General features: G+C 38.2%; 1 protein-coding gene and 1 pseudogene across 1 annotated transcript; one reads left to right on the forward strand and one right to left on the reverse strand.

Annotated features, from left to right (window-relative positions):
- The first annotated feature begins 40,537 nt into the window (after window positions 1–40,537).
- LOC111147303 (scinderin) lies at window positions 40,538–116,016 on the forward strand. Its single transcript, XM_022503275.1, has 16 exons — window positions 40,538–40,828; window positions 47,528–47,682; window positions 52,752–52,913; window positions 66,836–66,985; window positions 85,026–85,118; window positions 89,766–89,898; window positions 90,318–90,406; window positions 91,226–91,441; window positions 93,511–93,632; window positions 99,858–99,948; window positions 102,239–102,409; window positions 108,862–109,039; window positions 109,318–109,439; window positions 112,343–112,420; window positions 114,564–114,624; window positions 115,889–116,016. The coding sequence occupies exons 1-16, from the start codon at window positions 40,630–40,632 to the stop codon at window positions 116,014–116,016; spliced, it is 2,148 nt and encodes a 715-aa protein (XP_022358983.1). The 5' UTR covers window positions 40,538–40,629.
- On the reverse strand, window positions 84,052–84,659 carry LOC111147304 (annotated as a pseudogene).
- Window positions 116,017–124,012: the final 7,996 nt, after the last annotated feature.

Raw genomic sequence — 124,012 nt, forward strand, 5'->3', positions numbered from 1 at the left:
CACAAAGAAGAGAATCCTGTCTGACTTCTGCTTGAGTTCACCCTTTTGTGCCCCATTGACTAAGCTTTCAAGCAGAGACATTTGTGATGTTTTTAAAATTAGTTTCTGGAAGTGTACAAATTCTATTTTAGTTTATATTAATTAGTTCATTTAAACCATCTTTAAAAAACTTATTTTGTGGTATAGTTTACTGAAAACAATCAATAATTACTCTATGCCAGTCTCAGTAAATTATTTTAGCTTTGTTAAATATTTTTATGTCCCTGAAATAAACCCAGCTCCAGAAATATAACATGCAACCCTATTTGCATTTGAAAATAAATGCAACTTTTGAATGGATTCCTTTAATTTCATGGTGTTAAAAATATTATTTTTTATTTTTCCCCCCCTAGGATTTGGAAGTACTCTGTTCCACTATAAAATGAATTGGCTATACAGTATAGTATCTTGAATTAGATTATTCTTTCAAATTTCATATGCAAGTTTTAAATGTTATAATACAATCATCAAAATTACATTTTGCCAGTAAAATATTAATATTTGTAAAATCACATGGCAAATACGATGTCAGTAATAAGCAATATTTACTAGTAATAGTACAATCTTCTCTTTACATATCTAGTACCAACCCAATTTACCAAACTTTGTGACAACTTATGAAAGGGACCCTTATGGATTAAAATTTAAGTCCAGACACTTAAGTACAGGTAAGTCATTATCATAAACTTATGAATATAGCAAAAAATAAACTTTTTGCATTATCTTAATAGTAATACTTGGAGGCACCAGGGTGGCTCAGTCAGTTGGGCCTCGGACCCTTGATTTCAGCTCAGGTTATGATCTCTGGGTCGTGGAATTGAGCCCTTCATTGGGCTCCCCATTCAACACAGAGTCTGCTTGACTCTCTTGCTCCCTTTCCCTTTGCCCCTCCCCCCATGCGCTACATAAATAAATAAATAAATAAAATCTTTTAAAAAATAGTAATACTTGTAAAAACATACAGCCCAAATGATGTTTTTTTTTAACTTATCACATTTAATAATATGGTAAAATTTTTTAAATGCCCACTTAATTAATGGAAGCAATCCACTTTCTTCATCATCTACACCTTTTAATATATTACTGAAGGTTGAGTTTTTAACTCAAAGTGTTCTGTATAGAAAATGAATAGAGTAAGTGGTTAAGAGTATAAACCAGGAAGTAAGCTGCCCCAAGTTACTTAAACTGTCTATTGGTCTACCTATCTATAAATGGGAATGATAATAATTGGATCTATTTCATAGATAGAGATATTGTGAGCATTAAATCTGTTACACATACATAGGTCACTTAGTTAATAATGTGTATATAGCACAGTTATCTTGTACGTGGTCATATACACACAATTATTATTATTATTATGTTATTATTATTATTTTAAAAAAGATTTTATTTATTCATTTGACAGAGAGAGAGAGAGAGACAGAGACAGAGACAGAGAGAGAGGGAACACAAGCTGAGGGAGTAGGAGAGAGAGAAGCAGGCTTCCTGCCGAGCGAAGAGCCTGACGGGGGCTTGACCCCAGGACCCTGGGATCATGACCGCAGTGGAAGGCAGATGCTTAAGGACTGAGCCACCAAGGCGCCCCTCACCCCCGACAATTGTTATTATTGTGGTGCCATTTGAATAGTGCTTGTTCACAGTTAACTTTGTACTACCCAGCATTCCTTATTTGGACAAGGGTGATAATATATGCATCCTATATTTATATGTTATAATTACATATCAATTACAGACAAAACAATAAGATGTTAATGGTGGTTGTCCCTGAGTAGGAAGATAAAGTTTGAGTCTTATTTTCTTCTTTTAAAAATGAGTGTCAAGTAGTTTTATAATTATGAAATTGAGATAATTTAGTCATAAATAACATACACATTTTAGCATGGATTATATTGACAAAAGTCTTTTCTATGTGTGCAATTAAAATGGGACATGTGAACTTTCCTTACGTGAACTATGTGTAAGTCACTGGAAAAAAATGCTAAAGATACTTTATAAGATCCAGACTCTGATCTCAAGAAATGTCTAAGTAAAATTTAAGTAGAACGCAAATCACAAGGTACTACTGAGAAGTTTAAAAAGAGATTTCCAGGGAAATAAAAGGTGCGATGTGAACTGGAGTTTGAAGGACGACATTAATTGCAGTAAAATTGGTGGGCAGGATAAGCAAAATTTTATTTGGATTTGCATTATAAATTGGCCACAGTTGCCAAACTGTGGAAAGAACCAAGATGCCCTTCAACGGACGAATGGATAAGGAAGATGTGGTCCATATACACTATGGAGTATTATGCCTCCATCAGAAAGGATGAATACCCAACTTTTGTAGCAACACGGACGGGACTGGAAGAGATTATGCTGAGTGAAATAAGTCAAGCAGAGAGAGTCAATTATCATATGGTTTCACTTATTTGTGGAGCATAACAAATAGCATGGAGGACATGGGGAGTTAGGAGAAGGCAGTTGGGGGAAATTGGAAGAGGAGGTGAACAATGAGAGACTATGGACTCTGAAAAACAATTTGAAGCGTTTGAAGAGGTTGGGGGGTGGGAGGTTGGGGGAACCAGGTGGTGGGTATTGGAGAGGGCACGGATTGCATGGAGCACTGGGTGCGGTACAAAAACAATGAATACTGTTATGCTGAAAATAAATTTAAAAAATGATTAATATAAAAAAAATTTAAAAAAATAAATTGGCCATCAATTCATCTCTCCTGGGCCCTGATCTCCAGCTAAATTCTGAGAGACATGAACAAAGACCTGTGTAATTACTAAGTTTCTCATTTGTCTCCGTATCTGTAGTACATGGGTGCCCCTCACTGAAAGATGATAAACAGAAGAACAGTTCAGAAAGATTTATCACCTACAAGCCTCGTGAATGCACCTGGGATTCAAAGCTAATTTTACCAAAAGCCCCCTGGCCCACTAAATCTGCTTCATTCACGGTGAGCTTGACTCTTCCTCTACAGCTGTCCGGAGATGTCTCCAAAACTATTATTGATTACTTTAATGCAGGAGTTTTTCATTTGTTGTTAGCGTATATAGTGAAAGATATTAGCTTTAAAAATAAATCAGAAAGATCTCTGTTTTTTCTTAAAATATGAACAGTGGATTATCCAGAATTTTGAATTTTCTTTTCGTATTACAAAGATGGTTGGTCTGGTGGACCGAGGCCTGAATACCGTAAGGAATTTTCCCCAAAGGTAGTCCCACCCCATTTGGAGCAGCCCATTGAGTGAACTGCGCTCAGTAAGAAGACCTGACAAGGAGGCTTTGTCATCCACTCATAAAAATATGTTGAGAAAACACACTTTTACCACGGTTCGTATTCTACCCTGGACAAGAAAGGCTGTTTTGTATCCCTGTATGTCCCAAAACAGCAAGATGTGCCTTTGGCATATGGAGCAAGTTTTTAAAGCAAAGATTATAAAATAGCGATTTAAAAAAGACAACTATCATATGATCTCCCTGATATGAGGGAGAGGAGATGCAATATGGGGGGTTAAGCGGGTAGGAGAAGAGTAAATGAAACAAGATGGGATTGGGAGGGAGACAAACCATAAGTGACTCTTAATCTCACAAAACAAACTGAGGGTTGATGGGGGGAGGGGCGTTGGGAGAGGGGTGGTGGGGTTATGGACATTGGGGAGGGTATGTGCTATGGTGAGTGCTGTGAAGTGTGTAAACCTGGCAATTCACAGACCTGTACCCGTGGGGATAAAAATATATTATATGTTTATAAAAAATAAAATTAAAAAAATTATTAAAAAAAAAAAAGATAAACCACAATTAAAGTCAGTACATGTTTGCTTTCGCTGACTTCCTTTGTGCTATCTCCCCTAAGAGACACAGAAGGCGGCGAGATGTGTACAGTGCATTTATGGATCGTGTGGAAGACAAGTTTACCCAAACGTGCAAGAACAGGTGGGTAAACACTTCAAGAATTGTTGTTGAACACTTATATTAACTTCTTAGCGTGGCTTTTCAAATGATTTTTTCAATAATATATACTTTATCCTATAGAAGCTCCATCATAAGAACGGTGAATGAAGTATTTACATGATGCTCAAGTCATTTTAAGTGGGGTCGAAGAGAATCCAGTCCCTTAATCAGATAAATTATTTCTCCTAGGTTCAATGGAATTCTAGAAAAGTACCAGTGACTATGTCACAGTTCCAGGTTTCACCCATATGCGCTCAGACTTGATCATTCTAGAGCATTTCTGCCAACTGCAGAGAGTCAACATCAGCGTCGCCTTGCCCAAAGCCGTCTATGGCTGCTGAATCTGCCCACAGCAAGTTGGAAGTGCTGGGGGTTAATAGATCCCAGCAGCAGCCTGCAAGTAATAATGGAGGTGATTGGTCTACACTGCTCCCCAGCGTTGCCCCGGGAGCTAAACTCCAGCAGTCCAGGAGCCTCATGGACTTTGTTGGCTTCCTTCCTGTCTCACTTGCTTACATGCTTACCTTGTCACCATTTTACCTTCACTTGGGGACCACCTATGGGTTCACCAGAATGCTTGCTAAGCGCCTGCTTCTGGGGAAACCTAAATCATGACACCAGAAGGCAGTAGTATAATGATCTTAGAAGGCAGAAAGCCTGGCTTGGAATCCCAGCCTAGCCACATGATCTTGGACAGATTACTCAACCACACTCCCTCAGTTCTTCACCTGTAGAATGGGAATAATATGCGCTGTCCTGGGATGCAGACAAGGAAGGGGTGTCTGAGTCCATTTATAACTTCTCTTAGCTCTCTTTATGCACTTGTCAATGTCATCTGTAGGAAAGGGGTGGGAGGGCAGATGAACATGGTGAATAGTTTGAGTTTTGGATTTGCTCAAAATGGATTCAAATCCTAAACAAATCACTTATAAATGTAATTTTGGATGATTTGCTTACATTTTCTGAATCAATCTTTCTTTGGTTTTAGGAAAGCTAAGTAAAATGGTATATGTAAATTGCTGGTAAAATCCCTCATATCTTCTGGATTAACTTATTATTGATTATTATTGTTAATGATAATATAGAGATAGGGCTTTGCATAACCATAGAAAAGTTACTTAATTGTCTATGGCTCAGTTTTCTCATCTGTAAAGTGATAATAATAATAATAATAATAGCACCCATTTCATAGAGTTGTTGTGAAAACTAAAACTTTATAAAACACGTGGATCATAGCAGTGACACTGATTACAAGTATTTCGTGAATAAAAAATTAAAAACTATACATCTTGCATGTACAAAACAAGTGTCTAGAGATTAGTCAAGTCAAGAGTTGACTGAAATTGAAGAGAGGAAAAGAGGGTTGGGGTTGGGAAGGGGAGAGAGAGAGAGACTCTTATTAGTAAGATAAATTTATGGCCTTATGTAAATGAGGGGAACCCAGAGACTGAACATTAGCAGACAGCTATCTGTAAGAGCAACAGATTGCAGACAAATATATAAAGAGGAGATCAGTGTCCAGAAAATTGTGTTCAACTGGACATGGTAGGTATGAAGTCACCCCACCATTGACATAGGTGGTAGACTTACTCTTACAAAGTTTACAAAGTGGTTCTTTCAAATTGCAAAGATCCTGCTGTTCATTGATGTGTAGATCACCATAGCGATGGCTGGGGCTTCTCCTATAGATGATTTTGTACTTGAGCTTAGTTATTAGGGGCTCCATGCTCAATGTTATCTTATAGCCAAATACAGGCTCCAATCACAAAGAAAATGACAGGGCACTCCATCACCAAGTTCCTTAAATCAGTTGCAGAAAATCATAGACTCCTGCTGGCTGCAGCATTAAGAATTAAGGGCCCCAAGTCTCCACCAGAACCTCGCCCTTCCTAGCCATTTCCAGTGGGAAGCATGTTTGCTTGATTTCGAGAACAGATCTACCTCAGTACCCCACGGGCTTCTCCAAATAGAAATATTTTAAACTTAAGTCATAGTTTCCTCTTATTTTTTTTCCTTTAAAAAATATCTGATATACTTAGCCAATTGAACCCTCTGGTAGTTCAAGCAAATGGGTTTAATTTTCTCCAACATGACTTTCAAATGTGCTCTATTGGATCTTTCTTCCCTAAGCTTGAGAACATCTTTGGCAGATCCCATAGCTTTTCAATCACTTCATTTGTACCAGCAATGTCATTTCTGTAAGTTCAACTCACATTCAGCCATGAAAAATTGCAGCCTAGAATAAAAACAACATTTTTGTTGTTGATTTTTTTTGCTACCTCATACCATCCATGAAGAAATCAATTCATGTGGATTATAGATTCCAAAGTGAAAGGGAAAAAATAATGCTACTAAAATAAATTTAAGGAAAATAAATGATATCTTAAACAGGACCATAGAAAAGGGAGTAACCATATAGAAAAAAATTTATAAACATGCTCTTTCTACTTAAGCATTAAAACTCCAGGGGCACCTGGGTTGCTCAGTGGGTTAAGCCTCTGCCTTTAGCTCAGGTCATGATCTCCGGGTCCTGGGATGGAGCCCTGCATCGGGCTCTCTGCTCAACGGGGAGCCTGCTTCCCCCTCTCTCTCTGCCTGTCTCTTTGCCTACTTGTGATCTCTCTCTCTGTCAAATAAATAAATAAAATCTTTTAAAAAACAAAAAACAAAAAAAACCCTCCAAATTTCCAACCATCAAAAGAAACAATTCAGGAGTGGAAAGGCAACCACAAAACTCATGCAACAAATATGAAATATACAAGCAACTCAAGAAAAAATAATGGGGTTTCATAGAAGAGTATATCCAAATGACCAAACTTAAGAAAATGTGCTCATCTTCATGAGTCATCAGAGAAATGCAGTCAGAAACACAATGGAATACCATTGTACACCTACCAGAATAGCTAACATGGAAAAGACAGAAAAGATGAAACATTGGTAAAGGCATGAAGCAACTAGACTCCTCTATACTGCTTGAGGGAGTGTGCATTGGGACAAGTACCTTGGAAAGCTATTTGGCAATATATTCTAAAGTTGAATGTGTATATATAACATAGGACACAACATTTCATTCCTAGTATACTTATCTAACACATATACATAGTATATATACATGCACAATATATTTTATATGTACAGGAATATTCATAGCAAAATTCTTTGTATAATCCTCAAACTAGAAACAAGTTTAATGCTAATAAATAGTAAAATGGATAAAGCGTGGTATATTTACACAATGGATTACCATACAGCAGAGAAAATGAACAAAGTGTTGTTATTTGTAACTACATGGATGAGTTTCACAAACATGCCAATGAGAAAAAAAAAAGTACAGATATTTTATATATAATATATATTATATAGTATATAATATATATTATAGTGTATGTATATTATATACATATAGTGTATAGATGTATATACACATATATACATATATAGTGTATATATATTATAGTGTATGTATATATTATATATAAAGTTATGTAGTATATATGGTGTACATATACAGTATATATATAATATATAATTATATAGTATATATGTGTATATATACTATACTATATATATACACACATATACATGTATAGTTATTCCATTTTATAGGGGAAAAAAACACTTGTCTCTGTGTAAGAAATCAGAAAGTTGGTTTCCTTTGTTTTGAAGGGAAGGAGTACAATGAGGAGTTTCTGGGTCCTGGAAATGCAATAATTCTTGACCCAGGTGGTAGTAAGGTAGATGCATTCCCTTTGTGATATTTCATTGAAATATACATTTAATATATGTACACTATGCTGTATATACGTAAAACTTTTATAAAAAATTAACTGGAAGTTTTCTTGTAATCACCTTAAATTTCACAAATAAATAAATATAAGACCTCATCTGTTCTAAATGAAAGCTTTAATTTCAAAACTTCTTTGCTCTCCTCAACAAAAGCCTGCCCTGTGGATCAGGGGTTTACAGTGAAGAAAGGAACATCATCTCCTTTTTTCTCTTTCTACATCTTCTCCCCATCACACTCCATTGCTTCTTGGTCTGCTTTTTATCTCCAAGGTGTTGGTGCCCAAAGGAGAAATGGTCAGGGTAAAAGGGAAGAATAGGGACAAAAACTTAGGTAGAAGAGATTTGCTGTAATCAGACACTGACATTGCCTGTGCGGCAGATGTCCAAACAGTGACTTGATTGTGGAGCCTATTTTGTACATTCTTCTTTGTGCTCTATAGGGATCTCATTTTGCATGGTCATTTGATGAGGACTAACCTCCAGTCTCCTGCTTTCAGCAGTCTATCCCGCTGCCTCTCACAGGAGGACCTAAGTCCCCTGTGGGCAACCATCTTGGTAGGACCACCCATAAGATGGTTGGAGCCTAGCTTTCTTATGAGTCCACTGTGTTCATGAAACACTCCATACAGCCCACCAAATGGTGAGCATGGGGATGGCCCCATATTTTCTTTTTCTCCTTTTCCTGACACTGTGAGCCACCCATCTTTGAATCTCTAGACCCTTCTCTGTGATCAAATGCACACCCTCTGAAACAGCCGGGGATATAGATGAAACCACACTCCACTAGGAACTGCCATACTACCTTGGGCTGAGAGGCACCACCATGGTTTCTGCATTTTCTGCAGCTCAGCAAGAAGCCATCCACACGCGCCCATTTCCTCCTCCTGTAGGCAACCACCATCTCTATTCTCTATGAATGATAATTCTGAAAGTTTCTGAATTGGCTTTGTGGGGATCACCATCTTTGCTTTCTCACAGGAACCCGAATGGGTACTCTGCAATGCTTCCCCTCAAGGATAATGATGCTTACTTAAAGAAAAAAAAAAAGCCTTCAGTTTTGATCATTTACTTACTTAAGTTGGATGGAATAGGGAAAAGAGTAGCACATCTGGCCCACCCACATTTTAGAAAGCCCTCTGGGAATATGTCTTCTAACAGCTTCTCTCCTTACGTTTTTGGCTTTGGGGTTTTACTTCACTTCAAGACAACAGGAAAGATCCCACTTCTCCTTGCTGTTAACACTTGTATTCCTTGCCTCACTGAGCCCCTATTTTCTCACCTAAGAGAGAAGCCTGGGGCACACTTCTGCAAACAGCTCACATGCCTTTGGCCATTTCCTGGGATTCTTCCTGCCAATATCTCTCCTAGGCATTTTCCACCCACCTATTTTATTTGAAAACCCCTCATTCACCCAGGGGCTGGCACCACCCACAGCATACCTCTAGCATAGCTTTTATTACACGCTTGAAGGTGACATACCACCCTTTTCTCCAACTAGGTAATAAAAAAACTTCAGAGCCAGGCTTGATTTCATTTTATTGGTGAATGCCTGGAATGTGGTATTTAAAAAACTTTGCTTAATGAGTAATCAGAAGAAAGTGGTTGAGGTTCATTGTGAAGCATTGATACAGATTACTGGAAACTAGATATAAAATAGTCCATTATAACACTCCTCTGGACCTTCCACCCTACTGCTGCAGGTGGAAGGGAGATGTTTAACTGGGTGAGAACATGATGTATTTAGGAATCTTTGACTTTGGCATTGCTTAGTCATCTTTTACAATTCGAACTTAGCAACGTACCATCACTTTCATAGGCATAGCTTCCCTCAGCTCCCTCTCGAGCTCACAGTCTTTACTTCAGTATCATCACCATCATCCTTGTCATCATGGTTCTAATTTTATGAACTAGGAAACTCAAGTCCTCATTAGAAACTCACTGTTCATAGCACTTACTATGATGATCCAGAATGCAAAGGGCTCCAGATCGCAGTGACAAATGCGTCCTCTCTGATAACCCAAAATAAATGTATACGGCCAACACAGTATAGTTCTCATTTCTGATCATAGTTGTAGTCATGCTAAACTATCCCTCTTGTCAACATGCCATTAATAAGCTCGGTTTTACATGAATAGAATTAGAATAAGAAACAAGGACAGGATAGATGAGGTCTAGTGTTTGCAGTCAAGTTTCTGGTCCTGGGAGTAACGTACCAGGTAAAGTTCATCCATTTATGGAAGCTGATTCAGGAAATTCTGGTCTTATATTTCTCTTTTGATCATTTAGATAGCTGAGGGACCGAAACAACATGGGGCTTCCTGAAATCTCTCCTGAATGAAAGAGATTCATCTTCTGTGCATTTCCTTATGAGAGCATCTGTGGGTTTTGGTATCATCCTGGATTCTACAGGAACAAGCACACTCCCAAAGTCATAAGAAAGTTCTAAAACTATAAGTTTTTCAAACTAAAGTTGCCTGACTTGAAATTGCTTTGTTGCAACATAGATGAGAATACTGTTACCAGACTTGTGATTTGTGACAGATCTTGCACCTTTGAGTGTAAAGCTGATAAAATGTGTACTTTCATTAAGGCCCAAAATTAAAGAAATGCTCTAGTCTCAGGTTAGGCTAAGAAGAGGCAGGTAAATTAGAATAATGCTTACTAAATTTGACCACCAAGCTTCTCTAACCAGGTATTGTGGATTTTGTTACCATCCTTCATATTAGCAACAATTTCTTATAAATAGCATATATTCTCTTAAAGGATGAATATTATATTTTGGGGGGACCTATAGTTGGTTAAAGATAAAAACTTTGGACCTGAGAAAATAGAGAACAATGTAGCAATCAGAGACGAAGTAGTTCACATAAATTGGGCACTTTTCTAGTGGGATGTTATCCAAAAGAAAAAAAAATGGAGATTAATTTGAGCACAGTGATGTTTTTCTAAAGTTAAGTTGTTCCCAGAAGTAGATTTTATTTCAGAAATCTTGGGATGCCAAATGGGCTGTAAACAGTATTATTTCTGGGTGCCTGGGTGGCTCAGTGGGTTAAAGCCTCTGCCTTCAGCTCAGGTCATGATCTCAGGGTCCTGGGATGGAGGCCCACATGGGGTTCTCTGCTCAGCAGGGAGCCCGCTTCCCCCGCCCCTGCCTGCCTCTCCACCTACTTGTGATTTCTGTCTGTGTCAAATAAATAAAATCTTTTAAAAAAATAAACAGTATTATTTCTTAAGAAAAAAAAAAACCACAAAATCTCAAGAGTTATATGTATAAACTTTGTGTTCAAAGCGGCATGGGGTGAAACAATACAAGTTTACTTTGCATATTTATGGCATATGGATCAAAATCTGAATCTTCATTTTTCAGTTTTTTTCCAATATACTTTTGACGTTTATTTGACGTACTCAAACATATTTAAGGAGAGAAGATCTCCAACTGAGATAAAACATGTCTTACTTGAGGATCATCAGGCTTGGAGGATTTACAGTTCTGAGGGGGGAGTCTTTCTTTTAACATATTAAAATCATTTTCTAAAATTTCGTTTAAAAATGATGTAGGAAAATAAAAAAAAAAAAAAAGACCAGAAATGTCTTTGTTTCTGACCAAGATTTGATCATTTGCATTTTAAATAAAAAATGAAAAGTGAGGGGCGCCTGGGTGGCTCAGTGGGTTAAAGCCTCTGCCTCCAGCTCAGGTCATGATCCCAGGGTCCTGGGATAGAGCCCCACATCGGGCTCTCTGCTCAGCAGGGAGCCTGCTTCCTCCTCTCTCTCTGCCTGCCTCTCTGCCAACTTGTGATCTCTGTCTGTCAAATAAATAAATAAAATCTAAAAAAAAAAAAGATTTACTCCCTAAATCAGTTTAAAAAAAGAAAAAAAAAAAGTCAAGCAGAGAGAGTCAATTATCACATGGTTTCACTTATTTGTGGAGCATAACAAATAGCATGGAGGACAAGGGGAGATGGAGAGGAGAAGGGAGCTGAGGGAAATTGGAAGGGGAGGTGAACCATGAGAGACTATGGACTCTGAACAACAATCTGAGGGTTTTGAAGGGTCGGGGGGTGGGAGGTTGGGGGAACCAGGTGGTGGGTATTGGAGAGGGCACGGATTGCATGGAGCACTGGGTGCGGTGCAAAAACAAGGAATACTGTTATGCTGAAAAAAAAAATGAAAAGTGTACAACCTCATGCCACTCACATTTTTATCAAATGAATTATCCTATCTCCTTTCCAATTTCACTTTGGAAACTGATTATAATAAAGTTAAATAAGGATTTAATAACTCTGTTTACATAAGCAACATTAAGTGGAAAGATGAGGCAATAGGTTACATCATTTCCCCAAGGATGTTCTGCATAATTCAAGTTCCCAGGAACTGTAATAGATAATCCATGAAAAGAAAATGTATTCTTTAGAAAAATAGATGTAGCAGATACTGATTAAATATATCAGACTGGGGCTCCTGGGTGGCTCAGTGGGTTAAGCCTCTGCCTTCGGCTCAGGTCATGATCTCAGGGTCCTGGGATCGAGCCCCGAGTCGGGCTCTCTGCTCAGTGGGGAGCCTGCTTCCTCCTCTCTCTCTCTCTGCCTGCCTCTCTGCCTACTTGTGATCTCTGTCAAATAAATAAATAAAATCTTAAATACATCAGACTGGTGAATTTACTCAGGACATGTGAGTTGAAAGGGCTCATTGCTTGGCCCCAATCTCTTTCCTAACTTTATGCACACTTTGTGATCCTATCCACTTGCCTTGTGGGAGGATGGGGTAACCAGCTGATAGACATTAAGGAGGGCACTTGATGTAATGAGCAACTGGATATTATATACAACTGATGAATCATTAAATTCTACCCCTGAAACTAATAGTACACTATATGTTAACTAGAATTCAAACAAATTTAAATAAATTTATTTCAATAAAATCTAAAAAATAAAATAAATGTCATCTACATGCCTAAGACTTCCTAATGTGTATCTCTAGCCTGTCATTTCTCCTCAACTCCAGACAACTGGAGTTTTCCTCACTACGTCTAACAGTCCTCCCAAACTTACCAGGCTCAAAACTGAGCCCTGATATTCTTTACTGATTCTCTCATAGTCTTGTCTATGTCATTAAAGAGCAATTCCATTCTCCCACTTGCTCGGGCAAGAAATAAAATGGAGTCACTCTGTCTCTATTCTTTATTTCACACCACATATCAGCAAATCCTGTCCTTTCTACTTCACGTTATACTATACCTCAACTATACTGCACCATCTCTAGTAAATACAGGGTAAAATCCCCATTATCCCTTGCCTGAATTATCGCCATAGCCAGTCTGGGGTCCTCCCAGAGGCTCACCCTTACCTTAATCTATTCTCAACAGAGCATTAGAGTTGTTTGACTCTTGTAAAATGCAATCCCTAACATGTCATTTTTCTGCTTAAAACTTTCCAGTATCTTTCACATCTTAAGCCAAAGTTCTTTCAATATCCTACGTGGTCTTTTGCTATTTTGTCCTGGTTACTTGACTGAAATCATCCACTACTGCCTTCGTTTCCTCTTCTTCAGCCATTAGGGTCCCTGTACTAATAGGAAAGGCCAGGATTTTGTCAGTGTTCACTGCTGTGCCCCAGTGCCAAGTACAGTACCTGATGTATAGTAGATGCCCATGAAAGCTTTGTTGAACGACTAGCTTCACTGGAATAATCTGAGAGCTGCATAAGGCATAGATGACCTAGTTGTTGATTGAGGAGCCAATGAAGCTGAAGTTATCCACCAGCAGTTGTAGAGAACTGGAGTATGTATATATTCCATGTACCTTTCTTTTCTAGGTTACAATAGGTGGAAATGAACCGATTTCTAAATTAATATCTTTGCAGAGCAGTATGCACTTACATTGCTTTGCATCTGTCAGGAATGTTGAAATTTTAAGATTCTTATTCATTGTATTTGAAATGGAAATACTATCCTTTGAGGTAAGAAAGGAAGCTTTTAGGGAAAATGCGTGCACTTCAATGATTGCTAAGTCTTTTCATCATTGCCAGGCAAACACAGGCTTAGCATGAAGGCTTGCTGGGAAGGTTAATGATTAACTGCTCAAAGATGCATGAAAGAAGTGGTCTAATTAACATAAATCTCTATGATAGGGTGTTCACATCCTTGCAGACATGGATAAAGGTCACGCCATAAACTCCTGGTTATATTTCTCTTTGCCCGTTATTTGTGAATTGTGAACTGTGAAGTGACTTCCAGAACAATGTTAAATTGTGTCATAGCCGAATTTTAAGAAAAACAGTGCAATTAATTTACAAAAGACAGATCGTAAAGCTATCTCTTATAAAGCTAAACTAATTCAAAGATTGTAAGCATAAAAAGAACTTTTTTCCTATCAAAGTGTCATTTTTGGAAAGTTGAAAAAGACTTTCTTTCACATATACTGTTAATTGGAATGATCTCTTCTCAGCCATATCTATTAAATCATTAGAGGTTTACTAATTAATAAAGGAGTCAAGAAGATGATGAAGCTGGCTAAAAGATCATTTTAAGATTCTGGGTACTTATACACATGTTTTAAAAATGTTGTAATAAGATTCCCAGATTATTTACAAAACTGCTTGCTGTCCTTCAGGGCAATAAAGTCATAACATGTGGGGTTAATGTTTTCTACCAGAGAGAAATCATTTGCACTCCTACTGCAACTAAATCTACCAGTTTCTGTGTACCTTTACAGAGTCCAGGACTTAGTTAGTTGTAAATAGTGAATCACACAAGGCTATATTCTCTAGATCAGCAACATCCAATAGAAATAAAATAACCAGCCACACAAGTAATTCAAAAATTTCCAGTAAGCACAATGAATAAAAAGAAAAAGTAAAAAATGTTTTTAATAATAACTTTATGTAAACTATTATATGAAAACTATGATCAATTTAACACGTAATATAAGAAATTATTAATAGGATATTTTACATTCTTTTTTCTTACTAATTTGGTGTCCATTTTATACTTCTAGCACATCTCAATGCTGACTAGCCATATTGCAAGTGATCAATGACTACAAATGGTGGGTGGTAACCATGTTAGACAGTGTAGTTTGAGATGATTAAATAATTATTGGATGGACTTGTTAAACAGTGCCTCAAGATGATGTTGAAAGGTTGTGCTGTACTTCTTTGACCATATTTCTGAGTTTTGAGTCACTATACATAACATTTCCAATCAGGAATTGTAGTCTTTGGCTCCTAGGACATTAAATGATAGCAAATAGAATTTTTCTACAGTATTACCTTATTTAGTATACTAAATGTGTTTTTAAGAGCTATTTTTTAAAGATTTTATTTATTTGTCAGAGAAAGAGAGAGAGCAGGCACAAGCAAGGGGAGAGGCAGGCAGAGGGAGAAGCAGGCTCCCTGCTGAGCAAAGAGCCCAACACAGGACTCGATCCCAGGACCCTGGGATCATGACCTGAGCTGAAGGCAGAGGCTTTAACCCACTGAGCCACCCAGGCGCCCCTACAGATTATCTCTTGAAGATTATGGTCAAGTGTATGCATATTTGTGTATATACATATATATATATATATATGTATACACACACACACACATTTAGGAATATATATACACATTTTAGGAATCAAATTGTGTGTTTTTCTTTGTGTCTGGTGGACATTTATAGATGAAATATTAAACTTTATTATTTTCAGAAGAAGGGTTGAGCCAGACCAAAAGCTGAAGAAACTCTTTCAGAGCTTTGAAAAAATTACATATTTTTAAAGATAAGGGGTGCAAAAATCATTTCTATCTATCTGAAACAGTACTGTAAAACCTATGATTTCAGGGAAGGGTAAAAATATCTAGAAGAGGAAGCTTAACATGAAAACAGTACCAGTCAAATTGCTTAATACAGGCCCCTGTGGCAGGAAATGTCATGGAAAGAGATGGTCTAGCCAGCTGATGTAATTTCAGACCAACCATCAGGCTTTAACATTCAAATCAAATTCCCCTAGGCTGGGGTCAGCAATTTGGTTTTCTTTTTGGGGGACTTAGTCATCTGAATAGCAAGATGGGACTGTGGACCAAATAATATTTAAAGTCTTATCCAACTCTCAATTTCTAGCTCTGACTTCACATGTATTTCACTCCGAGGAAAGTGACTACTGTGTGTGTGTGTGTGTGTATGTATACACACATATATGTACATGTATATGTGTGTATATATATACATGTATATGCATATATGTACATATATATACACACATACATATATATATGAGCCACCCTATGCCAAAATATTTTATTTTTCATTTTTTAAAAAGATTTTATTTATTTGTGTGTGAAAGAGAGAGAGCACACACACGCAGCGGGAGCGGCAAGCAGAAGAAGAAACAGATGCCCTGCTGAGCAAAGAGCCTGATGTAGGACTCATCCCAGGACCCTGGGCTCATGACCTGAGCCGAAGGCCCGCGCTTAACCCACTGAGCCACCCAGGCGTCCCTACCGAAGTATTTTAAATGAATCAACTTATACGGTTTTTAGAAGAATGAAATGGGCATGGAGAATACTTTAGAAGTATCTATCAAATTTTTAAAATAGAAATATAATTTATCCATTAGCTTCACGTCTACAAATCCATCCTTCAGAGAGAGTGGTATTCACATGCAAAGTTACATATAAAATCCTGTGGGTTTAAGTATTATATGTAAAACAAAAAACCCAGGAAGAAAGCTAAAGGGACACCAATGTAAGATTAGACCATCAGTATAATGTGCCAGAAGACAGTAGTTTTCAAGTGTGATAAATCTTTATGTACTTCCCGAAGAAAGTAGTGCATGGTAAGTAAAAATTGCAAAGTAAAGCCAAAAGGCATACCATTTTGGTTCATGTATGCATATTTATATGTATGTGTTTATATGTATATTTATCTGGGGGCTTATGATAATGGTGATGATTATGTTGATATTGATGATGATATAGCTAATATATACTGGCCATCACCTTGTGCTAAGCCCTATTCTAAGCACTCTACATGAAATGACTCAACTGATCCTCAAAACTATTCCACCAGCTAGGAATTCGTTTTCTCCCTTTTCAAAGACCACAAACAATTATACCTAAGACAGAGTAGGTGACAGAACTGGAACTGATTTTGTTTGTCTCCAGAATGTGTGATCTCTTAAACCTTTCATTGAAATGCTCTGAACAGGTCCCACGTGAAACAGGACAGCGGACCACACAGCCTGGTTAGTGTGGTCAAGCTCTCAGAGTCTCACGGAGGTTAGATTCTCCGCTGAGCCATCCAGGAACATTTGGAAAGCTCTTATTTTTTTTTTTTTTTTAAAGGCCTGGGCTCCTTTTCTTCTCCAACAATAAGCAGCTGGATTCTATCTTTGATGTCTCCATTAATATCTCAAGGGAATAAAATGGAAGGTTAATGAATGTAATATACTAAGGTCTTATTAGATAAGGAATAGTTTTGGGGGAAAATATTGGCACCTACTGGGTGAGAAACTTTTTATTGGAGCCACAACAATATTGATTTGAGAATATTAATAATTAAGAACTGCCAGCAATGAGGAGACATGTTCTAGATTGAGTACAGTTGTACAACAACAGTGAGCCAGAGATGAGCCCTTTCACACTCTTACAGTCAGACAATTGCATTAACAATCGATGAAGGTCCAGGTGCATAACCAGCTGCTTGTGAAAGTTCTGAGCAATCAAGAGACTATCCCAAAAGAAAAGGAACCCACCTTAAATGATATTTTTGTCAGGATTATGTGGAGATTGTCAAGCACTTATTTTAGAAAAAAAGAGCAGTGATTTCCAAAGCTAATTCAAACCAGATGCAGTTTGAAAGCCAAAGTATTTTCCAGCAAGAAAACAGCCTCTTTCAGGGAATTTCAGGGCAATTCAGAATCATTCAACTGTGCCCATACATGCTGCATTTTGCCTCATTCTGCACCACAAATGTGTTTTTTTAAACTTCTTTTCAAAGCAATTATTTTTGCCAGTCATACATACCTATTGCTGTGTATTTTACAGTAAATGTAAATGCTAGCCCAGAGCCAATAATAATGAATGTTTACAGGGCACATTCTATAAACGTGCTAGTTACTTGTTATGGACCTTTTATATACAATCTGATTTTACCTGTACAACAGTGTGCATGGGTTTTCATATGTATGTGCCCAGTACATTCATCATCACCATTTTACAGATGGAGATGCTGAGAGTTTACTAATCTGCCAAAGGCCACATTGCTCATAAATGGAGTATCTGGAAATAAAATATAAGTAGCTTTGTTTCTTTTGTAATGCAAAGTCCAGATTCTTAATTATTATACTCAGTGCCTCAAAGAGTTAAAACCATGCAGGAGGCAGGAAACAGCCTTCAAGTATCTTTTCATCTCTAATTTTATCACTGGAAAAACCACTTTGCTAAACTGTATCTCCTAATCTACTAAGTATTGGACATATTTGTCTATAAAATTGACACAGGCACAAAAGTGGCTTTTTAGGGGCACCTGGGTGGCTCAGTGGGTTAAAGCCTCTGCCTTCAGCTCAGGTCATGGTCTCAGGGTCCTGGGATGGAGCCCCGCATCTGGCTTTCTGCTCGGCAGGGAGCCTGCTTCCTCCCTCTCTCTCTCTCTGCCTGCCTCTCTGCCTACTTGTGATCTCTGCCTGTCAAATAAATAAATTTAAAAAAAAAAATCTTAAAAAAAAGTGGCTTTTTATTTTTCTCTGTAGTTTGAAGAATGTCTTTTCCACATTTTCTAGGATGGGAGATAAAAGGTCAAGCCAAGATAACCGCCATATTTTTTAACGACTGTTGAGGAACATCCCATTTTTTCATTGGTGGAAATACAAAGTAAAAATACTCAAAAGTCAAATTATTTTCCTTTTAGTGAAGTAGAACTTAACACTTTTGAATTCCAATTTCATCATAAAACTCTTCAACTTCTCTTAGCAGATGGGCTGAGCACGCACATTCTGTAGAAAAGATTCACTTTTTACAGTCGCATAATCCCAAGAGGGAAAGTTGAAAGCTGTAAAAATGGAAAACCTGTCCTGGCCATCCAAATGACACAAGAAAGTTAACCTCTTGATGACCTTTTGAAAGATGTTACCCTTCTCCAAAGAATGAGTTTGGTTTACTTGACGTGACAAGTGGAGGAGGCCAGCTGGTTGCATCGTTCTATTGGGAAGCCTGCTTGGCACAGACCTCCAGAGCGGTCCTCTTCATCCTCCCTCAATTTTTAGTACTCCTAGCTTGAAATGTTTTATTTGTCACAAGCCGTAAAAATACATGTTACTAATTTCCAACTAGTATTTTAATATAGAAAATCCTCCTTAAAACAAATGACTGGGTTTAAACTTATCAATAACTTTAACAATTTCCCCCACCAATCTTTTTTCGAGCAATTGTTTTCCACAGTGTGTTTGGGAAACTGCAAACAAACCAACCCAAACCAAACCGAACAAAACAACAACAACAACAAAACCCTTTCTCTTCCTTTACAAGGTTACTTGATTATAATAAATATTCATCACCTCCGGTTTAATTTGGAAATTGCTCAGTGAGAGGGAAAGCAAGGTCTGTGGACAGGAATTGGCCCCACTCATTTGGAGAGGAAGAAAACTCACCAGTGATCACCACCCATAAGAAAAAGCAGCCCACACCTGCCAGTTGTTCTGATAATGAGGGACGTGTCGGCCATACCTCATCCTGAATGTGGCTGGCCTCCTGGATGGCATCATAAACTCTCCCAAATGTATCCTGCCCTGCAGCTCTAGAAGCTTTATTCATCTCATAAATATTTCAGGCCTTTATCGCAAAATCATTTTTAAAACCCCACAAAGCCCAAGTTTATTATGTTTTTAAGAAAAATGTTTATAATGGAGAACTGTAATCTGACACAAAAGTTGGCCTAAGAGAATAGGGGACCCCTATATGCCCATCACACAATATCAACAACTATTATCACTTTACCAATTTCATTTTTCTCTCTCTCTCCCCAGCTTCTTTCCTGGAGGATTTTAAAGTGACATTGTGTCATTTTAGTCATAAATATTTTACTATATCTCCAAATGATAATGGGATTTTTTACCCTTTTTCCCTTTTGTCTTTAAGGAATATATACATTGCATTTTTGCCATTGTTTAAATAAATATTGCAGTCACATAGTAAAGGTCATTTACGTAAGAGGATAGTAATTAAGACCTTTAGAATATTGCTGAAAGAGAAGAAATATTTTCCTTTTCTGTGTGTGCCTTTTCTTACTTTAAGTACTAAGTTTCTTTCTCTGTCTTGTTTCCTTGATTCAATAAGTAAATACATTTTGGGGTCATTGTAAGTTTTGGAACTAGGCCAAAAGAAAGGCAACATAAGGCATATTTTCCTTAACAATCACTGGATGTTTTTGTAATGATAGTTTGTAAAGCTGCAAGATTTCAGGTCACAGAAACAGGTATTTTTCTATGCGTTCTTAAACCAGGTAGTAATAAAATAGTAAATTAGTAACCCAGGTTTTACAGTTCATGTGAAACACTTCCTGAGTTAAAGGTATTCCTTTATATCAAACAGCTAAAAGAGTATGCAGAGATAAAAGGAATTAGAATCACTATATTCATCTCCAATAATTCTCTCTGTGCTATTCTACAGGACTCTAAATCCCTAAATAATTTTTATTATAAGTCTAAGTTCTAAATAACTTTTGTTATTAAATATATGCATATTTATCAGAAAGATAGATTCTGAAATTTTGTTGCTATTTCTATTTTATTTATTTATTTTATTTGCCTTGGGATTTTGAATCTCAGGTACACAGAACTGAACACCTTGGGTCATGGCAAATTTTTATTGTCAAGCAGTATTTTATTTCATGATTGTTCCCATCCTTTCCTCCATCATCAATCCCCTTCCCACATTCACCAGGCAACAACTTACAAACAGTTAATTTGTACTTTTCCAAGCAAAAATCCACAGAGTTTGTGGTAATTGGGAAATATGTGCATCCTTGAAATTTCTTTCCTTCCTTCCTTTCTTCCTTTAATCAGAGAGAGAGAGCACAAACTGGAGGGGCAAAGGGAGAGAGAATCTCAAGCCAACTTTGCACTGAGTACAGAGCACCACGAGGAGCACAGTCTCACGACTATAAGATCATGACCTGAGCTGAAACAAAGAGTCAGTCTACTCATCAAATGCACCACCCCAGCGGCCCTGAAATTTATTTCTAATATAGGTATGCTTTTGATGGCATGAATGGTGTCACATTTTGTTTCTTATTATTTTATTTGATCGTATAGTTTTGCTGTGTGGTTACACAGCTATTTCTTCCATATTGCTCGTTGGCTCTGACACTGTACAGTACTCCTCTCATGCATATCCAAATGCCACATTTTACATATACAGATGCCTATTTGTGAACTCCTGGGTTGCCTTTCAACTGCTGTCTACCACAATATGATTTGGGGGCCATCACTGTCCGTGTCTTCTGGTGCATCTGTGAAGAGCATCTCTGGAGTGTAGACCCATGAGTGAGAGTTTGGGGCACAAAGTATGTGCCTACAATTTTCACTAAATATTGCCAGGTTGTTTTCTAAATAGCTACATTGTTTTAGAGCTGTGCCTCTCAATACTCTATGATATTTTTCATTTCCCCACACCTTCAGCAGCCTTTAATGTTATATCCCAAATTTTTAGCGAGCTGATTGCTTCAGCATTGTGTAACAGCCCCAGCAAGAATCACAGTGATTGTAGAGATTAGGTGTGTGGGCTCAAGGCCATCCTGGTTGCGTTCAGATTCTAGCTCTTACCATGAAAACCTTGTGTAATGTTCTGTTCCTGATTCCTAATCCATAAAATGAGATCATAATAATATCTAGTTCATAGAGTTGCTGTAAGAATCAGGGCACTTATATTTTAAAAGCACTTAGAATAGTGGCTGGACATCGTAGGCACTCAAATATTGGCTGTTAACGAGGTTCCTCCAGTGAACATAAGGCCCAATTCAATGAGCACTCCGCATGTATTTAGGGGCCAAATTACTCTACAGCTTTAAATTACCTTTCTATAAGGTTCTTTGATGTTATTCTTGCTGAGTCCTTTTCCTTTGTATACATTCTTAACATTCTTGGTTTTTATAGAAATTGAAAGATTTTCACACAGTCTACTGTTGATGATTTGATTTTGTATTTGTGGTCCGATTTTGAAGGCACATCTTTAATTCAATGTAGTAAAGTTATCAATTTTTTCCTTTATATTTCATGCTATTTTTTAATAATGTTTAAAAAGTCTCTATTCTGAAATCATAGACACATCCAATTTTATTATTATATATTTATAAAAATACTTATAAAAATTGTTTATAATAATTACACCATTTTAATTCTTTTGAATTTATATTTCATTTTATATCAATCACATTCTTCTAATCATGTGATAATCTTTGGATTCTCTTATTGGTTCTATTGGTTTGTCAGTAGATTCTTTAGACTTTTGATTCTCAGATTATCATCAGCAAGTAATGACTTTTAATTCTTCCTAACAATTCCTAATCCCTTTTATTTCCTTTTTTCATCTTCTCCCATTACCTAAGACTTTCTGTGTCCTGTTGAAGTATAGTGAAATACTTGGTTTCCTATTTTTTTTTTCCCAACCTTAAATGAAATCCTTCTAAAATTTTTTCATTTGATATGTTATTGCTCTACTGTATTATGTTGTCATTAGAGTAAGAAAATTCCCTTTCTACCTAATTTTTAAAGAATGTTGAACATGTGGGGATTTTATCTCTTTTTAACCTATTGAAATTATTATTATTTTATTATTATTTTAAACAAAACACTTTTTTTAGATGGTTGGATAAAATTTTATTTATAGTATTAATGTTGATGTTTATAAATGAAATGGAACCATCATTTTATTTTCTTGAACTATCTTTACTGGGATTTGTATGCTAAAATAGGCTCAGCAAAATAATTTTAGCAACTTTTCTTTTTTTTCTGTTTTCTAGACAAACTAGTATACAATAGAAACATACATGGTAAAACTCACGTGCAAAAAACTTCTAGAAGGAAAGTGTTTTAAAGCAATGTTGTTTATTTAAAATACATTGGTCAATTAAGATTTTCTATTTCTTCTTGTGTTAATTTTGGCATTTGACATTCTTTGAATTTCAAATTTATTGGCATTTATTTATTTAGAATATTTTATTTGATTTTTAAAATATTTATGTAATTGCTAGAATCAAATCCCTAGGGTCTCATCATCCCTCAGTCTCTGTCTTTGCTTCTTAGAGTAAAGAACAACAGTCTGGCTGAGATCAATCTAAATACATGTCAAATCAATTTATTTTTCCTCATACATTAGGCTACCTCACCTGGTAGGGGCCTAGATAGGTTAATCCTGAAGTCTAGAGATGTTCAGATGGTCCCTATGGTTCAGATGGTGAGCTCATGACTCAGATTGCCTGGGTTCAGATACCAGCTCAGCACATAACTTTGCACATAACTTTGTGCAAGTGTCTTATCCCTTCTCTACCTCAGTTTTTCCTTCTTGAAAATGGAGATGATAATAGCTGTGCCCACCTGACATGGTTTTTGTGTGTTTAAACTGGTAGTACATACGAAAACACGTGTACAATATATGGCACATACAAAATATTCAAAAGTAATCTGTTTATTTACAGTTTAACCAAATGTGAACATATCACTTTGTATCTTGCATTTTTTCTTTCATTCAATGTAGTTATAAAAAACTTTCCAGTAACTCCATATTATTCTAAAATATAAATTTTAGTAACTTCCAACCATTATCGGATTTTTTTTTTAACCAACTATTGATATAATTGTGTAGTTTTCACTCCTTTAATTTTGAAGATGAGCCTATTATTGGAATAGCAATATATGAAAATAAAACTATATATATAGTTATATACCTGTGTAAGCTATATATATAGTTATATGTACACACATGCAAACACACATAGGGAAACACAAATGTATTATACATTCAATTATAAAAAGTCCAAAAATAAGAATTTTTTAAAGATTTTATTTATTTATTTGACAGAGAGAGATCACAAGTAGGCAGAGAGGCAGGCTGAGGGGGAGGGGGAAGGAGGCTCCCTGCTGAGCAGAGAGCCTGATGCGGGGCTCGATCCCAGGACCCTGAGATCACAACCTGAGCTGAAGGCAGAGGCTTAACCCACTGAGCCAACCAGGAGGCCCCAGGAATAAGAATTTTTTAAAATTCTGAAATATTATTGACTTACATAAACCAAGACATAACTAAATGTCAAGATTACATCATGTTCCCAGAACAGTAAATTAAACTTATGTTAAAATTTAATGTTCAACTGATTTTTAATTTCACATGGAAAATTATGTAAGAATTGATGAGAAAATTTTGAAAAAATATATTTAGTTAAGATCTGCCATAGCAGAAGTTAAAGAGAAAAAATAATTATGGTGATAAAAGAAGCATACTACAGATAAATGAATAAATAAGTAGATTAAATAGAGAGCTAAGAAATAAGAATTTTATGTATGATAAATACAATATTTTGAATCAATACCTATTTATGGGTTATAGGACAAATCATATTAGGAAATGCAGTTATCACTTTGGAAGAAAAAAATTTGTATTTCTACATCATATGGTAACACTAAGTATATTTCAAATGGATTAACAAGATCTAAAGGGAAAATATAAAATTGCCATATTACAATACAAAATACAAAACCACCATACAGTACACTATATGTGAATGATATTTAATATCAGGTTAGAAAGGACTTCCTAGGGGGAAAATAAAGGAGGAAAATAAATGAGATATTTGTAACCATGTGAGGGGAAAAATAGTCTTCACTTACAAACTATTAAAAATGTGTAATTCAACAGATACATATACAAATAATAAAAATATGAAATTCCTGGGGCGCCTGTATGGCTCAGTAGGTTAAAGCCTCTGCCTTTGGCTCAGGTCATGATCCCAAATTCCTGGGATCGAGCCCCACATTGGGCTCTCTGCTTAGTGGAGAGCCTGCTTCCTCCTCTCTCTCTCTCTGCCTGCCTCTCTGCCTACTTGTGATCTCTGTTTGTCAAATAAATAAACAAATAATCTTTTAAAAAAATAAATAAATATGAAATTCCTATAAGATATATAAATAAGTTACAAATATATAGAAAAGTGCATGACCTCACTAGTAATCACAAATATACAAATTTTCAAAAAATGAGATGAGATTTTCATGCATCAGATTGGAAACAATTTGTTTTTCAATGAAAGATTAACATTTAATGCTAAGGTATGGGAAACAGATATTCTTTCTTTTTTATGGTTGTCATTTTTTAAAACATTTTAAAATTTAAATCCAATCAATTAACATAATACATATTATTGGTTTCAGAGGTACAAGCCTGTGATTCATCAGTCTTACATAATGCCCAGTGCTCATTATATCACATGCCCTCCTTAATGTCCATTACCCAGCCACCCCATCCCTCCACTCCCTCTCCTCCAGCAACCTTCAGTTTGTTTCCTATGATTAATAGTTTCTTATGGTTTGTTTCCTTCTCTGTTTTCACCTAGCTTTATTTTTCCTTCTCTTCCCCTTTGATCCTCTGTTTTTTTCTTAAATTCCACAAATCAGTGATATCATATGATAATTGTCTTACTCTGATTGACTTATTTCGCTTAGCATAATACCCTCTAGTTCTAGCCACATCTTTGTAAATGGCAAGATTTCATTTTTCTGAAGGCTGTGTAGTATTCCATTATATATGTATATACCACATCTTTATCCATTTATCTGTTGAAGGACATCTGGGTTCTTTCCATAGTTTGGCTATTGTGGACATTGATGCTATAAACATTGGGGTGCAGGTGTCCTTTTGGATCACTGCATTTGTATCTTTGGGTAAATACCCAGTAGTCCAATTGTTGGGTCATAAGGTAGCTCTATTTTCAACTTTTTGAGGAAACTCCATACTGTTTTCCAGAGTAGCTGAGCAAGCTTGCATTCCCACCAACAATGTAGGAGGGTTCCCTTTTCTCTATATCTTCACCAACATCTGTCATTTCCTGTGTTGTTAATTTTAGCCATTCTGACTCATGTGAGGTGCTATCTTACTGTGGTTTTGATTTGTATTTCCCCAATGCCAAGTGATGCTGAGCATTTTCTCACATGTCTATTGGCCATTTGGATGTCTTCTTTATAGAAATGTCTGTTCATATCTTCTGCCCATTTCTTGAATGGATTATTTGTTCTATGGGTGTTGAGTTTAATAAGTTCTTTATAGATTTTAGATACTAGCCGTTTATCTGATATATCATTTGCAAATATCCTTTCCCATTCTCCCATTTGGTTGTCTTTTGGTTTTGCCAACTGGGAAAAGGAATATTCTTATATACTGTTTTAGAGAATGTAATCTGTAATATTTTAACATTTTTTAAAATAATAGAAATCGTTTGACATAGAAACTCCACTTTTAGAAATCTCTCCTACAGAACAGGGACATGTACATTTAAAATGATCAAAAATTTTTATTGTTATAAGAACTAAAATTATTTAATTAGAAAAATGGTATATTAATACAATAAGGTTGGTATTATTTTTAATGAAGTAAATCTATGCATACTTACCTGAAAGTTGTTCATCATCTACTAATTTTTTTGAAAAGCAAGCCACGTATGAGGGGTCTCTGGGTGGCTTAGACTGTTAGGTGTCTGACTCTTGGTTTTGGCTCAGGTCATGATCTCAGGGTCCTGAGATCAAGTCCCAGGATGGGCTCCATGATTGGCATGGTGTGCTTGATATTCTCTCCCTCTCTCACCCCCTCTACCACCCTCTAGCCATGCACTCTCTCTCTTGCTCTCTCTCAATTAAATAAATAAATATCTTTATAAAAAAAATAAAAGCAATTCGCATATGAATGTGCTCTCCATTTAGTTTGAAATGTAAGTATGTACGTATGCATTTGTGTGTGAATTTTAATATGCATTTACTAATTTTACTCTCTGGCAAGAATTCTTCCAAGCGCTTTACCTTATTAACTTGTTTAAGCAACACAATAGTTCTATTGTATCAAATATCTCCCTTGAGAGACAAGAAAACTGAACATCCCAGGAACCTGCCACAGGATGCCCAGCTAGAACTGGCAGAGCAGGAAACTGAACCCAGTACAGTTGGCTCTAAAGCCTGCACTCTTAAGCACCAACATAGAGAGAGTTGGATGGATGGATGAACAGAGGTAGACAGATGGAAAGACAGAAAGATAATGCATGAATATGTCTGTATCCACTCAAACATCTGAAAAGGATATGAATCAAATTGTTAAATGTTGCAAGCTCTGAGAGGTAGACTTTATGGGCCAAAGATAGACATTAAATACTTAATTAATAAAATGTTTGTCAAAATGGGGAGCAAGAGAGATACAGTTACGTGGGAGTATAATTCTCTTACAATTTTTCAAATAAAAATAAAATTTTAAATTATGACATTCTCTTAAAAATTCTAAAATGACTTGCGATTTGTTCATGCCTAACAAGCCAGAGTTTCCCAGAGGAGAGGATGGGAATTTTGGAAATTCTACACTGCGTACAGCACTCCCAACCAGTGAAAAGACCTATGTACTATAGGGGACAAAAAAAATTACAAGTCAAAAGGTATCTGTGATTAGAGCTAATTTGAAACTTATTCATAGTTGTTACTTTAAAAATCATCTTCAGTGAATGTAACCATTGTTAGCAGAAAAATTCACCATAAATATTAAAATTTAAAAATAGTGGGAAAAATGAAAAAAAGATTTTTGCCTTCAAACGTGTCCCAAGTATCTCAGTGCCCCACAATTTCTTTGATGAAACAAACTGCCTACCATTTTCTCTTTAGTGGACCTCAGTTGGAAAAATAAGCACCAATTGTCTAGGGGATAAGTATTTAATGGCTTACTTTTGATCTTTGTCACTTCAGGAGAGGGACTGAGTAGATCTGGAAATGATGAGGCTCCCTTTTCCAGGTACATAACAGTGTTCTCTGAAATACATAAAAAACAAAACAAAACAAAAACTCTTCAAAAACCCTTCCAATTTGAATAGTCCATAGAAGCCTATGATTTTAAGAAAACCTCAAAATATTGAGGTAAGAGGAAGCTAAGAGTAAAAGGAATACCCAATTGCTTCATTTAAACTCATATAAAGAATCCTGAGTCAAGAAGAGAATTTGCTAAAGGAAGTGATTCTTGGTAAGTGAGAAGCAGGTCTGCATGTCTTTCTTTTTTAAATTAACATATAATGTGTTGTTTATTTCAGGGGTACAGGTCTGTAAATCACCAGGCTTATACAATTTGTAGCACTCAGCATAGCACATACCCTCCCCAAAATCCATCACCCAGCAACCCTATCTCTCCCCTTGCCCAGCAGCCTGCAGTTTGTTTCCTGAGATTGAGTCTCTTATGGTTTGTCTCCCTCCCCCATCCCATTTTGTTTCATTTTTCCCTCCCTTCCCACCATGAACCCCCACCCTGCCTCTCAAATTCCTCATATCAGAGAGATCACACGATAGTTGTCTTTCTCTGACTGACTTATTTCGCTTAGCGTAATACCCTCTAGTTCCATCCATATCATTGCAAATGGCAAGATTTTGTGGTTTTTGATGGCTGCATAGTATTCTGTTGTGTACTTCTTTATCCATTCATCTGTTGATGGACATCTAGGTTCTTTCTATAGTTTGGTGCTATAAACACTCAGGTGTACGTGCCCCTTCGGATCACTACATTTGTATCTTTAGGGTAAATGCCCAGTAGTGCAATTGCTGGGTTGTAAGGTAGCTCTATTTTCAACTTTTTGAGGAACCTTCATACTGTTTTCCAAAGTGGCTCCACCAGCTTGCATTCTCACCAACAATGTATGTAGGAGAGTTCTCCTTTCCCTGCAACCTCGCCAACACCTGTCATTTCCTGACTGGTAAATTTTAGCCATTCTGACTGGCGTGAGGTGGTATATCACTGTGATTTTGATTTGCATTTCCCTGATGCCGAGTGATGTGGAGCACTTTTTCATGTGTCTGTTGGCCATCTGGATGTCTTCTTTGCAGAAATGTCTGTTCATGTCCTCTGCCTATTTCTCGATTGGATTATTTGTTCTTTGGGTGTTGAGTTTGCTAAGTTCTTTATAAATTTTGGATACTAGCTCTTTATCTGATAGGTCATTTGCAAATACCTTCTTCCATTCTGTCGGTTGTCTTTTGGTTTTGTTGACTCTCTCCTTTGCTGTGCAAAAACGTTTTATCTTGATGAAGTCCCAATAGTTCATTTTTGCCCTTGCCTCCCTTACCTTTGGCAATGTTTCTAGGAAGAAGTTGTTGCAGCTGAGGTCTAAGAGGTTGCTGCCTGTGTTCTCCTCAAGGATTTTGATGGATTCCTGTCTCACATAGAGGTCTTTCATCCATTTTGAGTCTATTTTTGTTTGTGGTGTAAGGAAGTGGTCTAGTTTCATTCTTCTGCATGTGGTTGTCCAATGTTCCCAACACCATTTGTTGAAGAGACTGTCTTTTTCCCTCTGGACATTCTTTCCTGCTTTGTCAAAGATTAGTTGACCATAGGTTTGAGAGTCCATTTCTGGGCTCTCTATTCTGTTCCATTGATCTATGTGTTTGTTTTTGTGCCAGCCATACTGTCTTGATGATGACAGCTTTGTAATAGAGTTTGAAGTCTGACATTGTGCCACCCCCAACTTTGGCTTTCTTTTCCTCTGGCTATTTGGCTTCATTTCTAGTTCCATAGAAATTTTAGGATTATTAGTTCCATATCTTTGAAAAAAAGTTGATGGCATTTTGATAAGGATTGCCTTAAATGTGTAGATTGCTCTAGGTAGCATAGACATTTTCACAATATTTGTTCTTCCAATCTATGAGCATGGAACGTTTTTCCATTTCTTTGTGTCTTCCTCAATTTCTCTTATGAGTACTTTATAGTTTTCTGAATACAGATTCTTTGTCTCTTTGGTTAGGTTTATTCCTAGGTATCTTATGTTTTTAGGTGCCATTGTAAGTGGGATCGACTTAATTTCACTTTCTTCTCTCTTTCTTTGGTGTATAGAAATGCAACTGATTTCTGTGCCTTGATTTTGTATCCTGACACTTTACTGAATTCCTATATGAGTTCTAGCAGTTTTGGAGTGGAATCTTTTGGGTTTTCCACATAAAGTATCATATCATCTGCAAAGAGTGACAGTTTGACTTCTTCTTTGCCAATTCGGATGCCTTTTATTTCTTTTGTTGTCTGATTGCTGAGGCTAGGACTTCTAGTACTATGTTGAATAGCAGTGGTGATAGTAGACATCCCTGCCGTGTTCCTGACCTTAGGAGAAAAGCTCTCAGTTTCTCCCCATTGAGAATGATATTTGCTGTGGGTTTTTCATAGATGGCTTTGATGATATTGAGGTATGTACCCTCTATCCCTACACTCTGAAGAGTTTCAATCAAGAAAGGATGCTGTACTTTGTCAAATTTTTTTTAGCATCTATTGAGAGTATCATATGGTTCTTGTTCTTTCTTTTATTAATGTATTGTATCACATTGATTGATTTGCAGATGTTGAACCAACCTTGCAGCCCAGGAATAAACCCCACTTGGTCATGGTGAATAAACCTTTTAATGTACTGTTGGATCCTATTGGCTAGTATTTTGGTCAGAATTTTCACATCCGTGTTCATGAAGGATATTGGTCTATAATTCTCCTTTTTGATAGGGTCTTTGTCTGGTTTTGGGATCAAGGTAATACTGGCCTCATAAAATGAGTTTGGAAGTTTTCCTTCCATTTCTATTTTTTGGAACGGTTTCAGGAGAATAAGCATTAATTCTTCTTTAAATGTTTGGTAGAATTTCCCTAGGAAGGTGTCTGGCCCTGGGCTCTTGTTAGTTGGGAGATTTTTGATGACTGCTTCAATCTCCTTACTGGTTATGGGTCTGTTCAGGTTTATATTTCTTCCTGGTTCAGTTTTGGTAGTTTATACGTCTCTAGGAATGCATCCATTTCTTTCAGACTGTCAAATTTGCTGGTGTATAGTTGCTCATAGTATGTTCTTATAATTGTATTTCCTTCGTATCGGTTGTGATCTCTCCTCTTTCATTCATGATTTTGTTAATTAGGGTCCTTACTCTTTTCTTTTTGATAAGTCTGGCCAGGGACTTATCAATCTTATTAATTCTTTCAAAGAACCATCTCCTAGTTTCATTGATCTGTTCTACTGTTCTTTTAGTTCCTATTTGATTTCTGCTCTGATCTTTATGATTTCTCTTCTTCTGGTGGGTTTAGGCTTTCTTTGCTGTTTTTCCTCCAGCTTCTTTAGGTGTAGGGTTAGGTTTTGTGAGACCTTTCTTGTTTCTTGAGAAAGGCTAGTACTGCTATATACTTATCCTCTCAGGACCACCTTTACTGTATCCCAAAGATTTTGAACAGTTGTGCTTTCATTTTCATTTGTTTCCATAAATCTTTTCAATTCTTCTTTAATTTCCTGGTTGACCCATTCATTCCTTAGTAGGATGCTCTTTAGCCTTCATGTATTTGAGTTCTTTCCAACTTTCCTCTTGTGGTTGAGTTCTAGTTTCAAAGCATTGTGGTCTGAAAATGAGCTTAGATGATCTGTCCATTTCAGTGAGGGTGGGGTGTTAAAGTCCCCTACTATTATTGTATTATGGTCAGTCTATTTCTTTGATTTTGTTATTAATCGGTTTATATAATTGGCTCCTCCTATGTTAGGGGCATAGATATTTAAAATTGTTAGCTCTTCTTGCTGGACAGACCAGCAAGTGTGATATAGTGTCCTGCCTCATCTCTTATTATAGTTTTTGGTTTAAAATCTAATTTATCTGATATAAAGATTGCCATTCCAGCTTTCTTTTGATGTCCATTATCATGGTAAATTGTTTTCCACCCTCTCACTTTAAATCTGGAGGTGTCTTTGGGTCTAAAATGAGTTTCTTGCAGGCAGCATATTAATGGGTCTTTTTTTTTTGGTTTTTGGTTTTGGTTTTTTTTTTTTTTATCCATTCTGATACCCTGTGTCTTTTGACTGGGGCATTTAGCCCATTTACATTCAGGGTAACTATTGAAAGATATGAACTTAGTGCCATTTTTTGGTCTGTAAGGTGACTCTTATGTATATTGTCTCTGTTCCTTTCTGGTCTGTTAGTTTTAAGCTCTCTCTTTGCTTAGAGGACCCCTTTCAGTATTTCCTGTAGGGCTGGCTTGGTGTTTGCAAATTCTTTTAGTTTTTGTTTTCCTGGAAACTTTTTATCTCTCCTTCTATTTTCAATGATAGCCTAGCTGGATACAGTATTCTTGGCTGCATATTTTTCTCATTTAGTGCTCTGAATACATCATGCCAGTCCTTTCTGGCCTGCCAGGTCTCTGTGGATAGGTCTGCTGCCAATCTAATATTTCTACCATTGTTTGTTACAGATCTCTTGTCCCAAGCTGCTTTCAGGATTTTCTCTTGTCACTGAGACTTGTATGTTTTACTATTAGATCATGGGGTGTTGACATATTTTTATTGATTTTGAGGGAGGTTCTCTGTGCCTCCTGGATTTTGATGCTTGTTCCCTTCCCCAAATTAGGGAAATTGTCTGCTATAATTTGCTCCAATATATCTTCTTCCCAACCCCCATTCTCTTTCTTCTTTTTCTGGGATCCCAATTATTCTAATATTGTTTCATCTTATGGTATCACTTATCTCTCATTCTCCTCTCATGGTCCAGTAGTTCTTTGTTTCTCTTTTGTTCAGCCTCTTTATTCTCTGTCATTTGGTCTTCTATATCACTAGTTCTCTCTTCTGCCTCATTTAATCTAGCAGTAAGAGCCTCCATTATTTATTGCACCTCATTAATAGCTTTTTTTATTTCAACTTGATTAGATTTTAGTTCTTTTATTTCTCCAGAAAGGGGTTTTATTTCTCCAGAAAGGGATTCTCTAGTATCTTCCATGCTTTTTTCAAGCATGGCTAGCATCTTCATAATCATCATTCTGAACTCTGGTTCTGACATCTTACTAATGTCTGTATTGATTAGGTCCCTAGCCTTTGGTACTGCCTCTTGTTCTTTTTTTGGGGGGGTGAGTTTTTCCACCTTGTCATTTTATCTAGATAAGAATAGATGAATGAGAGAGCAAAATACTAAAAGGGTAGCAATGACCCCAGAAAAATATACACTAACCAAATCAGAAGAGACCCAAAACGAGGGGGAGAAGATAGGAGAAAGAAAAAAGGGGAAAAAAAATACATACATGATTAGAACAGAACCACACACTTGATTTTGGGTGTATTTTGGTCTGTTGGAAGAAACTGCCTCAAAATTCCTCAAATTTTAATGAAAGAAAAACTTTTATATATATACAAAAATAAGGGTAAACAAGATGAAGGGATGGAATATGACTACAAAGATGAAAATTTTAAAAGATTCTAAAAAAGGAATTGATAAGATAAGAAGTTGCTTGAAAAAAGAAGAAAGAAAAAAAAAAAGGAGAGAATGTGGTCAGACTGGAGATGAGAAAAAAGCCATATGGTAGATCTAATGTATATTTTGATCTGTTAGAAGAAACTGTATCCCAAAATTTTGAAGAAAGAAAAATTTATATGTATATAAAAAATAGGTTAAATACAATGCAGGGATAGAACATGGCTATAACAATGAAAATTTAAAAAGACTTAAAAAGGTATTGATAACATAAAATAGTTTAAAGAGGTTGAAATAAGAAAGAGGAAAAATTTTAAAAATAGAATAAGAAAAAAAATTTTTAAATTTAACTTTTAAAGACTAAAGACTCATGGGAAAAAAAGCCATGAATTTTATGTGCTGTATTCCTGTTGCTCTGAAGTTTTGCAGTTCTCATTGGTGAACTTGGTCTTGGATGGATGTTCTTGCTGACCTTCTGGGACAGGGACCTGTTGCCAGGATTCTCAAATGTCTTTGCCCGAAGCAGAATTGCACCACCCTTGCCAGGGGCCAGGGTAAGCAATCTGCTCAGGTTTGCTTTCGGGAGCTTTTGTTCCCTGAATGCTTTCCATACAGCTTGGGAGGAGGAGAATGAAGATGGCAGCCTCTCAATCTCTGGCCTGGAGGAGCGGAGAGCTCGGGTACTCACTCCTCAGTGCGCCCTCAGAGAAAAGCAGTCAATCCCTCCTGTCTCCCTGGTCTCTGCCTGCACTCTCTGCTCACCCGGCCTGTGACCGAGCGTTTCTATCTCTGATACACAGCCCCGTTTAGAGTCTCCAAACCCAGCTGATTCCTGCCACACTCTGTGCCACTCCTCCCAGAGAAGAAGGTGAGTCTCCCCAGATCTGCTGCTTGTTGGGTTCCTGCTCTTTGGATCATGGTTTAAGGTAACCCGGAGCTGAGCCCCCACTCCTCAGCTCCGTCTCTGCAGCCGGCTTCCCCGCTCTGATATCTGGGAGCTCTGCCGCACTCAGACACCCCTGGTCTTTTTGTGTCCCCATGGGTCCCGAGACGACGCTCTCCCCGTGAAGCCTCCACCCCCTGCTAATCCTCTGGAGTGATGTCCCTCGGTGGAGCCGACTTCCAATTTTGTGCTCCACTGCTCCACCGCTTGCCGGGAGCCAGCCCCTCCCCCGTGGTCTATCTTCCCGTATGTTGCCTCAGATTCACTTCTCTGGACGTCCTACCTTCCAGATACTGGTCGCTTTTCTGTTTCTAGAATTCCTGCTATTCTTTTCTTCTATCTCCTGTTGAGTCTGTAGGTGTTCAGAATGGTTTGGCAACTATCTAGCTGAGTTTCTGGGACCAAACAAAATTCAGGTCTCCTATTTTTCTGCTATCTTGCTCCTCCCCTCCCAGGTCTGCACATCTTAACTTTTTTACACAACCTGTCATTTGATTTAGGTGAATTAATTAACCTTATTTTGTACCTGACACAAAATGATTTGGGTGAATCAATTAGCCTTATTTTGTACCTGATACAAAATGATGATTTGGTTTTATTTGAATTCCGTCATTCTCTATGGTCTAGAGTTCTGGCATTCAAATATTCTAAGTAGTTGTTGAAAATCTGAAGTTTTTTCTCAGAGGCTGGTAAAGTTAGGGCAACACACAAACAAAACTGAATGAAATGTTAATTGTGATAATTAGTAAATAGATGCATTTAGAAAAATAAGGCAAAAAAAAGCTGCTATTGTCTCAAGCACTTTAGCCTCAATTTTATATTTTAAAACCAGAATTATCTTTAGATCTCTATCTGCATAAACACAAACTTAAAGCAAAAATGATCATAAATCATAAATCTCCATGGGAATTTGGATCCTCAAACTTCCCTTTTGCCATAAGCATTCTCTAATATGTGAACCCCTAAAATAATGATGGTGTTTTCTCTCAGTAGTCTTACAGGAGTTAGCTATTTCCTATATAATTAAAATAATAAACATTTTTTTATATATAATGAAGATAGTCGAAAGAAAGTTGCTGAATCAACCTGCTGTAATAAGTAGGTTTACAAGAAATGAATTATCTATGAAAACAGCAGACTTTCAAGACCATTAAAACCTTCACCATAATACTGAGCCAGGACCATGTTTTCATAGTGTATGTGTAATTTTGAATAAATTAATTAATGAAAGAGAAAATCGTAGATTCTGACCGAAGCTAAAAGAAAAAGGTGAATTTTTTTTTTTTAAGTTCTAAGTTCTAGTTTGTCTAGTACGGTCATGAAAAATTTAAATATGACTTCCCTAGAGTGCATTTTCACTTTTAATAATTACACAGCTTTGATAGGTACTAGGGCTAAGGGCCCTTCCTAATTATTAACTGTGTTTATTGATTGTGTTCTCACAGTTGTGGCACATTATCACTTTTAATCCTCACAACACTCAACACTTCTGACTCTAGTTTTCATACTTAAACTCTCAAATCATTTGGTAAATCAAACAAAAGTGATTGCTTTATAGCAGGACTACCAATAAAACAAATGTATTTTTAATTACATTATTTCATTACTTATAGACAAAAGAAAGCAAATAAATGCCAACCTTGAAGCTTTTCCTTCTCTTGACAAAAAAAATTTATATACACACACACTATACACACACACTATACACACACACATACACACACACACACACACACACACACACACACTATACACTTCTGTCTTCTGCATGTATTTGATTTCAACAATTCTGTGGTCACAATTCAGTGATGGAAATAAAATAAGATCGTCTGAGCTCTGAGATTCTGCAACTTGAGGAATGAAGATCACTTGGAAACAATTTTTTGTTGTTTGTATGTCTTTATTTTTTTATCAACTCATTCCAATTAATTGCACAATGAATCAATTATATTCTTTACCATTGTTATTTATTTCAAGAATTAAACTGTGCCACATTTCCCCTTGAGCACTAGCCTTCTAGAAGAACACCTGTCTTGATTTTAACCACAGTCCTCATACCTCAAACCTCCTAATTCTCGGCGAAAGACTTAATTATCTTGCCTGTTTAGACATGGACTGAGTATTGGTAAATTGATTACAAAATAAAAAGTAATTTAATCCAAAATCAACTATTCAACCACACTGATTCAGTGTGTATTACCATAAGGCCAGAGAAGAAAATGATGAAACACAAGTCACTTAGTGAGCCTACCGTCTTGTGAGAGAAAACACTTTCCCGTGTGGTAACTGTGTATCTACAGCACTGGGAGCATGCAGGATTCTGAAATTCAGTCGAGCCAGGGTAACGATGTTGTTGAGTCTGGGCATCTTTAATTAAATATTAAAGAATTGCTAAGAGAGATGTAGAAGAGGGGCTATAACACAAATGGGAGAAAAGAATCCACTTTTAAGGACCTAGGATATGAGAGAGAGAAAATATAGGCATGGGAAGGAATTTATCTGGTTTTAGGAAACTTTTTGTATGGAAAATGGCCAGTCCTTATCTCGTTAGACTTTGAGACATTATTCTGATAGGAGTGGATTTGGAGAGATGGATTAGCCACTATCAACTTCATTTGAATTTATTGTCACTTCTTATATGCCAGGTGCTATTCTAGGTTTGTATCTATTTATCCATTTAATATTCACGACAATCCTATGAGGTATTTTCTTAATTAGTATTCCCATTCCACAGGTGAGAAAAATGAGACACAGTAGCGTTAGGTAACTTGTCCAAGCTCAGTCAGTTGAAAAGTCCAAGAGCCATTATTCAGCCCCCATCAAGGCCCTACTATACACTAAGCCCCTCACTTTGAGGCAGGCCTCTCCCGAAGATGGGACTCAGAGTCATAGCAAGAATGTGGGCAGCTGGGATGGACTGAGAAACATTTTGGATACCCCAGTTGATTAAATGTGGAGATAAAATGAGAAAGCTGAGTCAAAATTACATCATGTTAATGAAATTAGGAAGAGGAGGAGAAACATGTTTGGAGGGAATGATGAGATTGTTTTGAACATGCTAACTTGAAATTGGCAGGATCATTTTAGGGAGGTCTGCTAGCAGGAAGCTGCAAATTTAAGTCTGGAGGCTGCTTAGCCAGGATAGAACTGGTGTGACAGAAGTGATTTACTTGCCTCAGGCACAAATTTAAGGGGAGTGGAAAAAAAGTGATTAAGATCAATAATATTTCAATGTGATACTTGTAAAAATATCAAAATTAATTTAAAAAATGACAACCCAAATATCAAAATTTTAAGTAAAGAAAGATCAGTATTTTTCCTTTCCCTTAGTCTCCAATGTGGCCTCAGAGAGCATTATGAACAAGTCTACCTTTATTTGAAAATCTTTAATTTTTATCATGATTTTTGCATCAATTTTGATTTGTTAAAATACTGCCTTAAAAGACAATTGATCTTGGGGTGCCTGGGTGGCTCAGTCAGTTAAGTGTCCAACTGTTGATTTCCGCTCAGATCATGATCTCAGGGTTGTGATATTGAGCTCTCTGTTGGGCTCCACACTGGGCATGGAGTCTGCTTAAGATTCTCTCTCTCCCTCTCCTCTCAAAAAAGAGAGAGAGAGGAGAGGGAGAGAGAGAGAGACTGAAATTTGATCTTGATTCCCAAGCCTTTTTGTTGCACCCCTAAATTTTGCATCCCAAGCAGGTGCTACATTTGTCTTACCCTAGTCTTGGCCTAAGAAAGAGGAAATTCCACTTATCTGTACCAAAGTTCTTTTTTATTTCTTTACTAAATAGAAATTATTCCCTTTTATTTTTTATTTCCTCATTAAAAGGAATTCCTTCACTAGCAGGAAAGAAATTATTACTAAAACTGAAACTGAACTTAAGTGATACTCTGATCTTAAGTTATCTTGTGTCCAGACCACCAGTTCTCATAATTTTTCACAAGAAGAAAGAAGAGAATGAACAATTTCTCCTTTACAGATAAGGAAACCAAGACATATAATGACTCAGTGACAAAGTTAAAACTAAACTTGGTGCTACATGAGACATACTAGATCAGAAGATTCTCTGAGGATAAACTGGAAGAAACAAAAATATGAAGTCTATTTATGTGAGCAAATCTTAACTAAATAATTGGACTGAAAGAATGACTTTTGGTAAATAGCATGTGCTTCCGAATGAGACATAGTGGCCTTTGTGAATTCCTCCTCAGCCATTTACAGTTGGGCAACCTTTGACAAGTTCCAGAGCCTTACTCAGTTTTCTCATCTATAAAATGAGCCTCATTATACCTAGCTTTTATTATTCTGGTTAGGAGGGGGGAAAAAAGAGAATATAGCTAATAATATTTATCAATCAGCATCTCAACCTATAAGCATATGATACTCACAAAATAGGAAAATGCCAGAAGTTTTGGGGGTTTTGTTTTGTTTTAGTAGGCAATACATAGAAGTAGAGGGACAGAAAAACCAAGAAGGATAATGCACCTGGTTGCTGGAAACTAAAAAGAGAGAAAAAGCGACATAGAGTTACAGTGACTTTTGGTAGAAGGGACCACGTCAAATAGTCTGACCTCACTCTTCTATCCCCCTTTGATTTCCAACCAACCCCTAAGCTTGAGGTTATCAAAGACTAGTTGCTTTAGTCCATGCAAGTCAGCCCTGAGGGAAGACTGCAGGCTGCAGAATGGTGAAGGTACCTAGAGGAGCAACAGAAAGCTGACTGCCACAAAAATAATAGCTTTTGATGACTGAGCATTTTCTATGTAACAGACGCATGCTTTACTGTGTCATCTCATTTCATCCAAATAACAATCTTTATGGTAAATACTACTGTTTTCCCATTTTTTAGATGAGGAGTCTGAGACTTACTACGATTTGCTAACTTGCCAAAAACCTCAGAACCAAGAGATGGAGGCAGGAATTGATGTGTCATAGCCCATCACTGCAGAACAATAAATTGTAGTGACTGGTTTCATAATTATCATCACCACCCATTTAATTCCAACCCCTCCAGCAATTATATTTCTAGGAATTTAACTCAGTTATAATAATGGATGTGTATAAAGAAGTATGTTCAAAAATGTTGTTTACAACATCGTATTAGCAAAAGACAGAAAAAAATGTAAATGTCTATGAACTTGGACAGTTTAAATAAGCTACAGTACATTTATAAGATGATATTTCTGTTTACCACAGTAGCAAAAAAGGCAGCTCTAGGAGCACTGTGTAATAATATATATTGATAAATTCTTTAAGAACAGTGTTATAATGCCATTTATATTAGAAAATAGAAATATTACCTATATTCTTGTAGCTAGAAGAGTATTTTTGGAAAAATACATAAGAAACTGGTAACTTAGCTGCCTCTGGGGAAAGCAATTGGGTAGCAGGTGAAATTAAGTTAATTTTTTTATTTCACAACTTTGTACTTTTGTACATTTTTCTCCTGTAGTCATGTAATACCTATATAAAAATTAAATTAATTAAGGAAAAATTGAATTGTACATGATTAGGGACCTTCTGGGGACTTTTGTAATTTGGGAAATAGTGAAAGAAAATGCACATGCATAAAAATCAGTTTTCTTTAATCTTCAGATCCTGGGCGATTTGCTTTTTCAATAACAAAATCCTTTGTTAAAAGAACGCAAAATAAGGTTAAAAGAACTGTGGTTAAAAGAACGCAAAATAAGGAGTAAACATCAACATGTATGATACAGTGCTGCAAAAGCAAAAACTGTAAGGTAAATGATGAGAAATCGCCCTGTTGAAGCCAGGTACCAGCTAACTCACAAGGCAAACTGCGCATAATACCGCACAGCCAAAGGCAGCAGGTGGCAGAGCTTTAACACAGCTCCTGAACCCCCGGGGATTTACAAGAGCTGTGTCCCCTGCACCGGACCATCAGCCTTCCAGCTCTTCATCCTTTCCAAGAAAGCTGACATTTTTGTTTTTTTACGGCATTTTCAAATCAGAACGATCAAGACAGAAATTTTGGCTATCAGGAATGGAGAGACTGGCCAATGAAATGAAGGAGTTCGTGATGAAGATGACTGTTGCCTGGACAGACCTTTTCTTTTTTTTTTCTTTTTTTTAAAGAAGAATGCGCCCACTGGAATTTAAATTGTTGATCTCCTCCATGTGTTACCAGAAAGAAATGTCCTTCCTTAGACCAGTAGGCATTTTCAAGAATTTCTTTAAATTCCCTCCGCATCTCTGGATTTCTGAGATTCTGATTCTCCTGCTAACTCGGAGTAGGGCGCAGGAGTTCGGTACTAGGCGCAGCAATGAGAATGGGAAGGGATCCCCTACTCCCGGAGTGACTGGGGCTCGGGCACTTAGCCCCTCCTTCTTCCGAGCCCCGCCTCCCCGCAGGGCGAATCCTATAAAACCGCGGCCAACAGGGTCCCTACTGCAGGTCTCGGATTGGTCCGACTTCCAGATCGACTGGATCGCAAGCCCCTTTGCCGGAGCAGAGCCTGTCCGAGCCATGTCCCAGGGGCTGTACCACGAGGAGTTCGCGGGAGCTGGCAAGCAGGCGGGGCTGCAGGTCTGGCGGGTCGAGAAGCTCGAGCTGGTGCCGGTGCCCCAGAGCGCTTACGGAGACTTCTACGTCGGGGATGCCTACCTGGTGCTGCACACGGCCAAGGCGGGCCAGAGCTTCACCTACCGCCTGCACTTCTGGCTGGGTAAGGGAGCGCAGGCAGCGGGACCCCGACGCGCTCAGGGGTCTCGCCCGAGAGGGGCGAGGCCGCAGGAGGCTGAGACTGGCAGGCTGGAGGTGCGGGTGGGGTCGGGGGAGAGGGGAACCGCAAACGGGAAGGGCCTGGGGACCTGTCGCGTCCGTCGTGTCCCCTCCGGGTGGCCGTCTTTGGGAAGGCCGCCTTCCCCACGCCAGAGTCCGCTGTTGCAAACACCGCTGCAAACAGGGGCGCAGAGCTGTCAGGAGCCAGTCTTACCCCGCAGGCTTTGACCTCTGTTAGGGCGGTCTCATGGCCTTGGAGGCTGGTTTCTTTAGCTTCTGTCCCTTGCACCTTCCAGTTGGAAACCCCGCTCCTGCCCAGGGCCGCTGCTTAGCGCACCCTGGCTCTGGCCAAGTCCCGCTCACCTTCGACAAGTTCAGTCCTGATCTCCCTGTCAGGGAGGAGATGAAGTCAAACAAGTTTGTAGGCATCCTCCGCAGCTGGCGAGAAGTACTCCCCCACCCCATACACACCCCCGCCGCCCTTTTCTCTGGTTAATTTGTTTTTATTTTTTTGCCCTTGGGCCCCAGCTTATATCTCTCCACACATTGAGGCAGTTAATGCGCTGGGCGACTTTAAATCAGAATCCACTTGCTCCACACTGTTCACACAGCCGGCTAACAGAAATTCCTGCTGGTCAGGATGTTGGCGACCCTGGATGGAAAAGAGAGAGAAAAAAAAATACAGATCTTGTTAATATAAATAAATAGCTTTATATGGCCTATGTATTATTTAAATGAGTTGCTTTATTCTAGTAGTTATTTTTATTATTACTACTTCTCTATTTGAACAAGGACACAGTGTAAAACAAAACAGCTTCTCCAGCAGTAGTAATTATTTTGGGCTGCGCTTGCACCAGGTTGTCAGAATACTGGGCCTTGTGTGTTCTACTTTTCCACCTTCTACTTTTACTCATCAACATCCTGAATGTCCAGCCTCTCCCTGTAAGATCCTGTGCCAGTGGGCACACCCGGTCTAACAACGTGCTGATTATCCGAGACCTTCGGCCTTCTTTTCAAACTGTTTGCTTCTCCTGGACTTCGAGTTTGTTATTTTTAGCTTTATTCCTGAGCCTGCGGGGAGACCACACAAAACCACACACACATATATATGCATTTGGAAGTCCTTGAAAAGCCATCATTTTTATTTCTAACTTTTGAAGATTTTAAGAAATGAAATGGCAGAAACCATTAGGAAGGGTTGTTCTCAATGGTGGTGAACACCTGAAAGAGACACTCCCAGTGAGAAATACAAAGAGGGAGATGGATCGTTTTTATTATAGCATTTGAAGTTAAAATTTTGTGCTTGCTTGACCAAACTCAAGCAGAGTTCCAAACACATTTTGGTTTCCCAGTGTAGTGTCCCTATTCCTATAATAAATAGTGATCTATTTACATTTTATACCAGAAATCACTGAAACCTTAGTATAAAACCATGTTCATGAATGAATGATGCCAGATAGAATAGTAATGTCATCTTGGTCTTTCTATTTGGAACTTGGATCTAGAATGAATAGAAGTGTCTGAAATGCCACATTTGTAATTTTGGTGAATTAAGAAGTGAAGGCACTGCATATCTTGTTGTAGACACAGTTAAGTTTGTCAGGGGACTGCAAGAGGCTTTGAACACAGTTTGTGGGTTTTGTTTGTTTGTTTGTTTTGGGGGGTTGGTTATTCTGTAGGTTCTTTCTTACACTCTTTAAATTTTTTTTTTATGGTTTACAGATGCACGTTAACTCCATTATTCATTTAGTGCTCACCAGTTTGAAAACTGTGATAGGAAATGCTTTGGGCAGAAACACTTCATGCTTTTAAAGGTCTCCTAAAACTGAACTTAATAGTGTGTTAATTAATAAGTTAATTCATTCAATAGTTATTCAATGTGCCCAGCATTGTGTAAGGCATTTTTGCATGTGAATAATTTATGGACTTTCTCTGAAAGTTTATAATCTCAAAGATACAATAAGACCAGTGATATAACACAGGTAGAACAGCTAAACGCTGTGAAAGACACAGTGTCTGTAGTTATGGGGAAGCAGGGAAGGAGAGAAGCTTTGACAGAACAGAGGAAAATGATAGTAATTGGAAGGATTTTGTCCAAGAGAGAATCATGGGGAGCATGGAAAAGTTTAGAGTAAAATGGTCCACTCGGCCTTTAGGTGGAATTGTTCAGCAGCTCTTCCTACTTTAGTTCCCTGAAGCAAGCTGGATTTCATCCAAAATCTTCTACCCTAAGACCTATATTTGGATGAGTTCATGAGAATTAATCAGAGAGGCAGATTGAGGAAAAGTTCCAAGAGGGAGAGCTGAAAGTTTAGGGGGAAAGGAAGTCAACTAAAGGAAATCAGTTGGAAGGAAGATGGAGGGGAATGAAGTTAGACTCAGACTGAGTTGGAGAATTACCTGGATGAAAAGAAACAGACCATGTAAGAGGAGTAAAGGGGAAGCAAGAAGCAGCAGGACATAAAATAGAAGAGAGGAAGAGTCCTCTTTCCTGCCCTCTCTCTCAGAAGCTTTCTATGATACCCTTGCTTATCTCAGATTAGTTCCTTTTACTATTTTTTCCTTTATTTATTTTACAAAGTAAGAATTTGTTGCATATAACTTAAAAGATGTTGCACTGGTCCTTCCATAAAAGCCATTTCAGTTCTGTACCAAGCAGTTTAGATGTACCCACTTCTGCTTCTTGTTACTTAGAGCCTCCTGTCTCTGAGCACAGCTGGATGATAAAGCTACTCAGTCACATCCTGGACGTAAGCTACAAACACCCTCCCTCCTCATCTCTCTTTTCCAGTTTTAAATTTTACGTAAATGTATTTGAGAGCAGTAAACATTTGTGGTATATCTAGTCTGTGCTAGGTTCTATGCAAGACACTGGGAATCCAAAGAATTGGGTTACAATATACAGTGTACAATTCAAGGAACTTATAGTATATAAATAGGGCTGCTGAGGACGCTGAGAATTTGGATTTTTATACATTGCTTGGGGGAGAATATAAAGTGGTACAACGATTATGAAGAAGAGTTTGACAGTTTTTTTACAAAACTAAACTTGCAACTACCATATGACCCAGCAGTTGCATTCATGGGCATTTATTCCAGAGAAATGAAAATTTATATTCATGTAAAAACTTATACATGTCCATAGAAGCCTTATCTGAATAAGTGAAAACTTGATTTGGTCCGGATATCCTTCCACAAGTGACTGATTAATCAAGCTGTGGCATATCTTACTCAGCAAGAAATTTTATTTTCTCAGCAAGAGAATATTACTCAGCAAGAAAAAGGAACAAACTATTGATGCATACAACTCAGATGAATCCCCAGTAAATTATTCTGAGTGAAAAAGACCAATGCCAAAAGGTTTCATACTGTATGATCCCATTTATATAACATTTTTTAAATAACAAGTTTAGACTTGTTGTTATCAGAGGTTAAGGATGGGGTGGGGAGGGGGAGATGGGGGTAGTTATAAAAAAGCAATGTAAGGGATTTTTTGATGATATAACTATATAGTATCTTGACTGGGATAATGAATATGTGAGTTTACAGGTGATTTAGAGAACTAACTGCACATTGATGAGTACAAGGAAAATTGGGGAAATATGAGAAATGTAAGTGGATTGTGTCAGTGTCAATATACTGGTTTTTGCATTCTGTGCTGTACTGTGCTTTCATGCTCCTGCTTTAGTATATTGTGGTATACCAGACTGTACTCAAGTTTGAAAACTGTGATCATTGGAGGAAATTTGGTTCATCAATCTATGTTCCTCCTCCTACCAGTACAACTCTGTGTTAATTACTGTACCTGTATAGTAAACCTTAGTATCAGATAGAGTTATTCCTCTGATCTTATTTTTCTTTATCAAGATGTTTTAACTCTCTCAGGGACTGTGCCTTTTCATATAAATTTTACAATAAACAAATAACCCGTAATAAACCTTCCTATGATTTTTATAGGAATAGTGTTAAACTTGTGGATCAACTTGGGAAAAATTGACATCTTTATTATATTGGGTCTTACAATCCATGAGCATTATGTCTTTTGTTTTTTTTTTTTTGTTTGTTTGGTTTTTTTTTTTTTGAACACTGTGTCTTTATATTTATTAAGGTCTTTGCTTTTTTTTTCATTAACATTATACAACTTTTAGCATGTACCTCATGTTCCTGTCATCATATCCTCAAAACAATTTTTGAAGTTTGCCACATATGTACAAATATAATGTAAAGCAACAAAATACAACATAACACAAAAGAACATATCATAACTTGAAAGACATTAGTAAAAGACATCAGAAAAGGGAAAATGAATGAGGTCATAAGCAGAATTCATAGAGCAAGTGCATTTGTTTCTGAACATTGCTCAATTGCATCATGATATTGAATTGCATTCTAGTTTTCACATTCAAAAGCTGGTATTGACTTCTTTAGGATCTTTCAACTTCTTTAGAACAAGGATTCTAGCTTATTCATACTGATATTCCTTAGTCCAGCTCAGTACACAAGCATCAAAAGATGATAGCATAATGTAATTAACTTAATTCCAGTTCGCTCATTAATTGCATGCCTATCCATTTACATCCATCTAAAGAAATCTGCATTTCAACTTGTGCTCAAGTAAGAATGTTTATGTCAAACACATTATGCTTAATGCTTTTGATATTAATCTTGATTTAAAGTTCCCTCTTAAAACATCTGTGCAAATCTACATCTGTATCCTTATTCGTATTTTCATTTATGGATGGGAAAGCGGGCAGAATGGCATTAGGGTTCTTTCATACTGCAAAGTTGTATAGGTCTTTTTTTTTTTCCTTTGACCACAACAAGTTTACAAAATTGATACTACGTCAAATACTCTTACAGCTAGTGGATTTTTTTTTCCTGAGACGATAAATTGCTACACAGGTTCTCTTTGAGAGTAAGGGAGGAATGTAAAGAAATCCAATTCTTTCATTAATATAGCTGTTTCCCTTTCTTCAGCTTTGGTTAATGCTCTCAGTTGGAGTTTCCTGTGAACTGTAGTTTTATTACGGCTTCTAAATTTTCTACATCAGTTAACTCATGGAATAAAATAGCATAACCTAATCACCACAACATGTTACTGCTGATGAGAGTCCAAGTATTAAAAAACTATTGATTCGTGTTGTAGTTTCTAAGAACCTGTGCTCCAGAATCACAGAAACCTGCCTCTATGTCATGTTCTACCAAAGGTCAACTTTATGAAGTTACTTGGCCTGTCAAAGCCTTTACTGCTTCTATTGTAGATGGTAGAAAATATTTTTGCTGCATGCGTTTGCTTGAAGATTAAATGAGATTATCCATGTAAACCACTAGCACAGTGTCTGGCCCATATCAAGGATATTATAAATGTATAAATGTTGGCTGTTATTATTTCTAGAATAATTTATGATTTTTACACAGCTCAGATGTAGTAAGGGTTTTGAAGTGTGCTTTCTAAAATTTGAGTTTCCGTCAGGGCTGGCTCAGATCCCTATGTATGCAGAAGATGCCAGTTCTGGAGGATTGCTTTTTTTTAACCTAAGTGAGGTTGCCTGGATTGGATTTATACTAGAATTGTGAAAATTAAATGTGTGTTGTGTGTTAAATTCTTGGGTTAATAATACCTACATTCACATTCAACGGATGTTAGCATCTTTCTCTTACCCTCCCTTTCCACTTAGAGAATGTAATCTTACACCCAATAAGCTAATGAAGTGAGGGCACTAAGACTTAAAAATAGGGATAAGGTCAAGTGATATTCATTTTCCCATTCTAAAAACCACTTGCTTTTCTAAAGCTATTTATCTGTGGCCTGTGATGTTCATATTCCTTACAAATATTAACATATTAGCAGACTGTTGCTAATAAAGGCTAAAACAATTGAAAAACATTCTCATAGTCTGCTCTTATTAGCCAATGAATCTGCATCCTACTAGACTATAGTGCTATATCTTCTTGAACATATACAGACATCAGTGTTGTGTGTGGGGGGGGTTTTTAAAAAGATTTATTTATTTATTTATTTTAGAGAGAGACAGAAGGAGGGAGAGGGATGATCCCAAGCAGACTCTGCATGGAATATGGAGCCCAACATGGGGTTCCATCCCATGACCCTGAAATCATGACCCGAGCTGAAACCAAGAGTCGGATGCTTAACCCACTGCACCACCCAGGCGCCCCCAGCGGTGCTTCTTTTAAACAGTTTTTTAAAAGAATTGAAAAGCAAGGGGCACCTGGGTGGCTCAGTGGGTTAAAGCCTCTGCCTTCAGCTCAGGTCATGATCCCAGGGTCCTGGGATCAAGCCCCACATCAGGCTCTCTGCTCACTCAGTGGGGAGCCTGCTTCCTCTTCTCTCTCTCTGCCCGCCTCTCTGCCTACTTGTGATCTCTGTCTGTCAAATAAATAAATAAATAATCTTAAAAAAAAGAATTGAAAAATAAGAACAAAACAATTCTTATAACTATTAACAAAATAATATTTTATATTACATTTCTGTCGAAAGATTGTTCTGCTGAAACGATCTATTGTGTTGATGTATATATAATTCAAGAAATTCAAAGAAAATTTCAGAGCTTTTCATATCAAAAATTCTGCCTTAGTCGTTTTCTTTGCTTGATCAATGAAGTGCTGTCTTTTGCTGTTTCAGGAAAGGAGTGTACTCAGGATGAAAGCACAGCAGCTGCCATCTTTACTGTTCAGATGGATGACTATTTGGGTGGCAAGCCAGTGCAGAGTAGAGAACTTCAAGGCTATGAATCTACTGACTTTGTTGGCTATTTCAAAGGAGGTCTGAAATACAAGGTATTGCATTTGAACTATTTCCATTATGACGCCCTTTTTCTTCCTATCCATCCACACCTCACGTCTTCAGAGAAGGAAAGTTCATTGAGGACCGAGTTTTTTGTTTGTTTTTGTTTCAATCTGTTTTGTATACTGATGATACCAGAACCTGCTGGATACATAGTAGGTGCTCAATATGTGTTTATGGAACATGGATGTAATATGTGAAACGTTCTGGATTGATTTCATTTAATAGGTTAATTTTTAATAAAGTTAAGAGCTTTCAGTAATGTTGTCACAAGAAAGCCCTTTAAAATTTTGTGGAATTCTTTCAATAATTAAATATTGGCAACTTGGGGATTCGCAATTTTTGTTAATGCCATTCTAGAGAACCTCTGAAGTTGCTGCAGATGACCCAAGACTTGGGAATCTCAATTGTTCTAGAATATTGTGTTGCAATATTTGTAACAATTATAATTCCAGTTACTAGAAAAGACTATACACATATCTTCCAAATCGTGTGGTTTGATCTTGGAAATGATGCAAATGAAGCGAACCATTGAGTTAAATATATGTGTGGTTCAGCCTCACCAAGTCAAATATACCTACACTGCTATACACATGTGCACACAATTTATGTGTTTTGGCCTGAAACACTAATCATTAACCAGCTTTCCTTCTGGGAGAAAAAGAAATGAAAACAAGGTAAGTAGCTCCCTTCTTTGAAGGCAACCTTCAAAGAAATATATTACCTTCTATGGTAATAGACGCTTTATGGGTCTATGACCCTTGTGGACTGGCCACCCTTCACGATCTCCCCTGCCTCCAAGAATGTTCAGTTACCGTGTGAGAAATACCTCCCTCGACAAACTTTTCGGTAGCAATCCTTTTCAAAACCAGACATGCTCCAACGGGTCTTCTGCAGACTCCACCAACTTACCCTTTGAGCCTGTTAGCTTACTGAAGACCTAAGACCTCAGAGCTAAACTAGAATTCTGAATATATATTAAATTTATCTACTACAATGGTAGGGTTTATTTATACTTTTGCCTAATCAGAGCCTTAGTGAATATTTTGTGATGTCTGTTGAGATGAGGATAAACACTCATAAATTCCCCTTCTCTCTTGAAGTGATTTTTTTTCACTCTAGGTTATAAACAACCCTAAATAGGAAATAATGTGTGACTTCTCATTTTATTTAATTCATGTGAGTTCCTACAGTTTATGTCAAATGATTCTCAAACTTTCTTTATGCCAATGAAACAACATTTTGAATAAGCTGGGTCTTATAGTTACTGAAAGCATGTAATAGGACATCATCCCGGTTATGAACCCATTTCTGTTCCATATGACTTGTTTACCTCAGGCAAGTATGTAAGCTTTCTGTCCTTAGTTTCCTCAAACATATAATGGATATAACAACAGCTTCCTCATATAGGTGTTGTAAGGATTAAGGATCAAATTAAATAATAAAATACGTATATAGTGCATATACAGTCAGTAGGAACTTGTGATATTATTAATCCTTCTGGCTATCAGCAGGACCTCTGAAATCAAACTTCCAGATGTATATTTAAAAGTGAACATGAAAAAGCAATTTTACAGTTATAAAGTAATTATCTTCTAATTATCAAGATCAAAATCATTTAAAAATCAGCATTTTTTTGTAAGAGGATATTTGCAAATGAAGGTCAAATTTATCAGCAAAAAATCTGCTCACTGTTTTATCATTAGTGACATTGAGCAGATGACAATGTGTGCAGTTGCAAAATACTTGATAAGAAATGTGGAAGCAAAGATAATTTGCCACCCAGAATAGCAAAGACTATTTATTTAAAGATATTATTTGTTAATTTTGAGAGAGAAGTAGAGAGAGAGAGAGAGAATACAACTGGGAGGAGGGGCAGAGACAGAGGGAGAGAGAGAATCTCAACCAAACTCCATGTTGAGCTCAGAGCCTGACACCAGGCTCAATCTCATGACCCTGAGATCATGACCTGAGCTGAAATCAAGAGTCAGATGCTTAACCAACTAAGCTACCCAGCTACCCCAGAATGACAAAAACTATTATGTTGTACTTAATTGCATACTTACAAGAATGTGCTAAGCACTTCATGTATATTATCTCATTTCATCTAAATAACACCGGTGGTGCAGTTTCTATCATTGTCACCCTATTAAGATAAGTGAACAAAAGCTTTGAGAAATTATGTAACTTAACAAGGTCTAATAGTGGGTATGTGACTGGGTGACCACCTAACTTCAGTGCCTAAACTGGTAATCACTATACTATGACGCTCTCAGTATAAATAAATGTCTCAAATATCAAGGTGAATTGTTTTATTTAAGATTACTCTATGAAACAGGGTATCGTGTCTGTTTGGGATGACACAATTTGACAAAGCCTACCATTACCAAGACAGCAACAGCCATATTAGGTTGCCGTGTTTAAGGTAAAGATTCAGCGAGGCAACATTAAGACCATCTTCTCATGTCTTTTAATTGACCCGAGGTTTCTTTTTATGAGGCTTTTTAGGCTGGGGGAGTTCTAGAGGAGTAATATTTACCACTACTTCCTTTTTTTTCTCTTTTTCTTTTTAAAGATCTTATTTATTTACTTGTCAGAGAGAGAGAGATTGAGTCGGAGCACACAAGCAGGGGGAACGGCAGACAGAGGGAGAGGAAGAAGCAGGCTTCCCACGGAGCAGGGAGTCCGACTTGGGGTTCTATCCCAGGACCCTGAGGTGATGACCTGAGCCAAAGGCAGACACTTAACCAACTGAGCCACCCAGGTGTCCCTTACCACTACTTCCTTATATTAAATCTCTTTCCCAAGCTCAGTAAGACCTGGCTCTCAGCCATGATTGTAAATAGCAACTGTCAAACATCCATCAGCCAGCAAAACTGTGTTAATAGTGTCAATAATTTAAAGGATCATCCACTTTGCTTTCATTCTGCTGTGCGAAGGTAGAAAGAGACTGGGGGTTTCTAGGGTTAATTCAAACACTATTGCAGAAATACTTACTATGAAATACCAACATATATGAAACTTACAGTTTTTCTTTTTGCCTTTTTACATCAAATTTTATTAAGACAAAATTAATTTTTAAAATACTGTTAAAGAGGCACCTGGGTGGCTCAGTGGGTTAAAGCCTCTGCCTTCGGCTCAGGTCATGATCCCAGGGTCCTGGGCTCGAGCCCTGCATCGGGCTCTCTGCTCAGCAGGGAGCCTGCTTCCCCCCTCTCTCTGCCTGCCTCTCTGCCTACTTGTGATCTCTGTCAAATAAATAAAATTTTTTAAAAATGCTGTTAAATGTTAAATATATCACTCTGTGATATATATATCACTATATGGCAGTAGCTTAAATGTTATATAAGTATCATCAGTCTGTTTTATATTTTGTAACTTTTTTCAGATCACAATGTTCTTACACTGTTTATCAGATCACAAGGTACTTATTTTTTTAAAAAGTGAAATGGCCGAAAACAGTAATATGTGGATGAAAACTTGTGTTTATTTTTATTGTATAATACTTTGTTTATTTATGGCAACCTTGATAAAATTATGGACTGAGAAATTATTATATATTTCATAAAATTTGTGGTTACAATTGTCCTGAAGTCAGCTTTTAGCTTATAGTAATAAAACCTTTCTATTTATGAAGGTCTTTTCCTGGAGAATGGTGGTAATTTAAAGTCAGTGGAAATTTCGCGACATCTGAGTGGCTGAGCTGGTTAAGTGTCTGCCTTCAACTCCGGTCGTGATGCCAGGGTCCTGGGATCGATTTCTGCATTGGGCTTCTTGCTCAGTGGGGAGCCTGCTTCTCCCTCTGCCTACCACTCCCATTGCTTGTGTGCTCTCTCTCTGACAAATAAGTAAATAACTTAAAAAAAAAATAAAGTCAGTGGAAATTTCAAACATGTGCTAATGATTACATAGGCAACTTAATGTCTTTCTTTGGATTTATTATGTACATTTATGAATAAACTTTTTAAGAATATTTTATTTGTTTGAGAGAGAGAGCATGCACAGGGAGAGGAGCAGAGGGAGAGGGACAAGCAGACCCCACACTGAGCATGGAGCCCGATTTGGGGCTCGGTTTTATGACCCTAAGACCATGACCTGGGCTAAAAGGAAGAGTCATATGCTTAATCATTTTGTAGGTTTCTTATACTGCTAATTTTCTTACCATATTAATATAGGAGGTTTTTGAGCAATAAAAGTGATTTGCTAACACTGCATCTTTATTATGCATGTTACCTCATAATTAATTGTGGAAATAAATAAAGATTATAATTTCTAACATTTAATTAAAGGAAAAAGTGAAAAGGTAAAAGCTGGTTTCAAAGAAGACAGGAAGATGTACTTGATATGGTTCATTATTTTCCTTAGTATTTTTTAAATTGCATATAGTTTTGTTTTGTTTTGTTTTGTTTTCAGATATGCAACCAAATTTAAGGTATAAATACTCGGGCCTGGCATAGAAAGAAAAAAAGAGAAAGGGAGAGAAAGAAAGAAGAGACAGAGAGAAATAAGGAAAAACAATTTTTATAATGTTAAAACAAAGATCATAAATGGTATCCACTCATCCCTGGCCAGGACTCAACTCCACTTCTGTGTCTTAACACTGTGTGGGACATGAGAATTTTGGGTGTGGCTAGTTCTCTCCTCACTTGCTCTTGTTAACTCTGACTCTCCTCTCCTCTCCTGTCTTCTTTTTCCTAGAAATCTTGTCTGCCTCTCACTTAACTGGTTTTAGAATCATTCGTTCCCAAAGAACACGAGCTACTGCTTCTTTTCATTTATGTCACAGGTTTTATCCACTGAAGGTTCTTAGTAAATACTTTCGATGTTAAATTGAATGATTAAAACAGGAAGGGCAAAAGGCCTTAAAAGAAAAAAAAAAGTGTTGATTTTCCAAGGTATTCTCTTCTGCATACTTAATGTTTCACATGCCATTAGGTGGCTCTTTTGTCTTGGCCTGACAGGCAGTTTAGGCATGTATACCTGTGGTTTTATATGTTTTTGTATCTAGTTAGAAACCTCATCTGTTTTTGCTTTGTTTTCTGTCTAACCCCCCACTGACCAGGCTGGAGGCGTGGCATCTGGACTGAATCATGTTCTCACAAATGACTTGACCGCTAAGAGGCTCCTGCATGTGAAGGGTCGGAGAGTGGTCAGGGCTACGGAAGTTCCCCTTAGTTGGGACAGTTTCAACAAGGGCGACTGCTTCATCATTGACCTTGGCACAGTAAGTGTTACATACACAGGCAGACGTCTGAAGGAGAACGACTTGTCTTCAGATCAAATCAGACGTATGTGCTAGGGAATATAATCCCGTTTTTTACACATGGGGAAGAGGTCATGTTTATGTGAGAGGCAATCATATCATATGATGAATTGGCAAGTACTTAAATCATTCAAAATGAGACTTCAAAGTTTTTATTCTCTTTGATAGGTTTAGAATGGAGTAGTGATTTAGTTCTTCCTACCATAGAACACACATTGAATCGTTTTTAATATATCTACCCTTCTGTCTGAACAGAGCTTCCACTAATTATTTTTGTCCTTAATTGGGTGTGGGGAAACATTTTTTCAGGGGCAAATTAATTCCCCCAGAAAACAAAGTTTCTAGGATTTCAGATGGAGATAGTGAGTATAAACAGCCTGCCTGAGGAGATTTTAGGGGATATTTTGGGATATAGATCACACATATATTACACCATACTATTTCATACTTTTTAACTATTTTAGAATATTAAAAGACAAGTATGAATATCAAGTATCATCTTAATGGGATGGGCATTATCTGACTTAGTTTTTATTTTTTCAGGATAAGAGGCCCCTCTAAGTTCAGGTATACTTATTAATAATTATTTTTTAAAGATTTTATTTATTTATTTTGAGAAAGAGAGGGAGAGAGTACAAGGGGGAGGGGCAGATGGAGAAGCAGACTCCCTGCTGAGCAGGGAGCTGGATACAGGGTTCCATCCCAGGACCCTGAGATCACGATGTGAGTTGAAGGCAGACACTTAACCAACTGAGCCACCCAGGTACCCCGAATCATTATTATCTTGAAAAGAAGTATTGCAAGGTCTTGTGCTAGGCTCTAGAAGGTGGGATTAAGTTGGGTCTTTTAAACTTTGTAAAAAGAATAAAAGGCATTTTCTACCATTGCAAACCCATGGGCAAAGCAGAGAAGGCAGGAGAGCCCTGAGCATTTATGACCCCCTTCTCATTAAGCCATATACATCAGTATCCTCCTCATTGTCACAAACTTTTCTGCACTCAGCATTGTACAGAGACCTGCTCTGACCTGTGCTGCTTCAGTTAGACTGAGGCTTGCATGGGCTGTGGAATTTCCTCCCAGTGCAGAGCCAGTGAACGGTGAAGCCAGGATTCAACCCTGAGGATATCTGATTCCCACCTGAGCATTTTATTTTACTGCCTCTTCGTGGACAGTATTTGGGGGGAAATCATCAGAAAAAGCCAAAAGAGTTTATGCCACCTGCATGGAGAAGGGACACTAAGGATTTTGAAAATGGAACCACATAGTCAAGGTTCTGTTAAGGCAATATTAACTTAGAGATTAACTTAGAGATAACACAGAGATTAAGTGTGCAAGCTTATAAATCATTTGGAAAATGGACCCAAGCTATAAACTTAATGGGTTTCTCTCAGTTAGGATATACCTGTAGTTTTTTTACTGCTGGTGTATAATTTGACTATCTTGGATCACACCAGCTTGTGTGCACAGTTGCCATCATCATATTAATAACATACAAAGTACATTTCTCAGTGTCACACTTACACATCTGCACCCCAAACGGCAGTACCACTGCCCTGAACCTCACTGTGAATTTCTTGGAAGAGCCCTTTTCAACTTTAAGTGGTAATCCATTCTCCTAACTGGCTTCTCCTAACATTTTTATAGCTCTTTGTCCCTTGATAATTTAGGAAGTGTTTTGACATATAAGATAGCTTTTTTCATAGAAAAAAGAGACCTCAGTTTTCATCCAAGTTGAGCTTAATCAACCTATAAAAGTTGGATATTTGATTAGATGATCTCTGGGGCCCCTAAACAGAAGAGACCCTTCCAATTGGTCATGTAATTCCTCACTGTCGTTACGTGAACATATTTCTTTCTTAAAATAACTTTCATGTGTAATGTAATTGCTTCACACATGCAATCATCTTTTTTAATTACCACGAATGGCTTCCAGTTCATCTCTCTAACTATCTAATCTTTAACCTTGAGTGAGTCATTAACTGCTCCGAAGCCTTGACTTCCTAATTTATTGTTTTCATCTTGACTCTGATTTCTGATGGTACTTCTAACCTTGGCTGAATATGATTCAGTCTCCCCTGACACAGAGTCACATCTGGAAATGAAAGTTGTCATCATGGTTTCCACAAGAGACAAAAAACCGTAGAGGGTGGGAGCAAGTCACTTACATTAATGCAGGCTGAGTGGTAACCTGGGGTTTTCTGTTCTTAATTTACATTCTTTTCACTACTCTAAGCTAACTTGGGGGGATATACGATGGTATGGTTCGACAGCAGAGTATCTTGCAACAGTTTCCGAATCTGCTCAATTCAGAATTATGTCTAATCTAGTTTAGAATCTTCTCAAAGTTGTAATGTTAATGAAATCATTTATTATTTTGTTGAGCAAGTATGAAGTTTCCACATGGGTTAGATAGTTGGGTGCTGTGGCAGGCAAATGGTAGTTCCAGTGACATATTCTGTCTTCCCGTGGGTAATGTCTGCTATGGGAGTATGGTCCATAAGTACAGGCTCAGACAGAGCCTCTATTATGAGGACAGAGCCTCTATTATGAGATTCAAGGAAATTATCTGTTTCATAGTAAATTATCTTTATTTTATAGAGTTAATTACCTTTAATGACTTTCAAGTTGTCTCCTGCTCTCATGCCTGATTAGAGACATTTTGAATGATTCTGTTTCAGAGATAGTATATTGTCTCTTATGTTGTTGAAGTACACCATACCCCGGAGAGATACCCTGGTAGGAATCAAGCAGTACTACATATACTCTCATTTATTTGCATGATCTCTTTTTATGTTACTAATCTTTAACCAGTTGGTATGTTGTTAATGATTTCTGAATGGCGATAAGATCTTGCAATTACCTCGGAGACTGTATTTTTGGGGTATGTCACAGTAAACAAAGAAGGACATGGGACCAAAATTTTCTCTACCATAAAATCTTAATGAGTTCATGATTTCATAATTACCTTCTGCATTAGACAGTACAAAAAGAAGCCAGTGTAATTTCTTCAAGTTTGTTTTATTATCCAGGTATGAAAAAAGTAGGTTGGACCTCTAAAGTTCTCATCCATCTAGAGCCAGCTGGCCAAAACTAAGAGTTTTGACATATACATATATATATATATATATATATATATACACACACACATATATATAGACATAACCAAATCCTATATTTTGATTTGATTTGAGGAAATCAACTTTTTTGATCAGCAATCACTATTGTTAATATGATATGCCATATACCTTTGGAACATATGCTATTATAGGATTTGAGACTATAGTAAATATTTCCTGATATGACCATGTAAACACCTCGATCAAAAGCATGAGATTATAAAATTCCCTATTAATCACTTTGAATGTTAAGAAATCATCAACACTGTAGAGGATGATTTGGATAAGCTATCTTATATTTAGTATATTCTCGGAAAATAATATGAAACATGGCTAGATCTTAGCAATTTGGAATTTGCTGAATCTTTGGAAATCTTAGCAATTTGGAATTTACTGAATCTTTGAACTGTGAATTTTAATGTTGGTGAACTTATCAATCATCATTTTCCCACTATTTTTAAGGCTATGAGGTGGTTGAAGTAGTTGTAGAAATGGCTAACAAAATCATATCTAAATATATTACAACAAAACCATCAGTAACTACAGAATGTGGATGATAATGGAAAGAATCCATAATTTCAAAGTTGGGATCTGGAACTAACTCTTTTAGAAATATGTGTCAGAGCCAACCACTAGGGGAGAGTTGGATTTCACAGGAGGAGGAATTTCTGCGGTGAGTTACTAATTGTGCTGTTACAGGGCATGTTCCATTTCCTTGTTAACTTGTTTGGTCAGTTATGCAGACTTGCCCCACTCGCCTTGCTCTTTATAACCTATTGCCCCCTCTTTCATTGTTCCATCCTGCTGCTCTGAAACAGCAGTCTGCACTTCCACATTTACCATTTGGTCCACAGCCCTCTTTTTCTGACTTTCACTCCCACCATTTCTTTGAAATGTTCATCCTATTGGAGCAATGGCTTCTGCTAAATCCAGGGGACACTTTGTTCCTTATCTACTCCAACTGACACTGTTGATTACTCCCTTTTATTTCAGCCTCACTCTCTACCACCCCTGGCTTCCTGCTTTTCCTCCCTTTCAAGCCATTCTTTCTCATTCTTCTTCACATAGTCTGCCCACCCCCTCAAGTTTGATTGTTTGTTTGTTTTTAAGGATTTCACTTTTGATCATTGTCTCTTTATACATTCTTCCTGAGCAAACTTGCCCTCACCCAAAGCTTCAACTATTCATCCACTGATAAATCTCAATTTTATAGTCTCACTCAGAACTCTTACCTGAGATCTATGTCAGCATTTCAGACTACCTCCCAGATATTTCTTGTGTGTATCACAAGAACCTCAAACTCAGCAAGTCTAAAAATGGAACTCATTAACTTCACCCTCTCATTCCAAAATGGTTTCTTCTCTTATTGTTCTTACCCTGTTGAACGGAGCTACCCATCTTTCAGACCTCAAACTTCAAATCTTGAAGTCATCGAGATGACTTCTCTCAGAGACTTTACATTCAATTGCTCACTGGGCCTACTCTCTTCTACCTCTTGAGTGTCTCCTGAATCCTTCCCATGCTCTTTATCACTGTGATACTATCTCATTGTCCTTGCACATGACACTTTCCCTCAAGTCACCATGCTTTTGCTTTGCACACATTGTTTCCTTTGCCTAAGATCTACTCTTGCTCTGCATCACTTTTCTGGTAAGTGTCTGATATCTCATCCTTAAATATTCAACTCCAATATTGCTCCTTTTATGATGTATTTCTTGGCCTCTTCCTCCCTCTTTCCCCTGTCCCACCTCACACCCCTGGAGAATTAAACAAGCTTTTATCTCCTATTTCTTGTCAACTTGCAGACTTGTCTTGCCGTTTTCCACATTTCCTGTCCTTTTATTTATCAATCTCACTCACTCACTTTGTCCTTATTAGAAATCCCAGAACTTACAGTCACTCAACAAATGTACAGTCTCATGCAGTCATGTGGATAGAGATATAATTTTCTTTTTTTCACCTTTAGCTCAACCTGAGTTCATAGTTAAGCTTCTATTTCTTTTTTATTTTTATTTTATTTTTTCAGTGTAAAGCTTCTATTTCCACAGAAGCGTTAAAAATAAAATAGTCTTGTCCTATAAGGTGAACCTTGTTTCTCATGAAAGCAAATCAGACCTATCCACCCATCCCCTTTTCTATCCCCCAGGTATAGAGGGTGTGTATGTATGATATTATGGCCTGGGGATGGGGGACCGGGTTGAGAATGGAAGTGAGTCTGGTTTGCAGTGTTTAGCCCTCATTCCTCTCTAACATTCATTGAGACTTTGCCATTTCATTCGTTCTTGAGCTCTGGGCTTTGAACTTTGGCCTCTGTCCCAAGATTGTTCCTGGAAAATATCTATGGCCTTACTTTGGTCTTTTGTTATCTTACCCTTTCTGGTTCCGTCAGCCATTATAGTAGCCCCTCTGGAATTCTGCCTTATTTTTCCCATACCACATGCTGTTGTGGGGGTACTGTACCCACATTGTACCAGTGCTCATTGGTTTGATTGCGTGGACACTGCCTGCAGTTGTTTCTACTCTAATGTTCAAGGTCATGGATGAATATATCACAAATGGGTTGGAGAGGAATGTACTGAGCTCTTGTCAAAGATTCCACTGCATCTGATCAAGTTTCCTAGTTCTCTTGTAATCCCCATACTCTTCTCTTCTTGGACCTGACCAACCAGTCTCATACTATTTCATGGTGTTAACCCCTAAGGCCAAGACTCTGGTTCCTGATATGCAAAACCAATTTTCTGTAAATTGCTGCATCCTCAACTCCTTCCCTCAGAAAACATTACTCTCACAAAATTAAGGTTCTTTTAAGTCAGACCTGTGTTGGCTTTTGGACTTTTGTCTCCACTATGACTTTAAAATGTTCATTTGAGAACAACAACAACAACAAAAATGAGCAAAGTCTTCTTTGTTCTGGGTAAATTTGTCATTATCTGAAAGTAATCCATTCCACTAGTTTTATAAGGAGAAAGCCTTGAGGCAATAAGAAAAGATAATGGGAAAAATAAATCTAGTGTTAAATCTCTAAAATTTACCCTTCAACAGAAGTAGGGATGAATGGTATTTACTGTGCAGTTGGTGTGTGCTGGGTGCTACAGTATAAAGATGGAAACCAGATAGTCATTGACTGGCAGGTGCTGTCAAATGGTGAGAGGCACAGACACATACACAGCTTGGAGTATGATGAGGTAGAAGGAAGGACTGGAATGGAGACGCACACATTACAATTAGAGAATAGATGAGGACACTAGGAAAGACTGCTCCCAAGGTATTAGAATTTATGTTTTCATTCTTACAAGCTCACATTAGAATCATTAGGGAGAGGTTTTTAAAATACTGTGTAATATGACCCCTAAAGATTCTGATTTTAAAGTTTTGGGATGGGACTTTGGGTAAGTCTTTTTTAGGCCCTACCTCGGGTCATTTTATTGTACAGTTAACATTGAGAACCATTTCAATACGGGAAATGTCTAAAGGTGCTGGAAAATTCGGGATTAATTACACGTCTGAAAAAAACCAGATCAGTTAAAAATAGTTAAGCCACCAATGTGTGTGGCTGCCAGAAGTTATTTTTGATGAAGTGTGACTGTAAAACTTCTTTGATTCGCCAAATACTCGGAAGAGTATAGAGAACGTAATTTCACCAACTCTCCTTAGCACTACAAAAACAATGCTCCAGAAGCTGTCATCTGGTCTCAGTAAGTGACACAACTATCACCAGCCAAGCTAGAGGGACCCAAGTCATGACGCTCTCACCTTGTCCTCCAGTTTACACTCAAAGGGCATTGTTGACCAATCCTGTAGGCTTTAACCTTCTAGCTATCCTTTGGTTTTTCTTTTTTCCATAGCCACTGCTCTGCCCTAGTTCACAGGCAATCTCTTCCTTTCCGTTCACCAAGCCCTTAGTGGCCATGCATAACCACTCTATTCATCTCCCATTCTTCAGTCAGAGGTGTTTTAAAAAATACACATATGCCTATGGACTCTGAAAAACAATCTGAGGGTTTTGAAGGGGCCGGGGGTGGGAGGTTGGGGGAACCAGGTGGTGGGTATTGGAGAGGGCACGGATTGCATGGAGCGCTGGGTGTGGTGCAAAAACAATGAATACTGTTACGCTGAAAATAAATTAAAAAGAAAAAAAAAAAAGAATTGCCTAAGTCAAAGGCACAAATATTTTCTCCTAAAAAATAAAATAAAATAAAATAAAAGTCCCTAAGAATTTAATTAAAAAAATCTTTTTATTTAAAAAAAATACATATATGCATCATGGAATGATGTTGAGTTGCCTTGGCTTTGAACAAGATAGGACGTAAATAAACACTTGTTCATCTAAAAACCCCTCCAAAAAGTCATGGTTTAAAGTTTAAAAATAGGAAAAGGTAGATTCCTAGAGGTATCTCACACGTCATTCATGGTGTTTAAGTTATGCTTAGAGAGCCTCAGGCAAAGAGGATATCTGAAGGAGCTTTTATATTTTGTTAACTCCATCTAAGGGAAAAGTAAGCACAGTAAAAATAAAGCCAGTAGAGGCAAGGGAGAGCAAGAGGTCTGGCTTCCCTTCTCCTTTCATAAAACTGTAGATGTATTTAGAATAAATAACTGAGCAAAGGACAAAAGAGTAACAAGTTTATGCTGAATTCTTTGCACATGTCATGAGTCAACATCACATGGGCTGTTCTGACTGTTCTTTAAACTCAGCTTCTGAAATCTTGCTTCCCTTCAAGGGCATCGTTGAGCATTGTTTTATTTCTCCTCCTATTTCCTGTCCCCCAATGAGGTTTGGCTGCACTTTGATGTTTTACTTGTTAACTCTGACCATGTAGTTTAAAGGAAATTTTAGAAACCTCTAGTCTGTCCCCAATATGGTTGTTTCCATAAATACCACTCACTCCCTTATTGGTGGTCCAAATAAATTGCCCTTAACAGTTGTCTTTACTCCCTCATTTACTTTTCCAGTTATCCAGACTGATTTTGTTTTCCTTTACTAGTTTGTGTATTCAGCGTTAATTAGAATTGGACAAACTTCAACTACAGGTTGTTCATGGGCAATTTGTACATCAGCAAATTTTGGCCAAAATATAACTGCATTTCATTCTGAATTGAATCGATCCTTCCATATTGACAGGGGGCTTTATGTCCCTTCCCCCAAAGAAGTATAACATTTAGTGTGGAATTGTTAAATTCTTTAGAATCTTAGTGTGTAAATAGTTGCCTCCGAAACCATGTTTGTTTTATCATTTTCAGGGTCTCAACTGCTTAAATCAGCTTTACCGAAGAATTTTTATCTAAATTCCATCAAAGTATCATAAATAAAACAATTTATGTTTTATTGTTTTAAATTTTACTTTTTTTCTTGTTGTTGTAATAGTATGCATCACCTCTTACACCAATTCGGGTATTTTTTTAGCTCTGTGTAGGGTTCTTGGTTTTTTTTTGGCTCACTCCCTCCAAAAAACAGGGTAAGTTGAATTATGGGAGCGTTTTTCAAGCACAGGGCCAATTGAGCACAGAGTTTCCTTGTGCACAGAGCGAAGAAGTGGTCTTACCCAGCTACCTCTGAATAGAGTAAGTGTTGGTAGTGCAGCTTATTAATAGTACTATACACATTTATTTAGCACAGTAGAGCTTTGTTAAAATGAGATGTCCTAACTGCATCATACATCCATGATAGAATTTAAATTGCTGAAATTTAATGAATTGCTTAAATTCTGTTTAAAATCTAAACAGATTTTCTATTTAAAATCCAAAGCACGTTTTAATGTGTTGCTGCCGTGATTGAATGAAATATATTTGCAGAAAAACTTAAGTAGCCTTGAAAAAAGAGGGTTTTTTAAATTAATATTACTCTTTAAACAATTCTGGCTGTGGGCAATTTATAATTAAAGTCCATTTTTTATTGTATTTCTTATCTGAATTCACCACTGAAAATTAAGTCTAGGAAATAAGATAATATGTCAGTTTATAGAAAGAAAAGCACAAAATTAACTGAAAATAATAAAAGAGTAAGCATAGCACAAAGCATTCATTTTCATGCCCAATAAGAAATTTTCTTTTTAAATACTTTATTTTATTTATTTGACAGAGATCACAAGTAGGCAGAAAAGCAGGCAGAGAGAGAGGAGGAAGCAGGCTCCCTGCTGAGCAGAGAGCCCGATATGGGGCTCAATCTTAGGACCCTGAGATCATGACCTGAGCCGAAGGCAGAGGCTTAACCCACTGAGCCACCCAGGCAACCCCCAATAAGAAACTTTCTTTAACACCTTTTTTAGTGACTGGGTCATCTTTGAGTTAAAAAGGAAAATTTTACTTTCAACAGTTTAATTATTTTTATGAGCATTTCCTAGATGTGTTTTTTGCTATTTAAAAAAAAATTTTATTGAAGTGTAGTTGACATACAATGTTATATTAGTTTCAGGTGTACAGCATAGTGATTTGACAACTCCGTACATTATACAGTGCTCACCACGATAGGTGTGGTTACCCTCTGTCGCCATACAACATTATTACAATGTTAATGAGTATATTCCCTATGTTGTACTTTTCATTCCTGTGACTTAGTTATACCTGGACGTTTGTACCTCTTAATTTCCTTCACCTACTTCACCCACGCCTCTCCCCTCTGACAACCACTAATTTGTTCTCTGTATTTCTGATTGTAATTCTGGTATTTGTGTAGTTCTGGATTTTTTTCTTTTTTTTTAAGATTTAGATAAATTTAAGTGAAATCATGTATTTGTCTTTTCATTTTGTTGCTAGTTTTCTTCATGTGCAGAAGCTATTTAGTCTGATGTGGTCCCAGTTGTTCTCCCCCTTGCCTGAAGAGACATATCAAAAAAAGTATTGCTAAGGCTGATGTCCTAGAGGTTCCCCCCTGTGATTTCCTTTAGGAATATAACGGTTTCAGGTCTTACATTTAGGTCTCTAATCTTTTTTGAGTTCAGTTTTGTGTATGGTGTAAGAAAGTAGTCCAGTTCTACTCTTTTGCATGCAGTGGTCCAGTTTTCCTAACACATTGAAGAGACTATGTTTTCCCCAGTGCATATTCTTGCCCCTTTTGTCAAAGACTAATTGACTATATAAGCAAGAGTTTATTTCTGGGCTCTCTGTTCTGTTCTATGTGTCTACTACTGCACCTCATCCATTTTGATTACTGTAGCTTAGTAGTATATCTTGAAATCATGGATTGGGGTATCTCCAGCTTTCTTCTTTTTGCCATTTTTAAAGTAGAAACTGAGGTCCATCTGTAATGGTGAGGAATATTTTCTATAACTAAATTTATCTGTGAATTGATACTGCACATAAAAACTCCCAACCCAAGGTCATGTCACAGAAAATATTTGGGGATCCATGGACTACTGTAAAATTCTACATTAAATAATAATTATGTTCGTCAAATTATTATCTGCAATTCTCTTCTAAACGCATTTTACCAAGCTAGCATAATGCTTAACAGAAGCTAATAAAATTTAAGTGTGATTTTATATAATCTCTTTGAAGTCAATGAGAAGTCACTTACACAACTAGGTTAGGGAGAACACAGACATCTGTTGGACAATTAGATACATGCACAGCAAATCAGTTGTGTAAGTTACGAGTAAGTCTGAGAAATCTAGAGATCTAATCTTCAGATCCACTTCCTGTATTTCACTATAACGTAGATATTAGAAGTTTGCTTTCTCAGACCCACTGAGAAAAGAATCATGGGCAAAATCTCATGGGATAAGATGGGAAAGAAACCTGAGACAAGAGCCTAGGGGTACTGAGCAGAGAAGCACGCTTGGCCGCACTGGGTCATTAGATGTTGCAGATCCTTTGCAAGTGCTCAGGTTCCTGTTTTGTTTTGTTTTTTTTAATCACCTTCCAATGCCACCACCTGATTTTATTATTTTTTAAAGATTTTATTTATTTATCTATTTGTTTATTTGAGAGAGAGAGAGTGGAGAGGGTGAGGGTCAGAGGCAGAAGCAGACTTCCCGGTGAGCACGACCCTGAGACTCCAGGATCATGACCTGAGCCAAAGGCAGTTGCTTAACCAACTGAGCCACCCAGGCGCCCAACACCACCACCTGGTTTTAATGCACAGTGATAGGCATGGATGAATCATTGGGCACCATTTGTTTCACTCTTTGGAATTGCTGACCTGGGCATAGTATTCAAATGGATTCCAAACGTGAGTCTCCTCTTCGGATGCCCAGATGTAGAAAAGAAATTAGAGAGGAAACAACAGCAGTGCACCATTCTTTTAAAAACAGAAAAGATATTACCCCTTCACCGACCGCATAGACTGGTTCAGAGTCTAGAGTGAAAGGAGTTGCAAGGCATAGTCTTTTTCATTTTTCTTCTTATAAAGACTCAAATTTCTAAAATGTATATTTTTTGTTTTGTTTTGTTTTTTTAAATTTATTTGACAGACAGAGATCACAAGTAGGCAGAGAGGCAGGCAGAGAGAGAGAGAGGAGGAAGCAGACTCCCTGCTGAGCAGAGAGCCCGATGCGGGGCTCAATCCTAGGGCCCTGAGATCACCTGAGCCGAAAGCAGAGGCTTTAACCCACTGAGCCACCTAGGCGCCCCTAAAACGTGTATTTTATTCTTGAGGAGGAATATGGAATAATTGTATCAGGAACCTAGGGATGGGGTAAGGGGTCAGAGAGTCTCCCCCAGGCCTGTGTAATTCAAAATTGGGTGTCCAGGGCTGGGAAGAGAGCCCATTTTAAGGCAATCAGTAAACATTTGTGAATAAAGAAATGGACTCTGGACTGGAAATATTTTAGCTTCAGAGAAAAGAGCCATTCTCTTTTCTGTGGATTCTGTGGCTTCTGTGGATGCTGGGTGCTCTTTTATCTTGCTCTTGTTAATTAATGTGCTCTTTTATTTTATTTTGCTTTTTTAAAAGATTTATTTATTTATTTATTTGACAGACATGACATACTCTTTTAAATACTGCAAACACAAGGGTGTATAGCTGGTAAGTTGCAGCCGGGTCTGTCTCCTTCACACTTACCCACTGCGTTAATCACTTCTCCAAAATGGACTGTGCACAAACTCCGTGTGGAACCATTTTGAAAGCAAGTGAAGTACAAATACATTATTAGCATTGGTTGTCTACACGTCAATCTGTCCTTGCCAGCTTTCTCTTATTCTTCTGTCTATCCCCAACATCTGCCTCATCGCAGGCACTTAATACATGTGACATCTAAAAAAGAGAGAGAAAAAAACTATTAACTTAGATAAAAATTGAAGGTTTTCTTCCTGCGTATACGTGCCTCTCTCCATCTGTTGAAACTGTGTATCTTTAAAACTCTTTCTTCGCGGGGCACCTGGGTGGCTCAGTGGGTTAAAGCCTCTGCCTTCGGCTCAGGTCATGATCCCAGGGTCCTGGGATCGAGCCCCACATCGGGTTGTCTGCTCCGCGGGGAGCCTGCTTTCTCCTCTCTCTCTCTGCCTGCCTCTCTGCCTACTTGTGATCTCTATCTGTCAAGTAGATGGATAAAATCTTTAAAAAAAAAAAAAACAAAAAAACCTCTTTCTTCACAAACACAGAAACAGAGCTTTTGTTTCTGCTTCCACTTAAATGGAACTGTATTATTCTGTGACTTTATTTTATTCTTGAGGGTATACCTTGAATGATTTTCTGTGTTGGTATTTAAACACTTTTCTCAGTTTTTAGGCATTAAAGAACGGTCTGAAATCTCCATATAACAACATTTACACAGCCGTCCCCCTACTGATGGACATTTGTGGGGTTTCTGTTATCTTTCTTTGTTTTTGTAAACCATGTTTGAATACCTCCGTAGGATAGATTCCCAGAAATTGAATTTCCTGATTCTAAAAGCACATGCAATTTTTTGATACGAAATCAAATTTCCCTCAGAAAGACTGTATCAGTTTATGCAACCCAAATAGAAAATGACAACGCTCATTCCTATGTCCCTGCCAAGCATAGGTGCCATTATATTTTTCTTTCTTTCATTAAAACCACATTAAATGATATTTTATATTATTAGTTTACATTTGTATCTATATCTTCTGATATTGTCTAAAATATACAATATTTTAATCTAAATGGCAGCTAATACAACCTATTGATTTTAGAATACATTGAACTGTCATAAATGTCTATGTTAAAGTATAACTTTGATATTATCTGTTTTTTCTCTGTATCATAAATATATATAACTATTATCCTATTATAGAACATTTAACATCTTCCCAATGCCTGACTAGTATAATTATATAGCAATAAAACCCCTTGTATATATGGTTTCTCCCTAATCTTTATGAATAACTTATTAAAATGAATTCCAGATAGTGATAGCACTGGGTCAAATGTTTTAATTCTTTTTATGGCTTTTGATCAGATTCATTAAATTGCCAAAAGCATTAGATGAATTTTTATAATCATCAAGAGCACATTACTGTGACAGATTCTTTACTACCTTTCTGAAATATGGTCAAATTATTATTTTAAACAGGTAAAACATACAAGTATACTTTCATAAATTGTAATTAATGGATACGCACAAAGAATGGTGAGATATATAATTATATTTTCCATGTGTAAAAAAATGGTTACTTCATAATGCTAACTGAAAGCAACCGATACAGAATGAGGTGTACGCATGTAAAATTATATGTACCGCAACAACAGATAACTTTCATTTTATTTTTTATATCTTTTTGTTTTTTCCCTAATGCTCACAGTGAGTATTACAACAGGGCTAAATGTCCTCCACATATTTCTGGGTCAAAAGATCTGTCTCTTTCTTTTAGGAAATTTACCAATGGTGTGGTTCCTCGTGCAACAAATACGAGCGTCTGAAGGCAAGCCAGGTTGCCATTGGCATTCGGGACAATGAGAGAAAAGGAAGATCTCAACTGATTGTGGTGGAAGAAGGAAGTGAGCCATCAGAGCTCAGAAAGGTATTGTGACTTGAGTTGTTTTTTAAAGGTTTACCACTATGAGTGGTGTGTGTGTGTGTGTGTGTGTCTGTCTGTCTGTGTGTGTTACTTTTAACAAATTCTCTAATACTGGGCCTAGGCTAAGATTAGGTAAGAGGAAACATCAAGGTTATCTAAGTCACGATATAGAGAAAATAGAAAGTCAGTACTCCTTTCTTTCACCACTGGTATGACCACCAGAGGAAGCTCTGACTCCATCTTCTGTCGTGTAGGCAGTCAGATGGGTAACACTTCGACCTTGACTATAATAATATATTTTGGAAGGAAAATAATAGTTTATTCATGTGGGATTCTGAATATATATTGCTTAATGCTGTGATATTCCTCAATTTTTAGCATTCATTACTCTAATAAAAGAATGAAATAAAATCTTATTTTAAGAGAATGAATACACCAATATTTTATATATTTCAATTTTAAACTAAGAATTCTCAGCAAGACCCCTGTGATTTTAGTGTACTTGTTGAATTAATTTGAAAGTTATCTCCACAGCTCTTTATATCTTTGTTATTTACTTAACAATTATAGCAGTCTTGGACATTTAGTTGCCACCAGTTTTTCCCCTTTAAAAAAACTGCAGTGAGTACCTCAGTGTGTATATTTTATATTTTCCCTTAAGATTATGAGTTAAGAAAAAAAAAGATTATGAGTTAAGGGCATAATCATATTCAGGTGTCTTGACATGTTGATACATTGATTTACATATGTTTATTCCACAGTATTTACTGAACTACAGTGGTATGTCAGGCACTAAATGTTTGTACCAATGTTTATTCCCTCATGACTTTGCAGAACCCTATGAAGATTTACTGTTATAATAGTATCATTTTGAATCTTTCTGTGTTTAATAGTAGCAGGTGGTATCTCTGTGAGTTTTCATTTCTTGGGAGAATACACATTTTCCTCAATGACTTTAGCTATCTGCACTCAAGTTTTTCTTTTCTTTTTTTTAAAAACATTTTATTTATTTGTCGGAGATACAGAGAGAGAAAGAGCGCACAAGCAGGGTGGGTAGAGGCAGAGGGAGAGGGAGAAGCAGACTCCCCGCTGAGCAGGGAACCCCTGAGATCATGACCTGAGCTGAAAGCAGACGCTTGACCAACAAGCCACCCAAGCATCCTTGCACTCAAGTTTTTCTAACAACTGTCTTGTAAACAAACTGTCTTGTAAATCAAAATAATTTTGATTTAGAGTAATTTCATGCATTAGAGTTACTTGATGTAGTAATAGCCTACATAGTCCAGTGAGCAAAAATTATATGGGATAATTTTATTGTCATAATGTCTTTAAACTTTATTATTTTAATAACCACTAAACACAGACTTTCATGTTAGTAATGTTTTAGAAATGACTTTTATTCAGTGGGAAAATGTTCATGGTCAAATACTAAGAAAAGGCAAGATATAAAATTTTATATACTATAATATCTTAATATATAAGTTTATATTTAAGTATATAGCTGTATATTTGTATATACATGTATACCTGGGAAAGATATGCTGAAACATTGCCAGTATTACCAATATTGTCTTCGATTCTTGGGATATGGCTCCTTGTTCTTTTTTTCTTTATTTTCTTTGCGTTTTCAAAATGTATTATAATAGACGTGTATTCATTTTATTACTATTTTTTATTGTTTCACATATTTTCCTTTTGTGATCAGGAAAAAAAGGCCAACTAAAAGAAAAACAAAGTAAAATTAGGGATTAACTGAGTTTTCAATAGTCATAATAACATTGCTAATAAATTAGACTTTGAAAACTATTCAAAACAATTTCTTGAACTTTTAATATTCTTTTAAGACCTCTGTTCTAGAGATGTAATCACCATTTAAGTCTTCCAGATCTCATATTTGGAAGCAAAAATCTATAAATAAGATGTGTTTCTAATTGATTATAATGTCTCGTTTTAATAATGAGGCTTTGCAAAGAGTGGGCTCAGGACCAAGATTCGTCCTGGTGGAGTGCTGAAGGGGGTGCTCTGGTAGATCTCAGACTAGCTTCTCTTCTGTCATCTTGGGTCCTCAGGAAGTCCCTTAACCTCTGTTGTTTCTGGTTCCTCATTTGTAAAGTGCAGGGTTAGACAGAGTGGCTTCTGTGATCCCTTTGGTTTCCAGCAATCAGTGATCCAACCTTGTCTCTTAGGCAGTTTCCGTGCTTAATTGCCAAGGAGTCTGTATTCTGTACCAGGAAGTGAAGGCAAAGCCTGAGGGCCCCAACTGTGCGCGTATACATTTGCTTGCTTATTGGATTTCATTTAGAGTTTTGAGAGAAAAAAGATTAAGCAGTAAATTAATACTTTAATTAATACATTACACTGTTAAAGTTAAAAAGAAAATGCTAACTGAAGAAAAAAATTGTAAAATATAACTTCAGTTTCATAATATTAATGATAGAGGGGCACCTGGGGCTCAGTGGGTTAGGCCTCTGCCTTCAACTCAGGTCATGATCTCAGGGTCTTGGGATCGAGCCCTGCATCTGAGTCTGCTCAGTAGGGAGCCTGCTTCCCCCTCTCTGCCTGCCTCTCTGCCTACTTGTGATCTCTGTCAAATAAATAAATAAATAAAATCTTTAAAAAAAATAAAATATTAGTGATAGAAATAAGGGACATGATTTCATTCAGGTATACATTTTGTTCCTTGCCAGTTCATCTGGTGGGGGGAAGCTGAAATATTCTTGTTTTTAAGATTTATTTACTTGAGAGAGAGAGCCTGCACGCATGCGTGCATGAGTGGGGGGAGGGGTAGATGGAGAGAGAGAATCTCAAGCTAACCCCAGCTGAGCATGGAGCCTGATGTGGGGCTTGATACCAGGACCCTGAGATCATGACCTGAGCCAAAACCAGTAATTGGATGCTCTGCTGTCTGAGCCACCCAGGAGCCCCAGGAAGTTGAAATATTCTGAACAAAGATAAGAAATACAGTAACAGTATAGTTAACCATATGCTGAAATATAATATTTCAAATAATATTCCAATTTTTCATACCAAAGTTCAACACGAAGACTTGCGACCTTACTGATCAAGGTATCACTTTTACTTAATGAGCCTAAATTAATATCACTTAGAAGTCATGTCTGAATGAGGCAGCTTTTCCTTTAGTTTGTGCCTGAAGTGAGGGAATAGTGTGATAAGACTTGTAAATAAGATAGTACAGTTCTAGGACAGATGGACTATATAGAAGGATAGATCTTTGTCCCCACAAAGTCCATACTGGAGTTGATAAAGTAATAAAAATATAAAACTAGAATGCCAGGTTTCATTTTCTTTATATTATTCCTCATGCTTTTTATAATATATGTGATACTGTACAATAAAAAACTAACAGTAAGAGTATATTTTCTTTCAGCTATTTTAGGACTATTTTATCTTATCCCACAATATATATGTGCACATATGTATACTACATATGTAATCTGTATAACTATGCATATACATATTTATCTGTAAAAAGGACTTTAAAGTGACTTTGTCAGGAAAGCATGTCTCATTGAGGTAAATATAGTCTATTTCCAGGGGAAACCCAGAGGCAATCCTCAGTTCTGGGTATAACATTCTAGCAATCAGGGAAAAAAGTACTAACATACTGTTAAAAAAATATTAAAATGTTTAAGTACCTGCATACAAACAAATGAGCCATGCAAATATACAGGAAATGAAGTCCTATGCCAGGCATGGTGGAGAAATTAAATATCAGTGCTCAATATCAATGAATGCTGGCAACTGAAAAGCAGACCAAAACTGAATATAGATTTTAATGAAGACTGACAGAGTGCATGTGGACGAGACAAATAGGTTAATCAAAAACCATCTCAAAGCAAGGAGCAGATGCAGTACAATTAAATACCAGTTGCTGTGATATTCGCTGTCATGGAGCTCTGTTGCTTCGTGATGACTTAATTTCTCTCACCTTGCTGTTCTGCAGGGTTTAAAGGCAAGTGGCTCCCTAGCAGTTTGAATTTTCTATGTGTTCCTTAGTCTTTCTAGCTGCACTTTCTTTACATCATACAAGTACTTTTTTTTTTTTTTTTTAGGGATTTTATTTATTTATTTGACAAAGATCACAAGCAGGCAGAGAGGCAGGCAGAGAGGCAGGCAGAGAGAGAGGAAGGGAAGCAGGCTCCCTGCTGAGCAGAGAGCCTGATACGGGGCTTGATCCCAGGACCCTGGGATCATGACCTGAACTGAAGGCAGAGGCTTTAACCCACTGAGCCACCCAGGCGCCCCCATACAAGTACTTCTTGTCATTAACCCCAAAATTTCATCATCTAGGAAAAATTTGTGATAGACTTTTTTTTTTTTTTTTGCCACTATCATGGCAAACATCCAGTGCCTACCATGTGACTGGCATTCTTTTATGGCCTTTACAAGAATGAGCTCATTTAGTTCTCACCACAGCCCCAGGAAGTGGATACGTCTGTTATCCCCTGTATTGGTTTGTGTTCCTCCAAAAGCAAACTTTATACAAGGACTTGGGGGCAGGTGGTTCTTTGGAAGATGATCCTGGAAGCAGCAAGTAGGAGTGAAGTGATGCTTATTGTTGGTAAGTAAGTAATTTTCTGCTGTGGGGCACTGGGGCTTAGTCCCAGAGGGACCCTATGAAAACTGTATGAATCATCCTTCAGAATCAGCCCACAGGCACTTGACATTGCTGCAGGATTTAGCCAATAATTCCCATCTTTCATTGGTTGAGGGTCACTCCTTGGGGGTTAACTTCCCAGAATTCCAGCCTTCCTTGTGTATGGATGCAGTATAGCTCAGTGGCCAGATAATACCATCAGAGAGCAAAAGTCTTTGACCTTTAAGAAATTATCTTACAGGGGCGCCTGGGTGGCTCAGTGGGTTAAGCCTCTGACTTCGGCTCAGGTCATGGTCTCAGGGTCCTGGGATCGAGCCCCACTTCGGGCTCTCTGCTCAGCGGAGAGCCTGCTTCCCTTCCTCTCTCTCTCTGCCTGCCTCTCTGCCTACTTGTGATCTCTGTCTGTCAAATAACTAAATAAAATCTTAAAAAAAAAAAAAAGAAATTATCTTACAGATAATCTCTGAGGTAACATGTTGGAATGGGCGGAGCACCAATGGGATCTCTATATCCTTACTTTATGGATGAAGGAAGTAAGTCATGGAGAGGCTGCCTAACTTGCCCAAGGGAGAGTGGGAATGGGAGAATGGTGACTCACAGGGCAGTCTTCATTACAGAGGAACCATCTTAAACATACAGAGGGATGGGAATCCCATCCACTGTGAAGTTATTTTAGAACTACCAAAATTATGCCACATACTTTTGACAATCATACCTATTTTATGTATTCCTTATCATAATACCTTTAGTGGCATAATGTTCGTATTCAGTAGCCTGGCTTGTCCCTTTGTTTCATATCTCTTGCTGTCGGCATGAAACCTTTCACCCTTACTATGGAGGGTAATACAGGGTAATTGGGAAGACATTTTCTTGGAAAGAAAATACATTTTTTAATGTGTGTATAAAAGTATGGAAATATTTTTCAAGAACCTCAGAGTATATGAAAGTTTTTTGGAGTTTTTCAGTTAAATTTTGGTGTTGGGAAATATTCTAAACTATATAGATGAAGAGGAAGCTTTCACAACTCTCTTGCCATAAAACTTGCCTTCATCTGATTAAAGAGAATATATAAATCAGGTTTATTTACCTCTCCCTAAAGGGATAGAGGAGATAGAATGGAATAAATTTGTGTAAATATGTGTATATGTGTATGTGGTGATAAGGGACAATGAGAAAATACTCCCCGAAGTTTGTTTAGCTCATGTTCTCAGAGTAGGGATGCTCTGTGTAGGTCTGTCTTCTTGTCGCCTCTAAAGAAGAATCTGGAGAAGAAAGGCAGTTTCTTCTTCATTCCTCCCCTCAACCAACCAATAGTATTTTTTCCTCTGGTAATCACCAAAAGTTGGTGAAAATAAGCAATAAGTGATGAGGGGAGAAGCCCAGAGGCATTATGATAGAGAGCCAGTCTTGAGAGGAAGAGGGTGATCCTCCCCCGACAAGATACACTCTCTACACATCTCTGAATTTGAGAATTCTTACAGGCAATTTTCATGTATTTAGGGTTGAAAACAAATGGAGTGTGTCTTGCGACTTCTACTTGCCTATGAGTGTGATAGCTGGTGGGTCATGTTAGACTTACTCACAAAATTTGGAAGCCACCTCAGAATCTTTCCCTGTAGACTGCTCCAGGAGCTTCTGGCGCTTAGCAAGGGCGGGCCAAACCTATTTAGCATCCCTGCCCTGAAAGTTAGTTCACTGAAGAGATGGGCCACAGCTAATTTATTCATCATTATAGCCCAACTCTTTCTTATGGTGCTGATATATCATGGACACTCCATACATGAAACTTACTGATAAATAAACTGTAGCTGATGTGTGCTGACTCCCCAAGATAAGGTCATGTGTACAGGACTAAATGGGGGGAGAGAATTGAAACACATAGGAAGACCAGAGAATCCACCTTATAACCAAGGACTAATGGTATCCTACATACCTCAGTTGTGGAGAAACTTCAAAGAAGAGAAGAGATTACTCAGTCTTGTTTTCCTTCTCAACATTATGATTCCCTTGCTGAGGCAGGAGACTATTCTTTTGGTTTTGCTTGAAGAGGGATATTTCGATCTGTCTTCCAGGTGTAGTTTTAAATCTAAAATAAAAGACTTTGACAAGGATACATGGTCAAGACATAGAGACTAGTTAATGACATCATTAGATCGAGACATAAACAAGTAATAACTTATTTAATAAGTAGTAAGTGAATAACTAAATATAAGCCCACAGGGAGGTGTATGGCAGGAAGTTAGGTAGTAAAATCATCATGCAAAGAATCAGAGGGGTGACTGGCAAGGTCACACCAAAGAGAGAGAACGACCCTTTAAGAAAGGTTTCATTCAATGTATATATGGGTGGAGAAAGGAGTAGACCTGACTTTTGTGGAGTTCTCACGGCATGTCAGGTATAGTGATAGTCACTTCACATACATTATTTCACTTAATCATCATGATGGGTAAATGGCATTAATTATTAGACCATTTTAAGTGTAGAAACAAAGTCACAAAGTCACTCAGGAGTGGGTCCATCCAACTCAAAGTGCCAGTTCCTACCAAATGAGGATTGTCAAAAAGAAAGGGGTGATGGTCATTGTGAAACATACTAATTAGAAACTCCAGAGGCAAACAATGGGAGTCTCTATTCAAGCACTAATCAGATAGAAATGTCCAAATGGGTTTGGGGTCTTACAAAAAAAAGAGAGAGAGAAAGAAAGAAAGAAAGAAAGAAAGAAAGAAAGAAAGAAAGAAAGAAAGAAGGAAAGAAAGAAAGAAAGAAGGAAGGAAAAGAAAAGAAAAATTAATGATTTCCAGAAAGAACAGGTGGGCTAAAATCTTTACCTGAGATTTGCTCTGGGGCAGCCTCCTGACTCCCAAACCATGACCATTTGTCCAGGGAAGATTTCCCTGCAAAGCTATTTGAACATCAGTAATGCTTGGCAGACTTGTCTTGATGGTTGAGATGGTTGAGATAGATGAACCAGATTAACAAAGCTGATGCCACTGAAAACTTGAATGTATCACAGAACCAAGGCCAGAGGGCTTTGAAAATACACCATGCCAGGGCTTCAGTTGGAATTTTGGGCTCAGATTCAGACTTTAGTAGTTGTTATTGTAACTCCCCAGATGGTTCTAATACATAGCTAGCTAAGATAACCACTCTAATTTAATAAATTGGCATTCTGGCTTATGTATTTTAATAATTTGTGAGTTACCTTTTTCCATGTTATAGTATCTTATAAGTTAGCTTTCCATTGTATAGTAACTTGCCAATTTGCTCTCCATGTAAGAATAACTTAGGAGTTGGTTTTCTTGTGAGTTGTACACTCTGTAACTAGTCAATTTGCTCTCCATGTTGTAATAACAGGAGTTGACTTTCTTGTGAGTTGTACACTCTAAATCTAATCTCTCCTATTGTGAGGTTACTCTCACACTGAGGAACAGACCTGCATCATGGTGAGTTTTCCAAGGTCACAGCGTTCCTTGAGTCCTCTAGAGCTACACTGTCAAACACAGCATTGTCAGACACAAATGGCTGTTTAAATTAATTAAAATTAAATAAAATAAAAATGCCAGTTACTTGGCTACAGTACAGTACACCTTTCAGTACAGTACAGTACAGTACACCTTTCAGGTGCTCAGTAATTAGAGGTAGCTAATGACTACCATATTGGATAAGACAGATAAGGAATATTTCAGTTACAAAAGATTCTATTGGGCAGTCCAGATTATTTAATAACCAAACATCTCTTGCAGACCCGTCATTCACTTTATCCTTTTATCCAAACATGTACTTCCCATGCTTTCTCTCAGTCTAAAATAACTTTACCCACTACTTGATATATCACATTACCCTTTTTATTTGACTTATCAGTAACAGGATAGAAGTATTTCAGAGTCAGGGAAGCACACACTGGGATCCGGAGAGCAAATGTTGGAAGATTAGGTGGAGCGAGCCAAATGGGGTCATAGCTTTTCTCAGAATTGCTTGTAATTTTATATCTCTGTGTATCTTTCTTGTTATCAAATATTTGTCTGACCTAAACCATAAAATTCCTGGAAGAAAGAAAATATATCATAACAAGGCTATATTTTTGCCTTTATAATCTATACCTATTCACCATATGTTAACAATTAACTGTGTGGGTTTTGTTTTTTTTTTTTCCAGTTAGGGAAAGGAATAAGACAGAAGAATTTGTAGGTAATTAAAATGTTAACTCTTAGGACCCGAGAGCTTCCTTTTTTTCTGTTGAGAGCAGAAACAGCCATGCCTACTAGAGTGATAACCTTAAGAAGACTGTGACTCCGTTGCTTTGAGGAGCACCACAGTAGGAGTTGGGAGGCCTGGAGTTTACATCCTGGATTTACTTTTTTTTTCCACTTTATTTTATTTTACTTTATTTATTTTTAGTGTTCCAGCATTCTTGTTTATGCACCCAGTGCTCCATGCAATATGTGCCCTCCTTAATACACACCACTAGGCTCACCCAACACCCCACCCTCTCCCCTCCAAAACCCTCAGTTTGTTTCTCAGAGTCCATAGTCTCTCAGTTCATCTCCCCCTCCAATTTCCCCAACTCCCTTCTTCTCTCCATCTCCCAATGTCTTCCGTGTTATTCCTTATGCTCCACAAGTAAGCGAAACCACATGATACTTGACTCTCTCTGCTTGACTTATTTCACTCAGCATAATCTCTTCCAGTCCTGTCCATGTTGATACAAAAGTTGGGTATTCATCCTTTCTGATGGAGGCATAATACTCCATTGTATATATGGACCACATCTTCTTTATCCTTTCGTCCATTGAAGGGCATTGCTGCTAGGAACATTGGGGTACAGATGGCCCTTCTTTTCACTACATCTGTATCTTTGAGGTAAATACCCAGTAGTGCAATTGCAGGGTCACAGGGTAGCTCTATTTTTAATTTTTTGAGGAATCTCCACACTGTTTTCCAAAGTGGCTGCACCAACTTGCATTCCCACCAACAGTGTAAGAAGGTTCCCCTTTCTCCACATCCTCTCCAACACATGTTTACTGTCTTGTTAATTTTGGCCATTCTAACTGGTGTAAGGTGGTATCTCAATGTGGTTTTGATTTTAATCTCCCTGATGGCTAATGATGATGAACATTTTTTCATGTGTCTATTAGCCATTTGTATGTCTTCTTTGGAGAAGTGTCTGTTCATGTCTTCTGCCCATTATTTGACGTGATTATCTTGCTTTACTCTTTATGAACCTTTGACCCCAGGCAGAACTCCTAACTTCTCTCATTCTCATTTTCCTGATCTGTCAAGCTGAAATCACAGTTAAGAAGCATACAAGACCCTCTATTTTTTTTTTAAAGATTTTATTTATTTATTTCACAGACAGAGATCACAAGCAGGCAGAGAGGCAGGCAGAGAAAGAGGGGGAAGCAGGCTCCCTGCCGATTCCAGGACCCTGAGATCCTAACCTGAGCTGAAGGCAGAGGCTTAACCCACTGAGCCACCCAGGGGCCCCAAGACCCTCTATTTTAAATGCTCTGGGGACTCGTCACTAACTTGAAACATTTTCATCCAGAGTGATCTGGAGTTTTGAGTTGGGTATTGTCCTCCCTCCGAACACATATTATCCTTTCTTTTCCTACTATTCACTCTGAATACTTACTGCAAATTGTCCAAGCATCCTGACTTTTCTGTAGAAGGTTAAAATAGAGAAAGTACATCCTGAGGGAGCAAAATGGTAAATATTGGAATTTCATTTTCCAAAGATGTTTCAAATAAGTAAGTTTCAACATAAATAAATAAAGGCAGGGCAGGGGCAAATGTGAAAGTTAAGTAAAGATTTGAAGAGAGAGCAACTTTCTTCTTAACTTACTAGCCCTTTCTAAAACAAATTTACACATAGGCCCATTTACGTTTTAAAAGAAAAAGTCACAGTAGGTCATCGAGAAAAAACACAAGACACTAAGGATGGTCTTGACCCATGTCAGGAGAACTCAAGAAAATCTGAAGCTAGGGGATTGTGAATCTAAAGCAAGTTGGTATAATTGCTATAATGGTTTAATATAAATATCTTCTGAATTATTTTGAATTGAACTGTTGGAGGAAAGAGTGAACGGCACAGCAGAAGGTCTACTTTGGCATAAAGCAAAAGTATACTTCCACAAATTTCCAGCCTCTCTAATGTAGAGTAGTGTCTTCAGTAGTTAAACATTTCCATTATGTTACCGGCAAACAGAGAGAAGATAGAGATGGTCCCATTTTTCTACTCATTTCACACCTGTAACAAAATAACACCTCTGACCTTTGGAATCACTCAATTTCTAGCTGAAAAAATAAGGTCCCTTTGTCACTGGTGGCCACTTCTAGGTCTTTACATTAAGGAAATATTCTCTGATCAAAATGCCTAGAGCATTTAGGAATCCATCAAGAATAGTTACTATGCTTTGATGAACCGAATGAGGAAGTCTGAGGAAGAAGCCTAAGGTAGATTGTAAGTTAAAAGGGAATTATAATTTCTGCATTTGACGTAATGAAATGCCAACTGTTTCTTCCATTGGGGAGAGAAAATAAATAGTAGTTTTTGTTTAATAAAAGCTTTTACAATTTTATTTATTAAAGATAAATACCTTTTTTTTTCCCTAAAGATTTTATTTATTTATTTGACAGAGAGACAGAGAGAGAGAGAGAATGGCAGGGGGAGTGGCAGAGGGAGAAGCAGGCTACACCCTGAGCAGGGAACTTTCCAAGGGTCTCGATCCCAGGACTCTGGGATCATGACCTGAGCCGAAGACAGATGCTTAACAAGGCAGATGCTTAACAACTGAGCCACCCAGGTACCCCAACTACCTATTTGTTATTATTGAAATTTTACAAAATATACATAGTCACAATAGAGAAAAAAATATTTCCACCTTTGAGGAAAAAATAACTAAATCCTTCCTAATCTTTGTTTTTGTGTATGTATCTCTGTGCTTTTACAAGAGGGAGTTCCTACAGTAGATAATGCTTTGCAAGCTAAATTTATACTTAAGATATTATAAACATTTAATTCTTGACCATCACATAATCTTTATAATACTTTAATATCTGTGTAGTTTTCCATTCTATTGATACAGCCTAATTTATTGAATGAATCCCTTTCATGTTGGGCATTTATGTGGTTTGTGTTTTTTAATATTGTAAAATGCTGTGATGTGTTTATTCGGTTGATTCTTTGCATGTATTTTAATTATTCCCTTGGAATAAACTGCTGGAATAGAATTACTGGGTTTAATAATTGGTCTCTTTCTTGTATTTCTGTTACCTATTTCTTACCAGAGAGCTCTTAGTAGAATACAGAATCTTTCCCAGCATCAGATGTTGTCAGTTGTCTCCTAACTTGTAGCAATTTTATGGATAAAGAATTATTTTTTGCTTTATTTTATATTCCTTGGTCGCGTTCTCAGGTTGGTTGTACACTGTCATATCTTGTTTGAAGGGCTGTTTGCTCACAGAACACCTGATGTGATGGAAGAACTTCCTTCTGTCAGCCTTTGATGCCCACAGCATGGGCAGAGCTGCTAGGAAGGGGAGTGGAGAGAGGATTTGGAGAGAGATGAGAACAGCAGTGGAGGGAGGAGGGAGTTCCTGTCACCATATCAACTAGCATGTGTGCTGCACGATAGACATGCTACTATTGCTCTCATCAGAAAGAGAGAACTGGGGATGCCTGGGTGGCTTGGTCAGTTGAACGTCTTCCTTTGACTCAGGTCAAAATCCTGGAGTCCCAGGATTGAATCCCACATTGGGCTCGCTCAGTGGGGAGCCTGCTTCTCTCTGACCCTCCCCCTCTCGTGCTTTCTCTCTCTCTCACTCTCATAAATAAATAAAATCTTAAGAAAAAAAAAAAAAGGAGTCCTAAGAGAGTTCCCTCTACAATCGCTGCTGCAAAACACCTTCTGCTTTATCTCCAGAGACCCGCCTTAACAATTAATTATGAAGACCTTTTTGAATTGCCCACAGAAGCAGCACAGCAGGCTAGATAAGGGCACCCACTCTGGAGGCAGAGTTCAAATCCTGACTTTGTCATTTGTTGTAAGTGGCATGACAGTGGGCAAGTTACTTAGTCTGTTTCTTGAGGCATAAAATGGGATAATAACAGTGCTCCACTGATGTGAAGATGAAATGACTTAATGAATTCAATGTTCTTAGACCGGTGTCTGGTAAGCAGGGATATGTAAGCATCTTTTATTTTTTTATTTTTGTTAATTTTAATTTTTTGAGAGAGAGAGAGAGAGAGAGAGAGAATGCTCATGCAAGGGGGGGTGGGGGCAGAAGGAGAGGGAGTGAGAGAATCCAAAGCAGGTTCCACTCTCAGGGTAGAGCCCCATGTGGCACTCAATCTCATGACCCTGAGATCATGACCTGAGCTGAAAGCAAGCGTCAGACGCTTACTGACTGAGCCACCCAGGTGTCCCTGGAAGGATGTTTTAAACAAAATTTATGAAGTCCCTAGTATGACACATAGTAACACTTGAGAAATGTAAGCTGAAGATATGTAATACATAAAAAAAGACCATAAATGTGTAAACAGATTTCAATATATGTGGTTTAGACAAGACAAGTACTAGGTGTTAAAAGGTAGTAACCAATAAAATCGTGAGTCTCATACCAATATAAAATAATGCACATCAAAGATTTTTATTTAAGTCATTCATTAATAAGAGAACAGTAAGAGGTGCCTGGGTGGCTCAGGTCATGATCCCAGGGTCCTGGGATCAAGACCCACATGAGGCTCCCTGCTCTGTGGGGAGCCTGCTTCTCCCTCTGCTTCTGCCCCTCTCCACTGCTCGTGCTCTCTCTTTCTCTCAAATAAACAAGTAAAATCTTAAAAAAAAAAAAAAGAGAGACCTAGTAAGGTAAAAATCTTTAAAAAAAAAAGAGAGACCTAGTAAGGTATTGTAACTAGTTTGAAGAAGAATCCAAAGAACAGACAAGTGAATGGGTGATCGTTGTTAAGATGAATTTGTGGATAAATATAAAGCTGACCTCTTCCACAGGGCAGAAATTAGTTTCATCTCCACCAGACAAAATTCCTGTGCATCTCTGTGGACAAAAATCATTTGCTGCTATCAATCTTCTATTGAATTAGAAAAAAAAGACAAGGAAAGAAAGTAACTTTATGGTATCAGATCACCAGAAGGAGCCCCTAGACACCATCCTTGGAAAGAATCCTTTTGTCTCTTTCCAAAATTTCCCTAGTTTCCCTTGATTTAAGGAAGTATGCAACTAATTATTCTGAAAATGACTGAAGGGTGCCCGGGTGGCTCAGTCAGTTAGGTGTCCAACTCTTGATTTCAGCTCAGGTCATGATCTCAAGGTCATGAGACTGAAACCTGGGTTAGGTTCTATGCTGGGCAAGGAGCCTGCTTAAGATTCTCTCTGTTTCTTTTTCTACCCCTTCTCCTCCACCCTGTTCTCTCTCTCTAAAAAAATAAAAATTAAAAATAGAAAAATTTTTTAAAATTATTGAAATTACGGCATTGAAGGGATCTGTGACAGAACTTAAGCCTCAACACTTAGCAGTTTTGTGGAACAATCACTTCTCCTCTTTGAGCTTCAGTGAGCTTTTCTGTAAAATGAGGATAACAGTATCTAGCTCATGGGATCTCTTATTAAGGTGAAACATGTCCAAAGCTCCTGACACAGTGTGTGACTCACAGTAGACACACAATAATCAGTAACTATTCCTGGGCTAATTATAATTAGCTGAGCCAACCAAAGAATAATTGCTCAGTTTTGCTTCTACCACACGGAGTCAATCTAGGTAGAAGTTACATACAGCATTTGGGAGAGCCCTGGGGAAGGCAAGCATGTGGCTCCCACAAGGGACACTGAAAACATCAGCTTGGTAACAGAAGGGAGATGATAGAGAATGCTGAGAAATAATGCAGGTGTTGGTAACATCCAGCTCTGAAGGGGCTTTGGAATCCAGACACAAGTTTTGGCTCTGTTGATAAGCAGCCAATTCAGCATCATCTGGAATGCAGTTCCCTGGGCCTCACCCCAGAACTAATGACTTAATAGCTGGCTGTTGAGATTGTTTATTTTATCAGTTTACCCAGATGTTGCTTGAGCACACAGAGCTTTTAAGTCACTGGTGCAGATAAAGGACGTAAGACTTTTTTCTGGAGTCATATTCTTGAAATTTGGGAGTAAAGTAAAATGAGGGGCCTTCCAGCCAGTGTACAGGATAACTTTCTGGATGAAAAAATGAGGTGAGCCTGAAGGCAGAGGGAACCGACAGGAACAGGTGTAACCCATCGCTCAGGTGATGAGGGACTTCACTAAGGTGGGAATTAAGGTGACTCCAAACATTATTACAGAGAGGTAGAATTTAATGACCAAGTGGGTAGGAGATTCAATATGGAGGACAGGCAGTGTTCAGAACTGACCTTCTGATTTTAAGTCCAGGTGAATAGAACAGAGATTCATTGACGCAAATGGAGAATTGAGAATGGTTGGTTTTATGGAAAGTTAAGCTCAGTTTGGAGCATGTTAATGGATGATGATACTTTTAAGTGGAAATTTACAGAAAATAATTGAAGGAAGGGGAGGGGTGGGGAGACTCCCAAGCTTGAGTGACAGGTCTTGGCTAGAACAATAGATGAAATTTTTAAGAAACATCCTCAGATAAGACTTCTCTGTTTCCCTTCCTCTTTAAAGTTTATTTAATTTTTTAAAAGATTTTCTTTATTTTAGAGAAAGACAGCACAAGTCAAGGGAGGAGCAGAGGCAGAAGGAGAAATAGGCTCCCTGGTGAGCAGGGAGCCCCATCCCAGGACCCTGGGATCATGACCTGAGTCAAAGGCAGCAGCTTAACCAACTGAGCCACCCAGGCACCCCTCCCTTCCTCTTTAACTTGTCAAAATGTATGTTTTTTCACACACCAAAGATTACATGAGTTAAATGCTAATCACTTGACAAACCTAAAACGACTGTTTAAAATTTAGGTATTATCCCACTTGTAAAAAAAAAGAAAAAGAAAGAAGAACAGCTGTATTTAGAGTTTATTTCAAAGGTCAAAATATATGGCATAGATGATAAAGAGAACATGTTTAGTTATCTTCCTCTTTCTAAACAAGATGTAAAGTCCTTCAGATTTGGGAAGATGGTTAGAAACTCATTTGTATACCCCAGTGAGGTTTTTGGTAAATGCTTAGTTGTTGTACTAAATTTTAAAATGATTCTTGGGGATATCTAACAATGTACAGCATCCCCCTATCCCTGCAGTTAAGCCTGTTTCTGGTAAATACCATGGGTTCAATTCCCAACTGTGCTACAACCCTTTGAGAGGCTAATTAAGAAACTTGGCTCATATGGGAATTGTTGTCTGAAAATTAAAAGTTAGCATGTGCTCCAAGTCTCAGACTCACTTGGCCCCCTGGGAAACTTCCAAGTCCTAGATAGGTCCTCAACCCAAATTGTCGATTCCAAACTACTCTCTCGGTTACAGAAGAATCACAAAAGGGCACACAAGGAGGCTTTTCCTGCTCTTCGAAGATACACATACTTCTAACACAATAAAGCTGTTTTATTTTTTTTTTAAAGATTTTTAAGTAAAGCTGTTTTTAAAAAGCACCTTTGATTCCAAGTGTTTTAATTTGTGTCTTGATCCTACTTTTAGCAAAAAAGAAAAACTGTACTATAATCATTTAGTATGTACAATAATCAAAATGTTTTATTGATCACTTTGTCAATAAAAAGATGAGCAAGTTCCCAGTGAAAATAACTTCCTTAATGTGCTTCGAAACTCCAGGCAGTGTCCATATTTGAACAAGGATTAGAATTTATATACATTTTTATTATTGCCTGGTATTTGGCAGAATGTATTTTCATACAATGTCTTGTAGAGAGCAATAAAACACATTCTGTAAGGAATTTCATTGTATATGAAATATTTATTGAGTCTAAATGAATACCTTCTTTGCATTTCTAAACTTGAATTTATGCTTATGTTGTTATAAAAGTCACACTGTTTAGAGTAAGTTTATATTTTTTTCCTGTCCTTAACAGTCTATATTTGTGTCAATTAATTTAATAATAAAGTTGCTTTGTATACCTATTTTTTTTGTGCTTGTAGTGTGTAGAAAATCAAAGCAGATTCAAATGTACTTTCTATTAATGCTTTATATACTTAAATTTTGGATTGTATCATATGTGCAAAAAATACATAAATACATTCATTTATTCATTTGACAATTCCTTAATGAGCATCTCTTATGCTCCAGACACTTCTAAGTGCCAAATATACAGCAGGAAATATAGCATTATGTACTGCAGAATTTGCCCTTTATCTAATTATAATGGTCCTCTCCCCTCAAATAGTAATTTGATCCAAAATTTGTTGCAATTCAACCTACAGTGTGCTCCTAAGAAGCAGAGGTCATAAGAAGAAATCTCTTACAGAAGTGAATTTAGAATTCACATTTTTTTTTTCTTATTAATTCAGTATTTATTTGTCTTCCCTCTGTCAAACCCTGAGCCAACTACTTTCCCCAGGCTGCCTGGGGAGGTATAGGAAAAGTATTATACAGGGCAGACGAGACACGGGAGAAAGACCTATGGGAGGTGGAGACGGTTCCTTCACATGGTGAAGAGGATGAGAAAGGCCACCATCAAGCAAAAGAGCCCATGGCCTCCGAGAGGGCAAAGCCCAGAATGGCGTAGGAGAAGAGCTGTTGCTTCAGAGAGGGATTCCTGGCATAACCAATGATGAGGCTCCCAAACACAGTCCCAATTCCAGCCCCAGAGCCAGCCACCCCTACTGTGGCAGCCCCAGCCCCAATGAACTTGGCTGCTGTATCGATGTCCCTTGAAATGGCACTGGTTTGGAAGCTTCGGCTAGGAATAAGTGAGGTCAGGGGACGTGGGGCTGCCAAGATGCTGAGGCCCTTATAAGGAGCCTCATCTGTCAGTGTCTCGGGTGGTTTTAGCACCACTGCAGACAGTGATCGGCTCAACAGCTGAGAGGTGCTCCTGACCAAGAACGGGGTGGAGACGAACTTTGCACAGGCGTACATTTTCAGGGAATGAGGGGCTGCAGCAGGAGAGCTGCAGCAGGAGAGCTGCTCCCAGGGCCGAGGAGACAGAGAGCTAGAATTCACATTTTAATTGATTCCTGCTAGTCTTCAGTAATACGAACACCTCTGCTTTCAGGTGTAGGATTTTACTTTCTAGGAAGTTCACATCATGAGCAAACTCCGTGTTTGTTTACTTCAGTCAGTTCATTCATTTGATCCATGAGCAAAGGCCGATGCAGTATGATTGGTGAGAAATGTTTGAGTCTGATCATTTTAACTACAAATATGTTATAATTTATGTCTTTAGAAATATAAGATAGTTTACCTTTTTTTTTTTTAATTCTGCATCCTTTAATGAGAGGTCTTTATCTTTTATCTGTTCACTTTTTTCCAGGTTTTAGGGACAAAGCCGGAGCTTCCGGATGGAAACGATGATGATGACACCGTAGCAGACATAACGAACAGGAAAATGGCTAAACTCTACATGGTGAGTTCACTGTTAGTGAGTTCTGTTGTTTTCACTAGACTGGATGCAGCTGGGAGACATGTTCTGGATGGGACTCTGCTACAGCTGATAATTCTCCTTGCTCTCAAAGAGAAGTGTGTCAGTAGAATCCATTCTTTCCTCTAGTATGTTTATTAAAATTCCTCTTTTTATTATTTTTAGTTATTTTTATTAAAAATGTCAAATCAGTGAAATTATTGCTACAACTTAAAATTATATGGTGTTGCCATGCTAGTTTGCAATAATAGATTTTGATATATGAAGTTCTTAAAATGTTTCCTTCATGGAATAAAAATACTCAGTAAGCTTTTTCTTATAAATTTTTTTTAAAGATTTTATTTATTTATTTGACACAGAGAGAGATAGAAAGAGAGAGAGACAGCAAGAGAGGGAATACAAGCAGAAGCAGTGGGAGAGGGAGAAGCAGGCTTTCTGCTGAGCAGAGAACCTGATACAGGGCTGGATCCCAGGACCATGGGATCATGACCTGTGCCAAAGGCAGACGCTTAACAACTGAGCCACCCAGGCACCCCAAAATTTTGATAAACTATAAAATCTTCATGTTATTTTAAATATCCTATTTAGTCATAATGAAGGCTTTCTTTGTTACAGGAGGGCAAAGCTATCAAATCAAACAGCTGGGAGGAAACAGGGTAAAAACGACTCTGTCCTGGGCATTGGATACCTAGTTCCATGTCACCTCTCTGGTGATGGCCCACCAGATGACCTTGGGCAAGATACGACCATGCTGGGTCTCAGTTTTTTTATCTGTAAAAAAGAGAGACAGATTCCTTTAGAAGATTATTCAGGTTCCTTAGAACTCCAGAATTTTATGATTTTATTGCTGGTGAAGGTAACAGAAGCCACAGATACACCAGTTGAGGAGAATAGTCAATGGAATCCCGCAAGAGTCCCATCCCCTTGTAACTTTCCAAGCGCATGATTTGGAGCAGATCATTAATCTCCCTGAAGAACTAAGTAGTCATCAGCCACTACAGGAAGGAGTTACATTTCCTGCTTTAAGACAACTTCGAACTCAGAAACTGATTTTAAATGAAGATCAAGTTATTAACTTGTGTCTAGTAAGTTTGTAAAGAGTAAGTGAATTATTTTCTTCTTAGATGGCAAGGGAAAAAATGTGGTCGTGACTTCTGCTAAGTACTGATGCTTTTAATAGAAACTACACAGAAATTGTTATTCTAAAGACTTCGAGGGGGTGTCTCGGTGGAACAGTTAGTTTAGCATGGACTCTTGGTTTTGGTTCAGGTCATGATCTCGGGGTCAAGGGATGGGCATGACTACCAGACTATAAGCTCAGTGCGGAGTCTGCTTGGGATCCTGTCTTCCCTTTCTTTCCACCCCCTCCCCCGACATGTGTTCTTGCTCTCTCTTCTTCTCTTTCTCAAATAAATAAATAAAATTTTAAAAATAAAGATTTCATGGCACCTTTTTTTTTTCACTACTGCTTCTAAAACCCACTTAAAGCTTAACAAATATCTTTTATGCCACATCATCAAATAAAACCATTCTCCCGGGGTGCCTGGGTGGCTCAGTGGGTTAAAGCCTCTGCCTTCAGCTCAGGTCATGATCCCGGGGTCCTGGGATCGAGCCCCACATCGGGCTTTCTGCTCAGTGGGGAGCCTGCTTCCTCCTCTCTCTCTCTCTGCTGCCTCTGCCTACTTGTGATCTCTCTCTGTCAAATAAATAAATAAAATCTTAAAAAAAAAGAAAAAAAACCATTCTCCCACTTGGACAGCGTTAGCAACTGAAGAAATGTTTTAAAATGGGAAGATGTTAATCCTGAATCATTCCTCCCTCTAGTGGATATAAAATGTATTGCATATATGTAAAACACCAAGTCTGTAAATAAACTTAATTGGGGTTGCAGAACACAGCTGGGAAACAGTCACCTATGCAACTTATAAAAAAACAGAATTCAAGCCCCAGCGTAATGCTGCACAGCTTGACCACTGATCTAGGGAAGGCCCCAGAATCCACATATTTATCAAGTTCCCGGGTGATTACCTTGCAGCCTACAAGATGGCCTTTGAAAAACAGGGAATTCTGAAGTGGGCATTAATATCACTTTCAGTTTTGCAATACCACCTCCACCTTTAAAAAAATTGTTCTTTTAAAAAATTTTTTTTATTTTTAGATTTTATTTATTTGAGACAGAGAGAGAGAGAGTGTGTGTGTGTGTGCACGCACACGAGGGAGCAGGAGAAGCAGACTCCCTGCTGGGTGGGGAGCCCCATGTGGCAATCCCAGGACCCCAAGATCATGACCTGAGCTGAAGGCAGATGTGTAACTGACTGAGCCCCTAAAAAAAGAAATGTTCTGTGGTTGTTTCCAAACTTTGAGAGTCTAAATAAATATTTGTGACAGAAGAAATTTACTTGGACAATTTACACAAAGTATACTTAAATTACAGGACCTAATCTGGAAATAGTCTCTATGCATAGACTGTAATGTGCCACTGTCTTCTTAGCATAGTGCTTGCCCTATGGTAGACACTCAATAAATGCTGAATGAATAAAGGTTTAAGCTTTTTTTTTTTTAATGTGGGTGCAGTGAGCCTTAGATTATTACCTAGTTGGAAAGATTGCTATAAAAATTAGTAACTAATCGTGTAAAGTTCATCGACTGGTGCCTATTATTTGGAAATCTCAACAAATCTTAGCCATTACTATTACCATTATTATTTTCTGGTTCTTTAGGTCCAATGTTGAAACTTAACTTTCTGTTAATGGTTTTTTTACCCCAAAAGAATTTTTTTTAATTCTTATATAGTTAACATATAGTGTTATCTTAGTTTCTGGTGTACAATACAGTGTTTCAACAATTCTATACATCACTCAGTGCTCATCATGATAAATGTACTTTTAAACCCCTTCATATATTTCACCCATCCCCCCACCCATCTCCCCTCTGGTAACCATCAGTTTGTTCTCTATAGTTAAGAGTCTGTTTCTTGGTTTCTTTCTCCTTCCTTTGTGCATTTGTTTTTTTTTTTTTTAATTCCACATATGGGTAAAATCATATGGTGTTTGTCTTTCTCCGACTTATTTCACTTAACAGTATACTCTCTAGATCTATCTATGTTGCTGCAAATGGCAAAACGTCGTTCTTTTTTATGGCTGAGTAATATTCCATTGTTTATATACACACCGTATCTTCTTTATACATTCATCAGTCAATGGACAATTGGGCTGTTTCCATAATTTGGCTATTGTAGATGATGCTGCTGTAAACATAGAAATGCATCTGTCCCTCTGAATTAGTGTTTTGCATTTTGGGGGTAAATATCCAGTAATGGAATTGTTGGATCATATGGTAGTTCTATTTTTAATTTTTTGAAGAACCTCCATACTGTTTTCTGCTGTGGTTGCACCAGTTTGCATTCCCACCAACAGTGCATCAGGGTTTCTTTTTCTCCTCATTCTTGCCAACACTTGTTTTTTCTTGTGTTCTTGATTGCAGCCAATCTGACAGGCTTAAGTGATATCACATTATGGTTTTGATTTTTTTAAAAGATTCTATTTATTCACTTGACAGACAGAAATCACAAGTAGGCAGAGAGGGAGGCAGAGAGAGAGGGGGAAGCAGGCTGCCTGCTGTGCAGAGAGCCCGATGTGGGGCTTGATCCCAGGACCCTGAGACCATGACCTGAGCTGAAGGCGGAGGCTTTAACCTACTGAGCCACCCAGGTGCCCCTATGGTTTTGATTTTTAATTCCCTGATGATAAATGTTGATGAGCATCTTTTCATGTGTCTGTTGTCCATCTGTATGTCTTCTTTGGAGGAGTGTCTGTTCATGTCTTATGCCCATTTTTAATTGGACCATTGGGGTTTTTTTGCTGCTGAGTTATGTAGGTTCTTTATATATTTGGGATACTAACCCTTTGTCAGATATGTCATTCAAAAGTATCTTCTCCCATTCCGTGGATTGTCTTTTAGTTTTGTTGATTGTCCAAAGGACCTTTAAGAAGCCTTTTAGGGAGACACCTGGGGGGCCCAGTGGGTTAAAGCCTCTGCCTTCAGGGTCCTGGGATCAAGCCCCACATCGGGCTCTCTGGTCAGCAGGACACCTCCTTCTCCCTCTCTCTCTCTGCCTGCCTCTCTGTCTACTTGTGATCTCTGTCGGTTAAATAAATAAATAAAATCTTTAAAAAAAATTTTTAAGATAAATAAAAAGCCTTTTAGGTATGGTGCCTGGATGGCACAGTCATTAAGTGCCTGCCTTCAGCTCAGGTCATGATCCCAGAGTCCTGGAATTGAGTCCCATATCAGGCTGCCTGCTCAGTGGGGAGTCTGCTTCTCTCTCTCCTACTTCCCCTGCTTGTGTCCCCTCTCGTGCTCTCTCACTCCCTCTCTGTCAAAGAAACAAATAAAATCTTTAAAAAAATTTTTAAAAATTAAAAAAGCCTTTTAGGGTATAATTTGGCTCATTGATTTTTGTTGTTGCTGTTTTTTTTAATAGCTTTGTTGAGATATAATTTACATACCATATCCATTAAAAGTATGCAATTCAATGGTTGTTATTATAATTACAGAGTTGTGCAACATCACCATGATGTAATTTTAGAACATTTTTATTATCTGCAAACAAGCTCGTGGTTTTTATATTAGGTTTCAGATGCCAGTGGATCCATGAGAGTGACTGTGGTTGCAGAAGAGAACCCTTTCTCCATGGCGATGCTGCTTTCTGAAGAATGCTTTATTTTGGACCATGGTTCTGCAAAACAGATTTTCGTATGGAAGGGTAAGAAATGCCATTGACATAGTAGCTGCACTGCAGACTTAATGGCTATCTCTTTGAAAAGGTAAAGAAAACTTTTCTGATTTAAAAAAGAAAGCCTATCATTTTGAGACTTGATCTGTAAATAGCTCATATAAAATGCAGATATCAAAACTGTGTTTTCTTCCTACTAGTATCATTTGCCAAGAATGATAGGGTTAAAGATGGCATTGGACAATATAAAAAGAATCTTTTACATATAATGGCAATCATTAGGATACTACAAAATATATTTAACATACCAGGACAGTTTTACCATGCTCAGTGTCATATTTAAATTAAAATTATAATCATGTTTATCTCTTGGGGTGTGCAAATGTTTCATAATCATATAATGTTTTCCCTCTCTGATATTCTGTCCTTTTCATTTATCTTCCATTTAGGTAAAGACGCTAATCCCCAGGAGAGAAAAGCTGCAATGAACACAGCTGAAGAATTCCTAAAGCAAATGAATTATTCCAGCAATACCCAAGTAAGTGTGTGTGGAAATGAGCTGGCTAGAAAAAAAAAAATTAAAATGTGGGAGCTCATCCTGTCTCCACAAAACTTGTGTGAGCATTTGGATCAAAGTACCCTATGTGTGGAAGTTATTCTTCCCTTGTGTGTGTGCCACACTGTGTCCCATGTCCCTAGAACCATAGTTTTGTGGAGGATGGAATTTTGCAGAAACTGGAGATCAGACCTTCCATGGGGCTGCATTATGAAAAAAGACCCCTCTGCTTCCTCCACGGCGTTTCAGTCGAGATGACCAACCACAGTTGAATGCACTGAGAGTACTTTTCAGTTAGTCCTTAGAGCAGGTTGTGCAGACCTGGGCTAGTAGCCAGATAATCTTTGGCTTCACTGACATCAGCTTAGACACCTGATTAGTTACTCTTCCTTTTCTGAGTCTTTCAGTCTCATCCTTTGTCTTCAGTTTTATGTCCTCACACAAGGAACACAATGAGATCATTTCTTCCAGGTTACAGATCTCTTATAAACCTAATGCAGAATAAGAGTCACACATATTTGACTGTAATGGTAACATGACAGAGCTCTGTTCTTACTTCAAGCATCCAAATTCAGTGGCAATCACTTTAGTAGTGACAAAAAGCAGAGGTGGATTGTTTCATCTTCATATCTGATAATCTTCCATTTTACATTCACTCACAGATCCCAGCTTCTAGGTTTACATCTGTCATCACAGAAACCAGGACAGTTTTTTCTTGAGTTTTTTCCTCCACTCCTAGATTAATGTCTTTCCTCCGTCTATTTTCTTTTTTAGAATAATTATCATTGTTTTAAATTTTAGATTCACGTTCTTCCAGAAGGAGGGGAAACACCAATCTTCAAACAGTTCTTTAAGGACTGGAGAGAGAAAGATCAGAGTGATGGCTTCGGGAAAGTCTATGTCACTGAGAAAGTGGCTCAAATAAAACAAATTCCATTTGATGCCTCAAAACTACACACTTCTCCACACATGGCTGCCCAGCACAATATGGTGGATGATGGTTCTGGCAAAGTGGAGGTAATTGGCTGCTTTTGTTTGTGTCTGTTTGTTTTCATCAAGACCATTTATGCCAGTATTCCTGGACATGTAACTTCAGAAGACTACAAACTTTGTCATTTTACTTTACTTATTAATAAAGGTGGTCCATGACTGTATATTAAATCAGGGAATTTAAAGTTGGAAGAGACAGTTTCTGACCTTCAATCCTATTTTACAATGTGTGTGTTGAGATTCCAAGAAGTTAGGCTATCTGTGCAAGATCACCTCATTACTATTAGACATGCTGTGGAACCCAGCCATCTTGTTTCCTGGTCCAGAATTGCTCCCACTCCTGGAACTGGGATTCTCCAGTGAGGGCAAGTAGCTCTGAATGTACCAGCGACCATTAGTTAGACCTTTCCTTGTACCTTATAGGCACTCACAAAAGCAAATTGGGTACGTGCTAAACTCACAGATATTTTTAGAGCATTCAAATTGTTTGTTGTTTATTCTCTTTTTCTGAAAAAAATTGCCCATAACCCCCTAATGAATATCCCTAATTCAACTCTCTTCATCCTCTACTCTTGAGTCGTCTAACTTAATGAGAACTGGGTAATGTTGTGTCTTATAAAATATTTTAACGGCTTTCCGTTTTCAGGGGGGCCTTCAAGGTCTTCCAGGATTTGATCCTTGCTCTTCTGGCTGCCTCACTCTACCACTGCCTGAAGGCTCTTCCCTCCTCCCTCTGGCTGAAGTCTCCATTCCTTTTCCTGTGGAATTCAGTTCAGTCACAAGCTGAAGCTCTTTGAGAAGCCTTCCCTCTGTCCTGGAGCAGCCTTTGTGCTCAAACCATAAGTGATATTTCTCACAGAACCATCATCTAAGGATTGCAAAACAGTTTATTTTTCTTCCTGGCCCTCTCCTTAGTTCCTTGAGGGCTGGAATTGAATAGTTTATCCTTGTATTCCCAAGGCTTACTACAATGTTTGGAGCGAAGTATATGGGAAAGAAATTTAGGTAGTTTTGCCTCTTTTCAAAGACACGAAGGTGTACATCTCAGCTATCCGGGGGTTGCAAGAACTGCAAAGGGAGAAAGGCCCCACATGGCCATTGTCCAAGGGGCATCAGCTTGCTATCTGGGTCTGTCTCCTGCTCATATGCACTTTTCTGCAGCTCAGCACAGTAGGAGGGGCTCGTGGCAGATTTGGCTCCCCAGCACCAGGTCCCAGGGACAGTCTCTTGTGTTGACTCTGAGATGTCCTCCTGAGTAAACCCCGGACTTTGGAAATCTGGGGACTTTCTCTAGGCTTTTGGGTTTAGCCCTGGAGTGCTGTTGTTTCTTCCCTGCTCACCAGGATGTCATGCTTCTCTCTGAAAGCACCTCCACTCCTCCATCGCCAAATTTCAAGGGGAGGCGTGTATCCTCCCTGTCCCCTGGAGGGTGCGCATGCGCACCTTGCCTGGCAGGCTTTCATGTTGCTTTCCTGGTTCATCCACAGCTCTCATCTCTCCAACTTGGAGTGTCTTTAATCTGTGATGAGGCTGAGAAGCCAGAAAAAAAAAAGTTACTGCCTACGTTTATCTTTTCAGTCTTATGCCTAAATGGCACCTCTTGAAAATAGTCAAGCAATTGGCATCTTGATTATTTGGTCCCTATCTGCCACTCTTGCCTGAGGAAATAATCATGCTTTACTGTGCTGGGAAAAAAATTTTTTTAATAAACAAACAGGTTGTCTCCCAATGAATGAAATATTTTATGCAAGTTAAGAGATATATTTCTGAGCCGAATATTTTAGTTCCTTATTCCACCAGAGTCTTGTGTTATTTTCACTAATCAATCGAACAGTAGGTTTGTATTAATAGGCTCAGAACTGATGTAAGTACTCTGGAGGATGCAAAAAATATATGTATAAACACTTAAAAAATCAGTGAACCAATTGTCAAACTGATAAAATTTCTTCCTGTTGTTTAATTTGTAAGCTAGTTAGAAAAGTATTTAAAAGTTGTTTAACGATAGATCTAAAAAAAAAAACAAAAACAAAACTCCTGACAACTACTATTAGATCAAGACAATTTTAATTTTGGTATGGACTTTCCATTTCTTTCAGATATGGCGTGTAGAAAATAATGGTAGGATTGAAATTGACCAGAACTCCTATGGTGAATTCTATGGTGGTGACTGCTACATTATACTCTATACTTATCCCAGAGGACAGATCATCTACACCTGGTAAGTTCTCCTCTTTCTTAAAATCTCAAGTTTTAAGGTGGACAGATTTTACTCCAAAGTTACATTTCATCAAATTCCACAGGACGGGGCACCTGGGTGGTTCAGTGGATTAAAACATGTGCCTTCAGCTCAGGTCATGATCCCAGGGTCCTGGGATCGAACCCCGAGTCGGGCTCTCTGCTCAGTGGGGAGCCTGCATCCCCCTCCCTCTCTCTGCCTGCCTCTCTGCCTACTTGTGATCTCTGTCTGTCAAATAAATAAATAAAAAATCTTAAAAAAAAAAATTCCATGGGACAAGGGGTAGAATTATCCTATAGTTACCCCCGTGAGATTTGTATAGCATGCATGTGGTATTTTCTTTCAATATGATTTTTTACTCTGTTTTGTAGCTCTTCTCCACAAGCAGGAAGGGTTAGATAAAAATCATCCTTTCTATAGGCCCCTGGGTGACTCAGCTGGTTAAGCCTCCAACTCTTAATTTCAGCTCAATTCACAGTCTCAGGGTTGTGAGATCAAGTCCCCAGGTCGGGCTCCTAGCTCAGCGGGAAGCCTGCTGGAGGTTCTCTTTCTTCCTCTCCCTCCGCTCCTCCTCCCACTCATGCATGCTCTTACTCTCTCTCTCAGATAAGTAAATAAATTCTTTTAAAATCATCCTTTCTAGTGTAGGAACAAGATTTTGGTATCCAAATGTAGTGTTCTTTTAGTAGATATGCGGTTGAATATCTCACCTCCTGTGCAAGCTAATTCCAGCTTGCTAGTACTGACTACCATGTGTTCTTATTATTAAAATTCACTGAGGTCCTTTGTAATTGGAGCTGCAAAGTGGCAGTGAGGCAAACCCTCTGGGGGATAGATATCATTTATGGTTCTGTTTCATACCCCAGGGACCTCAAATTGATGCATTTTTACTCTTGGTCCCCATGAAATTTGTGGCAATAAAGGAGAAAAAAATGCCAGCACACCCACGTCTTATGTGGTTTTGCATAATAATTTGAGTTAATTGAAGGTTAAGTTTACTTAGAGTCCAGTGCCAGGGCTCTGATCAGTGGGAAATGTCCAATTGGGTAAGTTAAGTATACATACCATGCTGGGCTGTTCCAAAGGGATGGGGATTCTGTAACAAATCATATAGTGTCAGATTCTCCAACTTTTTATTAAGTGAAATCAGGGTGGAAGGTACAGGGGTGAAGCAGGATACTACTTTTGCCTACATGGTGATGTCAACATTCAGTGGGTGTATTGAGTGTACATGGACACGGGTCTCTGTCGATATGGAGACATTTCTCTGTGGTGAGGGTCCTGCCAGATGAGAGTCACCTCCATCTGGACAGTGTAACCACTTACCACTTACCCTGACCGGTGCCTTGAGGCCAGCCAAGTTCAGGAGATGGGATGATTATCTTTATCCTATAGGCTCTCGGTGTCCAAAGGATGGTCTGGGAACCAGAAACATCAGCATTGCCTGGAAGCTGGTTAAAAATGTACAATGTGGGTTGCCTGGGTGGCTCAGTGGGTTAAGCCTCTGTCTTCGGCTCAGGTCATGATCTCAGGGTCCTGGGATCAAGTCCTGCATCGGGCTCTCTGCTCAGCGGGGAGCCTGCTTCCCCATCTCTCTCTGCCTGCCTCTCTGCCTACTTGTAATGTCTGTCAAATAAATAAATAAAATCTTTAAGAAAAAAAAAAAAAAGAAATGTACAATTCCAGGACCCACCTTTGGCCCACTAAAGCAGAACATGCAATTGAACAAGATCCCCAGATGATCCACGTGCACTCTCCTGATTAACAGGTCCTGCATCACCTTAGGCAACGGTTCTCATCACATCCTGTCAATCATTAATGTATTTAGCTACTTGACTCTGTGTTTATGATGTCATCTTCATAGCAACCATTTTTTTGAGCAGCATGTTTGTACCAGCAAAGTGCTGGGTGTTTCCATTATTATGTTTCTTCCTCACAACCAGGTTATTTTTGAAAGACAGAAAGGGAGGGGAGTAACTTAAGATGAAGTAACTTAACCCAAATTCACAACTGTTGTATCTGGTGAAGGAGCATTTCACACTTTGATAAACAGCTCTCTTTAAGTCTAAAGTTGAGCGCCCCTATACCCTGGTGTAAGCTCTGTCCTCCTTTTGCAATTCCTTCTTCCAAAATATTAGCTCAGAAAAGTGTTTCTGGAAAACATGGCCTTTACAGGGATAAATCGGTTGTTCTCAGTCAGCTTTTCTTTTACATTCTGTTTCTTGGTCTTTCTCTCCACTCTCTTTTGCATATAAAAAATCTAATTGATTGTGGCACTTAGCTCAGACAAGAGAGAGGAAACAAGTAGCTCAAGAGCACATTTTGAAAAATTGATAATTCACCATCTATGTAAACAACTATGTGACTGTAACGAAGACAGACTAAATTGGATAATAAATGTTAAATGCAGTTACTTTTTCTCAACTCATTTGAAAGTATTCACCGAGCACTTTCTATGCGCCAAGCACTGTGCTAGATAGATACTAAAGATACTGTGGTGAAAAAAAAAAATCACCCGTGTCCCAAGATTTGATACTTTATTTTTTTTTAAGATTTTATTTATTTATTTGACAGTCAGAGATTACAGGTAGTCAGAGAGGCAGGCAGAGAGAGAGGAAGGGAAGCAGGCTCCTTGCTGAGCAGAGAGCCCAATGTAGGGCTCAATCCCAGGACCCTGAGATCATGACCTGAGCCAAAGGCAGAGGCTTAACCCACTGAGCCACCCAGGAGCCCCAAGATTCGATACTTTAAAAAGAAGCAGGTGATTAACAGGCATTTCAATGAAGTATGAAGGATTTTAAGATAAAACCAGGCTCAATCTTTGAGGAATTCTAGATGAGACACCAAGCCCACCCATAGGTCTCCTGGAAGTGACATCTAACTGGGAACAGAGGAGCAGGTAGGCAGGCAAGCAAATAGAGAAGTTGTATTAAGCAACGCAGAGAACGTGTGCTCTAATTTACTAGTAACGACTTATGGCTGGAGCAAAGTTAGGGAGCAAAAGATAAAATCAGAGAAATCAGAAGGAGCCAACCTGTGAACAGCCTTGGAACCATCCTAGGGAGGATGAACTTTATTTTCAGGGCCTTGGGAACCAGTCAAAGAGTTAGCTCTGGGAGCAATATGATTGGCTTTCCTCTTACAGAAATTATTTTTGGTTGACATCTCTGAGAATGGGCTGATGGGAGAAGGTCGGTGGCAGGGAAGCCACTGGGAATGTGTTGCAGTAATTCAGCCAAGGGATAATGTGGCCAGAACTCAGTGTTAGAGCAACAGGGAGGGAGCGGATAAGATGAGTTTGTAGTATTAAGGCACTGGTATCAGAAAGACTGGGTATGAGAAACAGGGAAGATGACCAGATCACAGGTGGCCACCAATTTCTGGTCCATGCACACATGGATAGTGTTTCATTCACTGAGATAAGAAACTCAGGAGGAGGGCAGGTTTGGCCCTCACTATAAAAAATTCAGAGGGAAAAAGTGAGAATATGCCATATTCTTAATAATTACTCTCTTTAGGATGGGGCTAGGGTGGAAGAAGAGGTCATTTAATTTGTTCTTTCCAATTTTATGTGATCAAGTTTCCTATGATGAGAATTTATCATTTTTTGAGATATCAAGAAGATATGTTAGATATTTGAGGGTCCTTTTGAGAGTCTTATTTTCACGGATGTTAAATATGTCAGTTTGTTAACGTTGTGTGGTTTGCAGGACTTCAAACGCTTGTGTAAAGGCAGTGTAGAGACATTTAGAAAATAAGCAGATCTCTTGAATATTAGCTTTCAAACTAAACAGCTTCCCAGGTTATATGATAATTTTGATGCAGGAATGTAAATGGTTAAGTCCGAGGCACAGTAAAGGATGAAGGACTAGAATTAAATCAACTACTGAATACACATATTTGTTGTGGCTTTTTAAAAAATTTCTGAAACCACTTATATTCTAAAATATGATCTTTTCTCGGGAATGTCAGGTAGTTGAAATTGAACAAACGTTAAACAATGGCAATGATGAATCTCTCAAAGCAGTAAATTCTATTTTCCTGCAGCATTTATTTGTAATGAGTAACAAGTGCCAAAGATTTATAAAGAAAAAAATCATGTCAAAGTAGAGTTCTCCCCTCTCACCCCCACTGCCCCTAAGTGTAGGTTTTCAAAACTGGAGGTGAAGAGCAACTTTATTATGTCCTAGTTGTGGTGGAGTGTTTGACCCCCTGCGTCACAGATCCATAAAGCAAATGAGTCTGAATCTGTGTGGATAGGAGCAAGGGTCACTTTGACATGAAGTGGAAGAGGAGCTGGAGGTAAGTAGTGAAAAATTTATTAAGAGCATCAGAAGGTAGGAGTTTGGTGAGGGTTTCTAGGTTTGCTGGATGAAATACTTCAAGGAAAAAAAATGGAAATTGAGACAAAAGTTTGGTGATAATGTCTATAGTCAGTTGAATGTTTTCCTACAGATTAAAAAAAAAAGGAAATAGAGAAGTAGGCAGGGAACTGCAGATGTGACAGAGAAAGGAGAGGTGGTAACAGACCCAGCTCTCATCCCCAACTCTGTGTTACTCCCTACTCGGTGCTCCCAGAGGCTTGCTGAAGTGTTTGTTAACATTATAGGATCCTGAAAAATTTAAGCTATTGGCATTAAAAGACTATTTTTATGAGTAAGCCTTTATTAGGGAAAACATTTTTAATTTTCTTTTGAATGTGTGCCTCACATGAGCATGTCTTCCCCCCACACACACACACTTTGTAGAACTTTTTTCTAGCATTTGACTCTGTTGTGGTAAAATGAAATATTCTGAAATCAACAAAACTTGTTTCCTGTACCCAGTGTTTTGGGGTATGTGTACGTGTATATGTGTATTGCCCAGGATGGAAGGTTATTGCTAATCTATTCTGGGTATTGGACAAGTACGTCACTCTTAAGGTTTCAGAAGAAAAGATATGGTTGACTCCTCTTTTTTAAAGATTTGTTTATTTATTTTAGAAAAAGAGAACAAGTGTGCATGTGTGAGTTGAGGGGAGGGGCAGCGGGAGAGAGGGAGAGAGGGAGAGAGAGAGACTCCAGCAGACTCCCCGCTGAATAGAGAGCCTGATGCGATGCGGGGCTCAATCTCATGACTTCCAGATCATGACTAGAGCCAAAATCAGGAGTCGGACACATAACTGACTGAGCCAACCTGACACCCTAATAGGGTTAGCTTCTGAAATTCGATTCCAGGATTAGTATTTTTCCTGCTAACCCCTAGTCAGGCAGAGGTGGGATAATTGGCTAGAAGCAAACTATGCTCAGTGCTTCGGCTTTCCCCCCACAAACTCATCAAACAAGCAGATCTCCCAAAGTTTGCTGTACAGATTAAGCTAGTGGTTGGAGTTATAGCCACAAGGTACCTTAGAAAGAGAAATTGCAAATGAACTGATTTTAGACCCCTGTCTGGGTCTCTGGTAACTGAGCCACTCTTATGGTTTTATGGATAAAACCTTTAAAAAATTGCTAGCATGACAACATGGGGCCACTCTGTCACATACTTCTAATGATTCTTTCCTTGATTTTTCTGGGTCCAGACATTTGTTACTATGGTCACCAAATGCTGATGTAAAGATAGGATGCTTCTAATATCCAGCCTAATAGATGGGGCTCATATTCTACTCAGATGGATTATTTTTATTGTGGAGACGATTTTCCAAAGTAGGCAGCCCCCACTTGAAATGAGACAGACCTGATTACTGAGCTAAGTTATGTAAGGAGATAAGCCTCAATTTCTTTTCCTATAAAATGAGGATAAAGAATATAATTATCGGGGCGCCTGGGTGGCTCCGTGGGTTAAGCCTCTGCCTTCAGCTCAGGTCATGATCCCGGGGTCCTGGGATCAAGCCCCACATCTGGCTCTCTGTTTCAGCAGGGAGCCTGCTCCCCCCGCTCTCTCTCTGCCTGCCTCTCTGCCTGCTTGTGATCTCTCTCTCTGTCAAATAAATAAATAAAATCTTAAAAAAAAAAAAGAATATAATTATCATGTGGAGTTCTAGGCAATACACAGGGCAATTCATGGATCAATGTTAGCACTTTCAGAAAAACGATAGCTTCTCTGGCCGTATCATGTCAAAATGGTTTCATCTTGATCTTTCCTAATGACTTAAATCTCTGAAATGCCTACACTAGAAAGTCGTAAAACTTAAATACAAGCTAATTTTCTTTACTTTGGTTCCTCCAGGCAAGGAGCAGATGCCACAAGAGACGAGCTGACAACATCTGCATTCCTGACTATTCAGTTGGATAGGTCCCTCGGAGGACGGGCTGTGCAGGTTGGGGTAGTTTCTCTCCCAGAACTCACCCACGTTATTTGCTAGCCCAGTGACTAGTTAAAGACTTCCTCTCCAGCTGGGATGGGAATTTGGCCTTTCCTAAATATTACATTTTTTCATTTTGAAACTTAAATGTTCCTACTCTCATGCCATACTACTTCTCTCAGATTCTTGAAAAGAGGGAGCAAACAAAATTGAAAAACAAAAGCAAAAACAAATAACTAGTTAGCAGATCAAAGGAACCCAAGGAATTGACAGTTATTTGACATAAAACTGTTCTACCCAAGTTATTACTAACCCAGCTGATCACTTTCCAGTTTTCAGATCTTTGTAAGTGTGTAATTACTTCTTAAAAGATAATTAAACTTTGAGGTAAGTCAGATATTTTAGTACATAAAATTTAGGATGTGGACGCCAAATTTGGTCTTCTAACTGGTTTCTTTCCTGTCTTGGTACTTGACAGTCGATATACAAAGCAAGTTAGATCTTAAAATTTGAAGTTTCATATTAACTTTTTAATATTTTTACAAATTAGCAAGATGACTGAATTCTTTAAATGCATTGAACTCTACTTTTCCCTGAACTATTAAATTCACTTCTTGAATGAAATATTTCTAGTTAAGAACTGACATGAGTATCATTTAATTAACGTTTAAAGTATTCCTTACCAAACTATTCAAAAACATTGAAGACATACATTGTGACTTATAAATTCTGTATTTTGTAATAAAATACTTGATATACCCAGTGAATGAATTTCCATTGTTAGTCTGTCGCATCCCAAATTCTCAATGAGATGGTAATGTTTAGTTTAATCACTAGATGGCAGTAGTTCACAGTAATGTTTAAACAACTCCAGTCCCCGAGGCGCTGTTTTAAATTCCTTTGTAGAGTATGTCAACAGTAGTGAAACATTTTCAACTTAATGTTTATCTCTTTTATTTGAATTTAACAATGGAAAAATGGATCTTAATTATTGCCCCCCGCTTTTTCTTCTATGTTGGTGATTGAGGTTTTCTCAATGTTAAGGGAAATGCCAAGCCAGCAACAGTTTTAAGTAATCCTAGCTAACCTCATCCTAAACTTTGGGGTTGTGACTTAAAAAAGATTTCTGTGAGTTGCTACTTGGCTTATTTGGATGCCTACCAATTGGAAGATACCTGTGGGGGACGCCTGGCTGGCTCAGTCATGAGTCGTGTGACCCTTAATCTTGAGGTTGTGAGTTCAAGCCTCATGTTGGACAGAGAAATTACTCAAAAAAATTTTTTTAAATGAAATGAAAAAGAAAGATATCTGTGAAGTTAATTATTTTTAGTGCTCCCTAGGCCTCCCTGCTATGGCGTGTGCATCAGTATTCCCATTTACTTGGGCTTCTGGAAAAAGACACACCAGGGTGCATAAGACAGTTCAGTTTTAAATAATAACTTAAAAAATAATTGAAAAATTGAAATAATTTAAAAAATAGCTGACACAAAAGTTGAACTCTTTATGTAGAACATTGCATCAACAATTTATGTAAGAAATAAGAAACTCATTTCTAATCCAATGTCTGGTGTTAAACTAACAAGTGAAAGTAAATAATTTACCATTTACTTTCTTTAATTTCCTTGTCCTGAAAAGTCCTTATATTACATATTTTTAGAGTGCTTATATCAAGCAAATCTATTACCATCCCTATGAATAAAAAGTAGAAAACAAATTCTATTTATTTTTGCCAGATTTTGATGTTTGGAAGCCAGATTGTCATCATTTTTTCATCTCATGGTTACAGAGATGTAGAAATAATGACTATGCTTTGGTGTCGTCTTATTTTTGGAAGCATTTAAATGCACATCTCCTTACCTTCTGAAAAAGATCCGAAACATTTCTGAAACAAGTGTGTTACTACACAACTGTCAAGTGTCAGTGCTCTTGAAAAAAGAGTAATTTTTACAAACAATGGTGTACATCAGCACTTTGCTTTCTTTTCTCTTTTGGAGATGTACATGAACACACTTACAGCTTTGGACTTTCTGGAAGCAGGACACGGTGCCCTACGGTGCTGTCTCCCCCTGGAAGAAATAGTTCAGTGTGCTGTGTCCAGAGTCAAAGACGCTTAACGCAGCCAGAAAACTGTGCTTCATTAGCATTCACCTATATTTTCTGTTAATCACCATGCCTCCTGCTCTCGATTTCCTATTTATTTTTTTGTTTTTTGCTTTGTTTTCAAAAGGGAAGATAACACGTGTGGAAATACAACCCTCCTTCGTTGCATCCTTCCTTACGTTTCTTTTATCCTCCCTGCTCCCAGATCCGAGTCTCCCAAGGCAAAGAGCCTGCTCACCTGCTGAGTTTGTTCAAAGACAAACCGCTCATTATTTACAAGAATGGAACATCAAAGAAAGGAGGTCAGGCACCTGCTCCCCCTACACGCCTCTTTCAAGTCCGGAGAAACCTGGCATCCATCACCAGAATCATGGAGGTAATGCCATGCATTCAATCAAATGTGCCCTATTTATGGACTTCCCAGTGGACCTGAGCCATCAACAAATATTAGTCTTCAAAAAATTGGCAAGTAGATTCCCTCTATTTTGATAATTAATCCATTGTTCAGCAAAAACAAAACAAAACAAAACAAAAACACACATATACACACACAAAAAACCCCATAAAACAAAAATAGGAGAACCAAGTAAAAAGTGAACTCTGGATAACAGGCCTCTCACACTTTTCAACTGCATTGTACTAAAAAATTAAAAAAAGATTTTTAAGAGTAATGTAACAAATCAAATGGTCAAAGGCCTGAAGCTTTATCTTTTAGAAAGGCCTGGAGGAAGATGGATGCCAGGTGATGGTCAGGTGGTCACAGGGGAAATTCAAGAGGGAAAACCCTTGTTTGTCCAAGTGTGACACATGTGGAAAGCAGGCTTCACTGTATTGGTCTACAACCATAACTCAACCAGCCAAATAAGCTGTCTCTGACTGCAGCTGGGAAACAAATCAAACTCCATGTCACAGGTCAGAAGACAAGAAGACCTCTAGCTATGGACAAGCCAGCAGGCCCAGGTGTCTAATGGCTGAGTGTTTTGACCTCTGGGACCATCCATCACATTTCATAATCCAGACATCTCCTTCACTGTTGAAATCCACATCTCCCCAGTCACCCCTAAACTGCCCACCACATTCTGTAATCCCCACACCTGGACCTACCTGCCAACCCTTCCCCTTGGCACAAGCCATTCCGCCAAGCCCTTGAAACCAGCTGGGCCGTGACATACCTTCCACCTGCAATCTCTTCTCTAAACCAGCCTCCCCCATACCTTCTTGCTCTATGGCGTCCTCTGAGGACACAGATTCCCATATAGCCCTCACAAGTGCAAGTTGTTTTTCCTCAGTGCCCTCTTACCAGGTATGGGGGCGAGTAAGGTACCCTTCTGGCCCGCTCTTGCCTCCTTGACTTTTGTCCCTCTTATCAGACTCTCCTCCCTCAGCATCCTTGTGCCGTCATCCATGGAGCCACCAGCCCTTCCCCTCTTATTCTTTGGTGGCTTCAGCCATTGTCTCACTGACTCCATCCCTCTGGCTTCTCTCATCAAACAGTCTTGTCCTTGACCCCTTTTATCTCACACTCATATGGTCCTGTACTGAAATTTGCTATAACTTTAGCACCTCGAAAATCTGTTTCCAGCATCTAATCTCTGACAACCCTCTCCTGTCGTTTGGTCCCTTTGCTCTAGGATGCACATTCTAGCAATTTCCAGTCTCAAACCTAAGTCCCTGAACTCTCTCCATCCAACACACCCTTCATGTCTTCCCTCTCCAAACCTCCAACACGCCTGCTCTCCACTGAGCACGAAGTCAGAGTTCTCAGAGAACATAAATGTAATCACACAAGAGTCACCTCATCTACTCCCCTCCAGTGTCACCAACGTGCTCCTGTCTGTACACATATATTCTCCTTCCTGCCTGTTTCATGAAGTGAATGTAATTTATTTATATTTAATAATCTTTAAGTATTTTATAATAGTTCCTTAGATATAAATACTAAATTATTTTATAAATTAATATCAATATACTCTTACCCATAAATTAGCATTACAAAGTAATGTTTGTGAAAAGTAATATATTGGTAAATAAACGAATACATATTTATTATGTAAATAAATAAAATGTGACTCCTATCCTGAGACCAAATTCCTACCACTACCACTACCCCCAACTTCTGCCCCAGCCCTCTTGACTTCCTGAGGACTTTCCCGGATTTCCCCTCTGTCCCGTGTTCTTACCTCACCTCCAGTTCATCAATATGGTGGGCAGTAAACTTTCTCTTCTCTATCATCAGTGTATTCTTCTCTTCTGGATCATTTACTTCAGATAGCAAGCATGCCTTCAAAACACTCCCGTTTTCCATTAAAAACCCTCTCTTGGGTTTTTAATGGAACCACTGGGTGGCTCAGTGGGTTAAAGCCTCTGCCTTCGGCTCTGGTCATGATCCCAGGGTCCTGGGATCGAGCCCCGCATCGGGCTCTCTACTCAGCAGGGAGCCTGCTTCCCTTCCTCTCTCTGCCTGCCTCTCTGCCTACCTGTGATCTCTGTCTGTCAAATAAATAAATAAAATCTTTAAAAAAAAAAAAACAAAAAAAAAAACCCTCTCTTAACCCCGACCCTCCCAAATACCATATCCTTTCTCCGCCCTTCTTAAGAGAGCATGGATCCTCAAAATCATTGGCCTCACTCCCTCCCTTGTCCCTACGTGGTTAAGCCTCTTCTTTGTTAAGCCACTCTCCTCGGGCATCGTTCCAGCCACTCCTAGCCTGTTACCTAGTACCTGCATTGCACGGAGACAGAAGTATCTTTTCTAACCCCTTTCCTTAACCTTCAACTGGCCTTTGCCACAGTCACCCTTCCCTAGCTTCTTGAAACACTATTTTTTTTTTTTTCACAAGGCCTCTGAAGCAACCACACTTAACCAGGATTTCTTCCAAGTTTCTGAAGAGTGTTTTCACTCCACTTCTTGCACCAGTCCAGTTTCTGCTTCTCCTCTGCCTGTCCTTCAAAACCCCTGGGCTCAGTCTTGGCCCTCTCCATGGTTGTCTCATTCAGTCTTATCATTTAAATGCCATCATGTATATTGACCTCATCTAGAACATTCTGTACATGGATTCTCATATGTTCTATTATGACTGATTTTTTTTTTTAATCTGTCAAGTTAACCATTGAGCTTTCCTCTGCAGGCACTCTCAACTGGTTTCAGATGGAAGAGTCTAGAACCCTTGCATTCCTAGTCTCTTCCCTGCAGGCACATCTTTAAGAGGCATGTGAGCTGCTTGTGATGTTTTTTGGCTTTGTTGGCTTGTAATCTCTCAAACTGGCCTTCACATTCCCAGCCTCTCTGAAGTGTGCTCATCAAAATCATTGTGAGGCTTTCTGCTTTCATCTCCTGGGAGGCTAAAGCTTTATGATGTTCTATTTTGGAACTACTTCCCTGAAGCCACACTAGTCTGTGTGTGGGTCTCTTGTCCTCTGTCTATCCTCCACGCTCTTCCCTCTGTGCCAGTAAGGAGACATTCGGAGGAGAAACTGGCCGTGCCGGTTCCTATCAGTCTCTGTCATCACATCCAGCAGATTCCTTTGAATATGGGTCCAAGAGGCCTTGTTCCTCCTACAAAAGGATGATACCCCCATCCCTGAATGTTGGCAACCCCTGGAACACATCCTTAACATTTCTAACAGATTGTGTGTCAACTGTACTTCAAAAAAAATAATAAATAAAAAATAGAAGTTCCAACAACTGTTCCTTCCTCCTCTAGGGCTTTCTCTGGAGATAGGGTCCTGGTGAACCTGGTGAAATTCAGCTGTCCGCATAGTTAATGGCACCTCGACCCAGCTGGCCAAACACCATCATCTGACACCTTCTTGAAATGCCCTCAGAACACCAGACTTGTATTTCCTTCCTCTCTCATGGCTGTTCCATCTCAGACGTGCTCACTGGTTCTTCTTCATCACCTTGAGTCCCATGGTGGTGCCGAAAGTCATACACGTCCTGTCATAGTCACATGGCCATGTGGTCAGACAGAGTCTGACAAGAATCACAGAATCCCAAGACCGTAGACATGAAGGCACAAGCCCATCATGGGGCCCTCGGGCTCACTCCCAGGCCTGAGACTGCACCAGCTTGTCCTGCCCTGATGTTCTGCCTTCTGCCTCCTCCTCAGGCCAGAGTCCGGGCCCATGCGGGTCCTCCTCATTCCTCTGTGGCCACAGGGAGCACAGCTGTGCTTTCCTGGCCCGATTCCAGACAGTGGCCACAGCTACTTGCTTGAAAGGAAAGGGCGTGTCAGTGCTGTTACTAATCTGCTATAGCCTTTTACAATTTGAGTTATAATTTATCTGAGCTTGGAGAACCCGTTAGTGAATTTGCATTGTTATCTCTTTGCCAGCATTGGATTCCAGTCCCTGTTTAATGATTTTTTATGATTTTATGATTTTTTTCTTTTTTTTGATTTTATGATTTTTTATGATTTTTATGTTTTGTGGGGTTTTTTGTGTTTTTTTTTTAAATTTCAATATAGTTAATGTACAGTGTTATATTAGTTTCAGGTGTGCAATATAGTGATTGAACACTTCCATATATTACTCAGTGCACCCGTCCCTCTACTCACCACATCTCTGGTAACCCTGTTTGTTCTCTATATTTAAGTGTCTGTTTTTCCGTTTGTCTCTCTTTTTTTCCCTTTGTTTGTTTGTTTTCTTTCTTAAATTCCACATATGAGTGAAATTCCCTGCTATATTTCTTTCTCTGCCTGGCTTGTTTCACTTAGCCTTATATTCCGTAGATCCACGTGTGTTGTTACAAATGGCAAGATCTCATTGCTTTTTATGGCTGAATAATATATATATATACTGCTTCTTCTTTATCCACTCATGTATCGGTGGACATTTGGCCTGCTTCCATAATTTGGCTATTGTAAATAACAGCTCAATAAACATAGGCGTGCGTGTCCTTTCGATTCTTTTGGTAAATACCCTGTAACACCATTACTGGGTCATGGGATAGTTCTATTTTTAACTTTTTGAGGGACTCCATTCTGTTTTCCACAGGGGCTGCACCAGTTTCCATTCCCACCAACAGTGCACCAGGGTTCCTTTTTCTTCACATCCTCACCAACATTTGTGTTTCTGATTTTAGCCATTCTGACTGGTGTAAGATGATACCTCATTGTGGTTTTGATTTGCATTTCCCTGATGAGGAACGATGTTGGGCATCTTTTTCATGTGTCTTTTGGCCATCTGATGTCTTCTTTGGAGAAATGTCTATTCATGTCTTCTGCCTGCTTTTAATTGGATTATTTGTTCTTTTGGTGTTGAGTTACTTAAGTCCTTTATATGTTTTGGATACTAACCTTTTATTGGATATGTCACTTGCAAATGTTTTCTCCCATTCAGTAGGGTATCTTTTAGTTCTGTTGGTTGTTTCCTTTGCTGTGCAGAAGTTTTTTGTTTTTTGTTTTGATGTAGTGCCAATAGTTTATTTTTGCTTTTGCTCCTCTTGCCTCAGGAGGTATATCTAGAAAGACTTTGTTACGGCCAACATCAGAGAAACGATGCCTCTGCTCTCTAAAATTTTTGTAGTTCCAGGTCTCACATTTAGGGCCTTACTCTATCTAGAGTTACTTTTTGTGTATGGTATAAGAAAGTGATCCAATTTCTTTTTTTTTTTTATCTTTTTTTTTAAAGAGATTTTATTTATCTATTCATGAGAGATAAAGAGAGAGAAAGAGAGGGAAAGGGAGAAGCAGACTCCCCATGGAGCAGGGAGCCTGATGTAGAATTTGATCTCAGGACCCCAGGATCATGCCCTGAGCTGAAGGCAGACGCATAACCAACTGAGCCACCTAGGCTCCTGGAAGTGGTCCAGTTTCATTCTTTTGCATGTAGCTGTCCGGTTTTCCCCACACCATGTGTTGAACAGATAGTCTTTTTTCCCATTGCATATTCTTGCCTCCTTTGTCAAAGATTAATATAAGCATATAATGACCATATAAGCATAGCTGTATTTCTGGGCTTTCTATTCTGTTCCACTGATCTATGTGTCTTTTTGTGCCAGTACCATACTATTTTGATCACTACAGCTTTGTAATGTATCTTGGAAGTCTGTTTTTTGTAATGTATCTTGGAAGTCTTGTTTTTCTTTTTCAAGATTGCTTTGGCTCTTCAGGGTCTTTCATGGTTCTATACAAATTTTAGGGTTGTTTGTTCTAGCTCTGTGGGAAAATACTGTTGGTATTTTCACAAGGATTGCATTAAATCTGTAAATTGCTTTGGGTAGGTGTCCCTTTGATTATTTGGAAAACCTTGTAAATAGGGGAGAGAAAAACTGAACATCTTTTTTTTTTTAAAGATTTTTATTTATTTATTTGACAGAGAGATCACAAGTAGGCAGAGAGGCAGGCAGAGAGAGAGGGGAAAGCAGTCTCCCTGCTGGGCAGATAGCCCGATGTGGGGCTTGATCCCAGGACCCTGAGATCTGCTGAAGGCAGAGGCTTAACCCACTGAGGACCCATGTGCCCCCAAAACTGAACATCTTTGCTTTATGTGTGTCGTTTGCATCTATCACACCCACTTTCCAAACATCACTTATAGTCAATGCCTATTCTTATGGTTTCTTTAAATATTATCTTTGTTCCTTCTCACTTAAGTTTGGCCAACTTTATTCTTAGAGCCCTCTGCCGCTGTCTGTGGGCAGTTGAACATAAAAGTGATACAGAGCAAAGTACTACTACTGTTTCTAATGCCAGAGTGGTGTCCTGGTGCCACCCTGGAATCAGGACAGAAGGTAATGCATGGTTTATTCCTGTCACAGCTTCTCAGACATGTTTATTGAGGGAGTAGTGGTGAATCTGAATCCCTCTGTTATTTTTCTTTATACTCTAGGTAGATGTTGATGCACAGTCTTTGAATTCCAATGATGTTTTTGTCTTGAAACTGCGACAAAACAATGGCTACATCTGGATAGGAAAAGGTGCCAGCCAGGAGGAGGAGAGAGGAGCAGAGTATGTGGCAAGTGTCCTCAAATGCAAAACCACAAAGATTCAGGAAGGCGAGGAACCAGGTGTGTGCCGTGGGGTCAAGGACACTAGCCAGGACTTGTATTTGGTATAATTGCTAATCATGTAATTTTAAAACTTTTTCATAAACAGGGCTTTTGTAACAGTTATAGGGCAGTGCAGATCCTTCCCTTAGTTGCAAAAGTGGGTGATGGAACCTGCTATATTTAAGTAATTTCTTAACATTAAAGTCAAGATGAAATAATATCATTTGTTAATGTAAAGGCAAGACCAGCTCTGGGCTCCTGGAAGTGCATTGGCTAACTCATTGTGTTTTTCACAGAGGAGTTTTGGGATTCCCTTGGAGGGAGGAAACACTACCAGACTTCTCCACTGCTAGAAACCCAGGCTGAAGACCATCCACCTCGGCTTTACGGCTGCTCTAACAAAACTGGGCGATTCATCGTGAGTGTCTTGCAAAACACAGGGGTAGAACTGAAGAACATTGGGAGAGGCATTCCCATGGGGCTCTCACACTTTTCAGCCACGTCAGTGCTCTGATTCTCAGTTTTAGCTTGCTTATCTGCAAACAGGTGATCATCTTAGCTCTATAAAAGTTCATTTTAAGAGTCCATGACATAATGGATGTGAAAGCATAGGAACACCATAAAGTACTACATAAATCAAGCCGCTTTTAAAAATATCAACTTCTTGGCACCTGTGTCAGCATGAGGCTGTAGCTCTATGAATATGCATATGGTTGGATTTACTAATTTAATAATTTGACACTTTCTGTGGGAAACCGTGGTGGTTTCTGATCAAACTGTGTCAGTTTTACACTTCAATTTCCCAGGGAATAAAAAGTTTCACCATGTTGACTGACTAGAAATATTATGATAATATTATGATCATTGGGCAGAATCATAGAAAGCTACATATGCACCTGCAAATTGAGTGAAATCAGCAAGAAGGTTTTATTTTATAGTCATTCACAGGCTTTGAATTGCAGACATTTCAAAGTATCTGGTGTACAAGACTGATTTTATATCAGGCTCTAAAATATCCTGGGGTGCAGCCCCTCATCTCAGTTGAAGCGTAAAAATTCTGTTTCCTCTGTTTGACATGCTAGGTTTTTGAGCAAATATTTTGCTTAAAGAACAGACTTCTTTCTTATGTAAAATTTGATACAAAGATTTGGTCACCATGTCCTGGTGAATACAAGCTTTATTTTTCAACACATACACATGAATTGTCTAAATTATTCCCCAGCTACATTGCTTGCCAGAAATAAAATGCTTTGAGGAAGAAAATGCTCATGTTCAAACCACACTTGAAGATTATAAGAGATTTGACCTAAAACTTGAATGTTCAAATTAAAGATTCAAATTGTGATAAATATTTGGTTGTTGGGCACCACAGTTGCTCACCAACTTTCTAGAAAAGGAAATCCTTGTATTTTAAAAACTTGCCAGAAAAAAATCTGTTATTTTACTCTTTTGACTGTTGATTCGATATGGCATCTAATCAACTTTTTTCAACTAACGCTTCTGTAATTTCTTATTAGTATTATTTGTTATTATTGCTATAAATAACATGCTTGTCTCCAATGAAGATGTATTTTACAAAAATCATACCTAGGCTTTGTCAGGTTTAAAAAAAATCCGTTAGTCTTTGTTTTTGTCATGAACATATTTAAGGGAAATATACTTTTCCTCTACACCTACTCATTTTTTTGTTTGATAGTTGAAACTCCGACTATTCCCTTCACAATTTAAGGAAAAGAAATGTGACTGACAAGTATTTGATCTGGCTGTCATCATCAAAAAGCAGGCCTTAGACCTATAGATTCACATAAGACACCAGAGCCTGTGGGTTAAAAGCATAGGTTTTGGAACCAGTCTGCCTGTGCAGTATCACTTACTTGGTGATATTACTTACTAGCTGTGTGACCTCAGGCTGGTTACTTACCCTCTCTGTGCTGTAGTATTCTCACCTGTAAAATGGGGAAAATCCAGTACCCACTTCAGAGAGTTGTGTGTGAATATTAAATTAATTGTTCATATAAAGGAGTTAGAACAGTGCCTGACATGGAGTGAGATTTAAAGTTTTTGGTTTTTTTTTAAATCATTCTGTGATTGATAAATATTCTGTAAAAAAGAAAATATAAACTAAGTTTTTGCCTTCTGTAAATAGTTTTTGTCTGTTTTTTATGTAACAGTCTCAAAATTTCATCAGGTTACAATAAATATGTATTAAGGTCAGAAGGCTGCAGGTTGCCTGGGACCAAGTTTACCCAGGCCTGGCCCAGCTGGAAGGTTCTCCTTTGGACTACAGGTTGGATTCATGCCTGTTTTTCCCACAACTGAGCCCAGGAGCACAAGAGGGTCCCTGAAGAGTCACATTTGCTGATAAGACATGGCCAAGGCCAAGACTATCTCCACTTACTCTACTGTACTACAGAGTCACACAGCAGAGGGTAGGAGTGAAGAGTTATGAACTATAGCCCCGTCTACCATACCTTCCTAAGGGTCAGGGGCTTTGTTATCCAGAATCCTTTAAAAATTTGGAACTGTGGATTAATACCTGCCCACTGGTAGTGTGTGCATTAAACTAACCCTCCCTAGCAAACTTTAAAATTAACTACAGAGAACATGATTTAACACATTTAAAATAATAATAATAAAAAAACTTTGCATATGGAATATCATTGTGTCAAAAATTGTTGATTTAGGCAGTGCCTGGATGGCTCAGTCGGTTGGGCATCTGTCTTCAGCTCAGGTCATAGTCCTGGAGTTCTGGGATGGAGCCCCACATCAGGCTCTCTGCTCGGCAGGGAACCTGCTTCTTCCTCTCTCTCTGCCAGTCATTCCCCCTACTTGGGCTCTCTTTCTCTCTCTGTCAAATAAATAAATAAAATCTTTAAAAAAAAAAACTGTTGATTTCGAAAATGACCAGACCTATTGATTTTATTAAAATAATCTTGACCTACAAAATAAAAGGCAACTGAATACTTAGACCATAAGCTCAAATGTCTTTAGGGACTAGGAAGGCAACGGAGATCTGTGAAGCAGCTTGTCACAAGGGACTGGCAGTGGAACTGTGGTCAAACGGACTATAGACTCCCTGAGGCATTCCGGTGTCATGTTTGTCGTAAGCACTGTGCTTCCCAGATCAGATTCCGTCAGCTTGTGAGAGAAGATTAAACAAACAAATAATTACCTAAATATTTATTACTCAGAAAGAACCAAAAAATGGCTACCAAGCTTTATTTTTATGATGCTTTAAAATAATACAATGCATTGGTTCCCTATATATTAGAAAAATTATTGCTTTACTCTTGGATCCTAAGGCTTTTTCAAACATTTCAGATTGAAGAGGTTCCAGGAGAGTTCACCCAGGACGATTTAGCAGAAGATGATGTCATGTTACTAGATGCTTGGGAACAGGTAAAATCGTATTTGGTGTGTTTATACTTGGGAGCCGACAAAACCGGCTTTGAAAAATGACAAGTCTAATAATAAATGGACTTGTGGGTTTAGGCTACATTTTAGAAAGACTCAACACAGTTTGGCAAAAAATAAAACTGATACCTGTAGCAAACTGATTTCCAAATGTGGGAAAAATTCCATGCTACCATCTGGGGCTGTGTAGTTTTAGGCATAAAAGTTCTATTTTTCATTTATGTGTAAAATTCATTCACTCCTAATTTCTTCATGCATTCATCCATTCATTTAAGTAGGAAATGCATTAGTGGGTACAATGCCTTGGGGGTACAGTACCACGGCAAAGTCAAAGATTTAGAGTTTTTCTTGAAATCCTACAAGGAGTCGTCATAGGGTACCTTTCCCCTGGGGAAGAAACAGACACAGAATAGTTGTGACTCTATACAGAAAATATGTTGCTGTTATGTGTGGCTTTATTTGGGAGGAAATGAATGGGGATTTGGCATGCTGTATCTGATAGTTGGGGTTTTGTTGTTGTTGTTGTTGTTTAGCCTTTGTGTAAACTGATAATAATAGAAGGGAAAAATAGATATATTAGGAACTAAAATGTATGGAACAACTATGATACCTGCATCTGAATTAGGCCTACTCTTAGAGTCAACACCAGTAAGTAAAGACTTTTAGGTCTGTTCTTAATTGCTAAAATCATTTGGTTATATTATCCCTTAGCTTCTTGGTCTAGAATTAACATGTTAGAATTTGGAATCTAGTCACAGATTGTCTCCAGGTGAATGGATCACATATTTGTAGATATGAAATTTAAAACATCATGTCAATAAAAACATCTTTGTGTATTAAGAATTATAAAATAAGTGCACTTGGGTGGCTCAGTGGGTTAAAGCCTCTGCCTTCAGCTCAGGTCATCATCCCAGGGTCCTAGGATCGAGCCCCGTGTCGGGTTCTCTGCTCGGCGGGGAGCCTGCTTCCCTTTCTCTCTCTGCCTACTTGTGATCTCTGTCTGTCAAATAAATAAATAAAATATTTTAAAAAGTAATAATAATTGGAACGCCTGGGTGGCTCAGTTGGTTAGGCGGCTGCCTTCGGCTCAGGTCATGATCCCAGCGTCCTGGGATCGAGTCCCATATCAGGCTTCTTGCTCAGTGGGGAGCCTGATTCTCCCTCTGCCTCTGCCTGCCACTCTGTCTACCTGCGCTCGCTCTCGCTCTCTCTCTCTCTCTCTGACAAATAAATAAAATCTTTAAAAAAAAAGTAATAATAATAAATCTTTTTAAATAAAGAATCATAAAATAAGGAGCACGTGGATGGCTCAGTTGGTTAAGCGTCTGCCTTTGGCTCAGGTCATGATCCCAGGGTCCTGGGATTGAGCAGCTGTACCTCCCCCAACCCCCAAATCAGGAATCCCTGCTCAGCAGGGAGCCTGCTTCAGGCCCTCCCCAAGCTCTTGGGTATGCTTGCTCTCTCATGTGCCAGTTCCCCTCTCTCTTTCTCTCAAATAAATAAACAAATAAAATGTTTAAAAATAAATTAAGGTAATTCAAGAGAATGTTTCAGCATTGAAGTTCACAACCTATGCATTTGACAAGAAGGATACATACAGAATATGTAATTATATCAGTTTAAAAAAAACTCAAAAAATTTTAAAAACCTCAATATTTAAATACTAAACATTGTAGCACTTTTACCAAAGTGTTAGACGATACAGTTTTAGGTGTACACTATAGGTTTAAGGCAGAGGCTTTGCAAGGGAGGCTGAGGTCCCTGCAGGAGAAAAATAATATGGGGATAATGACTGCCTTACATACAGACCTTAAAGGGGCGGCTGCAGAAAACAGGCAATGTGTTGTTTTGATCAAGTGTATGAACTAGAAAATACTATATAAACTTGAAATATCAGGATGTGAATTCTGGAGCCAAACTGGCTGGATATCAGTTTCGAGTATCTCCTAGTAAATGCAAACATTGGGAAAGTGATGGACCACCTTCCCTGTACCTCCTTCTCCACGTCCCTAACTTGGGGGCTTGCTGTGAAGATGATATGAGCCATGTGTGAGAAGCTCTTGGTATAGGGCTTGCACCGAGCCAACACTCCCCAAACAGTACGTATTATTGTTGTTTCGTTTTTCAGATTTTTGTTTGGGTCGGCAAAGACGCCAATGAAGTTGAGAGGACAGAATCTCTGAAGTCTGGTAAGCGAGATTCTACGGACAATGATGGCATTTACCCTGAGTGCTTATTATGAAGTTCCTGACTGCTCTTTTCACCACATTCTTCAAAATCACATATTAAAACCGGGCAGAATCTAATAAGCTTTTGCTTTCTGAACTGAAGTGTAATGGAATTTTTTTGAACTGAAGAATTTCAGAATAAGAATAAGAAAAATGTTGTGTTACCTAATTTAGAACATGATTACATCAATTTATTCTGCAAACTTCAAATTCACTTTATTATAGAAGTAGTAAAACCTCTGTAACTATGATAACCTAGATTTTTTTAAAAAATTGTTTTTGAGTAATGCTGCTCTTTCTGGAACAATTTTTTTTTAATTTTTGAAAAGTACAAGAATAATTATGCCGTAAGGATAATTCTATAAAGTTTGAAATCTTTTTAGGCAATCATTAGACTCTCATGTGCAATCCATGGCAGATGAGAGAAATCAATAAGGAATTGTTCGTATGGAACAGTATTTGGCTCTTCAGGGCAATGGAAATTTGACTCATTATTTTTATTGGGAGACTTTTCACTCCATAGTTATTTTAGTTTAATCAAAACTAACTGACCCTATGACCCAGCAATTGCTCTACTAGGTAGGTATCCAAAGGATACATATATAGGGATTTGAAGGGGCATAACCACCTCAATGTTTATAGCAACAATGTCCACAATAGCCAAACCGTGCAAAGAGCTCGGATGTCCGTCGGCAGATGAATGGATAAAGGAGATGTGGGACATATATATGTATATATATGCATATATATAATGGAGTACTACTCAACCATCAAAAAATGAAATCTTACCATTTGCAACAACATGAAGGGAGCTGGAGTATATTCTGCTAAGTCAGAAGACTTAAGACTGAAATAAGTCAGTCAGAGAAAGACAAATACCATATGATTTCAGTCATATGTGGAATTTAAGAAACAAAACAGATGAACACAGAGGAAAGGAAGGAAAAATAAAATAAGAGGAAAACAGAGAGGGAAGCAAACCATAAGAGACTCTTAACTATAAGGAACAAAGAGAGGGTTGCTGGAGGGGAGGTGGGTGGGGAGGGGGGTAACTGGCTGATGGGTATCAGGGAGGGCATTTGAAGTAATGGTACTGGGTGTTTAAATGCAATTGATGAATTCTACCTCTGGAACTAATAATACAGTATATGTTAATTAAACTGAATTTAAATAATTTTTTTTAAAAACAACTAAATGAATATGTTTATCTTTCAATTCTTTATAGCCAAAATGTATCTTGAGACAGACCCTTCTGGAAGAGACAAGAGGACACCAATAGTCATCGTAAAACAGGGCCATGAGCCACCCACATTTACAGGCTGGTTCCTGGGCTGGGATTCCAGAAGGTGGTAAACAGGTTTTTATAGGAAAAAAAAAAAAAAAAAATATTTTGGAGCCACTGTCCCATTGCTGTTTTGAGGGGAAGAAAGGTTTTTTGTTTGTTTAACTTTAGAAAATTAACCTCAGCCCTATGACGATTTTTTAATGCCTTGTATTGGTTTGGAAAACTTTCTAAACTAGAATTTTCTTATGTCAGTATTTTAAAATAACCTAAAGTAAATTTTTGTTATGGACCAATATTAGCTCTGCTGAAAACTCATTTGTATCTTTTTATATGAGCTTTTAAAAAAGTTTGAAAAGCTATGCATAATCTAGCGGAGTTTATCAGGGAATTTTATAATTCAGGAAACTTTAACCAAACTAGTTCTTTATATGCCACAGACATAAGCCATAATGCCTTGGAGGTTATTCTCCTTTCCATGTGCTGTGTTCAAAAGAATTGTTATGTTTGCAATGAGGTTTATGTTAAGATGGTTTAAATGTTTGTTATTTGCCTTCTTCAGCCAATGTGACTCTGATACCATTCACTCCTAAGTATCATCTTCTAAGAGTAACTTTACCATTTTTGCCTTTTTAAAAGCCTTTGAAATCACAGCTTTTTCATGACAAAATAATTAGTCTCATCTGGTTAGATATATGTATTTGACAGTACACGTTTAATACCACAAAGGTTACGTACGAAAAAATTCATTAATGCTGTCTTTCATCATTAAAATGCATCTCTTTCGGAAAGGTTTTCTGTTGTGACATTTTATTTAAATATGACATGCGAGTTAATGACACAATTAGTTTTAAGGTTAAATACTTTTATGCATAAATAAATACGAATTTAATATTTCTTAATTCATCCTCATTAAGTAGTCAAAATTAAACAACTTTTCCAAGGTTACATAATTATAAAAGATTTTAAATATCAGTGCATATGAAATCTGGGTCCTGTTGAAGATGAACTGAGGTGGATTAAACATTTCAAGAGTTTATCTGAGCAAAAATCAATTTGGATTGGGCAGTGCCAAACTAAAAGCAGTTAGGAGCCTTCTACCAGCAGGAGTGTAGGGAAAGACTTTTCTAGAGAAAAACTAAAGCGATATAAGGAAAAATTTTTTTTTAAGATTTTAGTTGTTTATTTGTCAGAAAGAGAGAAAGAGCAAGCAAGCACAAGCAGGGGGGCAGCAGGCAGAGGGAGAAGAAGATCTCTGCTGCACAGAGAGCTGCACGCAGGACTCAGTCCCAGGAACCTGGGATCAGGACCTGAGCCGAAGGCAGACGCTCAACTGATTGAGCCACCCAGGCGTCCCAAAGTAAGGAAATTCTTGATTGGCTAGGCTGAACGCCCAGTTGGCTGTTTGTGAGTGGTTGTCCTCAGATTTTGATTTTGTAACCTTGAGGCATCTGTAGGGTTAGATTTTGGTTGGCCTACATAGGTCTCCGCAGCGTTAGAGCCACGAGTCAGTCTAATGGCTTCCTTGTTTAAATAATTTAACAGACCCCAGAAGATAGGAGTTGGGCCAGAAGGAGGAGCACTAGTAAAGCAGAAACGAACTTTGGCAGTAGGCTAGGAGGTGAATCGTGGAGGAGCCATAGTCACATTTCCATGGAAAGGGGACTCAGAGCCAAGGAACGATCTGAGGAATTCTCACACTGTGACTGGGGGATGAAAGATGGCTGTGCTCCAGACTGGGTCCTGGCATGGGTCCTGGCATGCAGAATCGAGCCCCGTACCATTGTGGCAGAAAAGCGATCGGTCGTGCAGAGACCCACAGCTTGTGTGAGTGGTGAGGAAGCCGCGAGAAGATGCACTTCTAGAGACTATTCAGTCAGTAAATCTTTTTATTGGGCATCTACCGGGTGTGGGGCACTATTCTGAGCACTTTGGATCCAACATGAATGAAACAGACAAAATCCAAACTGTCATGGAGTTTATAGTCCAGGGAAGAAGCTAACAAAAACAAAGGCAATAAGTAGATACAGTTGTTCCCACTTACCCTCAGTCTTGCTTTCCATGGTTTCTGTTAACCACGGTCTGCTGTGGTCTGGAAGCAGATGATCCTCCTGAGGTAAGCTCAGAAGGCCCATAGTAGCCTAATTCGATGACGCAATGGTTCATCCATTTATTGTTGCATCCCACAGGCATTTTATCATCTCACGTCACCCCAGGAAGAATAAGACTGTGCAACAAGACTTTGTGAGAGAGAGAAAGCCCACATTCACACAACTTCTATTACAGTATATTGTAATCGTTCTATTTTGTTGTTATTGTTGTTAAGCACTCCTAAGAGCTAATTTATAAATTAAACCTCAACAAGAGCTATGTACATGTAGGAAAAAATACCATGTATAGGGCTCTGTACTAGCCTTAGTTTCAGGCATCCGCTGGGGATTATGGAATGTATCCCCTGTGGATAAGTGGGGACTATAATATAAAATATATCAGAATGTAACTTCTATGGAGGAAAGGTGTGTAGGGAGGGAGGACAGGAAATATTAGGCGAGAGTGGGGCAGAGTACAATTTTAATAGAGTGGTTATAGAAGGTCTTTTTGGGTAGATTATAACAAAACATGGACTCGACAGGGAAGGAATGAACCTTGTGATCGCAGCCAGTCTGAGGGGATCCCAAGAACACAGGCATTAGGAGCATGTCTGATAGAATGGCTTCATTTTGTCATGCCTGAATTCTGAAGAAGCAGGGAGATCCCTTGGGGTTCTTTCCTCTCACCCCTGAACTAGAACAAATTCATCTCAAGCAGAACTGCTGTTTTAAGCCTGAGTATGAAGAGATTGCTTTCCTAAACCCAAACCCAAGTCCTCAGAGGCAGAGATGGTGACCACGAAGGAGCCAGCCAGGTGGTCAGCACAAGCATTGTGGGGAGGATGGATGTCTTGAGTAGTGGTGCCCAGCTCCAACACTGGAGGTGGCTGCAGAAATTACCAGCAACCACGGCTTCTGTGTCAAGAAGACTTATAAACCTGACATTTAGGAAAGTGGAGGGCAGCTGGTGGAGAGATGGGAAAAAGATTTATAAAAGTTACCTAGAAAGGGTGACTTAGAGAGTTGCTGTTTTTGACTTTCATACCCAAAGCTGTTATGGCTTGAAGAAACACCTGCAAATCATGTAAAATCATTATGAGGGGAGGGGAACCATCTACTTCTAAAAAGGCAATTGGTGGATTATAGAAGGGTGGTTATTCCAGGATACTGTATCATTTTAAAACCCAGATTTTATGTAAATCCTCACAGAAATTCATCTTCTGGATTTAAAATGCAGTTTTATACAGCTTAATTGATAGAGAAGTTTTATAACTTTCTATTTTTCTTGAATGGAGTTATTGCTTATTAATTTTTAATATGAACTTTAGATTTCTTCTTTTTGATTTTCCTCAAAGATTTTTGGGATGAAAAACCAAAAAAATATAGCTGGTCCTCAGTGACTAGTGCTTTTACAGACCTTTCCTTACTTCAAATAATATAACACACTCCTTTTTGTATGAAATGCGTGACTAGAAAACAAAATTTAGTGAATCCAGGAAAACCAAGTGCTAACCAGAAATAATATTCTAGTCAGAAGTAGCACATCTCGGGGATTTTAATGATTTTTAAGATTTTATTTATTTATTTAAGAGAGCTAAAGAGTGAGAGAGCCCGAGGAGGGGGTAAGGGGCAGAGGGAGAGGGAGAAACAGACTCCTAGCTGAGCAGGGGACTCCCCTCCCCCGACATGGGGCTCCATCCCAGGACCCTGGGATCATGATCTCAGCTGAAGGCAGATGCTTAACCAACTGAGCCACCCAGGCACCCTAATATCAGAAATTTTAAATAAGAAATCAGACTGTGACATTAACTTTGAGCAAAAGGCCAGAAAATGAGGAACCTGTGTAAAATGAATTACTATTTTATCTTACCATTTGTTTTATTTTGCAAGACCACTAGAAAATTCATTTCAAAATAACCTCCACATTAGACAAATTATTCAGAGGGATGGAATTCTAGTCAAAATAAAGAATAATAGTATTCATTTTATATGTACAGGATGCATATGTTGTAGTTTAAAATGTGTTACCGAAACTTTTCTTGCTGTCTTTATTCTCCACTATGATTTCTTCCCTTTTAGTTTTAAAGACTTACATTAGATATTTTTAAGGTATGCCATGTATTTTACAAATTATCTAGAATAATTTTCTCTCAAATACCATCTTACCATACTACCTAAAATATTAATGATAAACTACTTTGATGCTGATAGAAGAAAAAGAAAAAGTTGGATCCACATTTTCATATATGTGCCTAGAAAAAGTCTATATGGTTCAAAAAGTTAAATTGAAAAGGAAACTATGAAAAAAAAAAAACAACAGAAGAAAACACGGAATTACATCTCAATAGGGAAATCATCTTTCAACAGCTAATAGAGTGAGAAGAAAATCAGTGAGAACATGGAGTTCTCAAACTACGTTCTCAACCAGCCTAACCTGATTGATACGTACTGAACATGCCACCAGTAATAGCAGCATGCATATTTGCTTTGCAAGGACATTTAAAATATTCACCAAGACAGAAAATAATACTCTGAACCATAAAAGGAATTTCAACAAATACAAGGAATTGAAAAAATCATACGATGGTCTCTAACCACAGTGGAATTAAACAAGATGTGAACGACAGGGAGATATCTGGCTAACCTCCAAATCTTTGGATGAAAGGAGAAATCCCAAGGGAAATGAGAAACTATTTGTATTTCAGTGAAAATTGGAATGCAGACTATCAAATTTTTGGCTAACTCAGTATTTAAAAGGAAATTTATAACATTAAATGTTAATGTAACATAAATGGAAAAGCCTTAAGTCAATGATGTACGCTTCCACCTTAAGAAACTGAAAGAAGAGCAAATTAAACCCAAGGAAAGCAGGGAGATGGGAATGACTAATATGGACTCCTCCAGAAAAAGGGAAGCAATATGAATTCCTAATATTGGGAAAAAAGAGTCCATAGAACCTATGGACACTAAAAATTAAGAGACATAATTTCATGCTTATAAATTTGACATTGATGAACAGGCAAATTCCTTGGGAGACAGACTAGTCAGGTTAACTCAAAGTATTCCAGCCAACTATGTAGCAAAATGTGTGCATGCTAAAGAAATTGAATTCATAGTTACATCTCCTAGCAGAAAAAAGCCTAGGCTTAATTGGACTTCACTGGTGACTTCTTCTCCTTCTTCTTCTCCTTCTTCTCCTTCTTCCTCTTCTTCTTCTTCTTCTTCTTCTTCTTCTTTTGCAGATTTGCATATTTTTATTTTTATTTTTAAAATTTTTTTATTTTTTAATGAACATATAATGTATTATTAGCCCCAGGGGTACAGGTCTGTGAATCGCTAGGTTTACACACTTCACAGCACTCACCATAGCACAAACCCTCCCCAATGTCCATAACCCCACCCCCCTCTCCCGACCCCTTTTCCCCCAGCAACCCTCAGTTTATTTTGTGAGATTAAGAGTCTCTTATGGTTTGTCTCCCTCCCGATCCCATCTTGTTTCATTTATTCTTTTCCTACCCCTCAAACCCTCCATGTTGTACCTCCACTTCCTCATATCAGGGAGATCATATGATAGTTGTCTTTCTCCGATTGCCTTATTTCTCTTCACTGGTGACTTCTATCAAACATTTAAGAAAGCAATAAAACCAATTCTATATACACACTAAAAAGATGATAAAAAGAAAAAGGAGAGAGCATTTCCTGATTCGTTGATGAGGCCAATATTATCCTGATACCCAAAAGAAGCAGATTATGAGAAAGAAAAACTACATACCAGCATTTCTCAAAACATAGGTACCAAAACCTTTAAAATACATCAAACTGGATCCAACAATATGCAAAAATTGAAGGAGTTTGTCATGGAACCCACCTTAACACTTAAGACTGTGTCAAGAATCCTCCATATTAACAGACTAAAAAGGAAAAACCATATGAACATCTGAATAGATGCAGTGAGCTTTTAATAAAATCCAGTGACCATTCATAATAAAAGCTCTCAATGAAGTAGGAGTAGAATGGGAGTTTCTCGATCTGCAGAAAATGTACAGCCTATTTGAGAGAGGAAAACAAACGTTTCTCAGTAAGATCTGGAGCAAAATACGGTTGTTTGTTCTAATCTTTTCTATTCCAAATTTTATTGGGGGTTACAAGTAGTGTAATAAGGCAGGGCTTCTGAACCTTGGCACTACTGACATTTTGTAATTCCTAGTTTTAAGTGGGTGGGGGGGAGGGGTTGAGCATTACAGATTGATTTGTAGAGTCCCTGGCCCTTGCTTACCCCATACCAGTAGCACTCTCCTCCTCTACCAACAGCGAACCAACTGAAAATTCCCCCGATGTTTGCAAAGTCCCTGGGGAGATAGAGAAGCACAATGGCCCCTTCATGGAGAACCATTTCAATAAGAGAGAGACCTAAAAAGCTCAAAGATTGAAAAAGAAGAAGTATTCTTGGTGAAAGTGATCTGGGGGGAGGGCACCTGGGTGGCTCAGTGGGTTAAAGCCTCTTCCTTCAGCTCAGTTCATGATCCCGGGGGTCCTGGGATGGAGCCCCTCATTGGGCTCTCTGCTCAGCAGGGAGCCTGCTTCCTCCTCTCTCTCTCTCTCTCTGCTTGCCTCTCTGCCTACTTGTGATCTCTCTCTTTCAAATAAATAAATAAAATCTTAAAAAAAAAAGAAAGAAAGTGATCTGGGCATTAATAGTCTTTAAATGCTCCCTGGTGATTATAATATGCAGCAAGGGTAGAGACCTAGTAGAGTCTTTTGCAAATCAAACACAGCTCTCTCCAGCTCTGGAGCCCTCTTCATTAACCAGGGAGCATACTTATATTATTTTTATATGCAGGAACAGCAAAAACTATAATTGTTTATCTTTCAAACACAGTATTTGATAATTGTCAAACATGCCTTTGACTTAAAATTTCTTTCCATGTCCTACTCTAGCCTTGAATCAAATTTGAAGTAGTAATTACCCCGGTACAAGAAATCTGCATGTCCACAGCATAAGATTTATTCTCCATTTACTGTAGACACAGATTTTTATTTTAAAGCAATAAGAATGGACATTATCTATTTGTAACTCTCTTCAAATTAATTAAATCAATGTTCTGTCTGATTAAAACAAAAATTAAGACATTTTTTTAAAAGACCTTAGAACTGCGTACATCTAAACAGCACAGTAGAGGGCACTCTTCCTCCATGTTAATAAAGGCAGACTTTACTAGTTGGTCAAAACACTGAAAAATAGTCATATTTACTTTTATTTTAGATTGAAAAAGAATAGTGCTTCTAGGCAGGTCAAATGTGGCTGTGTTCTCACTCTAGAAATATGCTATACTATCCTCTAAATTTGAGGTTCAACAGAGTGCAATCATGTATTGATTTTTATAATATATTTGCTACATGCCAAGGTAGCCTGGCATGTATATCCTAGCATATTTATCTGTCTATCTGATATATGTATGATATCTATCTATATCTATATCTATATATATATTGATATATATCTATAATATCTATTATAATATATCTATATAATATAGATACAGATAGATAAATCAATCCTCATATATATCCTTGACCTGGTGTTACAGCAGAGAGCAGACAGTTAAGGATGCCCCATCCTCAGTGAAGCTACAGTTTAGTGGACAGAGACAGAAAAGAAACAAATTCTCAAATATGTCTTCTGCTGTATAGCAATAGGTGTTATAAAAAGAATAGGCCAGAGGGGCATCTGGGTGGCTCAGTGGGTTAAAGCCTCTGCCTTCAGCTCAGGTCATGATCTCAGGGTACTGGGATGGAGACCCATATCGGGCTCTCTGCTCAGCAGGGAGCCTGCTTCCTCCTCTCTCTCTCTCTGCCTGCCTCTCTGCCTACTTGTGATCTCTCTCTCTCTGTCAAATAAATAAATAAATTTAAAATTTTGTGTGTGTGTGTTTTTTTTTCTTTTAGTTTTATTTTTTATAAACATATAATATATTTT

This window comes from Enhydra lutris, unplaced genomic scaffold, assembly GCF_002288905.1.
Source record: "Enhydra lutris kenyoni isolate GAN:26980312 unplaced genomic scaffold, ASM228890v2 scaffoldscaffold16, whole genome shotgun sequence".
NCBI lineage: Eukaryota > Metazoa > Chordata > Mammalia > Carnivora > Mustelidae > Enhydra > Enhydra lutris.

What these genes read in the sequence shown, in the direction of transcription:
- LOC111147303 (XM_022503275.1), top strand. Translation starts at nt 40,630, where the DNA reads ATGTCCCAGGGGCTGTACCACGAGGAGTTCGCGGGAGCTGGCAAGCAG. An exon ending in AAATGGCTAAACTCTACATG is followed by an intron (nt 85,119 to 89,765) that starts GTGAGTTCACTG and finishes TTTTTATATTAG; the next exon opens with GTTTCAGATGCCAGTGGATC. An exon ending in ATTATTCCAGCAATACCCAA is followed by an intron (nt 90,407 to 91,225) that starts GTAAGTGTGTGT and finishes TTTAAATTTTAG; the next exon opens with ATTCACGTTCTTCCAGAAGG.